We start from the raw sequence: 137,938 nt of genomic DNA, 5'->3' as shown, positions 1-137,938 counted from the left end.
TGTGATTATCTGTCAAGGAAATGAAAATTAAAAATCTCAATGAAATATCACTGCATACATTAGAACATGACTAAATTTAAAAGTATGACAATACAAAATAATGGTCAGTATGTATATCTGTATTCAGTTGGTAGCAATGCTGATAAGAGCAAAAAATTGGAAATAATTGCCAATCTAACCCTATAGAAATTGTGGGAAAATAATTGCATCACTTCTAAACAGAATACAGCCAACAAGAGTCTGGCTTTGAAGGAATTTTGAATGACTCATTAAAGCTTACAATATAATAGTGAGAAAATGTGTCAAATATCAACAATAGGTACTCTGTGGTGTTGGTAGGATATAGCTCATTTTTTCTCTGTCTTCCCAGATGTATTACTTACATTAGGAGAAAAACAAACATTTTCAGGTACTAACTTGTTTCTGGAATACAAATACAATCCGTTCAGCATGGGAGTCTGTTCTGTTTGAACACTGACCCTTGCTGCTGACCTGTGAATGCTGTGGGCCTCTGGGCAACAGCTTTCCTTTAGCGTCGTGTATTTGCTTTCATCAGTCACTTAGGTATTCTATGCAGGAGTGGTACTCGAAGTGGGGTGTAGTGTCCCAGGAAGTTCCTGGATTCAAAATTTTCATAACGCTACTGAGACACTGTTTACCTCTTTTCATGTTGTTGTCATCTGCAACAGCGGATAAAACTCCTGACGTCTGCACACAAATCAAGGTGGCGGAAACAAGCCGCACCAGTGCATTATTTGCTGCCACACACTCACTGTAAAAAAGAAAAAAAAAGAAAAGATATAAACTTCAGAATGTCCTTGAGGAAGCAGTAAAAATTGCTGTATTAAAGCTCAGTCTCCGAGAGCATGTGTTTTTCATATTCTCTGTGACACAAACGGAAGCGAGCCTGGAGCACACAGAGTACGACGCTTGTGTCCTGGAGGAGGAGCCTTGCGCTGCTCCTGGAGTTCTGAGTTGAGAGTCTGTGTGTTTTTTTAAATCCTCACCTGAGGATGTGTTTATTGATTTTAGAGGGAGGCGGGGAGGGAGGGGGAAAGAGAGAGAGAGGGAAATCAACCAGTAGCCCCCCAAACACCACCCCCGACCAGGGATATAACCCGTAACCTTTGGGGGCACGGGACGATGCCCCATCCAACTGGACCACCCAGCCCAGGCTGAACTGTCACTTAAAAAAAAATACCATTTTTACGTGAAAGAATGGCTGACAGAAAACTATGGTGATTCAGATCTGGATATTTGACTTCTGCCTGAAAATGAATACAGTGAGCCTGTAACTCTGAGGAAAACAATGGGTAGTGTTTGTTGTCAGTGATAAAATCAGGTTTCTGGTGCAAGGTAGACTTTTGGAAAACGGGTATCTATTAGCATGAGTTTAATAGCTTCCCAGTACTTAAAGACTTCTGATAAAATTAATTTAGTATTGTTGATTATAACTTAGTTTTAGTCATTTTTTTATGTTACATGATAAAATGGGTGGGCATTTGGCAGAGCTACATAACTCACTGGGCCAATATTTTCTAAAATGACCTGTGTCCAATGTTACAAAGTGTATGTGGGTAGAAGATCTACTCAACGTGCAAAATAGACCAATGGCTTTAATGTAGTGAAGTAGGAAATTTCACTGACAGTTTTCAGATTCCACACTGCAACTTTTTTGTAAAAAGCCATTATTAAAATATTTCTCCCTTTTTAGAAAACCTAATTTGAACATGGGGTGGATTTTCTTTATATATTTTAAGCAAAAATAACATACTGTAACAGGTTGAAGATAGAAGCAGATTTGATAATACAATTAATGTATTGTCAATAAATCCTTGATTTGGGTTTATAAAGTCCTAGGTATAGAAACCCCTTAGTTATTATTTTAGATAAATGGAGATTAACATCAATTTTCTGGTGCCTGTATTCAACAAAACAAGGGAAACTTCCTTTTCTCAAAAATTATCTTAATAAATATCTCTTCTATTGTCTTACATATTGGAGAGCAAGAAATTAATTATAACTTCATATGTTAGAAATCATCCTAATGTTGCTGAGCTCAATACCAAAAATACATTATTCTAATTTATCAGTTAGGATTGCATTTACCAGTGTATAATATAAAACCAAACTTACAGTTGTTTTTTTCTTACATAAGAAGAAGTTCAGGGAGGTCCTATAGGGCTAGGGCATTGGTCCCACAATGTGGTCAATGTCCTAGTCCTGCTACATCTTTTTGCCTTGCCACCCTAAAATATGATTTCAATCTTTATGTTTGCCAGATGGCCACTCTATAGCCCTTCTTCCAAGAGGGAAGGAGGCTGTGGAACTGAAGGCATCAGCAGCAGGTACTCAGCTGTCTTTGCATTTCATTGGCCAGAACTGTATCACCTGATCCCCCCACAGCTGAAAGAGATACTGGGCAATTGCATTTTAACTCTCACTGTCCTGTGATAGTGGTGGCAGGGAACAAATGGGTTTGAAATCCACATTGGATCAGCCAGTCCAAGTGTCTATTCTGTGTAGCAATAATGGCTCTCTTTAGTGGAAGAAAAAACAGTAGAAACTTACTAGTCTCTGACAAAAATTGAAGTAGGTATACAATGTCTTTTCTGGTAAAGTGAATAACAGTAGCATTGACAGGGTGGCCAAGGTGATATTAACTATGCAAACATACTGTTGGGAAGTAAACAATAAAGGTAGAACCTGGTTACCTCCTTCACAACAAGGAAAAAGGAGTCATTCTTTAATTTTTCCTGTCACTTTAGCAGCTGTCAAACCTTCTTCACTTATGTAGCCCACAGCATGTAGAGAAGATAAAAGAAGGGAAGACTCAGTGATGTTGACTGCAGATGATAACCACAGATTTATAATCAGTGAGGAAGGCTTCAGTTCTTCACACCCACTGTTTACTGAACACAGCTATGTAGCTGGTTCATTATAGTCGGGATAAAGAAATGAGTAAGTCATAGCAATCATCTCGAGAAATTCAACATCCCAGTGAAATTTGCTCTGATTCCCACCCCCCCCCCCCCGTTACTTCATTTACAGGAGGTTTGATGAGTCAATTTGTGTAAAGTGTGTAAAAATGGTTCAAGATTTTTGCCTTTATTTTATGTACTCCTCAGGCTATAAAATACACCTTGCTCTACAGTTAGGGCACCAAGTGCATAATAAATGACTCACTCTTATTAGATAAAAATCTGTGGATAATATTCTTGAAGCCAAATTCTTAGAAATGATTTTTAAGTAGGAGGGAGAGAGGAAAACCATATAGCTTTGCTTAGAACATGTTAATTAATTGTTCTTGTACCAGGAAGGAGAATTTGAAGAGCAAAGATTAGACTGAAAGTTTCCTTTAGCTTAAAGAACTGACTAACTTTTATCTTCTTTCTTGGAAGAAGATAGTAATACATAGATTTTAAAAATCCTTAATATTTCAGAAGCAAAGTTGGATATTCTCTTGAGCTTTCCAAAATTTCGCTAATTGTATATGTAGTGAAAATAATTGTATATATAATATGCTTTAACATATGATACAGGTTTGGGAAAAAGTAGGTTTACAGTTTTAATACAAATAATACAATCCTTAATAAATATAATGCAAGAATAAACTATTTCATATACTCACAACTGTAAGCCTACTTTTGCTCCACCCCTGTGCATTTTCAAATCTGCTTTGAAAAATTTTTTAAAGTATAAATTTATTTAAAGTGTCTGTGAAACTCCTTGATGAGTTATTCTGGGTTGGAGTCTGCTGTTATCCCCAGATAAAACCAAATCCGTACTCAGATCTTTTGAACAGCTTACCATAAATATGCCCAAACCATTGAAATTCTAAATTCTGCTTTCAACTCTACTTCCAGATCTTCAACTTGGAGAAAAAAGAAAAAAAAATGTCCAAGTTTATGTGACCATCAAGGAAAGTCAGAACAGTAGATTGCTTTAGCTGTGCATTCATTCATTTAAGCACCCAGCTCTTCCAACCCAAAGAGGCCTTCTAGTTAGCCAATTCAGGTTTTGTGTAACTTCGGCCCCAAGGTTTTAGCAGTAGGTCTTTTGAACAAGTTATAATATTAGAATATCAATGCATACATAAGCCTCTTTATTGGGAAAATGTGGTGGCTGCTTTAGGGAAAGGGGGAGATCAGTTAAATATTTTATTGGTGCACCTTTATGAATATCAATTCTCTGCTTAGTTTTAAATTTAGGCTAATATGATTTTTGGTTCTGAATTCTGTTATTCTAATGACACAATTACTTTCCCCCCTGAAACTTTATTTTCTTCATTCTCTTCTTGGTAATTCTATTAAAGTCCGTACTTCTATATTAACATTTTAATCTTAATTTTTAAAAATCATGTTGCTTGTGTGTCCAAGCCAAGGTATTTTAATATAGATATTAAATGTTAGTATAGTGAATAGTTTTTTAATGCAAGGCCAAAGAGCAGAGAAAATGTAGGCCTGGAATGCAGGTAATCTGACCTTTGTCCCCATTCTACCATCAACCAATCGTGAATCTCCCTTGGACTCTTCGTTTTTTCACACAAAAAAGTTAGGAGAGCAAAGCAAAATATCTATCAGCATTCACTCATTTCTAAAATTTCATAAATTTTGTGTGTCTTAGAGAACAGGGTATAATCTCTTCACTGTTCATGCACCTTTACATCTCTCCAGGATATCTAACCACTGCTGTTCCAACGTCACTGTGTACTTCAGTTTACAAACATGCTCACATGTCATATACATTCTTAGGTTATTGTTTATTAACTCTTTAGGTATATCTTCTAGGCAGACTTCATTATAAGAACTAGAACATTCCCTGGCTGGTGTAGCGCAGTAGATTGAGCTCGGGCTGCGAATCAAAGGGTCTCCAGTTCAATTCCCAGTCAGGGCACATGCCTGGGTTGCAGGCCAGGTCCCCAGTAGCAGCTATATGAGAGGCAACCACATGTTGATGTTTCTCTCTCTCTCTTTCTCCCTCCCTTCCCCTCACTCTAAAAATAAATAAATAAACTTTTTTTTAAAAAGAACTAGAACAAGTTGTTTAATGAGAAATGCTTCTTTTGAACCAAGAGCAAGATTTGTACTTCCAAAAATTTCACCTAGTATTTTTTGTAAAATATATGAGATATTAAATCTAAGTTCAAATGCTTAATACTTACTAAAAATATTCTGCTGATCATGAGATTAAAAGGAAGTTATGCCCTACAGATTAAAAAACAAATGTGTAAATTTTGCAAAATTTATACCAGTGACATTACCCCTGTTCATGAGTTACATATCGAAATACAATTTTATCCAGGGCTATGCTAGAGGCAACATCTGTTCCATATTTACTTTACTATTACCAATGCTTTTGGTTTTCTTGAAACCCACTTCTAAAGATAAACTTGATTTCATTGGACTGTAATTTTCAACCCTATAAAATAAGGCTTTTCTTGTTGAATTCATGCAGGGGAATCCAACCTTTTGGCATCTCTGCACCACACTGGAAGAAGAAGAGTTGTCTTGGGCCACACATGAAATACATTGCAACATGTAATCACAAAAAAATCTCATAAAAAATCTCAGTGTTTTAAGTTCATTTATGATTTTGCGTGGGGCTCCATTCATAGCCATCCTGGGCTGCATGCGGCCCAGCGTCCACAGGTTGGACCCCCTACTAGTACTTGGATTATGGAAGTATGTTCCTAATGAACAACCTCCTAGGAGGTAGTTTAGATTATTTGTTTCAGAACATACTAGTGGGAACCATATTAGCAGTTTCCTCTTTGTTGTTAATCACAAAGTGATCATGATGGTTTTATCTCTTCTGTGACGCTTTGTTATTTTCTTACTGGCTTTTCCTGAGTCTCTCAGGTGAACAGACTTCGTAGCTGCCCTATGGTGCATTTTTATCTTTAATAACTCATGCAACACGTACACAAACTCATCCATGAATACAACACACAGCTGTTTTTTCTTTGCTTTCACAACTCTTTCCATTTGTTAATATCACTCTATTCCTTCCATTCATATATTCAATGAACATATACTGTGCACTATACTAAGTATTGTGGATGTGAAGGTAAATACTACATGCTCTTTGTCCTTAAGCAGAGTGCAATCTAATGACTAAGGCAGATGGACACATAACTCAGTATTACAACTCATTGTGATTAGGTGCCCTAAGGGAGTAAGTGCAAAGTGCAAAGATAAATTAGAGATGGAAGATAGCTAGGAAATACATTTAAAAATTGAACATAAGAGTGAAGTCAGGGGGCTCATGCTACCACATTTAAACACATTGTAGAGCTAAGACCTGGTGTTCTCTTTATCCTCAAGCGAAATCAGGTTCTTCTCCCAGACTGTGCACCCATAGAAAATGTTCATATTAAAGCCTCCTTGCTTTCCAACACAGCTCACTCATTCTCAAAAACTCCTCAGATAAAAACTTCTCGCCCTCTGGGGCACCTGCCATCTGGTTACCGCCTTCCACCATGCTCCTTGTTCTTGTTTTCCAAAACCCCGGTCAATCCCTGAAACTTATCAGGGCCCTTGGCACTCTGATCGTTTTCTTGCCACCATGTGCCTAGCTAATTTCAAGGTCAATGCCCCCATCAACAACCCCATCCAACGATCTTTCTTCATGCTTCCCCAATCTCTTCAGTCCCAGGGAGCAGTGCCACCCAGCCTCTCCTGCCACACAACAGACCCCTCCTATCAGCACCCGCCTGCTTTCCTGTTTTGAATTCTCAAACTCTGGGCAATTCCTTCCTTATCCTCACATTTCTCTCAACACCCTATTTTCAGCTCACCAGTTGTTGAGCCACATCGAGACCACCGACACTTTTACTCTCCATTTCCCCTCTATCTTTCCAGCCTTTCTTGTCATCTCTTCACTCTATTCTCCCTTCTCACCACCTTCATCTGGTTCTCATTTCCTCCCAGATCCTCGGTCACCTGATCCATCAGTCACCTTCTGTCTCTCTAGTCGGCCTCTCCTTTCTGGTAGACAGGCGGGCCTTGTTTTACTGTGTTTTGCTTTACTGAGCTTCATAGATGTCACATTTTTTTTACAAATTGAAGGCAAGACCCTCCACCAGCAAAACATATATGACTTGTTTTATTGTGATGGTCCGGACTGAACCCACAATAGCTCGGAGGTCTGGCTGTATTAACAGAATGAAGATTTCTCTCAACTGAAAAACTGAGACCCTTTTCCGACTGCTTCCCACTCCAGATACTTCTCAGCCTTCCTTTCCTGTCAAACCTCAGGGTCCACGGTGAAATGGGTTTGCACTCTTAGCCTCCGCTTTCTCACCTTCCGCTTAAGCTTTATCAAGTTTTATTGTAAAATATTCTCTATGTATAAAATAATATGCATACCTATGATATAAATGATCATTTAAATGTATTCACAGCTCATCTTGGAAACAGACTATTACCAATGCCTTTAAAATAAACTTGTGTTTCCCTCCCTAACTGACTCCCCACCCCCCCCCGTGAGGACGATCACGAGTTTTTGCTTGGTTTGCATTTCTCTCTCATTTGTACATACCTCAACAATACAAGGTTTGGTTTTACCTGTTTTGAATTTACATAAATTCTATCCTGCTGTCAGTATTCTTCTGTCACTTGGCTTTCTTTGCTGTTTTTGCTGCTTACTAGCTTTGTGCACTTTATTGATAAACAGAGCAGCTGTGGTTCATAATATATCATACCATGGGAATTTACTATAAATACACATTGTTTCCAGTTGTTGCTATTACTCACGGACCTGCATGAAATTGCAGTTTTTGTAGGTTTGATGTATATTTGATCATTGGAATTTTATGTGGTTTATCCTTCACAGAAAAGCTCTACTGCACATTTTCTCGCACACGACTCCTTATGCTGTGTGGGCGCTTCTCAAGACCAGGGTAGCGGCCATGGTTCCAACAGGCTAAGCATCTCCACTTTTACTACATAGTGTCAAATTATTTTTCAAAATGATTGTTTCAGTTAGTCTCACCACCGCTAGTGTATAAATAAGCCTATTGCTTCACATTCTTAAGAGGGAAAAAATTTGCAAATCTGACAGATATAAAATTATATTTCCCTGTTAAAACATTTTTATTGCCTTTACTTCTTTAGAGCAGTTTCAGGTTCAAAGAAAAGTTAAGAAGTCTCAGTGATTTCCCATGTACTCCTTGTCCCCAGCCATGCATAGCCTCCTCCCTGCCATTATCAGCATCTCCCACTAGAGATGTATGTCTATACAATTGATGAACCTACACTGACACATCACAGTCACCTGAAGTCCATAGTTTACATTATGGTTCGCTCTCGGTGTTGCAGCTTTGGGGGTTTGGACAAATCTATAATGACATGTACCAATTATTACTGTATGCTACAGAGCATATTTTCACTGCCCTGATGATCCTCCGGGTCCCACCTACTCATTCATCCCTTCCCCCCGGGCCCCTGAGAGTCACCAATCTTTATACCATCTGTATAGTTTTGCTTTTCCCAGAATGTAATATAGGTGGAATTGTACCATATGTGTCCTTTTCAGGTCGACCTCTTTCATTTAATGATATGTACTTAAGGTTCCTCCATGTTTGTTCACGGCTCAACAGATCATGTCTTTTCAGGACTACTATTCCGTTGTCTAGAGGTGCCTCTGGTCATCCACTCATCTACTGAAAGACATCTCGGTTGCTTCCAAATGTTGGCAATTGTGAATAAAGGTGCTATAAACATCTGCAGGCAGACTTTTTGTGTGGAAGTCAGTTTTCAACTCATTTGTGTGAATACCAAGGCGTGCATTGTGGCATAGTATAGGAGGAACAAGTTTAGTTTTGTAACAAACCACGAAAATGTCTTCCAAAGTGACTCTACGATTTTGCACTCCCACCAGCAGTGAACGAGAGTTCCTGTTGCTCCACATTGCCACCAGCATTTGATATTTCAGGTGTACCAGATTTCAGCCATTCTGATTGGTATGTAGTGGTATATCATTTTTTAATTTGCATCTCCTTGATGGCACCTGATGGGAGCACCTTTTCTTACGCTTATTTATCAGCTATATATCTTCTTTGGTGAGGAGTCTGTTAGGTCTTAGTTCCATTTTAATGGGGTTGCTTATAGTCTGATCGATGAGCGATTAGGTCTCAGCCTTTCACAATGAATTTCACAAGTATATATTTCTTCTACCCCCTTATGTGCACCAGGGTTAGGAGAGCCAACTCTCCTCAGTTGGATGGTCCCTTCTCCCACGTGGAAGCTACAGCTGACTCCAGTTGAGCATCTCCCTTCCCCCAGGTCATGTAGGCCCTGATTATACCCCAGCAGGCTGGGGTGTAGTTAACTAGTTTCTCCTGAGCCGAGGCTGTGTTAAGAAGAACACAGGTGCTCTGGTGCATTGCAAAAATGGTTCTCTTACTCCTCCCCCGGCATAAGCAGGAGGGCCTTTTTCTTGGATGTTTACTGTGGGATGCTGGGAGCTCCTGGAAGCAAATCTCCCCACACTGTGGAGGCCCCACCATGACCACCTTCCCCGCGGAGGTTTGCACTCTCAGGGGGACGCACACAGCTCGCCGCCCGCAAGTCTGCATCGCCAGCTCAGCCTTTCCTACCCCAGTGGCCCTGCTTCCTGGGACGGCTTCCACTAGCGAGTCCCCGCTCAGGTAAGAGACGCCACCCTGGGCTCATCCACCTGTCTGGCTCTCCAGGGTTGTGGGGACCCGTGTCCCCTCTGTGCTCCAGTCTTCTGAGGATTTGAGAAAAATGGTTGATTTTTCTGTTTGTTCGGCTGTCACTTGTTAGTGTGAAGTAGCGTCTTCCCCACTCCTTACACATAGAATGGGCTTTCGTTATGTTTTTAATTTTCATTTTGCTCATTAGTAACAAGGTTGAGTATCTTTTTATATTTTAATTGACCATTTGTGTTTCCTCTTCTGTTTGTTTGTGCCCGTTTTTCTATTGTTTAGTGTGGATCACCTGAAGTTCTGGTTACTAACTGGCTTTTAATGATACATATTGAAAATACATCTTTCCAGCTGTGGCATATTTTTCTTGTTTGATTTTGATAGTGTCAATGAAAATCACAGTTTTCTTAATGTTAATGGAGTCAAATTCACCAGTTAATTTAGTTTTTGTTAAATAAATTCTTTCTTACTCTGCAGTCATAAGGATCAGTCCCTATTTTGCGTGTAAAACTTCTAAAGTTTTGACTTTTACACTTAATTTTTAAATCTATATAGAAGTGAGCCTTGTATAAGATGTGAAGTAAGAACCCATTTTCAGTTTTTAAAAGTTTGGATACCAACTTCCACATCACTACCTGTTGAGTAGTCCATATTTTGCTCACATGCATTTCAATGCTGAATCCATCATATAGTAAGTAAGTGTCTGGTATAAGCGTCAGTCTAATTGAGGTCTCTTTCTTTACTTCTGTTAGTGTGTTTGTTTCTGCACCAGAGAAGCCAGCATATTTGTTAGGGCAAGTCTCTACACGTTATTTTTATTCTTGTAGATCACAGTTGGCAACCACAAGGCCCTCGGTCCAAATATGGCCCTCCACATTGTTTTATCCAACCCTGAACCTTTTTTCTACTTGAGGCAGCACTGAGCTCCTTGCCCCTAGTTAAGGAGTAGTTACATTTACACAGCCCAAAAATTATATTCGGCCCTTTGAAGGTAACCACGAGGCTGATGTGGCCCCCAGTGAAAATGAGGTTGACACCCCTGTTTCTAGATTCTAACTCTTCTATGGAGTGAGCCAAAATGTCCACATGGTTTTACCCATAATAGAAGACATATTTTTCATTTTCACCAATAATTTTATCGGTTGGATATTTTGAGTTATGTCGGCTATCTCCCGTATGGTGCAGTGTTGATTGTTTTCAATTAATGTGTTGACTTGATTGCTATCAACTGCAGCTGGTCTACCCAATGGTGGAGCATTGTCTAGCAAAGAATCTCCAGCACGAAACTTTGCAAACCATTTTTGACGTGTTTAATTAGTCACAGCACCTTCTCCATACGCTGCACAAATCTTTTCTTTTGCATTTCAGTTGCATTTTTTACTTTTCTTGAAATAATAAAGCATGATATGCTGAAAATATTGTGTATTTTCATCCATCAATATTAAAATGACTACACAAAAATTCACCAGTTTTGATAAGTTTTTTTAGTACAGGCTGATGTAACAGACGTCACAATACAATCTAACAAAACTGTTTTGAATGAAGTTACAGATAACTAAGCCCTACTAGGACCATATTAGGAGAAAAAAAAGCAAATGAACATTTTGGCCAATATTTACATTTCCATATCAGTCTTTTAAATTTCAAAGAAAATTCAGTTGAGATTTTAAAAGAAATTTTATTGACTTTGTATATCAATTTTGCGATAACCTACATTTAAAATATTGAATCTTGTTATTTATGAATACATATGTATCTTTAAATTTAGGTCTTTTAAGGTATAATTTAAAATAAAATTATCAATTTTTTTCACACAATAATTGATCCTCTTTTGTTAAATTGATTCCTAATTAGCTATATTTGGTTCTACAAATTATATTTTCTGTTAATTTTTGTATATTGACCTTATACAGTCACTCTACTAAACTTTTATTAATTTGAATAACTTCAAGCATTCTTTTGGGTTTTCTATGGAAACCATCATGTCTTTTGCAAATAATGAGATTTTTTTTCTAATCCTTTTCCTATCTTTACATATTTTATTTCATTTCCTTATTTTCATGTGCTTTCTGGGATCTTCGGTTAACATTGAATATTTGTGGTAATAGTGGGCTTTTTTGTTGTTGTTGCTCTCTTTAAAAAAAAGAAAGATTTTACTGTTTTGCTGATGAGTATGCTGTTTCCTATGAGATTTTTATGGATTCTCTTTTGCCAGTTAGAAAAGTTTCCTTTAAGTCTGAGCTTGCCAAGACTTTCTAATATGGATGAATATTGTGTTCATTTTAATTCTGAGTTTTCTAAGAGTTTCTAATGTGGATGAATATTATATATTGTGTTTATCTGCATAAAAATAAGTTGATTACTTTATGGGTTTTTAGCATTTTTGTGTAAACTTATATTAGTTTTTTATATGTTAACCAGCCCTTTATTTCTTAGATAAGGTCAACTTAGTAATTTACGTGTGTATTGGTGTATTTTTACTATATCGTTGGACTTTGTTTGCCAGTATGTTATATAGAATTTTTCAATCTATGGTTCATAATTGAGACTGACCTATAATTTTCCTTTTGAAACTTTCATTATTGGGTTTTGAAGTCAACATGATAATGTAACAGGGTGCAGCCCAGAAGGGGAGCCCCAAATAGGGGTTTGTAATGGGGTCCAGAAGAGCTCGGAGATGACTGGCTCCTCACCACAGGGCCACACCTGCCTGGAATGCTGGCAGCTGTGGCCAGTTGTGGGAGGAGCAGGGAACGAGGCTGCAGAGGAAGACTGGTGCTGGGATTTAAACCTAGGCATGGCAGCCATTAGGCGTCTTTTCGGGGACCACGTGGCTTGGGCGTCTTGTGGGGACCATGTGGCTTTGGAAGTGATCCCTTTTTTCTACGTGGATGGTGCTGGGAGCCTGAATCATGGACTTCCACTTCTTTCCTGAGAAACGGTACCCCAGACTGGGGAGAGGGAGAAGGAAGGACTGTGTGTGTTTGTGGGTATTCTAAAGAACTTTAGTCTGTATAAGTTTTAAATAAGTAATAATTCCTTTTCTTTTCACCAGTCTCTGGCATTGAGAGACATCATTCCTCTGGCAGTGGGCAAAGCAAATCTAGTACAGGGAAGAAACCCCTGGGGAAAAGGGGGGGTTAAATTGTTCAGCACCACCCCCAGTCTGTTCTGTAACAATAATAATGACCTCATAAAACAAGTAAAAGAAAACTGTGTCACTATCTTTTGTGTTCTGGAAGAATTTATGTGATCTTGGCATTGTTTGCTCCTTAAATAGCTCCTGGAATTTGTTCCTGAACTGTGGGCTTGGCCCTTTTTATGGGAAAGAAAGTTTAATTTCTTCAGTGGTTATAGGATCACATGAGTCTTTTAGTTCTTTTGTAGGTCAATGTTTAGAAGAGATAATTTTCTAGACACGTGCCCATTTTCTCTAGCTGTCATTGTCATCAAGGTTGCCGACAGCATTGTGCTCCTCTTCTAGTCTTTGTGTCTTCTGAAGCTATGTTTCCTTTTACTCCACCAACATGGTTCAGCTCTCTCCCGTATTTTACTGACAACTATATCAGAGGTACTTGGATATTACTGTTTTTTCAAAGAACAGATTTGGGTTTTTATTATTTTCCCAATTGTGGCTTTTTTCCTACTTTATTCATTTATCTTTTTATCTTTGTTATTGCCTTCTACTTTCTGGGTTTGTTTTGTCAGTCTACTTTTTAGATCAAGTGAGATGCTTAATTTATTAATTTCTAGCTCTTCAATATGGGTACATAAAGCTATACATTTTTCTCTATGAACTTTTCTCTGTATCCTACATGTTTTTATATGTAGAGATTTCCATTATTGTTTAGTTCTACAATGTTCTAATATTCATTTTTACTGTTTTGCGATTTACAAGTGTTTTCAAATCTCTAAACATGAGTTTTTTCATAATATTATTACTATTGATTCTAAAATTCTGTTACAGTTAGAGAACATAATCTACATCATATTAAGTATTTTATATTTGTTAAAACTAGTTCTATAGCCTGTGTCATCTCTATATGCTAATAATATCACATGTGCTTGAAAATAATGTCATCTCTCATTGCTTTGTGCTTTATTCTACATAATGCAATTAGTTCAAGCATGTCACTTGTACTCTCAAAGCCTCTTATACCTTTTTTATTTTTATTTTTTTGGTCTGTGTGATCTGTCAGTTGCCAAACAATGTCTGAAAGCACCCACTATGATTTTGAATCTTTCTGCTCCTTTTACTATATACAGTTTGAGTTGTGAATATGGCGCATGGCATTTTTTGTCATTATAAAGTGATCCTCAGAAGTCATGCTTTTTACCTTCAAGGTCTGTTTTATCTGATAGTGCTATACCTACATTAACTTATACTTATTCACACTTTCATTTAAAAATGTTTGTGTATTTCTATTTTAAACTTGTGGTATATTTCGATTTATTTCTACCATCTTATTTGTGCTTTCTGGCCTTACTTAGCATGGTTTAGGATTACTCTCTATCATTCTGCCCTTCATACAAGGCCTTTAGCATCAGTTAATCTTATGATGTCCTGACTTATTCATTGTTTTAGTTCTACGTTATTGGTTGTTTTTTTCTAGCCTCTAGAAATGTGTGGGGGAACGCACATTAAAGTGACCCCTGAGGAGTCATGCCTTTGCATAATAGTCTTCCCTTGAGTGTGGGTAGAACTTGTGACTTCCTTCTAATCAACAGAATGTTGCAAAAGTAATAGGATGTCACTCCCTAGATGAGATTACATTGTATGGCAAAGGCGACAAGGATGTCATCTCAGTTATGATGTTATGTTACCCAGACTGGAGAGTCACCTTATTGACTTGAAGAGGCAGCTGTTACATTGTGAAAGGGTCTGTGGAATGGGGTGGCCCAAGGTGACAAGGGCAGCCTCCAGCTGACAGCCAGTAAAAGGTCAGGGCCCTCACCTGTACAACCTCAAAAAAATTAATTCTGCTAATAACTGAATGAGCTTCAGTCAGTGGATCCATCCTCAGTGGCCCCTCCAGATGAGAACACAGCTTATTTCAGCCTTAATTGCAGCCTTGTGAGACCCAGATCACAGGATGCATTAATCTGTGTCCAGACTCACGATTCCTTAGAAACAGGGTAATACTTGCACGTGGTTTTAAGCCACTGAATTTGTGGTACTTTGCTACATAGCATAGAAAATGAATATGCTCTCAAGTTAGACTTCATTGTTATTGTTTTATAGAGTTAGTCTTTGTTTAGATTCACCCCCATTTTCCACTTTATTTGCATATTTTTTCTTTCTGAACTTAAACTTTTTTTAAAATAATTTGTTCTTATCTTTGAAGTACCTTATTTTTTGGACTATAAGATGCACCTTCCCCCACCCTCAAATTTGGGAGGAATAATGGTTGTTAATGCTGCTGTTGAGCTCTGTTCACATTTACAGTGGTGAAATAATGTTATTTATGTTATTAAACATTTTACCACATTTTTTGGTTCAATTTTTTTTCTATTTTCCTCCTCTAAAACCTAGGTACATCTTATGGTCCAAAAAGGGTATGTATTTTAGAAGCTCCCATAGGAAAGAGTTGCTTGTGGAAAATTTTTGTTTTACTTCAAAGTGACATTATACTACTCTACAATTCTAAATATGTAACTGTAAGTATTTTTTCATAAGTTTGATATTATCTCAGTGTTCCGGTTTCCACTGTGGTCATTTAGAATTTAATGAGCATTTCAACTTTTTATTTGGAGGTAATCTGTTTTTCTCTCTGGATACTTTTTAAAGGTCTTTTGCATTTATAGTCTACAGTTCAGTTAAAGTTAAGAAGTACAAATTGGTAGTTACACAATAGTAATGTATAGTTAGGAAATATAGTCAATAATACCAAGATAGCTATGAATGGTGCCAGGTGGGTACCAGAAATATTGGGGGAGCACTTTGTAAAATATGTGATTGTCTAACCACTATGCTGCACACCTGAAACTAATGCAAAATAATACTTAATGTTAACTGTAACTGAAAAATAAAGTTAATATTATTTTTTAACATTAAAAATGGAATTGTTATGCTTCTTGATCCTAAGGAGTCGTGTCATCTGGAATTTGGGAATTCATTGGCCATTTTGCCTTTCAAAATCATCTCTCTACTATTTCTGTTATTTGCTTTTGGAATCTGATTTGACTTACGTTCTATCTTATCACTCTATCGTTTGTCCCTCAACTGCTTTCATACTCCAGCTCTGTCTCTGTGCTCTCCTTGGCTGATTGCTTCAGACCTTTATTCCAGTTCCATCCCTCCTCAGTCATTCCTAAAAGGCCTAAGGTGAATACCTATTGAATTTCTCTTTTAATTCCTGTATTTTTCATTCTGTGTGTCCAATTTATTTTTCATTTCAAACACTCAGTCATCCTTACAGTCACTTCTTCCTGACTTACACATTCAATTTTGGTTTTAACTTACACAGATTACACACTAATCTTGTACGGTGAAGGTAACAGCTGCAAATGGCTGAATTCTTTTTAGATCTGATTCTTTTTACTTTTTGTACTGACATTTACTTCTTTCTTCCTGAAATTTTCAAATTTTGAGATGCTGTAATGACTTCGAGGCTTGATTTGATATTTGACTCATCTAGAGAAAGTTATTATTTGTGTTTTGAATGGAGGCACTTAGGGAAGATCAAGCCTGAGGTTGCTCGAACCCTTTTCAGCCATGCAACAGTGAAATGCTATACCCTGGCCATCTGAGAACTAGCTCTGGTTGCTGAATTCTCTGACGATCTTTTGTTTCTTCATTCAAGGCATATTTTATTTTTTGTTTTCTATGTTTCCTAATTCACACTTTAGTGTAGGTATAATTCTTTATAGGTCCCAGAACTAGAATCCAGCTCTCCCAGCATTGTAGATCCAAGTCTGTCAAGGTCAAAAGGGAAGTTCTAGGTTACAGGAAATAACAGATGATTTTGTTGATGACAACTCTTTGGATTTGTTCTTCCCAGAACTTTTGCCTCTGATAACTCTGTTGGATTCTTTTACCCTCTCCAACTCAAGCTTGCATTAGAATATGTTTTTAACTTTGGATCTACTACTTTTAGGAGCTTTGCAGTAGAATGGTTTTTCAGGATATTCACCCTGCCAATACTGTTGAAAAAGGAAGTCTCTGTCTACTCTTCACCTTCCTGTAACCAAAATTTGCCCTTGCATAGGTCACCAGTGACATCAAGATTTCTAAATAAAGTAAGCGCTCATCAGGCCTTTTCTCACTCTGCCGCCTTTAAAATCATTGTCTATCTTCTCCATGAGTCACTCTTCTCCATCACATTACCTGACACCCCCTCACATCACATAGGCACACACACACACACGCACACTCTAACTTGACACTTGCCATTATCAGCTCTTAGGATATTATTGCCATACTGGTTTTTATTCTAATAAGGTCTACTAAAATGTTACCAAACTCAAGAAACTTTACCTGATCCTTTTCTGTCCAATAGGACATGGGAAATAACATCTCAACACCTCTCTTAGGGATTGTGATAACCACTTATCTCTCAAGGCTGCTCTGTCATTAATCTATTGTAAACATGTACCAGCCCATCTTGGAAGTGGCCTGTTAATTAAAACCATATCCCTTGCTGATTTTTATTGTACCCCTGCTTCATAGTTGAGCATTGGCTTCAGATTACTGGGGAAGAATGGCTAGGTGCCATTTTCAATGGCAACCTTCCAATACTATGGAAGCTATAAAATTCAACTTCAGTAAAGCTGCTGTTGGAATGACTGGGGTTGAAGATTCTAGAGTCATAAGTCACTTTGCAACCAGAACTTAAGGTCAAGGTCTAATTCTTAGCTGCATCCCTGAAGCAGGATGCAGGCTCACCAGTGACTCTTCAGCAATAGCTAATAATACAGATAGCTTGGTGCCACTCTGATCTCTCCTAATGTTTATTGCCCTATTTATCATGCTTTGTAGTAAAATGCCCCTTTAGTTAAAATTCACAAATTATGTTCAAGAGATATTTAATTGAAAGCAATACTTTTCTTTTAGCAAACTCAGGGAATATCAGTGAACATAAATTAGATCAAATACTAAAACCTGGACTTGCCTTAGCAGTTGGCAAGACACTGGGACAAATGATATATTGCAGAATTGTAAATCTGAAACCTATATAATTTTATTAACCAATGTCACTCCAATAAATTCAATAAACAATTAAAGAATTAAAGAATGAAAAAAGAGGAAACTGGGACAAAACCTGTGCTGAGGAGTACCCTCTCTGGCTGCAGTAGTTATACCCAGGGTCCCTTCCTCTGCAGCAGCTTATTTTCAGACTCCTCCTCTGGTTCCTCGTCCAATATCTGTTCTCTGTCTTCCTCACACTACGGGTCTCCTTTTGTGTCATTCTTGTCATCAACCACCAGATTACTCTGATGACTCCCATAGATGTGTCATTAGCTCTAATACCCCCTTGAATTAAGGCACAATTTGAAGTACTTCCTGATTGTCTCTTTTTAAAGGCATCTAAAATTCAACATGACTGAAGGTGAACTCTTCCCCTTATAAGTTAGCTGTCAGTTCTCCTGACACCAGCACCTACTAAAGTCTCACACTAGCTCATGCCTTTCAAACTGTTCCCATAAAATTAAAGAAAGCCTAAAAGTGGCCAGAAATAACCAGTCCCACTGAATCATTAGTTTTAATTTTGTCCACAACTTCAGTAGTTTCTGATAAATGTGGTGTTCTATTCTTCACTTCAGAGTAAAGAAGTTAAAAATGGGTTAAAAATGGGAATTTCTAAATTCCTCTTTACCTAGCTGTAAACCAGATAGTGATAAAAAAGTCTTCTGTCATACAATATTAATATATGTATAAAAGAAATGTTCTCACTAAAATTGCTTAATTTGAAAAATAGATTTACTGAAAAACACAAAGCCAATATTAAATATGTAAGTAAGGCAGAGGATAGGTAGGAAGAAAAATGACCCCAAACCATTGGCTTCCCAGAATCAAGGAACCAACATCTCTCTCACTTCCTGCTTTTGGTGAAGGAATGCAAAGGGACTTCAGTCCTATATTGTCATGGTCAAAAAGTGAGTCGTTATTATTTTTAAACCAATAAAGAAATTTGCACCACCCCTTCGGCAACTTTCGGTACCAACCACTTCCCCCTCATAACTCTAGTCAATGGTTATCACAACTTCTGAGGAAAATAGGTGGAGGATGTTTCCGGGAGAAAGTACGAGAGAGAATCACCAAAATTCTACTTCTTAGAGACAGAAGGAGAAAATAGTTTACATACATTGAAAAAGAGAAGTTGAGGGTGTGGTCAGAAACAAACTCAATAAACTTCCCCTTGTGATAAAATAAAATTGAAGAATCCACTACTACACTGAGAGAAGGCAAGCCCAGTTGGTATATAGCCACCTCAGAAAATCTCTTCAGGATTTTAGATAGTTTCCATTTCAGCGCCTGGGAACAGGAAGCGGTGTGTGCAGCCCTATCAGCACCTTTTGGAAAGGAAGCTGGGTGTGCTCTTCAGGACAGCTAGTCATTTTCCTTTTTTGAAGGCAGGCAGAATTTTGTGACCTTTCCATGTAGCTTTTTAAAAAAAAATTCTATGTAAGAGCAAAATAACAAAATGACCATATTCCTTTTATATTTGTTATGTATTGCTTAAGCTCTGCCTCAGGGGAAAATGACTCAAGCCATAAATAGTAGTACATATGCTTCAAAAAATGCATATGAGCAGCATAGTCTTCCTCATTTACTCCACTGGCTAAGATGGATGCTAAGATGGTTGTCGACTTCAGTATCCGGGTTACTAGGGCATATTTCTGTGTTTTTTAAGCTTTATTGTGTAGATGTTGAGTAATAGGTGAGAGAGAGGCAGAGAGAGAAAAAGAGGAGAAAGAGAAGTAAATTTCAAAATAGCCCATTGTGGACTGATTTGATTTGGATTGGAAAGAGCAGAGAGTTATTGAATAAACAAACAAAACACGCTAGCTATCTCAGTTCAGATAGAAGAGAGGAACGAACTTGGGCTAGACTAAGAAAAAGTTTGGGTCAAACTGAGCAAAGGAGAGACAGCTGCCTTTCTAGTGATGATAAAAGAGAACTTAAACATTCTTTTCCATCACAATCAAACTTTCCTTGGACACTCTTCAAGATGCTTCCATAGAGAAACTCCTCCTCCGTGGCAGTGTGTAGGCATGGAATACTGAAAGAGGCTGTAATGAAGAAGTAAAAAGGTCTAGCAGTATCCGGCTCACATAATTTTTATGTGCTCTGTCATAGTGAGGATTCTTTGAACATAGTGATATTTATTGTTACTGGGTGCTTATAATGTGTAAGGAGTTGCGCTAAGTGTGATGCATGAGACAGTTTAATCCTTCTGAGAACTCTGTGAGACCAGTGTTATTTTTATCCCCATGTAAAGGTTGAAAACACTGGGACCCAGAGATTTGCCTTGCCTAGTCCTACGGTGAGTAAGTGACTCAGCCAGCATTTGATTGGAAGCTGCCTGACCCCTCAGCCTGGGATTTTAAGCTCTGCCTCAAAGAACTCTACTTGACTTACATATATTAATATGAAAATAGAACCACAGATGATTTGTGTTTGGAGTTTTAAAACAGGTACTTAGATGTTAAAGGCACAGGCATGGCCTGAATTGTGTCTTTGAACTGACTGGACTAGTTTCCTACCGGGAAAGTTATATTGCTGTCTGTTGGGAAAAAGAGTATACTTTGATCAAGTCACTAGAGCTTCCTCCTAAAGAGACGTGTCCAGAAAGGGATTTGAGGTTATAAATATTTCCTTTTCCTTTGGGCTATTCCACATACCCTTCTAATTGAATGGGAAGGTTTTTATGTTGTGGGATTCATTTATTTCCTTCTCTGCCCAAATCTAAGTGGTCCTGGAGACAACCAGGATCGGATCCCTATCATTTATCATTTCTAAAAAACACGTATCATGAAATGTAGCATGAATAATTTTCAAGATACAATAAAATGAACCAAAGAGGTACAGAGTGTTCTATTTGTAGCTTCTCATTCCCCAGTTTCAAAACTTGGTGCTTATACATCTACAGGTGGACTTAGAAAACAGTATCACATTCTTCTAGATGGCTAAGAAAAAATGAATATATGAAAGAAAAAAGGTGTTTCTTTTCTTTAGAATGTGATATTTTAATGAATGTATATCTTTCCCTCTACACACACAAACATAATGCACCTTTCAGTTGCTACTCTGATTCTCCATAAGGATGCACATCACATGTAACACAAACACGAACACAAATACACATATATAATAAAATGCTGTTTTCTGTTTTTACATTGAAGTCACTATTTTTCAACACTCTGAATTACAAATGGCTAGTAATTCTGACCGTCTAAGAATAGGGGGCCTAGAAATGTCCTCAATGGATGCTACAATGTGGGTAAAATCTGTACTTTGAACAACTGCCTATCAAAAAATATCCTCACACACATTATTGACCAGGATAATCTGACAACATGTGATGAGCAGAGATACTACTGCAACCCGATTCACCTTAGAAAAGCAAGAATGGCAAATGCTACCCCAAGGAACAAGGCCAGATGGAAGAGCACAACTCCCCACATGCACAACAGACAGTGTGCATTCCTTTACAAACATGTAAGTATACAACACACAAGCACAAATAATGTGTGAAAGTCAGCTGGCCCTGGGTATGAGAAAATTGTTCTTTCTAAAGAAATTCCTGGAACCTAACCCCTAACATTCTATATCCAGCTTTCCCCTCTTTTAAGTACTTTTTGACTTATTTTGCCATTTATATTCAAACACAAAAATTTTTTAAGGACTTGAAGAGTGTTTTAACATCCCGACTGCAGCAAATACACATTACATTCATGTATATGAGTACACACACACACACACATCTTCTAGCTTTGACCTGGCCCCTGCCTCTACTCTATATCACTCAACAGAGTAATTTCTTCAAAAGTAGACATCATATCTTGCCTACCCTATGGCCTCCACAATCTGCTGGGACTTGGCTCCACTTACAACCTCAGCTCATATTGTTTCATCCAGCCCTTGGCTCAGGACCTTCTACTATTGTGGTTTCCTTGCTTTTTTCTCTCAAGGCCAAATTCGTTTCTGTCTCTGGGCCTTTTGTTGGCCTAAAATGTTTTCTTTTTAATGCCTGGCTCCTCCTCATTTTTCTTAGTTGCTTTCTCAGAAAGGCCACTCATATCCATTCAATTTGAAGTGAGCCTCTCACTGCCATTTTCTCACTATGCCCTGTCCTCTTCCTGTATAACTCTTGCTGAAGCATGAATTTTTGCATCTTCTTGTTTAAAGTTGGTCTCCTCTGCTAGAAAGTCAGTTAAGAGAAGGCTTTATTTTCCATTGTATGCTCAGAACCTAGCACTACATTCGATACCAGTGCTGTGTATATGTGCAATGATCTTAATCAGCTTTCTTTCCAATAAAAATTGTTTCTGGCTTCTAATTCTCCATTTTCACCTCAGATCACCTCCAGCTATCTCACAAGAGTCTCTAAAGTCACAGTGAAGTTGACAATAAAGCGAGGCAGTGAGCCACCCAGCTTCCCTGTCTGTGTACCTATGACACAGAAAAAACCACCAGTTAATTAAGGAAACTAGCAGTTAATGGGTTCACTAACAAGGTAACTAGCTAGCCATGTGATTTTTTTCTCAAAGAATTTCAACCCTAAATTTTGGGCAGTCTGGCCATTGTGATAATTTGAGATTTTATTGTGGGCTGGGTCAGCTCAGATCTTAAAATTCAGGTTTTACTACACCATAATGACCACTTTGTCCACAACTATCAACCAGGTTGGCTCCACAGCTCCTTCTGGTAATAGGCAAGTAGCCAACCAAACTAGTTAAATTGGTGTTTTTTGTGTGCAAATCAAGGGGTAGGTTGGCCAAAATCTCACTATTTTGGTGTCATTTTGACCCTGCCTTTAGCTTCAGATACTCCACAGTGGTCACTCTTCATGCGTCCTATTTCAAAATGGTCATGTGGGTGATGGCTGCTGCTCACCAGGGAACATCTCTCAATATCTCCCTGAAGGATCTTAGAGAATGTTTCCATCATTTCACTGAAAAATGTGAGTTGGGTCATTTTACATATCTCACTGGCCATATTGATTCGCAAACAGAATAACATTCCTTACTATGTTGCAAACATTTCCTGAGTGAGCAGTAGGAGCGTGAAAAATACCAATTTGTGCCCTGCAGATTCATTTCTCAGAATGACTTCTCTTCCCTTCACACTGTGTTCTCACAGAGCTTCTTCACTATACAGCTTCTCCCTTTGTCAACTCCCCTGCTGTTACTAGTTCAATAGACCTTGATTTTTTTTTATTGTGGTAACCCTACTTTGCAGACTTATGTGCAAGCCTTGAAAAAAGAAAGTAGTGTTTTCTTACAAAAATGTGTAGACTGAATTGGTTTGGATGGTATACAAACCTTAGAGAAACTTATGAAGAATCTTTAAGGCAAGATTTGGACCACTGTTTGTTAAGATACATTTGTTGGTAGAAATTTTTCATATATCTTTCTTTAGATGGTTGAGAAAAATTCTCAGCTCATTGTTCAAATAGTGTACAAATTTCAATTTGTCAAAACTGACACACAAATTAGCCTTGGAGCTGGGCTAACAAAACAAAAAAGCCAACTCCTGACTCAAACATACTGTATTTTGAAAAACAAACAAGCAAACAAATGAATGAAAGAAAAGCCAGTAATCACTGGATGCATAAGCAGAACGTTTCAGATGTATTACCAAGAAAAACTGCCACAAAACTTGCCTAATATCAGGTAAATTATCCTTGGGGGAAAAAATTGCAAGTTGTGGAATATATCTCAAAATTTTGGTTTGGCACAATACTTTTCAAATGCTAGAAATTGCTTTTTTATGTTTTTAACTCAAGGGCATAGATGTGTGCATTTGTTCTTTGCCTTTATATTAAAGTGGAAAGAAAATAGGGGTTTATTAGTGTTGGATGCTTTTGTGCTTATGTAATAAAAAATCTGGCTGAAGTGCTTTGGCAAGTATGCAGTGCATCATATAGTATAATAACTTATGGTGTTTGGAAGAAAAACAAAAGCTGCTAAGATATTGTGGTTTTCAACTTGGCAAAAGAGTTGTAGAATGAAATTGGCCCATGCACTTTCACAAGAACTTTCACAATGGGTAACAGACTTTCTAAGCACTCTATACAATGAGGCAATAAGCAACTTACTGGGTTGAATTCTATTCTAACCTTTTTAAGGTCCATATATGAAGAAAGATTGTTTTATCTTCCTATCTGGGGAAAGAAGTATCCCCAGAACACCCATAAATTAACCTCTTGAGTGTACTTCAACAAAATCATACTTGATCTTGAAATTATATTCAAGAGGGATTACAATATAGCAATATTTTAATTACTTTAGTATTAATAAATACTTAGTGAATATCTCCTGTGAGCTGGTGTCTACAGAGGATACAAATATTAGCAAGAAAACACAGACTCTGTTTTTGTAGAATTTATGTCCTTGTGGTCTCCCTAGTAGGAATTTAGCCATGACAGTTCTATAGGCATATAAGCTCAATAAGAGAGGTAAAATATTATGTTCCAGGTAGTGGATTAAACAAAAGCCTTATTGGTGACCCTCTCTAATCTCTAGTGAGAGCTAACTCTTCTCACTCTCTGAACCAACACCAAAACACAAATTAATAAATAAAATCCCCCTCTCCATAGATGGAAGAAGAACATGGTAATGAACATAGAACAGAGAAAAGGAAATCTGGAAATATGCTTATTTAAGATACTGCAATAATTAGCAAAGCATGCACTCCTTCCACGAGACCACAAGAGAGTTTTAACCCCCTGTCTGTGGTAATTTTGTCTGTCCTGTGGCTGACGTGGTCTCTGGTAGTGCCCAGGGCTCTGGAGCAGCACCCACAACAGGGACTTTTGGAAATGGGGCACCTCTTCCTCTGGGTGTTGTATGTAGTGAAGGGCTATAAGGGCAGGGGGTGAGGTGCCCTGGCCCTTTGTGCTAGAGCAGGAAAGAGCTCAAGATCTGTGATTCATCCCTATCTGGAAGTCCAGAGCCTCTCTTTTCTTTGGAGGGAATCCCATGAAAATAACCCTCAGAAATCCAGCAGAGATGGTGTCATGTGCCACTGGCAGCTCGTAAAGGGTTTTAGGATTTGGCCTCCCAGCTGTTTCTGCTTTATAAGCTTTATGTGAAAGCTTTTGAAGTTAACCTTGAAAGTCGCACAAGATTTCAAATGGCAGAAATAAGAGGAACGTTCTGGAAAGCGGAAATTGTGCACATACAGGTGTGCAGAAGAATGGGACAGGTTGGGGGTAGGGGTAGCACAGCTGAAAAAAAGACAAAAGTGTTTTTAAGAAAGACAATGCTGGAAGGAGAGGTTATAGTCAAAAAGGAAGCCAGGATGAAGAGTTGTAGTAAATTTAACAGGAGTTAGACACTGTCTCCAACGTGTCTTCTTGGACACATGACCAAGGCATTTTTATGCAGCCTAGAGGAAGGTGCCCTTTTTCTTCTTCTGTTCCTTTGAATATACTGTGTGGACTCCATCCGCTGATCCCTGAGAGGAACTGTAGGTAGATCTGATAGCTTGCCCAGGTAATAAATAAGTAGCCTCCTTACCCAGATAGTAAATGCCAGGTATTAAAATATTCAAGGTCAAAGCTGTCAACTAATTTCTAACTTCTCTTCTGCACTGGGCCAAGAATCTTTCAAAAAAATTTTTTATACCTATTTTCATTCAGCATAATTTTTATTTCAGGGTTATTGAGTTACAATATGCAACAAACTTTACTATGTTCAAATGTCCAGTTCAATGGATTTTAACAAATATTTACATTGTCCTAGAATCACCATTAACATCTTATAGGTCATATTTACTACAGCAAAAAGCTTTATTTTGTCCCTTTGTGGTCTCTTCCCCTCCCAGTCCCTGTCAACCACTGATCTGATGTCTCTCCCTATAATATTTATTTAAATGCTATATAAATGAAATTCTAGAGTTCTTAATTGTATTTGTTTGGGCTTTTTCACTAGTGTAATGCTTTGGATATTGGTCCAACTTATTGGGCATATCAGTGTTTTTTCTTAATTGCTGAGTAGTGTGCCATTGTGTGATATACATTTCACTCATTTTTCCATTTACTAGTTGATGAACATTTGAGTGGTTTTCAGTTTTTGGTAATTATGAAAAAAGCTGCTATGAATATTCACATACAGGTCTTTGTGTAGAAATATGTTTTCAATTCTCTTGGTTTGATACTTAAGTGAAATTGCAGCTTTATATGATAAATGTATACTTAACTTTATATAAGAAACTGCCAAAATATTTTCCAAAGTGGCTTTACCCTTTTGTATTCTCATCAGCAATGTATGAGAATTTTCAATTTTAGCAGATACAGTAGATACATTCAGAGTGGTGTTTGAAGCTGTCTTTTCTTATGATATCTCAGGGTTGGTGTAAAAGTAATACTGGACTCATCAAATGATTTGAGAAGGGATTCCTCCTTTCTATATTCTGAAGAAGTTTACTCCTTCCTTAAATGTTTGGTAGAATTGATCAGTGAAGCCATCTGGCCCTCATTTCCCCCAACTCTAGGAATTTTTTCCTCTGTCTTATTGAGATATAGTAAGCATACAGCATCATATAGGGTTAAGGTATACAGAATAATGACTTGATTTATATGTATAGCAAAATGATTGCCATATAAGTTGGTTAACATCCATCATCTCATATAGATTTTTTAAAAAATCTTTTTCCCACATTAAGGGAAGCTTATTTGATCAATACAGTTAACAGGGCACTGGTACCCTCTAGCTGTGGCAGATAACTACAGCTGACTGTCTCTTTTAGGAGACTTTCAAAAGTTCCTTGGACCCTATACCCTACCCTCTCACCTCTCAGCCTTTCTACTTGCTTTTACCTGGAGCTTCCTCAATTTACACACTCTCTCAACTTCATGAATGGCTGGCTGATGCGCTCACGGCCAGAAGCCTTCTTTCTTTTCAAGAGAACTTGTAGCCAACTCCCTGCCAGTGCCTGGAAAACATTCCCTTTATTCACTGTTTGTTGAAGGGTAACCCTTCCTCTCTTCACTTTGCTTTCTCAAATGCTGCCAACTTATTGCTCTGGACTATTTTTAGACTGTCCCCTAGGCCCACATTCCAAGGGAAATGTGACAAGTTCTCCAAGTGGGTTTTTTCAAGTTCCCCTCACTTGTTTTGAGATGAATGGAAAGAATATTTTCCCCCTCTCCCATGATAAATACATAACACATTTACTACTTCCTTCAAAGTTAATGATTACTACCTTCTTCTTCATGCAAAGATTTGTTCTATATTATCTAAACATGGATTGTCTGTTGCCCAACGTAGCGTGCACTGCACAGATGGTCTTGTCCCTTCGTGTGTGTTTCTTGGAACTTATTTAGGGATCTCTGCTGAATTTGCAACAGTGAAGGTCTAATTTAACATCCTATTCCATACACGAAGGAGATGTGGTATCTATGAATGATGTTTCCAAGGGTCCACTGTGAGTTACTAATTTGAAACATTTAGGTCGCATTTACTGAAAACCATGTGTGATCCCCATGCATGGAGTCCACAGAGGGTCTCAAAGACCTATGCTTATATGGGTCACAACTATTAATATTTAACATATTAACACAGAAATTTTTAAAGCACAAGAGTACACAAGTACATGTTCCTTTAGACAACAGGTGTAGCCTCATTGTGCACTCATGAAAAAACAAGTATAAAAGGCAGGCAGCATTGTGGGATTATTGTGAAATCAGTTTTGAAACCATCTACCTCTTGAAAAGATCTCAGAAGCTCCCCAGGGGTTTCTGGACCATACTTTAAGATCTGCCTGTCCAGGGTGAGGAAGTCTGGGATTTAAGAAAGAAGCATTGTGTTCAGTGCTCTCATGTGAAAAATTCTGGTCATGGTTAGGAAAGGAATGAGTGGTAGAGATAAGGCCATCTCCAAAGAATGCTTGGGAAATGCGACCTCATTGGAATAGAATTATGTTTTTCTTCATTCATTAAAAAAATATTTACATGCCAAGCACTGGGGAAACAGTGGTAAGAAAGGCAAGGACTTCATTCACATTAACTGTGTATTATGCTTTATAGAGGCAGATCATGTAGTTAACAGAGACATATTTGAAAATCGTGAGACCTTCAAAGGAAAAAGTAACTTGGATAGAACATGAATAGGAGAATCTTATAAGTTAAGCTTCAGAAGATGGCAGCAAAAGGCTCGGTCTTCAGAAAGATTATTAGTGTCACTGTAGGTTACATAATGAAACTAATTTCTCCATGTAGTGTGGGAGCAGGAAGCATCAAGCTGCCTGCAGCAGAGGGCTTGGGGCCATAATTCAACTCTGAAGCCAGAGCAAGACTTCAGAAGACCCAACATGGAGAAAGAATTGGTGTCACTTTAAATCACAAACTTTGTTAGAAACCAACCTCTAATTACAAATAAGGGACATAGAGAGGATGAGCTACATACCATAGGAATGCATTTTGGTACCAATGTTCTAAATGAAAAGTTCTACCTAGGAAATAACTGCCATAATTCTTCTGCCATCGAGAACCTTCTTTGACAAAGACTTCAGATTGAAATTCATTCAGCAAATACAACACCTAAATCAATCTTTTTATCTTTTGTACATCTCAATATATAGTCTTTATGTATTTGTTATAGGTATATGTTTGCAAGTGTGTTTTATATGATAGTATTTCTATAATTATTTATACCATTCTTTATTATTAAAATTAATTAGCTCTGTCTGGGTATCTTAATTTAACATTCTAACTAGAGAGCTACAATCTATTCTCTCTTCCATTCTTAGTAGTTTATTACTTCAACCTGAGACATAATACTTTAGAGGTTCTTTTGTTTGTGTTTTGATGAGGAGTGAACTTTTTCTTCATTTGTTTACCTAGACTTAGTAATCCATTGTTGGAAAAATATTTTACCTTGCATGACCTTTAACAATAAAAGAATTTGGGTCAAACATTGGTGGAGAACTGGTAAGAATACTAAGGGCTCAAATTAATGATCAAAAGTTTCTTATGGATATTAATGTTTGTATAAAATAATTGTAAGAAAGATTTCAGAACTTAAATGCAAAGTAGCTTTGCACCTTCAAAGTAATCTCTATAAATTGATACTATCATTTCTCAAAGTATTTAAATATAGTCTTATTGTATTGCTTCACAGTCTAACCTAATGTAAATATGTCATACAAGTAAATATTGCATACATTTGCACGAATGTTCATTAATGCTCACAGCATTTAAAGTAGACACATTAGTTGATTTTATTGTTTCTTTTTTTGGTTTTGCTGTATTTTTTTCCATTACTGTTTATCTCCCAACACCCCTGCAATCACCCCACTGTTGTCCATGTTCACGAGTCCTAAAATTCTGCATTCTAAATAGAGTATTGTTAAGCTTAGCATACATGTTACTTAAGATGTTTGATGTTTTGGTATTAGTCATATGGCTTTTATTTTGTAAAAGTTTGTCCTTATTTTGCATGAATGTCGAAGCCACTGTGACTGCACTGTTTAGTAACCAAAACACGTATTTATTAAAGCATAAGACAGTGAAAAGGAGGCTCAAAGACTGACAAAAACGTTGCCAGCATAGCACATTTTTTCTTACAAAAACATCAAAATATTTATTCGGCCATTCTATTTCATCTCTTGAAAGAAAAGAAATCTTCTGCCCTGGCTGGCACAGCTCAGTGGATTGAGCATGGCCTGTGAACCAAAGTGCTGCTGGTTCAATTCCCAGTCAGGGCACATGGCTGGGTTGCAGGCCAAGTCCCCACTTGGGGGCACACAAGAGGCAACCACACATTGATATTTCTCTCCTTCCCTTCCTCTCTCTCTCGTTGATATTTCTTTTTGGAAGAAACATCAAAGCCCAAGTTGTGACATTCAGTAGGATACTGTACCAGCACCAATGATTCTTGGCATTAGTGAGTTTCTTCAAATCACAGCCAATGGCATAAACATGGAAGCCCTAGGCCAAGTGCAATAAACTTGTATGTCATGCCTGGGTTTTGTGAGCCTTTATACTGAGCCCCCGCCATGCTCATACAGGACTAAGACAGAGCTCCCTGTGTTAACCAGTGAAATAATTGGAGAAAAGAGATTTTTCTTAAATTTTGCTAATTTTCTCAACCATTCCACCAAATCAATGTCAATTATTTTTTATAATAAATTGTTTATTTTTTAAATAATCAATAAATTGTTTATTTTAAAAAAACTATATCTACCTTTTTAGTTAAAAGAAAAAGGAAATGAGTATTTAGTAAGTCTCTAAAGGGACAAGGCCTTCATAAATTTAAAAAGGATAGAAGAAATCACAACTGAAAAAGCAAAATATAAAAAATTAAAACTTTCATCTTCCTAGAAATAACTGAAATAGTCAAACTATCAAACACAGATGTAGTCTGTAATAACTCCAATGGGCATATTATATTACTTCTATAATAGAGCTCTTTATTCAAGCTGATAAGAGAATACAAAGAAGTTCAATAAATTAATGGTCAAAAAATTGGAATGGACTTCACAAAAGAGAAGATATAAAATGGAAATTTGCATAAAAGTCTTTATCTCCACTAGCAATGGAAGAGATACAAATATGTGAAATCACAATATCTTTACCCATAGAATTAATCAATAAAGTTATTTTAAAAACTGTTACTGATATATGCCACTGGAGTAATCTTCAGTGACTGCTCCAGGAACCATGATTTTAAAAACTTTGGGAAATCAATTTGGTAATATGAACCATACACTTCCAAATAATAGTGTCTTTTGACCAATAATTTACTTGGATTATTACTTTATCTTAAAAAATAAAATAATAATATAGAAGTTAACAGTATGTTTTGGTTTCACATCCGAATTGTGATGCTTCTTGGTGTCTTCCATGTACATCTTTTACAGAGTCAGTGATCAGCTCACATTCCAGGGCTAAGTTCTTTTTTAGCCAAGTCAATGAGTTACTGAGCAACACTCTGGATACGCAGAGATCTCATTTAATATTTCCCATTCTGTTTCTGCTCCAGTCATTCAGGAAATAGACTTAATTTTCCCTTTTAAACCACATGATTTTCAGAAGTTATTAGTGTTTCTGTAATTCTTATAAACAGTTTTAGATTTAAAAATAGTTCCTAAATACTGTAGCCAAACCATTTTTTTTCAATTTGGCCTAAGATATATTTCTTTTTTTGTGATTTTTAGATATAAATAAAAATAATGAGATTTATATTTAGAACATCACTGGATTTAAATGCATTGAATGAGATATACAGTTAAAGAAGTTCATTTGGAGAGAGTGAAATTCAGCTTCAATTTTACAACCAATAAAGGAGGATAAGTAAAACTATCCTTTTATTTATCCAATCTTCAGTGCACAGTTACTCAGTTAAAGCACATTGTGGTCAATGTCCCAAGAAACAGAACTGAGACTTGTCTGATCACTTTTCTTCAGTGATAACTTGACTACAAACACATACATGAAATATTTGCTTTCATGTTAAAAATAGCCCCGGCAAAGATTTTTAAATGTCATTGCTCAGAGAGTGACAATGGTGGTTTACTAACGAGCACTTGCCTAATATGGCTGGTGAGAGTGCTGATTAGTTCCATCCTTCTGCAGCATGATTATTACATATTGTCAGAGGCTTTAAAAATGTGTGCTGTTTAATATCACCATCCTCCTTCTAGGAATTTTTCCCAAGGAAATAGTCCCTGGTTGTGCACACAAATGCCGCTATCAAGACACGTATTGCTGCATGATGAGCCCAGTGAAAAAAACAGAAAACATCAACAGGTCCAGCAATTTTAGGATGATTGATAAAAATAATACATGACACACCTAGCTACCGGGTAGAGCCATCCCCTTGATGTTCTGGAAAAATCTTCTAACGTGGAAGAATGTTCTTGGTATAGTCTGTTCCAATGAATAGACCGACAAATACTCCCTGAAAGACAAAAGTGTGCCTGACATTGGTTATAGGATCTAGAGATAACAGTTGACATGGAAGCGGCAGGAAACAGAATATGACCACCCACCAGTGAATTCCGAGGACTGCTGAGGAGTATGGAGAGGATCGGAGAGAATGATGTGATAGAGAGAGACTGGGGAGCTAGGGAAGGCTGCTTCACTTCGTCTAGACTGGTCAAGGAAGGCCTCTTTACGGAGATGCCATTGGAATGGAGACCTGAATGATGCAGGTGCATACAGATGTGGGGAGGGAACATTCAGGGCTGAAGAAACAGCAGTGACAGACCTTTAGGACAAGGGTCTGGAAATAGTTGTATACGAATGCTAAGTGATTAATAATGGTTATTTCCTACCAGTGAGATTACCAATCAGTTTTTATTTTATTGTACCGGCTTACTTGTAATATTCTTCTACAATTGACAGGGATTACTTTATTCAAAAGTGAAAGCTAATATAGTAACAAAATGGCACTTCATCTGCATGCTTTAAGTGGTGGTTTCCCAAAATGATTGCAGCCAACAACAAAGATAAAGCCTTAATCTGAAAACAAGCGGGAGTGCGCTCTGCCAATGGCATGATTAAAACAACCTAGTTTACAAACTGTTCTTATCTTGCCTTGCTATTTTCTTTGATTGGGAAATAATTCATTTTACTGGGTGAAATAGTCAATGGAAGCATAAGTACTGTTTAAAGCTGCATATTTGCTGAGAGAGCTAGATCTAGATTGTGCAGATTGGGGCAGATTTATTTTGGTTCAAAGTTGTGATAAATGAGATGCAGCCCTGTTAAAATCAAATGGGAATGCGTCAGCGATCCTCAACATGACTTCCAATAACACAAATCCAAAATTAGATGCAAACAGGCGTACACGATCTTATGCACAGGACGTACAGACAGTGCCAATTGCCAGGGAGGAAAAACAAACCATCTGCCTTCTATTGATTCTGCAGGGAGCAACTCACTGAATCATCACATTTCTTCCAAGTGAAATAAGAACTTTGGTCTTTGGTCCATTCTCTGATAAGAGGTTAATAAATGATCCAAGGGAAAACACACATTCGAAATCACGCTATATAGCTATTTTCAGTTTCTTTTCTTTAAATCAATGTGATTTAATCTCCAAACACTGGCTGTTTGCTGTGGCAGCAGAGAGAAATGTGATTAGAACCACACAGCTGGTTAATTCACTAAAGATGCAGAAAGTCTGTGGAAAAAGGAGCTATTCTTTTGCAAATAATGAAAAGTTAACAATTCAAACTTTCTTTGGCAAAAGAAGGAAGAAACTTGCAACTTTATTGCGCTAAATTTTTATGAGCATTTGCAGCACAAATTGAAATTAAGTATGTGTGGGATTTGGAGTAAATACACCTTTGGGGATATAGAAAAAGGAGGGTTGAATGTTTTCGAGGAAGACCAGAGGGGAAAAATCATTTTCTGAGAAGTTTTGCTTTAGTTCGGCTTTGCCTAAGGGACTTTTAGGATTTATCTGAACTCTGAAGTTCTGTCAGATGTTACCTTTTAATGAAAGGCAGATAGATTTAGAGTCATAATAGGCTCACTTGGTTTGAAACTTTAATGAAAATTGAACATTTATAAGAACACTGACATTAAACATTTTGACCTACTCAGTTTTCCGTCATATGCATCTATTGTTACAAAAAAGTTTTAAACTTCTCTGAAGATATTGAATTTGTTGTTTAAGGCAGTTTATAAAGCAGACAGGCCTGTGTGCTTTCTGTAGATCAAGGAACATCACAGAGATATTAAAGAATACTGTTTGCTTGGATTGCATGTAAATCAAATAAAAATGCATCAGACTAACATCTTCACTATTACCATTGACAAAGCATTTGTTATTGTTTTGAGTAAAAAAAGGGGTCATTGCAGTAATTACATTTATAAATGAAAAAAGGTTTGCCCTTCAGAGGGTGTGATACAAATACAATGTTCTTTAAATAATGAAAATTGCATAGAAATCCTAAGAGTCATTAAATAAATTGATGATTCAAATCTATTTTTACAAAGGTTGCTGGGAAAAAGTCAAGGATCAAAAAACAATTGTTTTTTTACCAAGAGAACTTAAAATAATTACTCAAAACAATTAGAAAACATGAATGAAATGAAGTAGTAAATGAAATGGATTAATTAAGCATCAAATATAAGTCCATTATCACAGATTTTGCCCTTCATGTGACAAGCACCAATCGATTGGTGATTATTGTGTGCAGTTACTAAAACAGACAACCCTATAAAATATAAATATAAAGATATAAACTTTTAAATCTTTTATTTATTGTTTTTTTAAATAAATTTTAAAATCTTTTTATTTATTGTTTTTTAAGTTTCTTTGTATTACATTTTTTCCGTCTCCATTTATCCGCTATACCCCCTCCCCCCTGCAATCAGCACACTATTGTCCACATTTATGAGTCCTTTTTCCTTTTTGTTCAGTCCCTCCACCCCTAACTCCCTCACCCCCACAGCTGTCAGCCTGCTCTCTATGTGAGTCTGTCTCTGTTTTGCTTGTTAGTTCAGTTTGTCCATTCAATTCCCCATGTGTGTGAAAGCATATGGTATTTGTCTTTCTCTGACTGGCTTATTTCACTTAGCATAATGTTCCCCACGTCCATCCATACTGTCAAAAAGGTCAAATTTTACTGTTTTTACAGCCAGGTAATCCACTGTGTAAATATCCCATAGTTGTTTTATCTATTCATCTACGACTGGACACTTGGGCTGCTTCCATATCTTGGCCACCGTAACTTAACACTGCAATTACACACAGGGGTGCTTATCTTCTTTTGAATCAGTGTTTTGGGTTTCTTCAGATAAATTCCCAGAAATGGAAACGCTGGGTAATAAGACAATTACATTTTTAATTTTTTGAGGCATCTCCATACTGCTTTCCACAGCAGCTGCACCAATCGGCATTCCCACCAACAGTGCAAAAGTATTCTTTCTCCACATCCTCACCCGCACTTGCTGTTTGTTGATTTATAGATGAAAGCCATTCTGACAGGTGTGAGATGACTTCTCATTGTGGTTTTAATTTGCATTTATCTGATGATTAGTGAAATTGAGCATTTTTTCATATGTCTATTGGCCATCTGTATGTCCTCTTTGTAGAAGTGTCTATTCAGGTCCTTTGCCCATTTTTTAAATTGGATTATTTGGGTTTTTGGTGTTGATTTTTAAAAGTTCTTTATAAATTTTGGATATTAATTCCTTATCAGATGTATTGGTGAATATGTTGTTCCATTCAGTGGGTTGTCTTTTTATTTTGTGGATGTTTTCCTTTGCTGTGCAAAACTTTTTAGTTTGATGTAGTCCATTTGTTTATTTTTCCTTTTGTCTCCCTTGCCAGAGGAGATACATCAGAAAAGAAATATTGCTACGAGCAGTGTCTGAGATTTTACTGCCTATGTTTTCTTCTAGGATCTTTGTGATTTCAACTCTAACGTTTAAGTCTTTAATCCATTTTGAATTTATTCTTGGGTGTGGCAAAAGTGGTCTACTCTCATTTTTCTGCACTATCTGTCCAATTTTCCCAATACCATTTATTGAATAGGCTGTCTTTACCCCATTGTATATTCTTTTTTAACTTTTTCTTTGGCCAACTAATAACCTCTGTTACTTTACTCAACAAAGAGGCTCTGGACAGTCATGCCCTTTCACTGAACAGTGGGTGCCATCCACAGTTAGCCTGTTGGTGGTACAGCTGTAATGAAAGGCACAGACAGTATTCTTTTAAATACATTTAAAAATAGAATTTCCATGAGCAGCTCATCCTCTAAATGCCATGAGAGGAAGAATCACTGCCAGGATGACATGAAGTTGTGGACTATTTACACATCTTTCCAACAGTTAAAAATGGTCTGCTTTAAATACACATGCCAAATTGGAGTTTCCTTTAAAGAATGTAAATGTAACAAGATGGTCTACTCATTGCAAAGTTGTCCAGACCTTGAAAAATGGTGCAATGGTATACATTTTTCTTTTTATACATTGAGATATCATTGACATGTAACATCAGTTTCAGGTGTACAGCATAATGATTCAATATATGTGTAGATTGCAAAATGACCACCACAGTAAATCTAGTTAACATCTGTCACCATAGATAGTGACAATATTTTGTGTGATGAGAACATTTAAGAACATTTTCAAAGACGCAAAAGAAAACCTCAAACTCAAGATATAACATATATTTTAAAAGTTGATAAAGCTCAAATATACCATTTTAAACTGCAAATTGTAAACTTGTTTCAGAACATTTCAATAAAACAGATGTGAAAGTACAGATTTTTTCGAGCTATCTTAACGTCAGCATCAGATGATCTCTCTCGTATGTGGAGTCTGATGAACAAACTGAACTAACAAGCAAAATAGAGAAAGACTCATAGAGAACAGATGACAGTTATGGGGGGTTAGGGGGTGGAAGGATTGAGAAAAAGAAAAAGGACTCATGGACATGGACAACTGTGTGGTGATTGCGGAGGGGAAGGGGGGAAGGGGGACAGATATTAATGGAAAAAATATAATTAAAAAGTTAAAGCTAAGGGAAATGTAAACAAAATTATTTGAATATAAATAAAATTGCGTTAAAGTCTAGTAAAATCGATAAATAATTCTGACATCTGAAATAATATTTTAAGAAAAAAATATCCATAGGTAAACTACACTACATCTCTAAACTCTCATAGGCAGTGAGTGACTAAGAATGCTACTAGGTTGTTGAGGGCCCTGCCAAGCCCCTGGGACACACATGCAGTTCATGATTTGTGACTTCAGAAACACTCTAAGAGTGATAGTATCAGTGTCAGACAGTGGACCAAATAGTGGTCAAGGGTAACTAGTTTTCTACTATAAAAAGTTACTTTAAGCCCTGGCTGGTGCTGGTTAGAGCTGCATCGTGCATGGAAAGGTTATTGGTTTTGTCCCTGGTTGGGGCACACAGAACAAGCACCCATGATGCTTCTCGTGTTTCTCTCCCTCCCTCCCCTCTCCCTCCCTTCTTCCCCTTCACTCCTGCCTTCTTCTCTCCCTCCCCCAAGCCCGCTCTTCTTTTCCCTCCCACACTGCCCTTCCCTGTTCCTCTCTCACATCCTCTTTCTCTAAAATCAGTAAGTGTATTCTGAGTGAGGATATTTTTAAAAGTAACTTTAAATCTAAATTCTGGTATTAACTCCATGACTGGACTGGGTCTGATGCATTTCCTGGGAGGTACGAACAGGATTTTAGAGGCTAATGCTCTTAGGTATTTTTGTTCTATAAAATCCTAAGATCTAGGTCCTGGCAGGTAGCTCAGTTGGTTAGAGTGTCTGTCGTCCTGATATGCCAAAGTTACAGGTTTGATCCCCAGTCAGGGCACATACAAGAAGCAACCAGTGAAGGCATAAATATCTGGGACAACAAATCGATGTTCCTCTCTCCTTCCTTCCTTCCCTTCCTCTCTCTCTTAAATCAGTAAATAAAAAAATTAAAATCCTACTATCCAATATCAAGTTACTATAACTTCACTCTATGAGTAATATATTAGGCTCTGGTCCAAGTAATACTAATTATTCATCTCGTTGTGAATAATGATCAACTCTGCCTTAATATGAATACATTAGCCATTTAACATGCTCATATTAATTCTTTGGCTTTTGGGAAAGAAAAGTAAAGATTTCCAACTGCATTTTCTATGTGCTGTATTTTGCTGTGTATAACACACAATTTTTTGCCCAAATGTTTGAGGGGAATATAATGATGTACATTATACATGGGTATAATGATTACATGCCACGGGTATAATAATCCTGTGTATAATGCACACGAAAATGTGGGTACACATTATACATGGCAAAGTACGGTATTTGCCTAAACATTCTCCCTAGGTTTAAAGTATTTGGGGATGTGTGTTCTACCTTATAATTAATAGGAAGACATCATTGATGGAACATAATACTGGTAGAATATTAACATACTGAAAACTTCATTGGAAGAAAGTGTTTTTGGGATAAATCGTAGGGTTTATCACACCTCCAAACTAAGAGCGGCGTTATTCGAATGGTCGAACACAGTCTGCAGCCTTGCCGCCCAGCAGCACTGAGCACCCTGTGTAGCGTGACCCATAGGACCACACTGTCAAAGCCCAGAGGCTGGCACTTACCCAGTAGAACTTTGTGATTCAACTTTGATGTGATTAAATAAATCATATTTCTGCAAATTTCCTCTCCAGTTTGTCACACCGGCCATTAAGGTAGGCAGTGGATGGTGTGGACAGAGACCTGGCATACCTGCACCTTAACGTTTGGTGGGGAGAAGGGAGGGGTGCTTCATCGTTTGGTAACCTTGGGTGACTTTCTTCTAAATCATGTTTTTAGACTTGACTGTCTGTGTTCCAAGATGCCTATTCCTGGTCCAAATTTCATGATATTTTAAAGCTAAAAATTATACATTTCTATAGATGTACCTGATTGATTTACCAGCCATTAGATAAAATCTTTTGCCGTAAATGCTTTGCCATTTGAGTGCAGTTCTCATGTTGAGTACACCTCAAAGAATTCCTCTGCCTTCACCAGGACCGTTCCTCCCTCCCTCCTTCCCTCTCTCCCATAAATCTCCTTTTCTATGACAGCCATAGAAAGTCCCTGGCAATGTGTCGCTATATGTCAAACGTGGCTGCAGAAGGGGTAGGACTTTAGCCCTTCCCTTAATACTTAGTAGTTTTCATCGCTCAGTCAGGGTTCAAATGTACCTGACAGTTGAGGAGGTCCATCATTTTATGCAGTTAATCCTCTAAGTGAAGAATTATTTACTTTATAATTTGAGGCACAATGGTCTAGAAACTTTTTTAAAAGAGCCCATGAAGAGGAAAATTGTGCACTACCAAGTGGCCCTGTTATATTTTCTTTCCCTTTTTTTTAAAACTTTGGGAGGAAAATCTGAAAAACTCCCCCAAATAGAACAGCAAATATCGGATTAGGAAACACCCTTTCTACCATAAGTCACCAATACAAAAATTAAAGTTGTATCAGTTCTGGAAATGGCAACCCAATGAGAGGTATCACCAGATCCTTGCAAGGGCAATCCCATGAGAGAGAGGGAAGGAAAATAACCCTCCGTGGGGAAACACACGCACCCACACATGCACAAACAGGAAGCTGTGATAATACACTCATGCTCCTCCACACGTGTGTATGTGAAGGTGCTTCTGAGTGTTCGCTTTGCTTGGCTTAGCTACAGCTTTCATGTGGCCTATTCATTAAGCTAGTTGCCTATATCGCCAGCTTATACAAAGTTCTCCACTCCATCTAATCATACCGACCGAAGCTCTGGAGCACAGACAGTTCACAAAGAATAGGTCGCATGTTCTTTTTGTTTCCACCGGTTGAGTTGCATCTTGACTGGGACTCATTTTTATTTGTTCCAAACCTGAAATGATAAATATTACAAATAAAGTCAGTTCAATAAGGTAGAATATTGCCATGCCTATGAAAATGCAGTTAAATTTTTTAATTTAAATATTTATTTTTGAGAGAGAGGAAGAGAGGGAAAGAAACATCAAGGTGGGAAAGGAACGTCTGCGTGAGAGGGAAACATCAATATGGAGACCTGACTGGGTACCCAACTTAGAACCCAGGCATGTGCCCTGACTGGAAATCGAACCAGAGACTTTTCACTTTTCAGGATGATGCCCAATCAACTGAGCCACATTGATCATGGCAAAATTTTTTAATGTTTTTAGAAAGGGAGTCATTAAAAAAAAGCTTCCGAGTTAGGTGTGGGCAAGAAATCAGTAGCAGATTCAGGAGGAAAATATTAACATTCTATAGGAATTCTGCACTGTTCTTTCTCTGAGTGCCTCTGAGTTCTAATTCTCTTTAAAAACAAGGTCTGGTGGCCAATTACAAATGTGATAGACACAAGAAAGACAGCAACTGCTCCATGGCTGGGTGTATTTCCAAAAACAACAGCTTGGCTCTTTCAAAAGATCAATGAAAAGATGTACATTTGTATGTTTTAAGTCAAAATAAAAAAATTAAAGGTGTGTATACATGATGTTGTCAAGACTTCCTGCACTTAGCTATATTTTTCCCATTGACCAGTTGTCTATTAGTCTGGATTTTATCTTAGAAAAGTGGTTCTAATATAATTAACTAATGTTGGTCCCATTCTGCAAAGTACTTGAGTCACCTTATAGAAACACAGGTGGCTTTGGAAAAGTGCAAAAAATGTTATATCTGTCAAATGTGCATAGGTGTTATATAACAGTATAAAGTATAAAGTCAAACTAAGATTTTCAAGAGGAGAAGAAGGGACAGAATAATCGAGACAGCTGTATTTAGTTCTGAGGTTTGTGATGCATTAGTTTTCTAGCTGCCAAAGCCAAGAGAGAAACTGGCCACAAGATTCATAGCATCTAAAATTAAACGAAAGAAATGTGAAAACAGACTAGATGTTCAGGCAAGGCACAGCTTTTCCTGATATTGAGGAAAGAATCTGATAAATGGCAGCAGCAATCTGCTATGGTTGTTTGGATACTAAAATATAGCTGAAATAAAATACACTTATAAAGTGCTTTAAAAAACTAAAAAGACTTTATTACACGGCAGTATTTCAGTATAAATTTTCCAAATTACCTTACACTAACAGCAGCTCACTTTTGAGCACTTAGCCAAAGCAGGAACAGCTCACAGCCTAGGCAGATGGCGGCAGTGTTCCTCGGAAGGACCACAGGGGGTAGGAGACATGACAGTTACCGTTTTAAAGACAAGAATCCGAGTCCCTGAGGTCAGGAGTGTAGGGCCAGCCTGCAGGAGACCAGACCAGGAAGCCCTGCTTTCTCCCAGGCTGAAATTGACCTTCTCAAGTATTTTTAGTTCACACCACTGATCTCATCCTTGGATGGTTTCTTTGAGCAGTTTTTGCTCGTAATTATAATCAAACCGGCTGGCACGTTAGAATCACCTGGGCAAAATGTTTTTTGGTTTTACCTCCCTCCTTCCCCTCATCCCAGAGATTCTGATTCAATTCCTCTGGAGAGGAACTTGGCATCAGCATTTTAAAAAATCCTCCTAGGTTGAGAAACTGTGGAAGTGAGGCAAGGACTTCTTTATTCTTAGTGATAAATGATGCTTTGCGAAATAAATGTGCTAAGTTTCATGTTTTGGGTTCACTGTCATCTCAGCGTGTGACACAGTCTTTTCCCCCCCTCCCCACTCTGCCTCCGCTCCTACCCTGCCTCCAGCCCATACACACCGATAACTGGGCTGAGACAACTGAGGCTGTTTCAACTTTATGTCTTCTTTTTGGTAGGTATCGCCAATATCTAGGAACAATTCTCTCAAATCGGCATCACCTGGCTTGGATTCATTGGGAAGGAACGGAAAAAGGGGAGGGGAACACTGCTCATTACAAACCCCAGAGCCCCCATGATGGTGCCGCCGCCCCACCCTACATCTCAGCCTGGTCTTCCAATGCCCTGGGGCTGGGGACTTGTAGAACAGCCTGTTCTTCTGCTGATGATGAATCTGCCACTGTTTTGGGTAGCTCTCAATATAATTGATATTACAACACCTCACTTTTCCAGCTTTATAGCTTCTGTTACAATTCTAGATTAGCACAAAAAGTTTCATTTACCATCCCATTACATTAATTTTACTCACCTTGAAGAATTTTCTGGTTCTTTATTTCTGTGTCACGAATCACCCCAAAACTTCCTGGCGTAAAACACCATATTTCATTATGCTCTCGGGTGTGATGGGTCAGGGGTGTGGACAGCCCCTCGGTGGGGCGGCCTCAGTGAGGAGGCTCAGATCTCTGCAGGTGACTTGAATGGTGGTGGACAGGAATCCCCTGGAGGCTTCTTCACTCCCGTATTTGGTGCCTCGGCTGGAGTGACTTGAAGGCCAGCTGCAGCTGGGACTGTCACTGGCTTAGCTTAGATAGGGGCACCCCATGGGGCCTGGGCTTCCTCACACCTTTGCAGCAGCTCAGGTGTCTGCGAATCAGTGTTCTACCGAACATACGAGGCTCTTCCTGCTTCCAGGCCTCCTGTCCTAGCCCCGGGCGGTCACTTTGCATCACTTCTGCTAAATTCCACAGACTGAAGCAAAGACAGACCTGCTCAGAGCCAAAAGAAGGAGAGAAAACCCCGCAAGTGTTCTTTAGACTTGAGGATAAAATCTCTTTGTCCCCCACAAAGTACATACTGCCTCTTTTAACAGGAACTATTTAAATATTTGTTGGATGAACTAGTATAGCTAATGCTCTATATAGTTTATAAATATCTAGCCCTGGCCAGTGTCACCCAGTTGGTTAATCATCATCCCAGAAACCAAAAGTCTGAGGGTTTGATTCCCAGTTGGGGCACAAGCCTGAGTTGTAGGCTCAGCCCCCAGTTGGGATGCATATGTGAGGCAACTGATGGGTGTTTCTCTCTCACACTGATGTTTCTCTCCCTTCCTCTCTCCCTCCCTTCCCCTCTAAGTCAATAATCATGTCCTCAGTGGGAATAGGAAAAAAATATATGTGTGTATATATATATTTAAACTTCTCTTGGACTTGATAACAACTGTATTCTTCAAAGTGTACCATGCTTAGTAAGCGAATGTTTAAGCAAGCTCACTCAGAGCAAAGAACTTAGGGTGTCAGAACAAAGAACTTAGAAGATACTACCCTATACTTTACTCTCAAACTATTTTTTATAAATGAAAAGCATTGTTATAAACAAGTCCGGGATAAAAAAAAATGGTACAAATCAAGCTAATCAGTCTTTCTAGAAAATAACCCAGCCAATGTTCTGTGGTATTTACTTATCAATATCTTTGATAAATAGAATGAAGTTCTGGGTTTTCTGGGTAGTGTTTTAGCTTTCATTTCATTTTCACAGAACAAGTGAAAATTACACGACATCTCAATAATCTTTTCAGGAAGTCTCAATCTTGGGTGTAACATCATCATGCGTCACTTAACGATAGGGATGCATTCTGAGAAATGCATCGTTGTGCAATTTTGTAGTTCTGCAAACATCATGGAGCACACTTAACCAAACCTAGATGGCATAGCCCACTCCACACGTAGGTCATACAATATAGCCTAGTGCTCCTAGGCTATGAACCTGTGCAGCATGTTGCTACGTAAATACTGTAGGCAGCTGTAAGATAAGAGTTAAGTATTTGTATATTTCAACATAAAAAAGATATAGCAAAAATATGACAGAAGAGATTAAAAGCGGTCCACCCCTGCGGCGCTCTTACCTTGGTGGAGGAGGCAGGACTGATAGCTGTCTGGGTGACTAAGCAGTAAGTGAACATAAAGGGCACCCCTGTGTATAGTACGGTAGACTCCACAGACAGGGCCCCACAGGGCCCCTCCCCCCCCCCCCCCCCCCCCGCTTCCTTCCAACAGGGTCAGGAACAGAACACTGAAGCTGTCAGTGCTGCTCTATGAACAGGGATGTGGGCTGACTGGAGATATCGAGGAGAAACTGGCTGGGTGAGGCATTGACACCATAATGGTGACTGTCAGTGGGGAGTGAAAGGGGGCCTGAGGGTCGGTGTGAATAAGAAATCAAGACAGACAAGGGGACATGGGAGGCTGTTGTGGCAATGTGGTTTTGGCTATTGCATGTTGGAGCAGTGGTTGGATTAACAGACACTGTGGCCCTGGCTGGTGTGGCTCAGTGGATTGAGCACTGGTCTGTGAATCCAGGGGCCTCCAGTTCAATTCCCAGTCAAGGTACATGCCTGGGTTGCAGGCCAGGTCCCTGGTTGGGGGCACATGAGAGACAACCATACATTGATGTTTCTCTCCCTCTCTTTCTCCCTCCCTTCTCCTTTCTCAATAAATACATAAATACATTATTTTTAAAAAGAAACATTGTGGTTTTCATAACAAAGAATAACAGAGAGAGGATGTAAAATTGAAGACTCAGTATTTTGACTTTGAAAACATGTTTTTGGTTTCATTGACCCTATCTGGCATAAAGGGATCTCTCCCTGGCATTGAACTGATGAAATATGACTTATCTATACTTTACATCATTCCACTCTGAAAATATTCCCAAAGTACAAGGCAGCCTGCCTCCACACTAGCCACCAAAAGCTTTTACCACAGCGGCAGTGGCACTTAATACTTGTTCAGGTAGCTCCTGGCCCTGTGTCCTTGGGCAGTATCAGCAAGAGTTCACATCAGAGCACCCTGAAGACCATCAGGCTAGACTGGGGAGGGCAGTAGCAATCTCCGAATATGTAGTGATAAGGGACAGGCCCCTCTGTGCCGATACAGGTCCATGGGCTGTAGTCTGTGCTCTCAACATCAAGGTGCTGTGACAGGGAATCTGTCGCCAAGCCCCACAGATATCGCTCCCCTCAGAGAAAAGTAAACAAACCCTCCTGAACCACACGTCCTTCCATTGCTTACAAGTTCAGTTCCATGGGAATGTATCAGGGCCACTGCCATACGCACGGTCTGTCCTTGACTGGAGTGCTGTTAAGCGGCGTGTGACTGGGTAATAACGGGAAGTCCCAGATTTGTATCAGCACGTTGGATTACAGTTCATCACTCAAGTGAAAAATTTCCAGATCTATTTCTTATTTGCTTAAACTGTTGAAGTAATCAGTTGGCCTTCTACCAATTCTTTCCTAAGTTTGGCTGGTGATTTGTTTCAGAATTCTGATAAGATGCATAATAGTCTCCCACAGATGCCCAAGCCCTAAACTGCAGAACCTGATCAAAGACACTTTGAAGATGTGATCAAGTGAAGGATCTTGGGATGGGGAAATTAGCCTGTGTTATCGGGAGGGGCCCCACGTGAACACAAGGGCCCTTGTAAGAGGCAGACAGAGACCAGGGAGTAAACAGAAGCGAGAGGCTGGAGAGACATGCGGGAGTCACAGCCAGAAAATGCAGGTGGCCCTAGAAACTGACAAAGGCAAGGAAATCGATTCCTTCCCATCCCAGCAGGAAGCAGCCCTGCCAGCCCCTTGTCTGTAGCCCAGTGGGACTAATGGTGGACCTCTGGCCTTCAGAACTGTTAGGTGATAATTTTTTTAAGTTACTCAGCTTCTGGCTATTTGTTACAGCAGCAATAAGAAACCAAGAAAAACATTCAAGATACATAGCTGCACCTTTCATTAGGTTGTTCTGAATATTGGTGTTAATATTTGATTGCTACACCAAGTATCTAAGTTTGCTGCAACCCTGTAAAAATATAATCTGTTGTCGGTTTAGATTTTGTTGATGACTTGAGAAAATAAGATGCGTCTCTCTCTGAGAAAACCCCTACGTAAAAATTCAGAATTAAAAGATAAAAGGGTGGCTTAGTCATTTTACCAAAAGATGTTTTGTGTATCAGAGGCAAATGAGTCTTAAAGACTGAGCCACACTGAAACATTTGCTAAGTGAGTCAACTCAGAAAATTGCAAACTGCTTCCAAATTTTGGGAGCACTTGTACTGCATAAGGAAATCAGGCAAAGAAATAAGGGATTGGTAAATAAAAGAAATAAAATACAACTTTTAAAAATAAAAGTGATTTGAGCACAGAGAACTCTAAAATAGGCTTGGCCTCATTAGCCTTAATACTTTTCCTTATATTCGTCACTAGTGCCCAAATGTACTGAGTTGTATAAGTTACGTAAGATAAGTTATTCTGAGAAATAAGCCAGGCGGTGACAGACAAATACCATATGATCTCACCTTTAACAGCAAGCTAAACAACAAAACAAACAAGCAAAACATAACCAAAGACAATGAAATAGAGAACAGGTGGACAGTGACCAGAGGGGCCAGGGGGGAGAATTTCAGGGGAAATGGGGAAGGGTTTACAGGAACAAGTATAAAGGACACATGGACAAGAACTAGAGTGGGTGGAAATGGGAGGGAGGTGGGGAGGGCTGGGGAGGGTTGCCTGGGATGGGAGTGAAAGACAGAAAACTGTACTTGAACAAAAATTAAATTAAAAAGAAATAAAAAGATAAGTTATTCTGAAGTACCTGGATTTGCATCTGGCACACAGCAGGTGTACGAGAGAGATTAGTTGAGTGTGAATAGTGGCGGTGGGAGGAGCTGTGTATTGGGAGGCGATGGATGTGACTGTCAGCTTAGTTAAGAGAGACAGGCTTTTCCTTTTTCCAGTACAGGAGAGGGGAAAGGGGCCCCTTCACTCTGGCCCTGTGCCAGGGCCTCCAACTGTTACTGTTAGCTACCACAGATAACTTATGTTGATACTGACATACTCTAGACCGTCACACTTTAATAATGCCAGAGAATCTATGAACACCCAATGAGTTTTCCAAGTTCTCTTACCGATGAGACAACAAATCTAAGTGGTTGCTCTAGTAGATCATTGTTCAGCATTTGCCGAAAGGCGAATAGCTGATTAATTGCTCTCCCCACTCTCTCTGTTGTCACAGTGGAATTAGTCAGTGTTTTCCACCAGCAGGCCGTGAGGCAGCTGCAGAGCATATGGCTACCTGACCCACTGTCACCGGATGTCAGCACAAGCTGCTCCAGAATTCAGCCGGCTAATTAAGTGGCTAAGCCCTGGTGAGTGGGGTGTAGGGACTTTATCTCCAAGTGACGTTTGCACGTTGCACTTTACATGAGACTGAAGGCGGTTCACACCCCCACTGGACGGTCCCTGATGGGAGACGTGTTGGGGCCTCCACGGAGCTGCGCCTTTGCCTTTTCCACGCTTGTCCTGATGATAATGGAGGACAGTACCGATTCCTTCCCACTCCTCAGCACATCAGCAGACTGGATCGAGACGTGGAATCTGAGGCTTTCCTTAGCTGAAATGTGTGCCTTTGAAAGTGCAACGTCGATAAAACCTTGAATTCACCATTTGTACAGAAAGCACAGGGCCCAATAGTAATAATGGTTTTTCTAACCTAAATTGGATGTGTGACCCCAAAATGCAAATGAGCTCTGATTCCTTTCAGATCTGAAATTGTATAATTGTATATTTTAAACTAGTTGTCTTTTCCAACCTGGCGTTATTTGTTTTTAAAGCAGTGGTTTCCAACTGGGGGTTATTTTCCCTCCTAGGGGATATTGGGCAACATCTGGATACATTTATTGTTATCACAGCTGGCGGTGGGGCATTGTTGGCATCTAGTGGGTTGCTATGGACAGATCGCGTCCACCCCCCAAATTCATAAGTTCCTACACCTTATTCATTGGTGTGCCTAATTGATGGTGTTTGGAGGTGGGGCCTTTGGGAGGTAATTAGGTCGTAACTCTCTGTGATGGGGTTAATGTCCTTATAAGAAGAGATAGGTAGCTCTAGCTCTCTCTCTCCACCACGTGAGGCTGCAATAAGAAGACAGGCAGGTCTAAGCCAGGAGAAGGGCCTTTACCAAGAAACTCAACTGTTTCTGGCAGCCCGGTCCCGATTCTCCAGCCTCCAGAACTGAGAGACATAAACGTGTGGTGTGCCAGCTACCTCATCTGTTATAGCACCTGAACGAAGGCGTGGCCAGAGCCCAGAGATGCTGCCGAACATCCTACACTGTGCAGGATGGCTCCTCACAATGAAGAACGACTGGTCCCACAATGTCAGAAGTGCTGAGGTTGAGAAACCCATGAATGGGTACATGCCGGAGAGAACCATGTGGGTTAGCGAAGGGAGCTTGTTGTGAGCAAAAGCCAGCACTTGTATTTCCTGGGAACGTTTTTGCTAGTTGCCTAGTTGCAATGTTGCAATGTTGATCATTACTTAAGAGGAGGCAAAGCATTCTCAGACTGAGTGGGAGACACAGATGTGAACCTTCTTAATTATGAGAAAGTTTCTCTGCCAAGGACACTCGGGACTATAATGTGCGCATTTGCACAAACAGAAGACATTTAAATTATCCATCTCCTCAGTTTTCCTTCCCCTGCTCCCGATTCCATCAAAGAAGTACTCACAAGAAGTTCCTTTTGCCTTAGGCATAACCAAAGAATTCTCTCCCTGATGGGAACTCCTCTCCCTACCAGGGAAGAATTCTCCCTGCAAAGTCTTGCATACCTTTCTGCTGCAGGCTCAGATCCACACACATCAGTCCCAGGGTGTTGCCTATAAGGGCTTGATGTTCAAAAGCATAGGCCAGCAGCTCGGGCACCACCTGAGAGCTTGTTAGAAATGCAGAATCTCAGGCCCAGCCCGGGCCTTCTAAGAGAACCTGCAGTGTTACAAGATGGGGTAGGCGGGGGAGTTGCTAGGCACTTGATTGAGCAGCACTGCTTGATGATCTTCATTCTATGGTAATACAGCCCTAATTTTTGAGACTGTGAACAAAATGGATTTAACTCTTATGAAAACAGGTGGGCATTTGTTTGTGGCTAGTTAGGTTTGACTGAGGAACCTGGCTCACTTGTTGGGCTCCAGTATTCTCTTTGTAAAAAGATAGCAGACAGAAGAGGCTTGCCGAGTTCTTTTCCACTTTTGACATTGTAGGAGATAGAATTGTTTCCCTCCAGTGAAAACATCATTTATAACTAAGCTGTCTTGGTGAGTATAAACTTCACAGAAAAAGGTCTCTGGCCAGTACATTCCACAGATACATGGACCCACATTAACTATCACTGATTTCTTATGTAAAATATTTCACCCCCAAACCTGAATCTGACCCTACTGAAGTCAGGGGTGAGCCTCTTGATTGGCACGTGGGCCTATTCTCAGCAGTGGTCTTCTTTGCCTGCCCAGTGGCCTGAACATTGGGGATTATTAACCAATTATCAAGGGCCAGCCTTGCCTGTACAAGCTGGCTCTGCCCGGGTTTGCAGAGGGTGTGGGGCAGGCCCTGCTTACTTGCTCCTGGTCACCCCACCTGAGTCCCAAAGGAGAAGATGCCAGCTACCATCGAGCCAGTGCCATCTGAAGACAGAAAGGCTGGGTGTAGGAAGACCCAGTAGCACAAAGACGAAAAGTGTCTGCAGTTTGATTTCTTCCAAGAGCTACCTCTGGAGAGTGACTGGGGAGATGGCACTTCTGCTTTCCCATTTGTGTAATGCAAGAGACTGCAAGATCTCAACTGGAAGCCAGATCGCAGAACTACCACCCCTGTCCACCCACAAAGTACAGGAGGGGCCCTCAAAGGGATTTTCCCTCTGGAAGAGATGGAGTCAGTAAATCAGAAGTGAAATTTATTTTTACTGTAAACTAGGGCATAAAAAACGCTAGTTTATTATTGTGTAGGTAGCCAGTGTAAACAGCTCTGCGACCTAGAAGTGAAACAATGTCACCCTTCTTCACTTCCCAGATCATATTAGAACCAAGCTCAGCTGCCGGCCACCAGACAAGCAAAACGTCTGGTATGACTTCCTCACCCCAGGTGGTTCCAGAACTGAGAGGACTTTCGCCTCCTTTCTGCGGCAGGTGGTCAGGTGGGAGGGTCAGGTGGCGTCCAGGCCACGGGCTGCTGGGGACCTGGCCCTGTCCTCACGTGCGCTCCGTTCTCACAGGCGCTGTCAGCCCGGCTTGCAGCCCACGCAGTCAGCTCCCTGCTGGCCAGTGGCGCCCTCGCTGACGCGAGAGGAATGGACCGTCGAAATAGAAAAACCTGCCCCTTGTACCTCCACAAGAAGGAGAGAGTTTATCTTTTTTCAGCCCATTAATGAGGCACCAGGCTGCCTCCTCACGCCCCTCCTTGGGGAAGGTGCAGCGATGGGCACACCCAGAAGAGACAAGTAGAGGGTTAGCTCCCAGGGGGGCCGTCCACTCTGCTTAGAGTGCTGACTCCAGAATATTCCCCACCCCTGACCGCTGAGTCAACCGGAGAACTTAAAAAACGCAGCTGCCTTGATGGGGGAGCTAACCAGGGCTGTTTTCAGAGCTCCCTGGCTGTTTCAGATGCTCGGCCTGGCTGCAGAATCACCGGAGGAGAAAAGCTTGAATTTGGGACCCAAAGAGCCCAGATTGCTGTTCAGCTCTGCCACTCACCCCTGTGAACTCAGGCAAATAACTTTATTTCTGAGACTGTTTCTTTCTTTCTTTTTTTTTAAATAAGTACCTGTTGAGGTGAGGACTGTCTGTCCCCTATTGTTATGGCAGAAATTGTAAAACGATGATTAATACTTTGTTCGTTTTAAAACACTCCACAGAAGGATTTGCGTCACCACAGTCTTTTCGAAGGGCAACCTGGCAGTTATCTGTCAATCTTTTAAATGTACAAATTCTTTGCTGCTGAAATTCCAATACAAAAAAATGTATCAAAGACAAATCGTTTCAGAAGTGCACAAAATGTGTAAAGTGGATTATTTTTGCATTGTTTGTAAAATAGTAAAAAATATATAAACACCAAATTTCCTTTACTAGGGGATAGATTGGGTAGTGTGTGGTATATGAATATAGTAACTCATACCCAAATCCTAGAAGGCAACCTTGAACTACAAGTATAGCCGTGCAGTTGTTGGGGAGAATTTTACTGCCCTTCCCTTCTTCATTTCCTCTGTCTGGCTTGAGTAGTTGTATAATAATAAAAATAGATACAAAACAGGATTAACAAGAGAGAAAAGCTGTGTAAGATGTGTGCACAAAAGAATCACCATATGATTCTCAGATCGTAAATCGAGCCTCAAAGAAGTGATTGAACTGGGCATCTTTTTCTATGTTTAGACAAAGAAACAAAAAATCTGTGAGAAATTGACAGGACAAAGGAAGTTCATGCTCATGAGAAAGGAATCTTAAGCAGATTTGGGTATTCCTGAGAAAGGAATGGAAACAAAGTTTGCTCTTGGGTAGTAAATTAGTGAAGGTGTCACAAGGCTTGTTTATGCACGATTTTTCAACTCTGGCTTTTATAATTCTGCTGATATGGTTGAGTCTCAGTCCTTCAGGAGTGGGGAGGGCAACTGTCATGGAGATTTATTCTCTGCGTTTAAGGGGGATGAAGAGTCAGGAGCACTTCCTGCTCCTGCTGCTTCACAGGTGATCGTAGTTCAAAGCAATCAGTACACCCTTGTGGGATATCCTACAGCAGCCTGCGCTGAGCCCTGACATGGTTGACAACATGTTAAGTGAAAAAGCTTTACACACACACAAGCACACACAATACATGGACATTACTGCATGTGAATAGACTAGGAAAGCCCGTCAATACAGCAGCCGTTGAAAATGGCTAGTGACAGGGAATGTTTGGGGGAGAGGAGGTGTTTACTTTTGTTTTATGGGCGCCTTCACTACAAAATTTTGCAACAGCAGGTAACTACTTTTGCAAATGTGATCAGTGTTTGGCTTTTTACATTGGATGCATATTACTTCTGTAAGCTGAAATGAACAATGAAGGTGAACAGTTTTTAATTACATGACATTACCAATCCAACTGCTGTTTTGTAATCAACACGTTATCAAGCCTTAGTCACCATGCATCATTTCTGTCATCAAAGGCCTCTCTTCTTGGTCTGTGTATGAGTAACTGGCTCCCTTCTAACTGACTCTCGGCCAGGTGATCTCAGTAGGCTCCAGAGAGCAAAGGGCGGTTGACTGTTGGATTGGCCAAAAAGTTAATTTAATTTAGTTTTTTCTGGATGATGGCTCTAGTGGCATTTAGTTATCTTTCACTTCATTTGAACCAATTTTGTTTTGTGACAGCTGTCATACCAGTGTGCATTTTGAAAAACTTAATTGAAATTGATGAGTTTTTGTGCAGCCATTTTAATGATGAAGATCGAAGAAAATATATAACATTTTCAGCATATGATCCTTTATTATTTCAAGAAAGGTAAAAATGCAACCGAAACACAAAAAAACACTTCTGCAGTGTATGGAGAAGGTTCAACTAGGCTATGACTAATTGAATGTGTCAGGAATGGTTTGTGAAGTTTCTTGGTACTACTGACATTTTGGCCAAGTAAATCCTTGCTGTGGGACTGTCTTATGCATTGGAAGATGTTTAGCAGCACTCCTGGCCTCTACCCACTAGAAGCCAACCTATTCAACATATCCAAATCAATAAAGTTATTGGTGATAATGAAAAGAGTGTCTTTTACCTTACAGGAAAAACTGAACAGACATTTTGGCCAACCAAATAATTTCATGGAGGCAGTTGTTAAGGAGAAGGATACAGGAGGTAGGCAGGACCTCTCTGCATGTTTAAGTCCATTTCTCAGCTTTTCTCGAACCTATGAACTGTTCCTTTGGAAATGCACCTTTTTCTCTTAGTGGTTTTCAACCAAGGCCACACCCCCATGACAAAGGGCATTCGGCAAGATCTGAAGAAATTTGGGATTGTTGCACCTGTAGGTTGGGCTGTTCCTGGCATCTTTTGAGTAGAGGCCAGTGATGCTGCTAAGTATCCTATAAGGCACAGCACTGTCCTCCCAGTGGGTTAGTCTGCTCCACTGACCAAAAAAAGCATTCCTTTTAAGCTGGTGGGGAAACTCAATGTTTGCTTGCTTGCCTCATAAAGTCAGCTTCTACTACTCATAGCTATCTTCATTTCCTAGCTTTATCAAGTTAAAACTTACAAATACGATTGTAAGATTTTAAAGTATACAATGTTAGGATTTGATAAACATATCCATTGTGAAAGGATTCCCACCATCAAGTTAACGAACACACCCATCACCTCATATATTTACTCCCTCCTCCCTTCCACTTCTGTCCTCCCCACTTGGTGAGAACATTTCATTTCTACTCTTAGCAAATTTCACCTTTACAGTAGTACAGTGTTGTCAGTGTGTTACGTATTAAGTCCTCGGACTCCACTCATTTTTTAAGTGAAAGTTTGTACCGTGTGCACGTCCTACATCTCCCCCACTCTCATGTCACCACGACCGCTTCTCTGCTCTCTTGTTTCTATGAGTTTGACTTTTTTCCCTTTGATTCAACATATAAGGGGAACAATGCAGCATTCGTCTTTCTCTGCTTGCCTTGTTTCATTTAGCATCATGCCTTCCAGGGTCATCCAAGTTGCTGCAAATGACAGAATTCCCTTCTTTTCTAAGGTTGAGTACACGCTACATTTTCTTGATCCATTCATCCATCGAGGAACACTTAGGTTGTCTGCATTCCTCAGCTACCCCACATTACAACCTCTCCACAGCCTCACCCACTTCCTTACTCAGGCATAAATGGGAGTGTTTCACGTGGATCCATGCATCAGTCTCTCAAGTCATTGAACTCTGGGCCCTTTGGGTTTACTCTGGCCCAGCCAAGAAAACAGTGTGAAGGACAGGATATAGAAAGTGTAAGACAACTATGATTGATGATTGGGAATGGAGCCAAAAAAGCACATAACTTCATGGACAACTTTAAGCGATCTGTGTCAGAGAGAATGATTATAGAAAACGTGATAGCTTCTGGAAAGGCAGGCAGGAGTGACACCATTATTCATAGCCGTTACTCCTTTATCCTGAGGTGCAACTTTACTGAGCCAACTTCTCCTACATGTAAATGGCCCTCAAGTTTCATTGTCCCCCATTTTATCTAAAGCACTCGTGGGTTGCATATTTTTCTTCAATACTTTCTCTACATCACTGTATTTACTGACTGTATCTTCATTAAAAAATAATTTATATCTTTAGTGGAACTACAGCCTTAATAGAATTGTGGCAGCTTTCGTGAAAATGTTAAAAAAAAAAGATTGATGATATCAGGAGAGAAGTAACAAATGAAGCAGGTATAGTAGGAAGGCTGAGAAGCACCAGTGATCTTGCTGAAATAAAGGCAGGAGGACCGGTTGCATCCATGTGAACTCCTGAGCTCTCTGCTTCCAGGTTGCACAAATAGGTAAAAGAAATCAATCACACAGCGCGTTGCCAGAAAAGAAAAATCTTCTAAGTCTAAACAGACCTAGTTCTGCATCTCATAGAAGCCATTGAATAGAAGATAGCTACCTTCACCATTCAAGATAGCTGCTTGCTCTCTCTCCACCACAGCCAGGTGCGCTGGCTGGGAAGAGAGGAAAAGCAGAAAGCGGGGGAAAGCTCGAGCTGCATTGTCTTTTTAAGCAAACTTCTTCTGCAAGTATCACACAAAGTTGGCTTTCATATACTTGTCCAAAACTACATTAGTTCTACCTATTTCACAAAAGAGGCTGGAAAATCTAGTCTTTTTAGTCCTCAAACTGACCAGGGACAAGTTAGAGTGCTCTTGCCAAGAAGGAAGAGATGATATTGATGTAGATTAAGTCTCCACCACACACATGGTAACAGGTTGTGGTAAGCCTTATTATTCCACCTTTGTCACTTTTTCTAGCAAGAAAAAGTGTTCTTATCAGAGTGTTGGGCCAGGGGTATGGATTAGAGTGGCTGTTACCAATAAGGAAGTAGGCAGTTCCAGAATATAAGCAACAATATCGCTGAAATCCTGATACTAAGGTTAGGCTAACATTGTCCTGAATAAGGACAATGTGTACTCAGGGCATGGAGATCATAGTGAGGATGAAGAGCTAGTAGCTGAACAGAGAAGAAACGATTGGGCAGGCAGAAGAGGCTGTGATTAGAAGAGAGAACGTGGGCAGACAACTTGTGATTTCAAGCTGACAGAAGTGAGGCATTACCAGTGCTCTGTGAGTGGTGGCTTTGTTTACCTGGCATGGAAAACAGGTTATTACTGTTGATGTATAGGAGCATCAGAAACAAAGTCATTGAAAAGGATGATGTCAGGGGATCAAAGTAGAAAGGACCATTGAACTGGAACTTGAAAACCAAGATCTTATCAAATCTGCAGGAAAGAGAACAAGGAGGATTAGTGCAGGTTTACCTCCAACTGAGAAGAGGTTGTCTGTCTATCAGGGCAATAATGGCAGATACTGATTGCCATGTGACAATCAACAAACTATTTTTTAGCATAAAAATGATTTTTATTTTTTTTATCCCTGTCCACTCAACCCTCCTCTTGGGTAATTATCAGCTTGTTCTCTATAGGTCTACTTTTGTTTATACATTTGTTTTCTAAGATTTCACATATAAGTGTAATCATACAGAATTTGTCTTTCTCAGATTTATTTAACTTAGCATAATGCCCTCTGGGTCCATCCATGTTGCAAATAGCAAGATTTCACTCCTTTTTATTGCTGAATAATATTCTATTGTATGTATGTACCACATCTTCTTTATCCACTCATCTATTGATGGACATCTGGGTTGTTTCTATATCTTGTGTATTATTACTAGTAATGTTGCAATGAACATAGGGGTGTACTTTTTTAAATTAGCATTTTTGTTTTCTTGGGATAAATACTCAGAAGTAGAATTGTTGGATCATATGGAAGCTCTGCTTTTAATTTTCTGAGGACTCTCCATACATTTTTTTTAAAGGCTGCACTGATTCATAATCCCACTAATAGTGTACAAGGAAGGGCTCCCTTTTCTCCACATCATCTCCAGCCCTGGTTGTTTGCCGATTGATGATCACAGCCATTCTGTCAGTTGTGGGGTAATATCTCATTGTGTTTTAAATTTGCATTTCCTGAGGATAAGTGACATTGAGCATCTTTTTATATGTCTCTTGGCCCTCTGTCCTTTTGGGAGAAATGTCTATTCAGGCCCTTTGCCCATTTTTTAATTGGATTGGTTGCTTTGGTGGTATGTTTGATGAGTTCTTTATATATTTTGGAAGTTAACCCCTTATCAGATGTAGCATTTGCCAATATCTTCTCCCATTCAGTATGTCATCTTCTCATTTTTTAAAAAAAATATTCTATTGATTATGCCATTACAGTTGTCCTATTTCTTCCCTTCATTCCCCTCCACACCCCTCCCCCACCATCCCCCCCTTCGTTCATGTCCATGTGTCACAAGTTCTTTAGATTCTATATTTCCCATACTATTCTTGCCCTCCCCCTGTCTATTTTCTCCCTACCATCTATGCTACTTATTCTCTGTACCTTCTCCCCCCTTCTCTTCCTCCCACTCCCTGTTGCTAACCCTCCATGTGATCTCCATTTCTATGTTTCTGCTCCTGATCTAGCTGTCCTCATAGTTTGCTTTTATTTTAGGTGTGGTTGTTAATATCTGTGAGTTTGCTGTCCTTTAAATGTTCATCTTTTTTTATCTTCTTTTTCTTAGGTAAGTCCCTTTAACATTTCATATAGTAAGGGCTTGGTGATGATGAACTCCTTGAATTTGACCTTATCTGAAAAGCACTTTATCAAAATTCATTTATTCACTTGCTGTTCGAGTACAGTTTTCTGTCTTTTACTCCTATCCCAGCCCACCCCCTCAGTACTCCCCACCTCCCTCTCATTTCCACCCCCCTTAGTTTTTGTCCATGTGTCCTTTATACTTGTTCCTGTGAATCCTTCCCCTTTTCCCCTGAAATTCCCTCCCCTCTCCTCTCTGATCACTGTCAGCCTGTTCTCTATTTCAGTGTCTTTGGTTATATTTTGCTTGCTTGTTTGTTTTGTTGTTTAGGTTCCTGTTAAAGGTGAGATCATATGGTATTTGTCTTTCATTGCCTGGCTTATTTCACTCAGCATAATGCTTTCTAGTTTCATCCATGCTATTGCAAAGGGTAGGAGCTCCTTCTTTCTTTCTGCTGCATAGAATTCCATTGTGTAAATGTACTATAGCTTTTGGATCCATTCATTTACTGATGGGCACCTAGTTTGCTTCCAACATTTGGCCCTTGTAAATTGTGCTGCTATGAATATTGGGGTGTGTAGATTCTTTTGGATTGGTGTTTTAGGGTTCTTAGGATATAATCTTCGCAGCGGAATTGCTGGGTCAAAAGGCAGATCCATTTTTAGTTTTCTTAGAAAATTTCATACTGTTATCCATAGTGGTTGTACCAGTCTGCAATCCCATCAACAATGAACTAGGATCCCCTTTTCTCCACAACCTCTCCAACACTTGTTTGTTGCTTTGTTTATGATAGCCATTCTGACTGGTGTAAAGTGGTATCTCATTGTGGTTTTAATTTGCATCTCTCTGATAGCTAGTGATACTGAGCAATTGAGCATCTTTTCATGTGTCTCTGGATCCTCTATATGTCCTTCTTGGAGAAATGTCTGTTCAAGTCCTTTTCCCATTTTTTAATTGGGTTGGTTGTCTTCTTAGAGTGGAGTCGTGTAAGTTCTTTGTATATTTTAGAGATTAAACCCTTGTCTGAAGTATCATTGGCAAATATGGTTTCTCATAGAGTTGGTTCTCTTTTTACTTTAATACTGTTTCCTTTAGCCATGCAGAAGCTTTTTATTTTGATGAGATCCCATTTCTTAAAATTCTTCCCTTTATGTCCCTTGCTCTAGAGGGGACATTATCAGTAAAAATGTTGCTGCATGGAATATCTGAGATTTTCCTGCCAATGTTCTCCTCTAGGACTTTAATGGTGTCACAGCTTATATGTAAGTCTTTTATCCACCTTGAATTTATTTTGGTGTATGGCGTAAGTCTGTGCTCGAGTTTCATTTTTTTGCGCCTAGCTGTCCAGTTCTCCCAACACCATTTGTTGAAGAGGCTGCCTTTACTTCATTTTATGTTACTGTCCCCTTTGTTGAATATTAATTGCCCATAGAGACTTGGTTTATTTCTGGGCTCTCTGTTCCGTTCCAATGGTCTATGTGCCTGTTTTTATGGTAGTACCAGGCTGTTTTGATTACAGTGGCCTTGTAATACAATTTGGTATCAGGTATTGTGATCCCTCCTACCTTGTTCTTTCTCAAAATTGCAGCTGCTATTCAGGGTCATTTATAATTCCATGTAAGTTTTCGAAGTGTTTATTCTATGTCTGTGAAATGTCATTGGTACTTTAATAGGTATTGCATTGAATCTGTAAATTGCTTTGGGTAGTATGGACATTTTGATGATGTTAATTCTTCCAATCCATGAACACAGTATATGTTTCCATTTGTTTATGTCTTCCTTGATTTCTTTTTTCAGTGTTGTGTACTTTTCTGCATACAGATCTTTTACCTCCTTGGTTAGATTTATTCCTAGGTATTTTATTTTTCTTTTTGCTATGTCATTTTGTTGATGGTTTCCTTCCCTGTGAAAAAAGGCTTGTTTCATTTATTTTTTGTTTCCTTTGTAAAAAGAAATATATATTCAAAAAAACAATATTGCTAAGAGCAGTATCAGAGTTTACTGCCTATACCTTCTTCTAGGAGTTCCACAGTTTCAGGCTTAACATTTAAGTCTTCAATCCATTGTGGTTATTTTTGTATATGGTATGTGAAGGTAGTTCAATTACTTTTTTGCACTCATCTGTTCAGTTTTGCCAACACCACTTATTGAAAAAAAATTCTTACTCCATTGTATATCCCAGCCTCCTTTATCATAGATTATTTGACCATAAAAGCAGGGATTTACTTCTGGGCTCTCTATTCCATTGATCTATATATCTGTTTTTAGGCCAGTACCACACTGTTTTACTTATGGTAGCTTTGTAGTGTAGTTTGCCAGCAGGGAGCACAATACCTCTGATTTTGTTCTTTCTTGAGATTGTTTTGACTACTTGGGGTCTTTGTGGTTTCATATAAATTTTAGAATTGTTCTAATTATGACAATGCCCTTAATACTCTAGGTATTAAGGACATTTTAACAATATTAACATTCCCTATCCATGGACAAAGTATGTACAATGACTTTTAAAGAAACTACTGTAAAATAATTTTAGATTTACATAAAAATTGTCAAAATACCGAGACTTTATTCCCTTCAAGTTAACATCAGTAAATTAACATCTTATATAAGCGTGATACGCAGGTCAAAACTAGGAAATTCATTAGTGATTCCTGTTAAACTAAACTTCATTCGGATTTCTGCAGTTACTGCCCTAGTATCCATTTCTTTTTACAAAGGATACAATGCAGGATACCATCTTGTATTTAGTTATGTTTCCTTGCTCTCCTCTGATCTGCGACAGTATCTGGATCTCCACTTGTTTTTCATGGCCTTGACACTTGAAAGAATATTCCCAGTGATTCTGTGGTGTCCCTCAGTTTGTCTGATCTCCCCTCCTGGTTAGACTGGAGTCATATGATTTTGACACATCAAGTTCAAGTGTGCTCGCCATGGAATCACGTTGGCGAGGGCATGCTATCATGTGTGTGTGGTAACACTGCTTCCCCTTGAGCACTTGGTTACTTGCACCTGCTGGGTTTCCACAACGTCCTCTCTTTTTTTCCCCATGTTCTATTTTTTTTGGAAACAAGCTGCTGAGGCTCTAGGACACACTCAAGAGGGAGGTTTACTGAGCTCCATCTGTTGGAGGGCAGAGTATCTAAAATATTCTTTGGGACTCTTCTGGCAGGAAGATCTGCTGTTCATTTTTCCATGTATTTATCAAGATGAACTTACGGATAATTTATTATTTGGGCTATCATCCAGTGCTACCATTATTTATTTTGTTCTTCAAATTTCCTTAAGTTTTGGGCATTTTGCACTAAGTGTTTTTAAATAATTCATCGGTGATTCCAACAACGTAGTGAGGCAGGTATCAGCATTATCCTTACTTTGTAGTAAAGGAAACCCGAGCTCAGAGTAAACTTTCCCAATCATTCCCATCCTACATGTGTTGAAGCCTGCAGTCTCACTAGAGTCTGTGCTTTGCTTAGCTTTGCTTTCAAAGGAAAAGAATGTTCCATAAACATCAGAGATAAGGTTACCTTTTTATCTCATGTTTTTAAAGAGGCGAGAAACAAGAGATTTTGAGGGGATTCATCATAAAGGTAGTAGTCCCAGAAGGGATAAGATTCCAAAGGAACAGTCTGTAGATAAAGAACTGCAAATGGTCATAACTAAGCATGTTACTAGGTGGGGGGAGGCAGTGCAGGGAGGGGGTAGCTAACAGAGAAGAGTGACAGGCTGCAGGACCACTGATGTCATGGAAGCTAAGGGGGGGAAAAACAATAGTTACTGAGAGTTCATTCAATTTGGTTGGAGGGCCATAGAGAATCCATCTGTGGTAAGAAGGGACTTAAGTAAACATCAGCAAAACAATGTACAGAAGGGTAGAAAATAAAACCAGATTTCAGTTCAAAAGTTGTTTAGAGACAGGAGGTAAAGAAGTAATAAGAAAAGGGATGCAGAAGGGAGTAATTTTTTTCCAGGGCTACAGGAAAAGGAGATAGAGTCTCTGAATGAGGGGAATGTTGATGCCAAGTGAACGAGGGCTGGACGGGAGGGTGTTAGTCCCACCGTGAGGGAACCTTGCCTGTGTATTACTGGAGGTGAGCCTGAGACCAAGGACTGTGGGAAGGTTGAGGTGAAGGCACAGACATGCCTAGGTTGCTATGGATTTTTATTGGATAGTCTCAATGTTATTCGTAAAACTGAAAGTTCCCCTGCACACACTGGGAGACAACTGAGCATGACCTAGTCCTGTACATACCTAATACCCCTGGGGCAAGATGGGGAGGGGCGAGCCGAGGTCACGCGTGCTGACAGAAGCCATCTGAGTGAAAGCAGAGATTAAAAAAATGATTATCTGTATTTTTGCTTGACAAAACACTAAACTCTGTTTTTCTAAAATGTTTAGAATTAAGTATGACACTAACTTGCTAGGTTTATATTAGATTGTTGAAAAAATAATGATCGTAAAGGATAAAAAGAATTGCTACTAGAATAAAAGTTTTTCTTAGGAATTTCACTTCAATTTTAATTAGAGAACTCTTGGTGAGTGTTTAGCAGTTGTGAAATTGATACCACAGGCTGAACATCCCGTCCGTATGTTAGAGAGTGTAGGTGGTGGGCAGTGTTTTCTGATCCAAGCAGGAAATGTCACTGACATGGGTCACGGTCAGAGTCGTGTACTTCAGAAGCATTTTAAATCTATGAAGTTACTGGAAGTATGTTTTTCTTAATATATTCAGATAAAAGCCAGTATATCCATGGGTACAATTTTGTAAGAAATTTATGAACTACTGACTTAACAGATTCTTAAATATTATAGACTGTCTTTATTGAACATTGTTATACTATAAATACTAATGTCCTTTATATGAACCAGAATTTACATTAAAACATATTAATATTTGGTGATTATTTTATTACCACATATATTACTGTATACAACTGTTTGATAATAGTAAAGGTATTATAAATTGTATTTTAAACAAAAATGTATGCATGGCATATGTAAAGCAGTAACATTTCGAGGGAAAGAGAAAAGGTATGAAAACATTTACCTAAAGATTACTAATACTGAAAAACACTAGGTTTGTGCATAGTAGTGATTGAAAGCTTTATAATACATCAGAACACCAGTCCATCTTCAGGTACCATGAGGACAACCTGGGACAGGAAGCGTGTGAATCAGACACATCCAGGTCCTCCGAAGGGCACGCCATCTAAAAATGAATCCCTCCTCCACAGAGAAGTAAGCAAAGCTTTCTCTCTTTGTGTTTTGGTATACTCAGCAATGCAGACAAAGGTATATTTGGTTTGATGTGATTTTATTATTCTTAGATAAGCTTTAGTTATGTTATAGAGATAAAAATATACAATATTGCTTTCATTTTTAAATTAGATAAGTCTGTAACTGATTGTCATCATAGTCACAATTTAAAAAGCCCATTTTCCACTAAGCACTTTATCCAGTGACACAGGGGAAGACTAACAGAAATGGTTTATAGGAGGAAGACTTTTAATTAAAGTTAGAATATAAAAATGGAGTTAATCCAGACCATGGGTCTAAACTAAATCTTGACTGATACCTCATGCTGGGAACAAATTATGAAATGTTTTAGACAAATGTATTATTTGCAACACTGGCACTGATTTTACAGATTCAAAATTTTGACTGAAAATACATAAAACCGACATCCATATTGTCTGAAGCCGCTTTTATGTACAGTAACTTATTAAAAAAAAGAAAAATGCATTTCAGTACTACATCTCAGTTCGGGATTCCGTCACGTTTTTGTATAATACATGCAAAACACGCCTGGTGCTCTTCAGACGCCACAGCTGAATAAGAGATTGGCAGATGGTGGCACTTCTTTTAAATCACCTGAGGACAGTAGTTAGTAGGGTGACTGATTTATCTTACTGACAGTTAAAGTCATTCTATCATAGAAACAACCTAATGTTTGAAATTAATTTCACCCCTGTCTTTTTCTTGACTATTTGATTTCTTAAGACTGATAAAAAATGTAAAACCCAGACAACTTATGTGCACATAAAATATGACTATTTTTAAAATGAAAAATTCAAAATATTTTACAAATCATTTTGTTCATTAAGCATACAATGCACCATTTGTTCACTTACAACACCACTCTGCACCAAACACTGCTATATTCATTCAGTCTTACCACTTCTCAAATATGAGAAAAACAAATAGTTTCCACTGGGCTAAGAAGTGAAATTTATAAAGTCAACATACCTTAAAAGATTACCGATGTAAAACAGTTTGTAAAACGTGTTTACACAGTGAAATGGGTGGTTTGTTTTAATGAATGACCCAGAAACACAACTCTTCCTCTTCATTACAGATTAATAAGCGAGCTTGTCTTTACAACAGCAGGTTTTTCACACACAACACAATGACCAGGGTGGAGGTAAACGGCCATGTATCTCTTTCCTCTGAACACACTGTTGAAATTTTAGTGCTGCTGTCTTAATGTTTATATAATAAAGAAATAATTTGAAAAGACATTTTACTTTAAAATTTTTCAATGTAAGGCACATAGCAACATTTAAAGTCTAGAAACAACTAGATTATATAATAATCTTATCAATCGTTTTTTTACCTGAAGAAGGTGGGTGAGTAGTGCAGTTAAAACATGCCTAGATTAATAAAAATGACTGAATTTAAGAAATGTAAATAATATTTGTGTGTAGAATGTTAATTTTTTTTAAAGTGTGATTTATATAAAGTGTACATCTTACAGTGTTATAGCAAGAAAAAACTGTGAGGCACTTAACATTAGCAATGAGGAAGGAAATCATTGAGATTATCTTTCTACAAAAGCACCAAACTGCCCTGGCTGGGTCACTGGGTTGGAGCCTTGTTCCATTCACCAAAGGTTCGATTCCCAGTCAGGGCACACACCTTGAATGGGGGTTCCATCCCCAGAGCATGTATGGGAGGCAACCAATTGACATTTCACTCTCTCCTGAAGTCAATAAACATATCCTTGGGTGAGGATTAAAAAGAAAAATACCACCAAACCACTTATCTTAACATTCCTAGAACCTAAGAATATGGGCAATAGTTAACTTTGGTAACTACCAGATGTACTTGGAGAACGAAGGAGTCACAAGTGCAAAGCTCAAAGAATTTTTTTATTCTGACGGAAGTAATTTCAATAGAGAACATTTTCTTAACCTGCCCCTGAATCAATTTTGTTTAGTTTGTGGCACTCAGAATGTGAACGTAGGTGGCATCTCTCACCATTCTGCAGCAGGACCCTTTCTGTTTGAATGACTGTGGTAGGTGTGTAAGTGTGGTATGTTTTTAACTCCTCTTTGAAAAATACTAGAGTGGGGCTTGGTATTAACAGTGGGACCACCACCCCTCAGTGTCTCCATGTGGACTTGCTGATGGCGAACACTGACAGTTTTAGTACCCGTGACCTTCCACAAACTAATTTAAACCAAATCCAAGGTAAAAATTGGTCTTGGAATTACAGGAATCTAGTAGATGTCAAATCAGCGAAAGGTCTGGCTTCTGACAGATGATGAAGGGACTGGAGGTGTGTGGCCGTCTGAGTGTTATTTGTAGCACTTAATTCGCCTGGATAGATTTCATTAAAAACTCCATTTTGAAACTGAAAACAAAAATAGCAATGCAATGATTAGAACGGATCTTTAAGCATCTTAACCCCTTAAATAATATATTAAAATGTATTTTTAAAATCTTCATGCTACGTGATGTTAAACTTCAAATTACTTTATTGCTGCTAAATTTTAAATCATGCAATGAAAACATACTGAGCATGTATATATTAGCATGTTAATAACCTTCTGGTTCCTCCAACTGATAATACAGATGGATGATTAACTGTTCCACTTCCAATTTGGCGTTCCATGTATCAGGAGAGTATTGGAGCAGTCGTAAATTACAGTAACACAGGGCGGGACAAAAGCAGGTTCACACAGCTGTGAGTGTGCGGCACGCAGTGTGTATAACCGTGTGAACGTCCATACAACCATCCATCGATCTATCCTCCCCCGCATCCGTCCTCTGCAGTAAGTCTGCTCTGACCAGATTTCATCACGGTCTAATTCTGGGAACCAGGGGATTTATTGCATTTGAAGTTACTACACTGGAACTGCAGATGACAAGATTTTTCCAAAACCAGGCTAGTTCTGATTTGTTAGAGGTTTCCTACTATTCCTAAAAATATTATACCATGAGTATGATTTCCGAAACCATTTTCTTATTTTTACTGTACTTCTTCTTCTTAAGTACCACTATAATTACCACCCTGATTACAGAATCAAGTTTTAGTAAAAGCTTTCTTATAATGAAATCAGCCTGGCTTTTCTAACTGCTTCTGAGGGGGAAACAAAGGCAGGCCACAGAGTGCTGCGGGGTCAGGGGGTTAGAGGCTTTACAGATGGTTCAGACAGAATACGGTTAGGGAGTTACAAAAACTCTCACACAGATTCAAATCATGCCCTTAATTCCCTCCAATAAAACCTACTTTTCTAAAGCTTATGTAACAGCCTCAGTGCTCAAAAGACCAATTACATCAAAGATCTTCCAAAACATATGCTACATATATAGTAAAAGCCACATAATCTAGATCTCCCATGAATGACAACTTTGTCATGTCTCCAAATGGAAAGTAATAAATAAATACATTACTCTCAGTCATAAATATGCCAGCATTTCTCGTTACATTGTCTAGAGCAGTGCTGTTCAACAGAAATGTGTGAGCCATAGATGTAATTTTAATATATTTTACTTAACACAGCTGAAATTGATCATTTCAACATAATGTCAACAAAAAAGAGATTTTGTTTTTTTCAAATTAAATCTCCAAAACTAGCATATATTTTACACCACATCTCATCCGGGACTAGCCACCTGCGAGGTGGCTACTCTGCAGAGGCAGGGAAGTTACAGGTCTACAGAATTCTCGTTATTCATAAAGAAGTAACACAAAATAGGGGAGGGGGATCACTGTAAAGATCTCACGAGACAATGAAAGCCCAGTTCAAAATGTAGTGTTACATAAGGAAGTTCTCCCCAATACACTCAAGGGTATAGTATACATGAGTTAAGGTACCTACCTACCCATGCTTAACTTTATGGCAGTGTTGTGAAATAAAATGTAATATTCAGTTATAGTCTAAGATAAATAAAATGTGTCAGGAATAAGAAAAGCCTTCAGTGCTCTTTTCTATTAGAAAGCTATTATTTTCTATAATCAGACCAAATCAGGTGAAAAAACAACAGAAAACATAAATGGGGTTAAAGACTCCGGTAACACTGTTACATTACTATACCTCAATACACAGTACAGAGACCAATGAACCTAAGTCAGGGTTTTCTTCAAAACTAATACGCGTTGTAAAATAAACCGCTTTCTAATGGATGGCACCAGTGTGAAGAGGCCATATCCCTGGACAGCCAAAGAGAGCAGGTACAATCACGTTAACTCTTTATTACAGTACTTTTTGATTTAAAGTGTGAGTGCTGCTAGAAGGGTTCCGATGACACATTTAAGCAACAAAATACAATGTCAAGCTCAAGTCCCATGATGGAAAGCCAGTGGAGTTACCCCTTTTTTAAGGCCGGCAAAAAATATCTCACCTTAAAGGATAAAAGGAGGGTGTGGCAGCTAAGGAGCCTAGGGCTCATCTGGGGCAAAGACACATACCTTCAAATTTCAACGATACATTAAAACACTGAGAAAATTTTGAAAATTTAAATAAATTTTTCAAGTTTGAATTTTTAAAAGGCATGCAATTCTAAAGAATCAAGAAAGATAACCCCAAATCTGTAAACACTGTACTTTTAACTAATTTCACCTAGTAACTTAAGGCATGTTCATTCACCTTGGCCCTTGATTTCTTTCTCCTTTGCAATTCGGGTAAACACAATATATTGGTAACATACTGGAAAAGTACTGGCTTATTAAAAAAATTAGAAATGTTCTCTGATAGAAATGCTATAGGTAAGACATGAAATCACTCCTGATATCAATGATGTATAATTTGTGTATTTCTAATAAAGAAGAATCACTGAAAGGGCTGATTTAGATAAAACCCTTACCTCGGTTAAAAACGCCCGCGTGTTTGGCACTGCTGCACTGTTCTGCATCTGGGCCACATGGCGCTGCTGAGGTTCCGGCTGACACGGGTACATCGACACAGCCCCGGAATAACACGTCTGCGGGGTTACTAGGCTTGCCTGTGGATGTAGCCCATGCTTTTTTTGGTTTTCCGAAACTTGTAAACATGGGACAAAACCTCCTAAATTAGTAGTAGTAGTGGGGTATGCGGATGGTTCAAAATTCCCTATGGGAAAGTCTAGCTGCGTCCCCTGTTGAGGTAACACAGACTGGTTACAGGGAATAAAGTTCTGTGTGTAAGGCACAGTCTCAATCTCGGATTTGTAGGGAAACTCTTGACTGGTCCCAGGTAAGTCTGAAAAGACACCATACTGTTGTTGGTCTTGCTGAGGACAACTAAAAGGCATGGGCTGGTTAGAGCTCCAATTGGTGAACATGCCATTGACTTGCATGTGCTTCATTTTCTGGCACAGCTGCTGCTGCTCCATGGCGGGGGGCCTTGGGTGGGGCTGTAGCTGCTGTTGCTCCAACTGCAGTTGCTCCTGGACCATACAGCTTGAGCTCAGTGCCGTGGGTGGTTGCTGCTGGTAGCCTGGACACACGAAGGTGGACTTATCTAAAGAATCTTGGACGAACGTCAGGATTTCATCTGTTATGTCAATGTCTCGGAAATCATCCTCACCAGAAAAGTCAGTTCTGAAAAATTCCTCATTCTGTTGCATATGTTTAATATCTTCAAAATCAATACCTAAGTGTTTCATAATGCTGTACAAATCATTATTTTTATTGTCTGAGACGAGCCCTACTGGGCCTTCAGAGAGTGTCATGTTCATTTCCTGAGGCTGACCAATTTGCTCATGTTTCAGGATGCCATTTCCCAATGGGGCAATGCTGTCTTGCCAACTACTGCCTTTGTCCACATATTCATTAAGAAAATCTCTGTCCAAAGGTGCGCTACTTGCAGCAGGAGAGAGATAAACAGACTCATCTTGTTGCATAAGGGAAGTCCAGAGGGAATTCTTATGTAAAGCTGACTCAGTAACAGAATCTTTTCCACTCTCAATATTTTTAGGCCTTACTGGTAAGGGATCCATCACGGGAGGAAAGGGGTTATTTATCTCATACAACACAGCTTCTCCCGTGGCAAACATAAAAGGCAACTTCAAAGTTCGTTTTCTTAGATGCTCTGTTCCTTCTTCATCTCTAAAATCACAATAACATTATTTTGACATGATTGGTGCCATAAAACTGTTTTTTGGACAAATGATTTAGAATTTGTCCAAATACAGTATAATCACTAATTCCACACTCAGGTTATGTCCCTACCTGACATCCTTCAGCCCCCCAAAAAATTCCACGTAAGAATGTAGGACAGGTACCTCTAAATAAGATGCGAAACTTAGACACTATACAGGCAGACATAATTCACAATCTGAAAATTGTATGTGTACATATACATACACATTTAACCCAGCATTACAAAACATCAAATATCTAGGAATAAAATGAAAGATGTACAAGACTCGTGTGAGAAAAGCACAATCATTACTGAGATAAAGACATAATACATAACTGTGTACCCCTAAGTACAAGTACAGAGACACACACATTCTTTTAGCATGTTCACAGGTTGGAATGTTAAGTATCATAAAGATGTGAACTCTCCCAAAATGAGCTATAGTTTCATTGTAATCCCCTGTACAGATCTGGTATTTTGGGATTACAGTGTGATCTCTTTAGGGGTGTCCAACCTGTGGACCGCATGTAGCCAACCATGGCTATGAATGGCAGCCCAAAGCAAAATCCTAAATTTACTTAAAACATAAGATTTTTTTGTGTGTGATTATGTGTCACAATGTCACAAGACAACTCTTCTTCCAGTGTGGCCCGGAGATGCCAAAAGTTTGAACACCCTGATTTTCTGGTGAGAATTGACAACTGATTTCTAAAATGTGTGTGAAAGTATAAAGGGGTCAAGAAGAGCCAAGGCAATCTTGATAGAGAACAACAAAATGGAGGACATACACTCAGCCACCAAGGCTTGTTACAGAACAACTAAAGCAATGTGCTATTAGTGCAAAAAGAGACCAGACCAATGGAACGTAACAGAGCCCCGAAACAGAACCACAGACTCACTGTCTAGTCAAAAGGCAGTGCAGCAGAGAAAAGGTGCCTTTTCAGTAAGTTATCTTTCAATAAACGTTACTGGTCAAAGGGATATACACATCCAAGTTTTTTTAAGTTGGTAAAATAGCAAACTTCATTATAATCTAAAAAATGCAGCCCAATTCATTAATACACTCACCATGTATGATTTGGGATGTTTATGATTACCCCTGCAAAAATTTGCTACTATATCCTAAAATATAAACACAAAACTAAAACTTTCCATCACTATAAGTTATGGCACTGCTTCCTAAACACTAAAGGGCTTCAGTAAGTACAAGGGGGAAAAAGTGATCTTGATCCTTGCTGAAGACACATACAAAAATCAATGCTCTGGAGAAAATTTACAATGCAAGTGTTTAACAAAATACTCATTTCCAGAACATATAAAACTTAAAAATCACTGCATGCTTAGAAAACAAATGCTAATAAGCAAAGCATTGTTATATTCTTATTTTACAGATGACACTAGTTTTCATTTATCCTGCATACATACCCAGGATAAAACCCTGAATTATTCCTTTGATTCCCTCAATTGTTCTCCTCCCACGATTCTACACATTAGTTGTTCAGTACAGTGTCAATTCTAACTTCTCAATGTCCTTCGCTGATGTCTTCTTTCTATACAACTTTAACTTTTCAATTTTGTATATCCATATTTTTATTGTTGTTCAATTACAGCTGAACCCACTGTAACTGAATACTCCCCCCCACCACTCTCCCCCTGTTGTCTTTGTCCACCTTTGTCCACGGGTCCTTTATACATGTACCTTTTGATTTTTATTTGCACAGTAAACGCTCTTAGAATTTAAGTATTCAAGAAGAAGCATTTATAAGCCAAAATGTCATCACCATAAAAAACAGTGACAACAAACATTCTAAGTCTGTGCTTACGTCAGTGGCCTCTGGGTCGCGATGATGTAGTCCGGCCTCCCATTTTTGTAAACCAGGCGTGCGTTCGACTGCACCCAGGTCCACTGATTGCCTTTGGTGAGCAACCGGAACACCACCAAGCCGCTCTCCCCGGTCTTAATCACTGAAATAAAATAGAAAAATAATAAATCAAACTCCAGGTCCACATATTAAAGAAAATCTCTAAAAGAAAACCTCCCTTATCTCCAGATATATTTCATTTATCACCAAAGATAACAAATGTCTTGACAACTTTTTAAAACTATCAAAATACATGGAAATAGTTCTTCGGAGCTGTTACCTCACACTAAACTTGTTTAAAACGTTAAGGGGAAGACTAAAGGACAGACAATTCTAGTAATGCATGAAATAATAGAGAGTATAGTTTGGGGTGAAAAAGATAAAAATTGTTTTAATTTTAAATAGGGAGTGTTTCCCACAGCTTAATATTTTTTTTAAATATAATCTATAACAATTTAAATTTATGAAGGAATAATGACACCATTAAAAAATTCCTGAGCAAAACATGGTATGAAACGATCATTTACATCATCATTAAACTACTGTCTGTGGCTGCTGTAGTGGAGTTAAAGAGAGTAACTTGGGTTTGCCGTAATGGCGTGGCACTGGGTAGGAGATGACTGTGTTTAACATCTTAAACACGGCCCGTTCTGTAACCCTCTGAAACACACCCTGCAGCACAGGCACCGAGAACTTACTCCGGATGTGGTACTCCGCAAGGTAGAGAAAGTCGGCAGCATGAACAAACTGATACCCGGACCCTCGCATGCACAGCTCTGCTTCAGTGTAGCCTAAAACAACTTTTCCTCTGTTTAAAAAAAATGAAATTAAAATTTAACAAATGCAGTAACCAACATAAATTCATCTGTTACATGCTATTTTCTGCAATGGGTTTTTTTTTTTTTGATATTTAGAATTTTACATTAGCAGGTAAAAAAAATTAACCAAATCTATATAACTGCTCCCTTTTGCTTATGGCTGCAAATTTCAGTTTTAGACTATTTTCTTCTCCTGAATAAGGACCATGAAGTTAGTATGGCTAAAGATAACTCAAACAGAACAGCTTATGTAAGCACAACAAAATTGTTAATAAAAATTTAGAATGCTTGTGCTCCATTTATGCAGGACAATGTTTTTCAAACCTCTCTGAATTTCCATATTAGAAACTAGAAAAGCAATGATGTTTTGTTATAATAATGAATGCTTAATATAATTCTCCATAATTCTCTGAAAGTTACTAAAATTCTGAGGGCTGAAAGTCAAATAAAATTTGTACAATTTAAAACTGTTAAAAAAATAATCTTACTAATTAAGCACGTCATCTTTATGATATGGAAACTGGGGCAAGTATTGTAAAAAATTGTAATAAGGTGATTTGTGAGCCTGATAAATTATTTTAAAAGAAAGACTATACTGAGTAGTATAAAATAGTAATATACACTATTATAATCTACACTATATATTCGACATACTAAGAGAAACTAACTACATTGTATAATATATGAATTTGATGAAATAAAGCTGAAAAAGTTTTACTTACTTGGAATCCACACCAATAGGTGTGAAGTCTAGTTTGTGTTTTGTTCTAAAGATGAAGTTTTTGGTTCGGATTTCAAGTATAGACGGTGGCTGAAGTGGAGTAGCTAGTGCAAACAGAGCTAACTGAGGGGGAAGCACTGTTCCATCTTTTGCTTTCTTGTTCTGGCCATGAAGATACTTTAACCGCCCTTGGAAATTCATTGCCTTAAAAAATCAAGAACAGTTCATTAAAATTAAGTTCAAAAATTGTTCCTTTTTAAAAGACTCAGTCCTGGGCACATCCCAGGTTCTTGAGTGTGAAACTGCTTTCTTTCATTCCTTTCTCCACAGGAAGCCCATTAAAAAGATCCTGAAACAGTACGAAAACTACGAAAGGGAGAAGCAAGCCGCTGCTGGCTTTTTAGTGGTCAGAACTGGAATACCTGTGTCGTTTTCTCAGTTCGCCAGTGCCCCATCACTGACACCTGGCAGAGCTCCTTGCAAACTGTGCATGCAATTTGTATTTCCTGACTGAACAGTGATAGTCATTGAGTACACATGGATTTTCAAACACACGTGAGCTACGTTCCACAGCTCACGGTCTATTTCATAGCTCATGGTAATCTTTCATATAAAAATACAATTTTATTGAAACATTAAAATGACTCATCATGAAATCATATTTCTATTTATGATGCAGATTTCTATTAAAGATAATAATTTTAGAAGACAGAGGAAATGAAGACAATTTAAGCGTGAGCATGATTAGCTTAGTTGTTTAAAACAGTAATAACCAGGACGAGGGGTAATACTATCAGTACGATAACAGCACAAGAAAGAAAAGACCCAATTATCCTCAGATTCCATCTCAGAAAATACACACTAATAGTCTTCTTCAGTATTAATGATCAAACTCAAAGCAATTCTAACCTTGGGTCAGCAAAATTATCTTCACAAATAAACATACGAACAAGAACCATGTTTGCTAATGTTTAAGATTTGATTATCTGTTTCAAATTCCTGATAATTCACAAACATAATATACAATATGCCTTGTGATCTCTTTCTTCTGTGCTGGTTGAGTATGCTATCTTTTTGGGGGGATGGTGGGGTACACTCTGGGATAGCTATGCTACCCTCCATTTTCTAAATAAAAAGCAGGGCAAGGTTTGACAAAGATTCCCATGCCTTTTCCAGGTGTGAGGGCAGCCTAATACTCTGAATACTGCATTTTGATGAACAGCCTTAAGATGAATGGCTTTTAAGAACCAAGGGCTCAATGATCCTCTCCCCTGGGGATCAAAGGATAACAGGCCCCTTTTGGAAAGGTTCTGAGAAGTCCTACAGTAAGAAAACCCATTTAAATTTGAGGGTTGTCTCCCAAACTTATTTGAGCCCTTTTTTTGGTGGTGGTGGGGATGCTATCTTAAGGGTACAGACGACAGAGGACAGACCATCTGCACCCTCAGTACCTGCCTAAACCGCTCCAGGGTTATCCTACCCAGGTGTTCAGACCGCACAAGAGCATCTCCCACCACAGCCTGAGCCTACAACCATGAATGTACAGCCATTTTCCTACATGGCAGTCATTCTGGCCATGTGGAAAATGCCAGGATAATGGCTCTGTCTAGCTGGCACTACATCCGAAGAGGGTAAGCATTCTGTTATTAAAGTCAGGGTGCACAGTTCTCTGTCATACACCTAAGAAGTCCTAACAGTAGGCAACATACAAGGTTCTATGTCCCTTCCCTTGATCTTTGGAACTGCAACCTAAAGGACAAGGTTTTGGAAAGGCCAGCCAAAAAAAACATTCGAAAATCGAAAAAACTCAAAATGGACCTGTCTTTTGACCCAGCAATTCCACTGCTGGGATTATATCCTAAGAACCCTGAAACACTAATCCAAAAGAACCTATGCACCCCAATGTTCATAGCAGCACAATTTACAATAGCCAAGAGTTGGAAGCAACCTAGGTGCCCATCAGTAAATGAATGGATCCAAAAACTATGGTACATTTACACAATGGAATACTATGCAGCAGAAGGAAAGAAGGAGCTCCTACCCTTTGCAACAGCATGGATGGAACTGGAAAGTATTATGCTCAGTGAAATAAGCCAGGCGTTGAAAGACAAATACCATATGATCTCACCTTTAACAGGAAGCTAAACAACGAAACAAGCAAGCAAAACAAAAACAAAGACACTGAAATAGAGAACAGGGGGACAGTGACTAGAGGGGAGGGAATTTCAGGAGAAAAAGGGGAAGGATTTACAGGAACTAGTATAAAGGACACATGGACAACAACTGGGGGGGTGGAAATGGGAGGGAGGTGGGGAGAAAAAAAAAGAAAACAAATAGTATTTTAAAAGATATTTTCCTTTATAAAGGTACTTGATGAAGGAGATTTTTAAAACCGAACTCAAATGTAACCACAGAATACTGGTTTCGTGTCATCTATTTTAGTTCTCTAAATCGACAGGAAAGGCCGGGCCCCCAGAGCGTGCGCCTCACCAGAAAGCCAGAGGAGTTGTCCAGCAGGCACCGCAGGCGGCAGGCGAAGCACCTCTCCATGAATGCAGAGTTTTCTACGGGGAGCTGGTCTGGGTTAAGGTAGCCTGCCGGCCGTGGGAGGCCATTAGCTTCTGTAGAAACAACAGCAACACACATTTACTTTCCATTTTGCTGGAAAATTACCATATTTTTGGACCATATGATGTACCTAGGTTTTAAAGGAGGAAAATAGGAAAAAAATTATGAAGCAAAAAATGTGGTAAAATATTTAATAACATAACACAATATTTCACCAATGTAAATGTGAACAGAACTCAACAACTGCATTAACAACCATTATTCCTCCCAAATTTGGGGGGGGGTGCATCTTATAGTCCAAAAATATGGTGTTTGAATAGTTGAAATTTGTGTTTCTAAATTGGAGTCTATAATTCAAGATACAAAAAGATAATGATTTTCAGAAGAGGAGCTATGAAAAGAAACTAAGACTCACTGAGTATCACTTGTATGTCACAGAACTTTACCTGTTCAGTTTTATTTCTATTGAGCTATAAGTGCCAACAATGTCCACATTTTGCACATTTTTTTCTTTTTAATATTTCCATGAACTTCTGAAAACACTACATTGATTAAAGTTTTTTATAATACTTGTATATGCTACTTTGCTTTTTTATTTTATGCCTTTTAAGCACAGAACAATTTACATACCTCCAGTATCAATCAACCTTGCACACAGTCCTTCCTAACACCACAGTAGCACAGTGCAAGTAGTTTTATAAAGTAGATCACTGAACATGGCAACACTTTCTTGCTTGACAGTCGTCAATGGCTGCTACAATATTCCTTAGATTTATTCACTTTTTATTAATGTCAAATAAAATCATTATAAAATTAAGAGAAAAGGAAAATAATAAAACCATTCCTTTTTGAAGAAGACAGTATTCCTTAGTTCACCAGCCTCTCTGTGACCTACAGCTACAGACACATGGGCTCCTACCACATTCCCACCGTCACCAAGGAGGTCTATGCCTGTAGAGGTCTGCTGCCTCCATTTGCAAAATTATATTAAAAATACCCAACCTATATTTTTTAAATATTTATTTATTGACTTTAAGGCAGAGAGAGAGAAAAACACTGCTATGATGTTCCACTTATTTATGCATTCATTGGTTGATCCTTGTATGAGTCCGGATGGGGGAATTGAACCCACAACCTTGGTGTATGCGCTAACCAACCGAGCAACCCGGCCAGGGCCCGCAACTATATTTTGATAAATGTTTTTACCATCGACTCTTTGCCCAGAGTCTGTGCACGGTGAAGGGTTTAATGACCAGTGTAGCTGCCGCTGAAATTCAGCTCGGTCTTCAGTATGGATCAGTTCATACACACTCTGATGTATGACATCGGACTAAGGAAAAACACACAAGGGAATAAAACTAAAATACTGACTTGAAGTTAAATATTATTTATTAAAGTAATCTCAGAACCCAGCTAGATTAGTCAGTGGTGACGAGTACATCAAATGGATCGCGGCACTCTCCGGAAACCCCAGACAGGAGAAACTAGAGAGGGGCTAGCGCTGGCCTTGGTAAGCCCCAAACTCCATGACTGTTTGCCAAAGAAGCCACCTCTCCCCTCTTTAACTGCAACACATTAAGTTCTGATTACTTTTATCCCATTTTCATCTTTTAAGTATGTTTTCACAAAAACCTCATCTGAACACCCTGCAGACTTCCGTAAACTTAATAGTATTCATTATATATTTTCTTCACTGTTCTCTAACAAATTTCTTTACATTGAATCCCTCCAAGCGGACTCCAGAAGAGTCAGGGTTATACCTTCACCAGGTCAGAATCCTTCCCCTACCTCTTGCTTCTTAGCATTTATTACAGTGCTGAGCTCTAACCCTTAACCCTTAAATCAGCATTTTTCTAACATTTTTTACTGCATTTCACTGCAGTAAGGGCATCAAAAGAATGGATGATACACCATGCCATCGTCATTACCCATTACGGAGTGACAACTTGCAGTTAAATGCTGCCTGAACCACAACCCATGTCAGACACAAATGTTTTCTTAAATAACATCTATGCCAGTGTGTACCTGTGAGGAAAATACAGAGTGGGAAATAGCTGATCTCTGATTTCTTAATGGTTAGGAATCACATTATCAAATAATAACTAAGAAAACTAGGCAGTTAAGTTTCAAACAAGCCTTTTCAGGAACATTAGTGCATTTTCTTTGTAATTTAAAAAGTCTGAAAACAATTCTACCTCTGGGTCAGCAAAATTATCTTCAAGCATACCTTCGTAAACTGGGGTAGCAGCCAGACTCCACTACTTCAGCTACCTAGAGAAAATCTCCCTACAAACTTGATCTTCCAGCATTATACTGTCTTTAACACAACTGCCAGAGTTATCACCTGAAACACAGACTGGAACACACACCTTCCCTTAGCACACCCCTTCAGTGCTTTGCACTGTGTATAGACCACGGCTTCACTGTCAGTTTATATGGCAGTATAAACAGTGCCCCCCGCCACCAGCCTTGGTACCACCTGTGAGCTTGTCAGAAATGAAATTTCATGGGCCCTACTGGGATCTGCTGAATCAGAATACCAGGTTTTGGGGTCTAAAGATATATATTTTTATCAAGTTATTCAGGTGAGTCTTATGCAGGTGAAAATTTAGGAACTACTGCTGCATAACTATAGCTACCATTCAGGTATACTTGCTAACTGTGCTCAAATCACGTGTTATATTCATTTCCCTCCAATATACCAAACACCTTACCTGCCACTCCACCTCTTCATTATTCATTCAGTAACATTGAATGAACCGAACACATTTACCTCCTTTAAGGACTTCTAGTCTACTGCTTACAGTCCTTCTGCCTTTTCTTCCCTGTGTCTCTGCACAACTGGCCACCCATCTGAATCCTACATTTTCTTTAAGTTAGCTTAAATACCACCTCCTTCTGGAAAGCTTCCCTAAGCCCCGTAAATCAGAAGTAAAGGTATCAGCCATGCTATTCTGCTTGTACCTTTACAAATCACCTTACTCATTTCATAGTTGCCGTGTGTCTGCCAGTATCCACACTAACTAGGTGGCAAATACCCTCTTGCCTGCCCTCATTCAGAACCCTGGCTGGTCCCTACCTGAGCGTTTCATTTATATGAGTGTTCCTCAATAAGTGAAAGAGGAAACATGGTATCCATGAGTCTCATACACACTTATGGAAATTTTAATGTAGTAAATTAATGATATAAAAACATGTTAGCTGAAAATACATAATTTTTATTCTACAGCACATATTTTAATTGATATTTTATATATACAAATTATACCCCTAAAGTATAAGATACTTAAAAAGTAGAAAGCTAATTTTTAAGAAAATTAATGACCTAAGAATGCCATATTTACCTGCTGAAACCCCAGATAATCTTGTATAGTAGAAGAAGCATAGAAGACCACAGCATCTGTAGTGACGACCAACACAAAGCCGTTCAGGGCCTACAAGAGAAGAAGCTCTAAAATCAGTCATGTGACTAACAATACTGTCACTCATACACATTTACTTCAATTAAGGCTGTCACTTTTACTGGTAACACAGTCTTCATTAACCGGCTGATTTAAACACAGTGCACAAACATAGTCACACTGCACAAACACAGTGTACAGCCTTACATGCGAGTGCCGCACCGATGACTGTGGCGTGTGGATGACTTCTAACTCCAGACACATTGGAAACAATTCACTGACTGATGGGTGAATTCTCCATTTACAGGTGTTTTCCTAATCATAAGGAACTACATGTACTAATATGTACCTGTAACAAGAATTCTCCTTCATGGAAGTTCAGACCGTTCCCAAATTCGGTTCCACTGTTATCCTTGACTCCACTTCTGCTGGCTGAGGAGGATTTTAATGCAACTGTGGAAAAAGGGAGAAACAATGACATGGTAAGTAGCTTTAAAAACACGGAGTTTCCAAAGGCTATGATGGAAAACCTCTATATACCAGACAGAGAAACCTAAGAAATACTGTCATGACAGTAAGTAATCCTCTGCCAGTGGGTGATTTTTGAACTCAAGATGACAGATTCCTACAAATAATATTTGATGAGTTCCCTATATTATTTTTGGCATGTAACTTAGAAGTTGCGTAGAACTGCATGGTGCTGCTATGAATACTCCTGCCATTCCTACCTACTTATGAGAGTAAGGTTCATCAGAACATTACCAATAAAAAAATGATTTTAGTACCTCGGTGTACTTATCTAAACATCCATGAACTAGTGGTGGTGAGGGGAAAGAATCAACCACACACCTTATTAAGAAATATATTTCCATTATGTTTAGACCGTCTTGTCTAGTTTTAGGGTAAAAAACAGTATTATTATTAGGTGCAAGTGAAATCTATAAATTAACTCATTATGAGTTATCATGTTTATGATGTTGTACATTCTATTCAAGAACATGTATCTTCCATTTGCTCAAGTCTACATTTTTTGTCCCACTGGAATGTGTTGAGGTTTTCCACAAAAAGGATCGCACATTAACTTTTTATGGTTAATCCTAAGTATCAGGCATCCTATGGAGTGACTTCTCTGGAGATGGTCATTACTATCTTCTGTTTGTGGATGATACACATGAAAGAAATGCCAATGGCATTATGGGATGCTTTACTCTCAGAAGTGGCATATTGTTAATGCTCTCTCTCCTCTTCTCTCTTCCCATCTCTCTTTCTCTTTGTGTGTATTTAAGTCTGTGGGGCAGCATGGCTGAACAGAAATAACCAGCATTTAGTTACTTAGAATTTTTCCAAGCACTCTCAAACATTATCTTATTTTAAAGCATGTGAGTGTTGGTATCTCACAGAGTTAAGTTCAAATCTTAGCTTGGACATTTAATGTGTGAACTCTTACAGCCTGTCTCCTGATAGGTAAAGTGGTAGCAGAAAGAACAAGCAAAAACCATCCTGCACCCTAGGCAGGTGGCTCAATTGGGTAGAGTGTTTCCTGTAGACCAAAAGTTGCAGGTTTGATTCCTGGTCAGGGCACATACCTAGGTTATGGGTTCAACCCCCCAGTCAGGGCACATACAGGAGATAAATGATTAATATTTCTCTCTCTCTCCTGCCCTCTGCCTCTTTCTCTAAAATCAATAAAACATATCCTTGGGTGAGGATTTTTTTTAATGTACCCATCCTGAGGGACTGTGAAGAATAATGGAAATATATGTGAAGTTCCTGGAATACAGCAGCTCAACCATTCAATAAACAGGAGCTTCAATGATCAGCTGTATTTCCCAGAGCTTATAGGCTATTAAGTATAACCTTTTGAATACAGCCATAATGTCTTCTTCCCATTTTTCTGTTCTCTAAATGCTGTGATATTTAAATCAGAGAAACCATTAAATAAAACTAACTCTGACATTACTTTTAAGACTTATTTCATTAGAGTTTTATTTGAGAAAGATGATGAGGCTTGGTGAAAAACTGGAGACTTATTAACAACCAGACTTCCTCTCAGTCTGAGCAAAGCATCACATAGACAACCTTTTCTTGTTTGAAATGTACTTTCTGGCAAATTATCAAGTGCACGTGTCATGTGGCGATAATCTTATGCCAAGTTATCGCCTTTCCAAAACTTGAAACATGTCTCCTTAAAAGAAGAGGCCAAAAGTTTGGCCTCTGAATAGAACAATTTCAAAAGGCCACAGAACAGATTTCCTTGGGCCAGAAGAAAGAAAAAAAACACCTTGAGGTAAATTAATTGATCTAACAGTTAAGACCAAAGGAAATTTTTAATCATTTCTTGTTGAAAAGCAGAAGAGAGAAAAGCCTTTTCTCCCTTTCTGTTCTGTAAGTTCACTTTTGCTGCTTGCTTTCCAATGGCCACATTTGCTTGAGTGCACTACAGTCTCACGGTGCCAGGGTTAACAGCAGTCCACTACTTTTCCAAAATCTCCAGTATGCATTGCAGCACAAGTTAAGAGTTATGCCAAATATCAGAAGGATTTGCCATTAAATTAATAAAACCAAAACCCTTATGTTATAAAACCAGCAAAGTAACCTTAAAAGTGGCTATTAATAGTGTCAAACTGAAACTGTCTAAATTATCTTCTTAGGAATCTTTTAATTTTAACCAATGGAACTAATGTCAGATATTGGGCCACTGAGGAGATGAATAAGAAATAAAAGAGACCATTCATCTCAAGAGTAATTTATAGTTCGTTTCTGGCCTTACATTGGGGATATTAGCCAATTTAATTAGACATTAGACAGACCGCCTTTAAGGAAGGAGTCTAAGCTATGGAAACAAAGAACTAGAAAAGAATGTCAAAAATATTAAGTACGAGAATTAGATTTAATTAGAGTATTGAACTTGAAAGAAAGAAAAAATAAAAAGAAGAAACTCTAAACGACAGTGCCTACCACTTCTAAATATTGGAAGGATAATATTTAATATGTACAACTACTACTAAAGTAGAGAAAGTGGCAAGTGAGGAAGGATCACTGGAGGATTCTTCCAAGTTTTTCTGTTATTCTCATGTTTAAGGCTAACAATCAGTAAAGGATTTAAGTAAATATTGTGCAAAGATGAGTCCAGGAAGGGTGAACTCCCTTTCTTATTCTCATCTAAAAGAATACTAATGTGACTTTTTAGGAAACTTATTTCATGTCCTGCTTCTCAACCCAAACTATGTACTTTACGCCTTCTATGAAGTTTGACCTCTCTTTCCTGATACACCGACTACCTCTCCCTTCTTAAAATTACTAGGAGCTATGATAACTCTACTCACTCTCACACACATGGCTTCATTGGCTAGAAAGCGATGGAAGAGCGAGACAGCGACCTAGGGCGCGGGTGCCAGTGTTCCTTCCTAGCGTCTGAGAGGCCTTCAGTGATTTACTCAGTAGTAATATGTTACCTGCTGAGCACGTGTTGTATGCCAAGCGGTTTCCATGTATTATCTATTTAATCTTCACGACAGTCCTGCAAGACTGGACATGCTTGACCTTTCAACACATTAGGAAACTGAGACTTAGGGAGGTTAAGAGACTTTCCCAAGGTCACAAGAGCTGTAAGTGGCAGAGCCTAGATTAAAAACCCGGGTAGCCTGGCCCTCAGTATGTGTGCTATTATTAACCACCTGCCAGACTGCTTGCTCCCCCCATGCTAAGTACTTTTGAGCTTTAGGTTCTTTCTTTTAAAATAGGGACAGTGACACCTCTGGAGACAAATTCCGCTACAATAACATGTAGAGTACCTGAGTACTCTTACTGGAATCTCTTACCGACAGTCAAAAAGATAAACTCAGGCCGACGTGCTGAGTTTACACACCTTCAACCCATGGAGGGCGGCTGACAGAACGGGCACAACAGGAATAACTGAGTCTTCTCTCGCCGCTGAACGCAGCGCATCAATGAGCCCCCAGCAGGGCTGCTGCGGTGCCTACATTTTGTCTATAGCAAACACCTGAGGGTACTTAAAGACAGCACATTGTTATGAAAATTATATGCCTAATCAGATGCACAGGACGCTTGTAACATTACACCACTTGAGTTAAATAATGACAGTTCACAGACACAAAATGTGAACTCTGGAAAAAAGTCACAAGCTGGTTCTGCTCCTGGGGAGCATGTCAGGTACTGAACACTTGTAAAACCCCTACTGTGGGAGCACCACACCTTCCAGAGTGGAAAGATGGGACACTGAACGTTTAGTGGAATAGTAAGATGATAAGCCATCAAATTATTTCAGCTATTTCTTTGCTGAGAAATTGATGAAGCAATGGAACAAGAAAAAATTTAACTGGTGATGGACTTGCAGTGTAAATATATTTACAGCATTACAAAATTGTTGCATTTGCAGACCGATGCAAGTCTCATTCCCACAAGCATGTAACTGTATCTGTATTTCTTGACATGCACTTTCCTTTCTTATGTATCTAGCTCTGATGTCCACTGCTTCCTACAAGCCAAATATTTCCTCTTTAAAAAAAATGCTCCAAATTATTAGAGAAATTCATGAGGAAAAAATATTGGCATGTGGTAAGCTGTATTTTGTTCCTATATAGTTAGCATTTAAACAAAATGATGACATGATATATGTCTTGCCAGGGAAAAGCATAAGTTTTTTAAATCTCTAACTGTTGATATAAATTCAATTTACTTAAAAATACTTTTTATTACTTCTGCAAAGAAATTTCATTCCTACAATGACAGAAGCATAGAAGAGAGCAAAGCTAGCCCTGGCTGGTGAGGCTCGGTGAGTGCCAGCCAGCCTGCGAAACAAAGGGTTGCTGGTTGGATTCCCAGGTCTAGGGCACATGCCTGGGTTGTGGTCCAGGACACATGAGAGGCAACCACACACTGATGTTCTCTCCCTCTCTTTCACCCTCTTTTCCCCTCTCTAAAATTAAATCTTTATTTTTTTAAATTTTTTTCTCATTACAAAAATTATTCTTTATTTATTTTTAAATTTTATTTAGTTATTTTTCAAGTACAGTTTTTTGACCATTTCTCCCATCCCAGCCCCCCTCCCCGCCCCGTGCTCCCCACCTCCCTCCCATTTCCTCTCCCTCAGTCCTCATCCCTGTATCCTTCATACTTGTTCCTCCAAATCCCTCCCCTTTTCCCCCCTTAAATTCCCTTCCCTCTCCCCTCTGGTCACTGTCCCCTTGTTCTCTATTTCAGTGTCTTTGTTTTTATTCTGCTTGCTTGTTTGTTTTGTTGTCTAGGTTCCTGTTAAAGGTGAGATCATATGGTATTTGTCTTTCAACGCCTGGCCTATTTCACTCAGCATAATGCTTTCCAGTTCCGTCCATGCTGTTGCAAAGGGTAGTAGCTGCTTCTTTCTCTCTGCTGCATAGAATTCCATTGTGTATATGTACCACAATTTTTTGATCCATTCATTTACTGATGGGCACCTTGGTTGCTTCCAGCTCTTGGCTATTGTAAATTGTGCTGCTATGAACATTGTGGTGCATAGGTTCTTTGATATTGATGTTTAAGGATTCTTAGGATATAATCCTTTTTTTAAAGGAGAGAGCAAAGCTATCATTATGAAATTCAACCAACTATATAAATGTCTATAAATCAGATAGGGTTAAGTTATGCAGTATTTGTTAACCATGAGGAATACACTTTTAGTTTAGCCTGGTATAGATGAGTATTTCTAAGTAATTTCCAAAATAATACATTAAGTGTACCTAAAGAGAGTTTCTTCTATATACTTTGGGGTAAAAGATAGATATTTCCTTCGATACAGGAAGTTTTCTTTTGCAAATGAAGTATTTTTTTTGAGGGAAAGAAACAACACACTGAAATTAAAGAAGCCTCATATTCTAGTTTCCAGGAGACAAAAATTAGGCCTACACTGTTCGGTACTTTCTGATGACATTGACAGATTGTAAATTTCTAGGCAAAAAAAAAAAAAATCGCTAAGGCAAAATAAATTCAGGTTTTCTAAATGTGAATGCAAGTTTGTATCTTTATGAATGAATGTGGGTTGTGTAACTGGTGGTGACTGTCTATCTTAGCAAATCTGAAAAAAAATCATTGTGAAGCTGAAAAAATCCTTACATTTAGACCTATTGCTACCCTTAAATGAAAACTGACTTCCAAAAATGTTATGTAACATTTTCCCAGTTTTACATTTAGTTACATGTGATTCTACTGTAACTATATATTAGGTTTCTGAATTAACGAAACCAACAAGAACAGTTAACTTATCTTCAGTGGGGAATGAGCTGCATTTAGCATTCCATACATACAAGAGTACAATTCAAATTGCATTCTAGGTAGCAGAATTTAATCCGCTGGAGCAGTGATTCTCCAACTTCTACAGGTGTGGGAACCACCTGGAAGGCTGTGGAAACACAACGCTGGATCCTGCCTTCCAGAACTTCCCCATTCAGTGGGTCTAGGAGAGGACCCACAGTTAGCATTGCTAACAAGTTCCCGCGTGATACTGGGGACCACCTGGTCCTCATTTTGAGACCTAGTGACTTAAAATATCAGGATCCAGAAGTAAAATGTTCTGGATCTCATTCCCTCATATTTTCTGAAAGGACCACTCCTTGCTGCGAGAGTGCCCTTATTCGTATGAATGGCTGCAGGAAGTAACCCTAATCCCAAGTCTGTGAAGATGAAAACGGAAGCACACCATGTAAGGCTGACACACTGGGCAGAAACAGACACCTCCACGGGCACACACAGCCAGCCAGCAGCAGGCACTCTGCACCCAGGGTTTCTATCCTCACCAACGCAAACTACATCAGTGCTCCCCGAGTGTCTAGAGTTGAGTGCATGCCACTTCTGAACAGGATATGGGAAAATACATCAGTACATATTATATAAAAAGGCTGAAACAAGTTTATTAGCAAATCATTACCATTAAATCAAAATACAAAATTAACAAAGGGATTCTCAGATGGGATTAGCACCAGGTTCACAGAGGTCTCTATGCACAGTTCACCATTAAATAAAGTAAAATATCAGTATCCTGCAAGCCCTGCAAGCAATCACTACTGTTTATATAACAACTTTAACTGTAAACTTTCCCTCACAAATCTCTTCTTTTTGGACAAATCCACCACCAACCTCAAACATCAGGCAAGCAAGCATTCCTACTGTCCACGCCGAGAGGATGACGAAGACAGTGTGGAACAGTGAGGTCAAAGGTTCTCTAAGGCTACAGGGCTGTTTACTTGAACTTGCCTCCGTGCCCCCCACCCCCGCCGTGCTTTGGTTACAGGACGCACTCTCCACTGCCCCCCACCCCGCCCCACCATGCTGAGATAAAGAGAGCCAATGCTGTCTCCTCTAACACACAGACTACATACCTGAAACTCAACAATGGCAAGAATCCAGCTGACACTAAAATATTCTGTAAAACTGACCATAAAAGCTACCCCCACATCGCGTGGGCAAATTTAAAGCTAGAAGAAACTGAATGAATTCAATACAGATAATTTTAGGTTAAATAATCCAATTTGACTGCTTATCTCCCTCTTAACCACCCACTCCTGAGTGGTTTTATGGCTACCACAGACGACCAAGAACCTCTAGTGTTATTTTTCTTTATGGACTTCTGTTCACACTTTCATGTAGAATTTTCTCTCCGGCCCTCTAAGAAATGGAAGTGAAGGCGTCCTCAAGCGCACGCACGCACGCACTCACTCATCACCTAACCGTGGCTTCATACTCCACACGTACAAATTTGCTGCCTTCCACCTTTGCCCATCCTTAAAACGTCTCCTCTTCAGTATTCTTTCTCTTATTCTATACAGTTTTCACTAAATATCTGATTCGCTTCCAGGGTTTAAAATATTATTCCAACTACATAATAATGACTCTAAAATGTAAATCTCAGCTATGAAGAAATACATGAATTAGAGCTACTGATTAAAACTGCTTAATCAAAAAGTCAAAAGGCTGTAAGTGAAGGATTTAAAAATAACACATAAAATGACTGGTAAATAATGACTGGTCATAATATGCTTCATTACAGACCTTAAAGTGATTAATTTCATATTAATTTGAACACAGTTTCTAAAACCCTGTAACAAGAACATATAATTTTCCACTAACCAGGTCACAAAGCATCACAAGAAATCAAATGATTTAGCAAATAATAAGAAAAAGGACTCAGGGACATGAACAACACCGTGGTGACTGTTGGAGGAGGGGTGGTTGCAAGTGGAAGAGGGTATAAGGGGGATGAATGGCAATAAAAAAATTCAACAAAAGAGAAAATACCAAAAAAAAAAATCAAGTAACTTAATTATAGACATTTAAAACCTGTATTTGGAAAAAATAAAAAGGAAAAAACTGCTGGACATTGGCCGGCTTTTTAATATTACCCTGCCCCTCAAAAAAAGCTAAAGGGTAAATTTATTACCTACAGGACCTGTTCATGGTCAAGTAATTAAGGAATTCAGAATCCTAGAGTCCTGTAACACTTGGTAATGATCAAAGAGAAAACCCATTAACATAGTAAATTTAAAAGACAGGAAAGAAGCAAAACACAAAATAAAGGATATAATGAGTCTGAATTACTGTTTAAATCTTTGATGTGTATTTATCACTGTTGTTTAAAAAAAAACTTGTCAAAGCAAACAAAAACACTCAAAGATGAAAGTGTCCTATAAAAATCATAAAATACTAATTTTTTTCATAGAATCAAATGAATCACACACTGTAAGTTAGAATGTGATAAAAAATATATTTAAATCCCTAGTCCATAAAGGTCATATTATTAAATGTAAGAGTCAAGATCTGAATGCCACTTCCACCTGACTCAGTAAGAATACTGTTCTTTTTATTCACCCATGTTTCAATTTGCATGGATTCGACTGCATGAAGTTCATAAACTAAACGTCAAAAGCCTCTACATTGTATAATTTTAGTTATGGAAGGTGTCACAAGTGTTACAGGTTTTCATGTTTTAGAATGTGACTTCTGGGGAAAAAATACAGAGCTGAATTACCATCGAAGATGGATAATAACCATGGATAAGTGAAACGGACCACTACTTGATGATTTCAAATGTGCAGATCTTTTAGTTAAACAAACCCACCTGGACTTCTAGAATCAGGAGAGTTAGAAACCTAAACTCGCAGTTACAAAATAAATGTTATGGGGATGTAATGTACAGCACAGGGAATACAGTCAGTAATATAGCAATAACTGTACAGTGACAGATAAAAACCCATTAAACTTTATAAAGTTCAACCCTTAAAAAGGCTTTGTACTTTATTCATTTTTACTGCTGTTCAAGCTCATTCTTGGCATTTATACATACAGATATATTTGATTTTTTTCCAAGATAATGCTCTTGTTACACAGATACCAGAACAGGACTGAAATCCAGAGAAACACACAAGATAAAAATGAATAAACACAATAGCTCTCTTTACAAAACCCAATGAACTGAAAATGAACTGTTGAAGTATCTACTAAAGGGAGACTAAGAAGTGAGCACATATAATTTTTAATTTACATAAAAGTTAACAGTACTTCAATAAAATAAACAAGTAAATGAATAAATAAGGAGATAATTAAATGAGTAATGATAGAACTCAGGTGTTAAAAAGTTTAGCCTTAATTGATAGGCCTCGGTGACTAATGCAGGTGGAAGCTGTTATTCTAAAATTGTGAAGCTTCTGAAAAAAGACTCCCTTCCTTGACCACTAAACCTTTGCCTCTGAAAAAAATGATAAAAAAATGAAATAAAGTGGAAGTCAACAGAGACCCAGCAGAAGCAGTGAGAGGGAATGCAGGACCGTCCTGCACGGCTGCTGTGGCCCTCTACTCACACAGCCGTTTTGGACTTCGGGAGACTTAAAGTGCTCCTACATGCAATTACCACTGCACTTTACAAACTGGCGATCATGTTAGGCACGTATAATGATTAAAGACAGATTCTCCCCTGCATTACCTAGTTTTTTAAATAACCAGAAGGATCCCCAGACTTACTTTGGTCAGGCTTAATGTAACTCACACAACACAAACACATCTTTCTGTTTCTTACAAGGGGGGAACTTTCCTTTCCATATAAATTTATGCATCTTGATATTTTCAAAATAGTCTCCATGACTCAGCATGGAGCATGTAAAAGATTTCATAGTTTCTAATTATATTCTAAATGATGCAATACTCTGAGTGTTTTACTGAATTATCACATACTACACGCCACTGACCTCTACTATTCTCTCACAGTAAGATCATTTTTCTGCCTTTTTACCTCATTAGATACTTGTGAGTCGACAGAGTAGATGGATTAGTCATTGCCAACTTTTAAAATCTGGGGTTGCTGTCAAAAATGGAAATAATTTAAACACAATACTTATATGATGATGAATAATTTAAACAGTGGTAATGAAATCTAATTCAAATTTTTATATGCTGACATTACTCTAACTCAGAATAAAACATCACCATGCCCATTGAGATTGGTCAAGCCCCATGCCCACCCTTGACCCCGGCAGGAAGAGACACAAGACAGGAGGAAACCATCCTTTCCCTTACAATCAGCCAATTTCAAAGGCTGGGTTGTACCCATGCAAAACCTAGATAGACCCCTTGATAAACTTTTATTCATCACAATCTCTAAGTTATTTAAGGTTAGTAAATGTTTTCCATCTCAGAGGTAACATGGTATTTGAGTTTGATACTCATTTTGTGATTTATTTCTTCCTTTCATGTTCCATTTTTTAAAATATTTCTTTTTAAAACATTCTAAGATCTAGTGAAAAGGTTTGAACAGAGTGGCAAGGACCTGAGGACCTCTTCCAGTCTGCACTTCCAGGACCTTCCATGAACACTGACTTGTCACGTCACAGCTCACAGCTCCGCCTGATCACTTAGCTGTCCCCAGGCTCCCTGCTAGTGTGATTTAATCTGTCTTGAGAGGTGAAAAATTGCACTTGACCATGTTTAATTGCCGGCATCAGAAAACAGCAATTTTGGATTTCTGTTCTTTGCTAACAACAAAAAAAGGTTCTCCAGAAACACATCAATGACATTATAATTTAGAGAAGACAATAATTAAGAGGAGTCTTTAAAAAATAAGCAGCAGCGGGCGAGAATAGAAGGCAACATAGACAAGCAGTGCTGCTGAGGAAACTGAATAGAACTACTATTTTAGCTAACCTGTTATTTCTGTTATTAACATACTTTTGATCCTCAAGCACCTCTAAATGTGTCCATTGTGCAGAAATAAACAATACTGCCACCTTATTCTGGAATTTTTCATATCCCAAATTTCCAAAGGGGGTGATTTATTAAACAGAGTCCTATTTGCATATCTCATGGATGAAAATAAAAAATGTGACAATATTGCCAGACACCTGGGAAGTACAAAAGGAATATCCAGCAAAGAAGAAAAGGTGCAGTGGCCCAGGAACAAGATGACGAATATAAAGCGATGGCCAAGGAGCAAAGAGTATGGCCGGGCAACGTGCAGGGCAGCGCTGAAAGCACCGAAAAAGGACACAGATGACAGTCGGCTCAAAAAGACATCCAGGGCTTTGACACTGGAGTCCTTAAGTATTCGTACACAATTCACTCTCTGATCCAGCCCACCAGAGACCCTGTACAAAATTTCTAACTGCAACAATTCAATTAAAAAAAAATCATTTCTTGCATCTGGATATTTATAGAGCAAGAATAAAATAACGGATGTAACCACCAATAAGGGCAAATTGGCTATTAGCAGATTATCTGGTAATAGTGAAAAATATCTTAAACCAAGCCCCAGGAATATATTTCTAAACACATCACCTAGAATATTCAGTATGAATTTTACATTGCCTTTCAGACATAAGTTAGTAAACTAAGTTGATAAATATGTATTAAATGCCTACTATGTGTCAGGCATTGTTTAAAGAGTTTAAGATCTAGCAGTAAACACAACATTCTCAAGGAACTTCCATTCGAGTGAGAGAAAGAGGCAATCGGTGGCATGTTTAAATGTACCCCCAACATAAAGCACAGTACTATAAAACATTTCATGATTACTTCATCTGTAGCATAAACACGGAGTACAGACTGGAAAACAATTCTCCGAGCCTTACTGTCTACAATATGTGCAGTTCAAGAATTTTCAAGGATCAAACATTCAAAGTTTCCGTCAATTCTTTAGTTGAAATCCAAACTAACTAGCATATATTAGGTAGTATTTAAGCAGTATTTTATTTCCCTTGAAAATACTCCTTAAATAAATGTTGCATTACAGATGTTTAATGTGTACATTTTCAAAGGTTTTCACACACTGCATGTCAGTTCCTGAAACACTAGACCTTGTGAGCTATCCGAGGGCAGACATGTTTCTCCCTTGTTTTTGCTTTGTCAATTCAGAATCTGCAGTGTGTAGAATAAAGCACAATCTCGAGTTACTAAATTTATTATAAACTACTTTTAATTTAATATTGTAAATAAACTGCTTCTAACCTTAACATAATTGAAAAATAGCTAAGTCTTCTTCAAACACTTCAAAGCTATATTTTAGAGTGTTTTAATTAATTACATATGGCTAAATATTTGTATTGTACTTAAAAACTTTTAAGTATTGCTTAAGCAGGATAGTCCTTGGCTCCAAAGTTTAAGAAGATCCATCCAAGTTGGATTATTTAAACTTGCAATAAATAGATGTATTTTCTTGGAAAAATATCTATTGTTACAGTAATACTTGAGTTTCCTTTCTAACAAGATTGTATGATTACTGGTTTATATTGTTCTTTCCGCAGGAATTCACACACCCCCCGTTTGCATCCTGTTATTCACTTTGAGCTTCCCTTCTCTTCGCTATACTGTTTCCCTAATAGTGGTTTTAGCACACAAAAATCCTAATCACTATCAGCCTCCTCCAAGTCTGGTTTACATTTAGTATTTCTTCAAGTCATAAGGATTATTACTACCTTAAGATTTTTACCCCCTCTGTTCTCTCAAAGACTGCATTCCCATGCTAGACCACCGGGGGTCTGAACAAGACACTTGAGTATCTTTTTCACTGATTACCCCCCCCCAACTCCTGCATCTGAACAACCTAAGAAACTGCTTAGGAAACGCATCCCACTAAAACCCAAGCAAACACATTTACAGTCTTCCTAAAATTTTGTACATTTGGAATTGTCTTTCAGAAGGCAAATGTAAACAAAGATTTAAACAAGTAATTCAGGGTATAATCAAAGCCAAGTTATATCACTGTCTCAGACTCATCTAGGGTACTTATTAAAAATATAGATTCCTGGGTTCTACAAAGAACCATGTAGAATCAGCATAAAAGGGGCATGCCTCAGAAAGAGCATTTTTAACAAGCTCTTCAGGTCATTCTGATGCACACTGAAGGTCAAAAACCAGTAATGCAAAGGGTCTAAAATTCAAGATAATATAAGTGATAGTGCCAATGAGGGATTAAGAGTCTACTATCAAATTTGCCAAACCAGAATTAAAAAAATACACACTCATTAATGAAGAGCTAAGAAAATACGTTTCAACAAGAACTCCAGCTACACTATGACATTCTTTGAAAACTCCGTGAGATACTGAACAGGATGTACATGTCTAATCATGAAAAAAAGTATGCAAGTTTATACACTATACACACACACACACACACATATATGCATATATGCATGCATACACACAGCCTAGAAAGGCAGTAATTATGTTAGTATTAAATGGCAAGCTAGCTACAAACTCACTAAGCAGCTTTGGTTCTACTTCACTACTTCTCAACAGGGAACAACTTGTATTTTTTCACTTTTTAACATACAGTTTGATTTCTCATTATAGAGCAGCAGGAAATGAAAATGCAAAATGACTCACATCAACACATCTTTACCAGAATCAAGGAATAACGCCTCTCTGACTTCTAGATTATGAACTGTGAGAGCAGAGAGCACATCTTACATGTCACGGAACCCTGGCCACAGTTCGCACAGCAAAGGAACAGACACTGGCGACCAGGACAACATGCCATGGGGCTGGAAGTGGCCTTGGGTTTCAGCCAACCACAGGGCTCCTGGGCTTCCACATGCAGACCCAGCCCCACCACCACAGTTTGCGATGCCCTAGGTCTGGGAGGGGGCCCACGGTCTGGCATTTCTCCCAGTTCCCAGGTGATGCTAGTGCTGCCTGTCTGCAGACTATACTTTGAGAACTGTGGATGTAGGGAAAATTTCTCAGGATTTTGCTATATGGAAGGTTCCCAGGAAAGAGAAGTAATTGAGACATAGGAAAACAATATAGGGAATCTGGAAACCTGGGTTCTAGTGTCAGCTCTATTATAAAATGGCTATATAGCTGATAAACACACACACACACACACACACACACACACACACATATCACATAACTCGTCTAGAAGATGAAGGGTCTGCTACAGATGAAAACTGAAAATTTAAAGACTTTTTATGCAAATCAGAGAAAATTTAAGTGTCTATTATGAATGCCTGAAATCATTATCTTCAAATCAATACTTACTGCCCAGATCAGAACTATTCTTCATGACTAGGAAATACTATGATTAAAGGTAACAAATGTCACCTCGCTCAGATCCCTAACTTTACAGCTGAGTAAAATGAGGTTCGAGGATGCTACTGGTTTGGTTCGTCAAATAGTTTGTCAGTAGCACAGTGCAGAATTAAATCCTACTGACTCCTATGATGAAATGCCCTTTCCAAGGGAAAAGAAAACTTCTAATTACACTTTCCTAGATAAACATAATGTTAATACAAAGCAGAATTATACCTATTGGTTAATAAATAACATATCTATATAAATAGCCTGAAGGGAATATATAGTCATTAATATGTGTTTTACTCTGTCCATTTAAAAAAGAGAGAGAGAGAGAGAGACTCTTAAAAAGTGAATTAGAAAAAGAAGTGGAACTGGGAACTGACATACTTAATAGAAGCCTAAGTTCCAAGTACATAATTTTTCAAAGAATGATACCACACTACCATTTAATGGCAGCACCTGTTTAGTGAATAAATCTGGTGAGTAAATCTGGAAAACTGACTTTTGGAAATACTAGATATTTGGCTTTGCTACTTAAGTTTTACTACACAGCAATAAACAAAACTTTTTCACATATGGCTAAGTTTTGCAGTTTTCAACACTGAAGCAGAAACAGCCAAATTCAGCACAAGTATTTTATGATTACAGAAAAATTAAACCCTTCTGTCTTACCATCAAAGAAGCTCTTGGCCCTTAGGTAACTGACACTGAGCCTAAGAACGGAAAGTTTGTCCAGCTTATTAATAACATCTTGTGGAAAAGGCAGCAGGCTCGCCAAACGGTCCAGCTCGGTATTGAGTCGGTCTCTATGTCGTTTGGAAGGATTGGACTTGATTCCTTCAGGCGGGATTGGCTTGATGCTGAAAAACAAACAAAATACCATAAAATACTCTAAAATATATAAAGCAAACATTTCCATTGGCTTACATAGCACCTCCTCAAATATTTCTCTCACAAAGCAAACATCTGAAATCTACTTTAAGTTTACATAAATCCTTTCAAAATGCTCCTTTTATATCTTAATTACATAAAATGGGAATGGGTAAAATTCTTTATAATATTTTATTAGAGAATCATGAACCTGTCACAGGAAAATGCCGAGTTTATCTCATATACTTTATACTTCATACACTTCATCCATTCGTGGGACAGTGATTTCCAATGAACAAATCTACTAGGACTTTTCTCCCACTGTGAGGGAAAGGGAAAAAAAAATAAATCTGTAATAAATTATGTGAAAATCATGTTCCCTTGCAATCTTCCACAAGAAGCATCTTGGCATCATTTATATTGCAGATAAATAAGAGCAACCCTTAATAAAGCACTTACATTCATCCTCCCAGCTTCCTGCACTAAACCCTTTCATCCTGCTCATGACGGCATGTCAAAGCCCCTGGAACCCGTACCATCTCATGGGATCCTCCAATACTGAAAGAAGAAAACATCTGACTTCAGATGTTTACATTTGTTGAATGACAAATACTAGAGGTTAACTGTGATTACTGGAAAATTTTGCTTTTACGACTGCTACTTTATTAGCAGCATCCATAGTTTATCCCTCAATGAGAAAATTCAACGAAACCCGAGCATTTGGTATGATTTTCATGGGAGGAAAGAGACACTTATGGTGAGGAGCAGAGCCTGGGTTGAGCAATGAGAAGCTGGGCTACCTCATACGAAGGCCTAAGCCAGGAAGTCACAGCAGAAATTCACTGTGTAAGGTGAACTGACAGACCATCAGACATCCATGCGGAAACGGAAATAGAAAAACTGGTAAAAAAACAAAACAAATTTTTTGATCATGCCTCTGCATATTTCCATTTGACAGAAAAATAAAGAATTATCTGGAATGTTCTTATAACAGAGACTCTTTTCCAGTTTTAACAAGAAAACAAAGGCATTTTTGACAACTCAAATGATAGTATCTTTAAAAATCAGAAAGTGTCTTAAGTATAGTGCTATTAATTTGATGCAATCAAAATATCCCTAGATCATTTGTTTTCCACTGCTATATGTGCAGAAATAATACTTTGTGCAAAAATACGAAATTTTAATGTTTATTACATTGTCCCTAACCAGTAATATCTTCAGAACTTACTTATTTCTATTTTTTCTATTACGGTGTGTGCTGTTTCTACAAAAAAAGATTATTTAATTGGTAAAATGGCACACATACAAGTGAGTAAAACTATCTCTGTTTGTGTAGACTGTTTGTGTAATTGTATAATTAACAGAAATTGGTGACTGTTTCTCTAGCTATTTTCCCTTAATCTATTGCATTTATCATCAAATTCAAGTCATGCCTAATTACTACATTTCTCCAATTAATCAACTGAATTTCAACTTTTACCTGTAATGTACGTCTACTAACTCTACAAATCAATCACCTGTTAACACAAATATTTATTTGTGCCTATCATGTCCTGTGCAGTCCATGAAAACAAACCTCTCCTACACATTTGAAAAGTGTTATAGGAGTTAAGTACTGGGAGCAATTACTTGAAAAGAGATTTCTACAAGTGGTATATGAAATGAATCTTGAAATAGGAACAGGACTTCAGGAGGGGACATGACTGAGGAATGGTGAACTGTGTTAGAAGTCCCCTGTCTAAAATGTGAAGCACAGGGTTCAAAAAGAGAAGGGGGAAGCTGGTTGGGACCACATTCTTTCAACCAATATTGACCACCCACCATATGCCCAGCACAGAACATTCAGCAGTAAGCAAAACACACTGAAGCTATTGTTCTCACAAAGTTACTTTCCAGTGGGAGGATGTGTATATACTTAAACATGTAATTTTCAGGCTGGAAAAAAAAAAACACACAAAGCCAGATGAGGAGCTAAGCAGTGACAGGGCACCGGTTCTGACCGCCAGGGAAGGCCTCTGATGCAATGTTTCAGCACGGACATGACCACCACCAAGGAGTGAGCCACATGGGCGTCTGATGACTGACATGTCACAGAAATGATACGAAACTGAACTTGGGATCTGGGGATCATCCTAAGCTTTCAGCTGTGATTTACACGGCCGGTGTGGTGTTTTTACTAAGCTGGCTCTGGTGAGGACCGAGAGGACAGAATGCAGGGCAGATCTCACGGAGGCTAGCACTTCTTTCTAAAATACCAACCCAGCTCTGTCCTGATTCAAACCTTTCAGCAGCTCTGCATGTCCCACATTCCTTGGCCTAGAACACAAAATGCATTTTGGTCTTTCTAAGACCCCTAATTATTCTTCTGCCCTCATTGTTTCCAGCCAAAGCCTTCCTTGTCCATTATATTCCAGAGCTAAGAAATTACTTAGTTACCAACATGTACTTTGGTGCTTCCATGTATACTACTCGTCCGCTCTATGTGACCACTTCAAAGCCCTACTCAAATAGATCACTTTTGTAAAGTCTTCCCTGGCCTACTCACAATGGATTCCTCCCGTACTCCTTTCTGTACCTTACACATCGTTTGTTTGCAAATGCCTTACACAACCATTCCGTTAAGGAATATTCTGTGCAGATAACATTTCCCATAACTTAAAAATGAAATCCAGCCCTGCAGCCTTGGTAGCTTTCCAGTAAAGATTATAAAACGCTGAGGAGAAAACAGTAAAACAAAGTTGAAGATAAGCTGACATGACACAGGGAGCAATAGCAACAGTACAAGAATGAGACTGACAGCTATTCCTCCAAGTAGCACTGCTGCCCATCTTGTGCGGGCTCTCTGCAGTAGTCAACCCTGCACTACACACATGAGACTGCCTCCTTACACAATGCAAACCTGCTCCAACACATGACGATGCCCATGACGGAATATTTACCATCAGTTTAAACTTCCTGAGTCACACATTATGTAACCTAAATCGCATATACTTGTTTATTGCTATTATTATTATAAAATCTTAATCATTTCTGCATCCCCACTGCTCTGCGTAGTACTGGACATAGAGTGGACTCTCAAGTAATGTTTGCTGACCAGAAATGTCTAAGAGAAGAAGTGATAAGAGCCTGACCAAAGGCAGTAGTGGTAGGGACAGTGAGTACAGACTAGCTTGAGATAATTAAACACAGTACTTGATGCTTATCACAAAGCTGAGCACCAGACTCAGGTGTTCACCGAATTAAACTCACCTGGTCACCAAACTAGGTACTGGAAGTAAGGGAGAGGAAAACGCTGAGAGAGGAGAGGTTGCAAATGACAAGAGTTAGTAGCTTAGGGGAACAACTCTATTTCCCAAAGCAAGGCATATCAAACAAAGACGACAGAGGCTTGAGCCCAAACTTGCAAAGGTGAGGAAGAGGCCCGGGCAAAGATGACAGAGGAGGAATAAGACAGAAAGGAAAAGAAACAGGGTAGACTATTTTGGAGATTACAGAAGAGAGTTAAATGCACAGAGGAATTAAATAAATTCAGGATTGAGAAGTACCTACTGGAGTTGGATTTCAAATCCAGGTGGTGTTAAACCTAAAGTAATAGTTTTGACACACTTTTTCCTTGATTTTGTGAGAAATAATCAGAACTATTTTGTGAAAATATTTCATACTTAATCATACACATTGAAGATGTACAGAATAATTAAAAATAGTAATCTCATATCAATTACACCCGAGTTGGGTTATGCCAGTACTTTTACTTTTGATTGATCTTTAAATCTATGCCAAAATACGATGCTTGCAAGCATTTATTTAAACAAAAGGCTATATTTGAAATATAAATAAATGTCCCAGTAAGATTGGACTTGGGACATCTGGAATTCAGAAGTCTGCTGAAATAGACTGTAAGATGTTGATCAGGCAAAGAAAAAAATTATTCTCTTTTAAACCTTAACCTCAAAAATCTTGTCCCAACCTGTAACCAGACTGTTGTGAAATCAAGACTCCAGCTGACTGCACGCCATGCCTCTGCTCCCGGAGCCCCGCGCACTCTAAGTGCTGGTGGGGACAGGCCCAGGGCCCGTCTGAACGTTATCTTCACGGCCTTAATCTTCCTTACCCGGGTCTGAAGTGTCTGTTAGGCTCATCACCTGTGCTCAGTGCTTGAGACAAAGTTGAAAAACTTAGCCACCCACTTTAAGTTACTGTATCTGTATTTATATTTTTTTATGGCATTTACCATAAAATCTCAGATGACACACACAGAGTTTCAGTTATCCTATTAGAATAAAGTGAGAGTGAGGCAAATTTTCTTTGCCTTTTTAAAAAGATTTTATCTATTTATTTTTAGAAAAAGGGGAAGGAAAGGAGAAAGAGAGGGAAAGGGGCAGAAACATCAATGTGTGGCTGCCTCCCATGCACCCCCACCGACTGGGGACCTGACCTGGCCTGCAACCCTCAATGTGCCCTAACTGGGAACTGTACTTGAACAAATAACAAAATAAAAAATAATAAAATAAAAAATCAAATGACAGCCAAAAAAAAAAAAAAAAAAGAGAGAGAGAAAGGACATTAACACTGAAATTGATGAAATCCAAAAAAAGTCTATCTTTTCATTTAAAAAAAAAAGTGACATTTTCTAAGAAGAGATCACCTATCACAGCACGAAGTTTGCTCTATCAGCTTTTACATCTGGGTGATTTAATCCACTCTCACTGCTTCAGGCTACTTACCAAGAACTTGTTTATCTTTATTTCCAGGCCCTATACCTAAGTGTCCTCTCATTCTGTTTCCCAGAACTTAGGCTCCCTCTTGCTCTGCATGTTCGGTGATACTGCTCTCCATCCAAAGGCCAGGAACCCTCTCTACCATAGCAACCACACCCAATAAAGCCCAACTTTTAAACCTACCCATTCTTCAGTTCCTCTCCATGGTTTCAGTGCATACTTATTAATCTCTGAATATAAATGGTGAATATTTATAGTCATAAGTTACATGCATAATATAATATTGCAAAAGAAATCTCTGGCTCACATAACATTAAATTTCATTGGGAGGTTTAATACAGCTGGACATTTTACTTGCCCATATGAGGCAGAAAAACATTTACAAAAACTTCTGAGAATCCTGGCTGGATGTCACTTGTAATGAGTCAGAATTCTGTGGCCACTCTCCTGCTGCTGGCTCTAGAGTTACAATGAGTTAGTCTCTTTCCCTAATTTTTTTAACCTAAGGAGAGGTGATGAGGTACAAAAGGCACAATCTCTAGCACCAAATTTAACATTGAAAACCTGTAGCATGAAGTATGCCCTAAAAATCACTGTTACTTCCATAATTCTGAACAAAGTTATTAAGAATGTTCCTCTTGCATTAATATACTTTTTTTTAGTATTCCCATTTAAACCCACATAAAAAGTACCTACTATATCAAAATCACTAAAACATGAGCAGAAAAGTCTAGTGGCCAATTATTAAATGAGTGAATAGCTACCTGATACCTACTATGTGCACCCAATACCTACTATGGTACTAGAAAGCTCTGGTAGAGGAAAACACAAGAGAGAGGCCTATCTTTAAGTAGCTTATCTTTTGTACTAGGAGAAGATGTATTCTGTAATAAGACAAACTCAGGCATAATGTGTTGCTCAATAGGGCTGTAAAAGTGATGCTCAAGGTTCAGGAAAGAGCTCGGGTAGAGTAATGAGGGAAGAGTTCACGGAGATGCAGCATCTAACTTAAAGACAGCTAAGTCACCTCTGAGTCCATGATGTCAGAGTACATGGTTTTCTGCAAGTACCCTTCCTTCTCTGTTAGAAAATCAAGCCAAATGAGGAAAAACAAGAGACAGAAACACAAAGTGTGTCTCCATTAAACCTAAGAGGCAGCCAAACCCAGATGCAAAGAACTATGAAGATGAAAAATAGGTAGAAAAGAAGTCAATGAAAACACAAAAGGGGAAAGGCAAGTGTAATCATAGTGTATTACTTAGAACAGTAAACAAGGTTTATCATTTAAAAATTATGAAACAGTGAGAGTGGATTTAATTTAAAATTGTGAGAACATTATATTGGAAGGATTAAGAAAGGTGAAGGAGAGATGAAATAGCACTAATAATCTTAATTATCACAATAAACGTCAAGAGATCATACCTAGCATGCTAAACTGAAGACAGCATATACATATTATTGAATTTTTCAGTGTGCATGTATTATTTAATAGGAATATTTTTAAAACAATAAAAAACAACAAAGGAGCAATGTAAAAATGACTAAAAATATGACAAATCAATATGTAAAGGACATCTCATGTAGAAAAATCTCTAAACACCTCACTACTACTCACCAACACAATGCCAATTACCTACCCCACCATTTTTATCTATGAAAGTCAATTGTCAAAATTAATGTTCTTAAGCAAAATACAAGGACAGACTACCAATGGGAATATAAACTTACTGCACAGCAATCTGACACTATGTCTCAGAGCATAATGTTTGGCTCAACCTTAAAAGTATCATTTTTTCCTAATAAGAACTTGCATAGAAATCACATATCTCAAAGGTATTCTCTGAAAAAATAGTTAAAATATTTAAAGGTTAGAGAAAAATAGAACTCCTCCCCCACAAAAAAGAAAAATAATTAAATTATGGAACACCATGAGTACCACAGAGTACCACAGAATACCATGCAGCCATTAAAAGCAATGTTTTCAAGGAGGTGAGGGAGGGAGCAAATCAGCACAACAGGAGGAATAAAAGATTTTTAAGGAAAGGGTATGAATGCAAATATGGGAAATAGTAAGTAACTTACTTCATAAAGTTAACTATTTGAGCTCAGTGAGCAGTAAGGAAACATGGAGGATATGGACGCACCTTGTGCTGCTGAACTCGATCACCTGGGCAGCACTGTGAGGCTGGGGAAAATGTAAGTTTGGGGATCCAATATTCAAACTCAGCTTTTTCATTTCCTACCTGGCAATTTTGAATCTGAACCTCAGGTCTCTGCCTATGAAACTGAAAAATTACCTTTTCATAGTACTTATTATAAGCTGGAAAAAAATGATGTATATGAAGCCCAGTATACCTTTCTACCATAGTAAGTACTAATGAAGAGAAGTTTTTCTGTTATACTAATCCACTATCTAGGGGGGAAAAAACAATTTTACAGAAGAGTGCAAGTAAAGAAAGTACTGTTTTTAAAGATTTGCATGATACTTATTTCTAAGTCTGAATTATTTACACAGAGAAGCACGTACTGTGTAAGTTTATTCACCAGTGAAGTAGCACACTTCTGCCATCCCCAGAGTTGAGAACATAATCATAGACTGCCTCTCACTGTTTCACAAAAGAACTGATTGTTCTGGGATGATGTAGACTAAAATTATTTAAAGAATAGAATTCATGTTTCTGTTCCATGTGTATCTTCAGCAGTCTTTACAGTTTATAGAATGCTTTTGTTCTGCTCATTTTAGTTGTGAGTGTGGCATTTGAGTAGTGGATGTGGACTGTCCTGCTATGTTCGTCAAGGATTTGCCCAGATCTACAAAAACAAGAAAACTAGACACAGTACCTTTAGTTTAGACACAGTACTCTTTCCACTTATATCTGTTTCCTCTTTTTTGCCATTTTTAATAAGTTACCAATAACTAAGTATTTTCACTTACTCATTTCATAGTTTCAATTGTAAGAGCCTCCAATAGTCACTATGTACAAGTTATCTAAATAAAGTAATTTGACGAAAAATATTGGTGGAGAAATAATTAGATAACTGAAAAAAAACTATCCATTTATTTTACAGGCTATTTGGAAAATGGTATCATACTACATTTACATGAAACATTTTCAGGAAAACACTGTATAATTTTATTCTACTCAGTAGGTTTTATATAACGAAGTCCCTGAGATTTAAATAGAATGAAGAGCAACTGAGCAAAAGTAGTAAGAACAATGCTTTTATATTATATGAACATTGTGAGTATTTTCACAAAGTGAAAAAGATCAGCTAAGGCTCACAAGTTCTTTCCGGTCCTGACACCTGATGGCTGGATCACTGCTGCTGACAGCACTTTTAAGGGCAGGAGTCATTTACTCAGCACCTATTATTTGCCAACTGTCCCTACTAGAAATACAGTCAATGAAATGCCACTAAAACTCTCTCTGTATTAATAAAACTTCAAAAATATATCCAAAATCATCAGTAGAGACAAAAACAGAGTCTACTTAATTCAATGGTATGCTTTCCACCTATCTTCCCCAGACAACATAACTCAACGAATTGACAAAAATGCCATTATCTCCAAAGAAAATAAAAGAAGAGCAAAATTTAAATTAAAAAAAATTTTTTTTGTTTGAGCAGGGTTGTTAAGTATGGAACAACATTTTAAGGAAAGTTACAGTAGAATCTATGCCTACAGTTCTCATGAAAGGTAGGAAGGAACATGGATCACATGCAAAGATCCTTGCATGGGAACCTTGCAAGGATCGCTGCTCCAGATCCTTTAATTCCCTAACTTTCGTTACTCAGAAAGGGAGGAAACAATTACTGAGCATCTACTATCTACAAAACAACTTCAGTGGGAGTAAAATGAACACATCTACAAAGTATTTCTTAGAAATAACGATAATTTTCAATGTTAGACTTGCCACTAGAGGGAGTTTATCTTGTTCAATTAATTCAATTGAAGGTTGGGAAGAGGTTCAGGTTGATATTCTGTCATGTACTTGATTCCAAAATTTTACAGAACTGCATATATAAATGGGCATCTTATCAACAGTCTTATACTTATGCTACACCGTATTTTCTTTTTCAGTAAAATAAAATGGCTTTCACTCAAAGGATCCAAGTTAAATCTCAATAGCACTTTCAGCTCAAACAAGATGTATTTTTCTGACATTGTTAGCATATTTCAGACCTCAGCTACAAAGGACTACTTTAACTTAAAGTCCATATTAAACTTAATATTAGGTTTAGTGGCTACATTCCTAAAATGAACTTTGATTAACTACATTATAAAGTTAATCATTTTTCATTTCAGTAAAAATAATTTATAAATAATTTCATGCGATTCTGTAAATGCCAGCCAGCACCAGGCTTTTTCTTATGGAGTAATGTAGTGATATTTTTAAGGCATTTATGAGACTAGAAGCAATGCAAGGTGCTCAAAAGAGAGCTGAAAAACATCTATGCTAACTAAATAAAATAAGGGTAATGTGAAAATGCTTTAGCAACATTGTATCACCAGAAATTACTAAATGCAAATATAATAAGTCTTAGGAAGTATGTTAAAATATTAAGATAAAGTAATAAAAGGTACATCTTACATAAATAAAAGGAAAACGCAATACATTTAAAAGGAAGACCTTTAATAAATGCTAACTAATAGCCCAAAATGTTAAACTTTATAATATATACAAAAATAAGGCACTTACTTTTTTTTTTAAATCATCTAGGTTGTTATGTAACACACTGACAGAAATGCAGTAACTTAAAAATCCATTAGGGAGATCTTCAAATTTTATGATTATACACATAAAACCCACAATACCGGTATTATAAATACTCTAAGTGTACAATAAATAGATAAAACAGGCATTTGGGATGGCTCTCAATTTTACCCAACAAGAACAAATTCAAACTAGACAACTACATTTTTATATCAAAAAATCACTCTACAAAATGCAAGTTTGTAAATCAACGTCACAGAACTGCCAGGACAGAAAATGCTATCTTGGCAGTATTCCTAATGTCAGCCACCCTGCAGGATAATACTTCCAAATTTTAATCAGTCTACTTACACAGAGATAAATAGCTTCTGTTAATGCCAAGTCTAGATCTGAAGAACTATGATTTTCAAATCGAAATTCTAGAGGGAAATTAAAACTCCAGAACAATGAAATTTTTAAACTAGTTTGTGGTTTTAAATATAAATTCTGATTTGAATTTGTGACCGAAATTAAGTTTTAAGCAGAATGTATACTTCTGATTGGCTCTGAATAAACCTTTAATGTGCTCTTAAATCCCTTTATGAAAATTTGAAAAATGTGAATTAACCCAGAGATAACAGTTGTAAATAAACATATGAATACAGCTGACTAACAAGAGTAAATCTGTCTCAGACACAAATTTGTTTTTCCAAAAAAGTCATTTTAAAGTTACTTGCCATTTCATGCAAATATCCCATCAAAACAAACAAAAAATCTGTTTGTAATCACTCTATTAGAATTGACAAAACTTTGGAGTAAAGGGAAAAGGGAACTAGAGAAACGTACCAAGAATGAAAATGTCTGTTTCACTTAAATCCAGTTTCAAATCTGTTACTTTACAAACCCTAAAACCACCGCAAGAGTGCTAATCTCCCCAATAAATTAGCTCAAAAAACAAATCCCCCACCGTACCTTGCTCACTACATATACTCATACCTGCTGCCATCTCTATACGTTTTACCGATATCGTCACTTAGAACACTACAAAATTACTTCCAAATAAGTGAATAAAAGCACAACAGAACGCCAGCTGCACCAGACCAAAAAATACCCAGAGCCACTCAGCCCCTTTTCCGCAGGTGGCGCAGGTTTAGCTCTTTGAAACACCTCGCCCTGCCAAGAAAGAGAATTACGACCGTCCTCCAACCTAACCTAAGAGGATATTAAGAGTGGAAGGGGATTTCAAGATGGACTTATGTTAACTAAGCCACCAGCCCCACAGGCACACCGGAGTTGTCAACAAATTAGGAAAACAGCTGCAAGTAGGTGGGGGTGTGAGACCGTGCGTGTGGGCTGGGGACGGGGTGACAATATTTTAAATGCAATGATTAAAAGGGGAAAAATCCAAGGTTTGGTTGTTTCGACCCGGCCCCGAATTTCGATTCCCTGGTGTCGGGAATGGACCTAATCACCACACCGTGAGCAATAGGAGACGCAGTGGGGGCGCCTCCCACACCCGCGTGCCTGAGCGCCTAGCCCTCGCGCCGAAGAGGCGCTCCAGACACTCACGTTTTCTGCACGGGTTTCCGCCGCTTGCGACTTGCGTAGGTGATGTTGGCGCTACTGCCGTTCATGGTGCCCAGCTGCCCGCGCCTCCTCCCCAAGCGCAAGCACAGTCCGCTCAGTCTCCGGGACTCGTCCGCTGCTGGGACGACAGTGGCGGCAGCGGACGCCGGATTTCACGAAGCTGCTGCACTCGCTCCACCTGCGTCCTCCCGGGCAGTGGGAAGACCCCGGGTCCTCGGATTCTCGGCTCCCAAAGCCCCGCGGTTCCAGGTGCGCGGCCCGGGCCTGGCGCCGAAGTGGGTGGGAGGTGCGCGGCGACCGGCGGAGACCCGTGAGCGAGGCGTGGTTGCAGGTGCGGTCCACGCAAGTGGAGACGGCGCGGCGCAGCCCGCAGGTGAGGCGGCCAGGGAGGAGGAGCCTGAACTGCCCGTTTGGAAGCCCGGCCTGGGTCGCTCGCGGTGGTGCCGCGCCCCTTGACTGCCGCCGCGGCCCCTTGGGAAAGGGAGGCGCCGCAGCACGGCTCCTGGTGCTTCCCCAATCCTGGGTGCTTTCCGCCCGTGCAGCTCGGGCTCAGGCCGCCACTACCGCTGCCACCGGCTTCCACTTCGCTACGAAGCTGTCCCTGGTCTGATCTGGTGGTCCATGGGACGCTCCCGGACCGAGCGTCAAGTGGACCCTCACGGGAATACTCCGCGCTGCCGCACGGACCGGCTGAATTGCCAAAGTGCCCGTCTCTCGCCCCGCCCTGTCCCTGTAGCTCCACCCCGTCTTGCTTGGCCCCGCCCCTATCAGTTCCCTTGAGGGCCCCACCTTCCTGGCACGTAATGACGAAAGACGTAAGGACGCCCCGCTGTAACCATCTTCTCGAGGTCAAGGGGTGATTTCTGTGTCCACAGTTCCAGCCCTGAAAGCTGTGTAACAACAAATTATATGTAGCCAAACTCTTTGTAGCTAGACTATCTAAAGGATAGACATGCTAAACAGGGAGCTTGACTTCACCTATATAAGAGACAGTGACTCACCTTTTGACTAAAAATTACAGTGAGCTTGGCCAATAACCAGTACAACTACACACTTTCCCTGGGGGGAAGGCTTCAGGCAGCCGTATCGGAGTAGGAATTTAAAAGCTAGAAGTTTCCTTGGCTTTTTTTTTCCGTCTTTATACTAGATAGCATCTTTTCCCCAGCCAGAGTAACTATTGCTCTTCTATAGTCAGATTTCAATTAGGTTGAAAGGAAGGAAGCACGAGATGTTTGTGGCTAATAAATAGTCTGATACGGCCCAACGGATGGAACTGGAAATGACGTTCAGGAACTTTAGGATCAACTCATAAAGACTTGATAAAGGGTCTAGATTTTATTTTGTAGGCAGCGAAGGCCTTTTAAAGATATTTAGCAGGAAAGCGACATTCTGGTGCTTTGGAAAGGTTACATGGAAGAAAGTGCAAACAAGACAATGGAACATCAAGACTGATTGAAGAGAATAGTTAGGATTGAAGTGACTCAGGTGTAAGTCCAGGGAAGTGGCAGTAGGATGGACAAAGGGCAAAATATAGACGATATAAAAGAATAAGGAAATATAGGAAGAGGAAAATCTTAAATGTCTTCAAAATTTCTGACTCAGGGCTGTTAAACGAGAGTGAACACAGAGGAGTATGTCAGGAGCAGAAGGGCATTCAGGTTAAGATATCTGGATGACAGCTCACACCATATCCATTCTTTTTTTTTTTTTTTTTTAATTTCATCGCTCTTATGGAGAGGGGAAGGGAGAGAGAGAAACATTGATTCGAGAGAAGCATGATTAGTTGCCCCTGGAATGGAGCTGGATACACCCAGAGTGGGGTGCTGGGGATCAAACCTGCAACCAAGGCACATGTCCCCACCGGGATGGAACCTGCAACCTTTTGGTTATGGATGACACTCCAATAGAGCCACACCAGCAAGGGCCCATTTCTAAATTTTAAAATGCCTTGAAGCCATTTTCACCAAGTAAATTTACTACTTCAAATTCAATTCATCAATAAATTAAACTTACCATTTTCCTTAGCTGAAACTTTTTCATTGGCTCTGCCATTCTCCAAATCAACCTGTGAATCCTCTTCAACTCTCCGTACCATTTATATCTAGTCTAGCAAATACTATTTTGTTATTTGCAATATTCATAATTCATCTCCATCCACCTTATTTTTTAATATCAGAGAGCCTGTCCAGCAAAATGTCATACCATTAGGGATTCCTCAACTGATATTTTCTCCTCTACACATTAATTAAATCAAGAGATGTTTTGGGTGATAACTTCAATGATCTAGTCCAAGCAATGTCCCTATAGGGGAAGGATATAAGCAGGTGTGAGGGATTACAACCAGTTAGTTCAGTATGATCAGGGGAGAAAGGCACAAAGGGTCAAATTTGTGTTTCAGAAATAACACCATATCTGGGTGCGGGTCAAATTAAAGAGGCAAGAGCAGAGTGGAAAGGATGGAGTACTCCTTAGGAAGTCATCTGCAGTACCTAGCCAAGAGATGGCAATTGTTGACACTACTGTGGAGGGGATTGTAGAGAGGAAGAAAATGGAATAGATTCAAAGATGTTTGGTAGGTACTGGAAGATGGAGTGGATATACGAAAGTGAGGAAAGAAAATTGGCAAAACCATAAGAGTTGTATGGACTATGTATCTGGCTATGTGGTAATGGCATATAATAGTGGGAAATTCTTAACCTAGCTTTGGATTTCTTCGGTTCGAGGTACATTTGAGACATCTAATAGAAGATGTTAAGTAAGCCATAAGATATTTAGGTTTGTATCTCAAAGATATATAAACTGGAGACAAATTCAGAAGTCATTTGCATTTAGGTGACCGGAGCACGGAAGGTATAGGGTGTGAATATACACTAGAAAGAAAGGACGGGACCCTGAAGAACTTTAATATGTAATGTCTAATAGCTGGATAGGAGATGATGGTCCTGCAAAACTGACTGAAGGAAGAGTTGCTAGAATGCTAAGAGAAGAATAGAGGGATTATCTTTCACAGACGACAAGGTAGAGAAATGTTAGGAGTGGTTAACAAATACTGCTCATATAAAATGAGAATTGAAAATGTCTTTTTTGACTTCTCAGCATGGGGTCATTGGTGACTTTTGTGAACACTATGCTGGTAGACTAATGAACCTGCAATTCAGATTGGAGAAGAAATGACATTGGCAAATACATTTTGTTTTGTTTTGAAGTTTGGCTGTGAAATAGAGAGACCGAGATTGGTAGCTAGGGGGTGTAAAGAGTTAACTTGCTTGCTTGTTTGTTTTGTTTTTTAAGGGATGATGATTAAGCAGTTGAGAGAGATTGAGATTGGCTGCATATAAGAAAGAAAAGGAGCCGTAAAGGAACCATTGATATGAAAAACAGGAAGCAATATGTGCCAAAGCACAAACAGGGGATTAGGATTATAGTAGATTACAGAATAGCAGAAATAGCTCATCTGCTGCCTTACTCTTCAAAGAGCTCCACAGTTTCTCATGGGTGTTATAAAGATCTCTCAGTGCCCTTACTGAGTCAAACTTTAATAAGCCCTCCCAGCTGATTCAAATATACATGAAGTTAGAGCAACGCTGCCCTTCAAAGCTGGAGAAAAGGAGGGTGGTGGGTGAAATGGAGCAGGCTGCTGGTACTGTAGGGTCAGAAAGATGAAGGAAATGTGACAAGGGTATTGCGGCATGAGCTACAAAGACACAGGTGTGTTTTGTGGTTGATGGTTTTGTTTTATATTTCAGCTTTACAAGACTACAAAGTAAAAGTCACCTGGGAAATGGCAACAGGGAACTAGGCGGACATAACCCTGTATCTTCCATGTCTGATGAAGGAAAATAATTAGGCATCTTTCTGGAGAATTTCCCAAATGTTAGGAGAATGAGAGCCTCAGAGACAGCCAGCTCTTGGTTTAGGTCAAAAAAAAAAAAAAAAAAAAAAATAGAGCAACTTCCCAACAAAGGCAGTGCACAAAGAGGAGTTTGCTGTGTAAGGATAAGCAGTTCCAGGGCCTTGGAGTAAACTCTCTCTCTCTAACCTCCTCTTTCATTTCTTCATCTCTGTATTCACATCCATAGCCATCCTACCTAAAAGGTATAAAGCATGAATGAACAAAGAATTTCCTTCTAGCATGGAAACTTTAGGAGTGAAAAATGTATGTCAAAACATTATTGATTCTGTAGTTTAAACTTCCTTTTCAGAAAAGGATATACTAAGTGTACTGAACCCCAGGAATCGACCTTAAATCAGTGATTTGGTACAATCACTCTCTATCTTATTTTGTCCTACTTCCGTACCCTTATTTTCTGTTTGACTTTAGGGTTATTTTCATTACTTAGGAGCCATATCCTGCTTAGTTATAATCTAGACTTAGTTATGTAATGGATCTTTGTATAGCCAAGATAAGAATAGAATATTGATAAGATTTTTAGAACTCATTTTATTTTAATAGTAACACCATAAAGTTCCTGTAACATTTTTGCCTACTATGTCAATAAAATCTGTCTTTCTAGTGCAATGTCATTTAAGGAAAAAAAAAGAATGAATGAGTTGCTATGTTTTGGAAACTATCGCTTTCTACTCCTAATATCACCATTATAGAGCAAGGCTTTGGAAGTGTGATTCGTGGTCACTGCTAAGGATTTAAATTTTCTATTAGCAATTTTTATATGATAACATGTTCTTTTCTTGTAACAATTAATTTGCCTATCAGAACTTATGAATATTTGACCACCTTATTGAAAGCAATGTTATGCTTTAATTTAGTTAAGGTAAAATCACTTTCTGAGGCTTCTGATGCAGCTGCAAGTCTGTTTATGGGATCCTCTCCCCTGCTAAATATATGAGAAAAAGAAATGTTTTAGGAATGCTATTATAAATAGCAGCTGTTCCAGAATGAAGACAAGTAATCAAAATGAATGCTAAACTCATTCATTCCATTCTCAATGTGTTTTAGTTCCTGTAATATACCAGGCACTGTGGGAACAGCGGTGGTATCGAACACACTCCTACCCTCTGCAAGCTTATGTTTTAATGGGAGACACAAGAATTAATCAATATAAATAAATGTACAACTGCAGCTGTGCTAAGTGCTGGAAAATGAGTCCTCTGAGCAACCATAACAGGTGAATTCGACTTGGTTAGGGGAGGTTGGCCTGACGAGCTTGGGCTGAATTCTACGGCATGGATAGGCATTTTGTAAGTGAAGTGGGGATGAAAGGGCATTCCATACAGATAGAACATTTATCACAACTTTTATCTCCTCTTCAATCTTGCAGTTGCTTATCCCAGGCCCTTAGAATGATCTATTTCACTCATATTCTGCTTTTACATCTTAGAACACACATTATTGTTCCAGAAAATATTTCATTATTTTTGTAATTTTTTTAAACCTCACATAAGGATATGTTTTTATTGATTTCAACGAGAGAGAGAGAGAGACTGATATGGGAGAGAAACAGATTGGTTGCTTCCTGTTCATGCCCCAACCAGGAATCTAGCCCACAACCAAGGCATGTACACTGACCAGGGATAAGCCTGCAGCCTGTTAGGGTATGGGATGATGCTTTAACCAAATGAGCCAGCAGGCCAGGGCATAGTAAATATTTTAGAGAGCTTACAAACTGTGTACTGAGGTTCCCCAAGCACACCACAACGAACTCAAAGGGGAATTATCATGGGATATTTAAAATTTTCAATGCTGAGCCAATGACATCAGTTGGACTCCATGACAGCCATTAGCTCTGGGTAGTTCAGAACCTCAACATTAAATGATACTCATTCCTTTTGATGCCATCATACCTTTGTAAAGCTGGGTTTTTGTAAGCTGCTGCTATAAAACACACGGGCAGGAAATGAGGGTATTGGTTTCCAATCCTATTCCAGAATCTAAGAAGTTATGAAGTGCCCACCAGACATGCACAAGCTACTAAGAATGAAGTAATTTTTAAAGGAAATGTATGTGTATTATTTCTTTAATAGCTACTAAGTTGTTAGAACAGACATACATAAGTTTGCACATAACTAGTTAATAAGTGGGCTTGTTAGTGTTTTCTTTCAGCATGCAACACCATGAAAAATTACTGCGACACTACAAGTGCCGTGAACTGGAAAAGTTTGGGGATCTTAAGCACAGCCACACCCTTTGTTTAATAGGCGAGACACCTTGGGCCCAGAGCAATAAGGTGATTTGCTTGTCACAGCCTAGAATTACACACCACTTGCGTTGACTCTAATGCTAAAGAACAGACATACATATCTAAGTGCTGTTTTCAAATGCTTACTGCCGTCTTTCTTGGATATTCTATAACAACATTACAGTCAGAAGCCAAAAAAAAGCAATTAATAGGTGTCGAAGAATTTTGGAAATATTTTAAGCTAATGCTAATCTTAACATTAAGAAGGAAACTATCATAAAAATGTAGGAATAATTTGTTATTAGACAAAATTATTTTTATTTTTGCTTTGTTATAAGAAACAAAGATTTTTAACACATGAGAAAACCTAATGTATTAGGCTTCGATTTAGACTTTTGCTTGCTGGACCTTTTATTTTTATAAATGTGAAATGTGATTATAGAAAATGTTATGAGGAAACTATGTTTCACATGCTAAGATTAAGTGATTTCTTAAATATTTTATCAAATAACATATACATGAATCAAATTTTTGTTAAAAGTCATTTAGCTTTAGAGATGTGTATATATTTGGGATCTACAAAATAATACATATTTTATGCATTTTCAATCATGATATAAAAGAAACTGAAATAAAGATCGAATATATTAAAGAATAATTTGAAGAAATATTTAAAAAGAAAATCACATTAGCATAAGAAAAAAATTATGGAAATGTAAATTATTATGACACCAACTTAAAATCTATAATTTGGATCTGTTAAACTTTAATAGACTAGTGCATTCTTATATTTATTTAAAAATAAAAATGTATACTGCTTGAAAACATTTAACTTAAATTTAATGCATCTGTAAACCGTGGTGCTCAACTTTTATTGTACATTGTAATCACCTGGGGGCTATAAAAAATACTGATGGCTTCCAGAGATTTTGGTTTACTTGATAAAGGTTGTGGCCTGGGTATCAGGATTTTTAGGCATAATAATTATATTGCAGTCATATAAAAAATCCTTATTTTCAGGAAATATATGCTGCCAACATTTAAGTGTTAAATATCTTGATGTTAGCATTTACTAAAAATGGTCACTTATGTGGAATATAAAACTGAAACTCACAGACACAAACAACAGTATGCTGGTTACCAAAGGGAAGGGGGTAGGGAGAGAATGAAGGGTAAAGGGAGCCAAATATATGGTGATGGAAGATAATTTGACTTTGGGTGGTGAGCACACAGTGCAATATATAAATGATGTATCATAGAAATGTACATATGAATCCTATATGACCCTATTGGCCATATAAATTTAATTTAAAAATGGTCTAGAAAAAATATATATATATACATACGCATACATATGTTTATATGTAACAGGACTGTCCAGAAGAAAATCTAGCCATTGTTAATATAGAAAGAATGGTTTGCACAACATCGATGTAACCTGGCAGCCACGGAGAGTGGACTGGAATATGTGCATGACCAATGATGACTTCACTGCACTAGTCAGTGTGGGTGGCAGACACTGTTGACTAAGCATGTGTACTGTACTGTATGCATTCAACATGCCTGGAGAACAACACGCTAAATGAAATATGCCAATCAGAAAAAAACAAACACCATAATTTCACTCAAATGCGGAATCTAATGAATGAACTGAACTAACAAGAAAAATGGGGACAGTCTCAGATGGAGAGTATGATGACAGCTAGTGGAGGCAAGAGGTGAGGGGGTGGAGGGATTGAGCAAAAAGGAAAGAGGACTCGTGGACATGGACAACAGCGTGGTGATTGCTAGGGGAGGGGATATAAAAGCACTAAATAAATGATAATGGAAAAATACAATAAAATCTAAATCAAAACAACAACAAAATGAGAGTAAAGCAACAAATCTACATCAAATGTTGCATTAAGCTTGAGCTCTCCTCTGCAGAAACTATCAGATGATTCAGAAGGTTTTCAGGATGATACAGTGAATGCAGCGCAAATAACAGTGTGGCACGAATGCTCCAAAGATGGTCAAGAATCTGCCCTGGCTGGCATAGCTCAGTGGATTGAGCGCGGGCCTGTGAACCAGACAATCGTGGTTCGATTCCCAGTCAGGGCACATACTGGGGTTGCAGGCCGGTTCCCTGCAGGCCAGTTCCCAGCAGGGGACGCAGGAAAGGCAACCATACATTGATGTTTCTCTCCCTCTCTCCTTCCCTTCCCCTCTAAAGAAAAATAAATAAAATCTTAAAAAAAAATGGTCGAGAATCTGTGGAAAGTGAGCCACGTTCTGGAAGGCCTGCAAGAACAGAACACCTGCGAATGTTGAGCGGGTATTGGCTGCAATCAACAAAGATCGTAGACTGCCAGTGGGAGCACTAGAAGCTGATCTGGGGATTCCATGATCTACTGCATCCGAGATTCTGATGCAGGATCTTGGCATGGAATGTGTCATGGCAAAATTTGTTTTGTGGCTTCTACTACCAAAGCAGACAAACCACTGTGCTATAGTTGCTAATGATGCTGAGAGAACTGGGTGAGGCCCCAAGGTGACTACTTTGAAGGAGACTGAAGTGTCAGTGTCCTGAGTACAATGTTGCTTGTATCCTGTATCCTCTTTAATAAATGTCCCTATTTTTCATGGTGTGTGGCTGGATACTTTCTGGACAGACCTCAAACACATATAGCTGTGAAGCATCTACAAGTATTTGTATTATTCTTTCAACTTTTCCATGTGCTTAAAATTTTCCCAATAAAGAGAGAGCAATATGACATTGAAGACAAATAGCCATTTACCTTCAAGTTTAAAATTCAGAGGTAAAACAATTATCTCAAGCCGGATAACTGTTTCAATGAGAGGTGAGGTCAGGACTGATATATTAATCACCCAGCTCTTACATAAGATAAACCTTTAGAACTTGCTGTAACCCTTGAGATTCCAGGAAACAGATGGAAGATAAGTGAAAAGACTCCAGGGAGATTTCTCTACTCCTCCAGGTTGAGGAACAAACTTAGAAGCCCAAACCCCCATTTTGCAGCAATGGTGGGCTGAGGAATACATGTAAAGTTAGTTGTCCATTTCAAGAATTTAGCTGGTTTATGCTAACCATATTTTGTTGCATTTGCCAGTCAGTTATATATTCTTAAATGCTAATAGTTTCTAAATCTTACAAATAGTTTTCACTTATTCTTATCCTATAAATTTGAAATTTCTTCTTTATCCACTTCCTGTATAAACTCCTTGACTTGTGTAAGACTTTATAATGCATCAGTAACCAGAATTTTTATCTGTAAGGTATACATGCTAAAATAGTAGGGGTTTTGGGAAGAATCGTTAACTTGTACCCCAAGTTAAATTTGTTCACATTAATTCTATGCAAAACAAGAATAGGGTCTCAGGACCCCCTTTCATTAAACTCTCTACTAAGCATTGGGAAAATCTGCCATGACCTGATTGGTAAGTTGATAATGATAAAGGAGATCTGGTTACATAATTAATCAAAGGGATGCAGCTGAGGGTGGAGTGTCCTGTTCTCCACCCTTCCCTCCTAAGGCAGGGTAAAAGAATTTCCCTTGTAAGACTTTAAACTTTAGTTGAGCTGCTTTCCTGCCTGAACATAGATTGACTTCCCATATGCCTTTACAGAGGAGAGAAGTTCTGATGGAAATGAGGTAGAAAGATTCCCAGTTTTGGACACATTTCTTACACTCTTTCAATCCCTGCTTTGGGTTGAATCCATTCTGGTTATCTGAGCCTATAAGTACAGAATCAGGTAAAGTAAGTGTGTTTCTGATTAAAAAAAGCATGAAAGTCAAATAATTATTTTGGAGTACATTGGCATTTAAACAAACATCGAATAGATCATTTTTTTAGTGATCTATTTAGTGTAAATAATTCCATCTGTACTCAGAAGTCAGGGGTTTCAAATGTGTTATTTTTTTCATACTTACATGAACTAAGATTTTATGAGCACACAGATTCATGCCAACTTTCTCATGTGATCCTTTGAAGCAAGTGGCCACCACTAAGCACCACCGACACCAAAAAGAAAGTCAGCATACACTTCTATTAAGAAAAACAGCAATCTGAATCCTGCCAGAGTGCTTTGGATTGTATATAGAAAGTATATGAAAGATTTAAAGGCAAACTCTGACTCTTTTTAGTGATTCTTGAACAGCTCAAAGTCAAAGGTTAACTTCAGTAGGAACTGAATTTTTTATGTAGTAACATGAATTTAACTTCTTCTTTAATTGTAACATAGTATAATTGGTAAGTCTAAACAGAAATGTCTCCAGTAATTTATACCCCTCTTTTAATGTACAGATAAGAAATTTCTGTACTTAGATCATTAAATGTGCATATAAAAATGTGTTAAAAAACCTTAAAAAAAGCATTTGTAATTAAAGTTCTGATTTAATTGATATTAATGAAATTACTGATGTATTAAAATTTTTCAATTTATCCAAATATTTTATTTGCGTATCCCATATTTTTAATATTGAAGTACAAATCTAGGAAGAGTTGCCTAAGAGAATTTTCATTCTTCTATTTTTCTTTTATGCATGACTAAAATTCAACCGTATTTGACATCCTAACTTCTTTTCCTTTTAATGTTTTTCTGCATGTGTTTAGCAGAAAACAAAAAATTAAAATAAAGATAAGGTACAAATGTTGCCACAGTAGCAGCTTTTGTCCGGCAGAAAGGAAGGACCAATGCAGTCTCTAATAATGTCCTTTTCCCCATTTTAATAAGAAGGTTTGTGTTGCTCTGACATTAAATGGATTAAGCAGCAAGCCTGCTGAGAAAAATACTCAAAGGTATTAAACCCTTGCAGTGTTGGTTTAACCGTGAGGACTGTAAAATAAGATTAAGCCTGAGTTTGGAAGAAAGACTAGAATTGACATAAGACTAAAAGGTAACGATATTTGCAGATGTTTGAATGAATGGTTCAGTGAAAAATATAATTAGCATAAGATTTGAAAATATGTCTCCTTTGGCAAATGTCTTCAGACAGTAATCAGTGCTGTAGACTGATGTAGTGGAAAGAGCGCTGGGCAAGCAGCCAGAATCTGAATTCAGGTTTGTTGCTCTAGCACTCACTAGTTCTGTGACCTCGGTGGGTTTCTGGTCTCTGAATGGAGGCATGGTGGATGTGGTCAATCGGCAACCCTTCTCCATAGAGTGTGCGTTTCTGCACTGCAGAGGCTGGAGAGCTAAAAGCTGCATTTCTCAGATTCCTGTGCTGTTCAAGTTGCACATGTAAATTAGGCTCAGCCAACTAAATGCACTTGCTGAGATCTGGAAAGCCGAAGTCAAGCGGAGGTCATCTTCCTGCTGCTTACATTGCTTTCTGTTAGTAAGTGCAACTGTGAAGGCACGGGTTCTATGGGATAGGTTCCAGCATCCAAATTCAAGGGTTTCAAGAGGCTATCGGTTTTCCAATGCCGTGTCGTGACAGAGGTGTGTTTTTGAACTCAGTAAATTCTGTAGTAGTGACTTCCAGATATCTCACCTTTCTGACTGAAGCAGAAGTGGTAGTTCCCTAATAGGTTATTTCTGCAGGGTTCTGGAAACATTCCTGGATGCCCACCCTAGGCCTCAATATCTAACCTTTCCAATTATTTTTGTAAGCTTTTAATTCCCTGTATTATGTTGTGGTCTATTTTCTTATTTTTCTCACAGTTTTAGGATGGTAATAATTAGAAGCACCGAGGCTGATTCTGTAAGTGGCAATGGACAGAGGGACATGACTCCATGTCTGTCGAGATTTTGAGCAGCTTTGGAAGAATGTTGCTCTGTGTTCTGTGACCTCGTACTTTTTAAAGGTATAAAATAATCCATTTTTAATCATCTTTTGTTTTTCTCAGAAACAGTTGTTGTTAAGTCTGTGGAACCAAGAGACTTTTTGCCTCTACACCAGCCAATGCGCCCAATGCTGATTAAAACACCACATCAGTGATTTCCTGACAGGGTTCCTTGCCCTCTGGCCTCAGCCAGGCTGCTGACTGTCCCCATCCCTCTTTGTGTCTTCTGTGCCCTTTGGACTCCGATGAGCCCTGTTCTGCTTCTCCTGAAAGAACTCATCCCACTGGCTTTTTTTTTTCCTGGAGACTACCCCCGCCCCGTGCCCCACCCCAGTTTGGGCCTTAGGATGTAACTTCATTTGGATCACAGTTATGATAAACCTTCCAGATCTCCTCAGGAAGAGAATCCAGAAAATGAGAATTACACTGAGTTCCTATTATTTTCCTATCTAAATTTAAATATTAAACAACAAACTATTTCTTATATCAACTTTTCTAGTGCTCTGTGGATACGAGCTCATTTATTTGCTTGCACATATATACACTGCCATCATATAAACTCCACTTTCATCATTTCATCCATCATTTCTTTATAGGCCAATTCTAACCGTAATATAATAGTTCCTAATTTTCAGGTTGACCTTGAATTTCCCCATCCCATCTGAAATGCGAACACAAGTTTTGTTCTGAATACACATACCACTTCCCTTCTCAACAATCTGTAATTGCTTTGTCCATTAAACCAGTTTGAAGTAGCCAACCTAAGATACCCCATCAACTCATCTAACTTTACTTTTCTAATTGTATCTTCCCTGTTCCCTAACACATGCCCTCCATTTCAATCAGATCAATTTTCTCACAGTTTCCTAACTGTGTCAAATCCATACTCTCCTCTTCATCACGTTTGGCTGAAAACCCTGCTTTCTACTCACATCAAATCCAACCCCTCGACCCCATACAGTACTTGCTTGTGCCATGTGTTCTTCATATTAACTCACATTTTATCTTGTGTTGTTTATGATTTTTTCATCAATAATCTATAGTTCCAATATAATTGAAGAAGGTGCTGGTATACTATTAAGTGCTTAATCAGTATGTGTTTAATTGAGTTGAATATACATATATATTTATATTTCATTCAAAATAACCCAAACATTTTATTGGAGTTAAACATTCTAAAAATTATGCTTAGGTTATGTTTAACTGTTGGTTCAATTACTCTTAAGTTTTCTCGGCTATAGTGTCCCTTTGTTCAGATGTCCATAACAAGCTTGGTATATTATTTGTAATTCAAGATGAACAATGTAATTTAGTTTATACGCCCAAGCCAGATCATTTCGCTAGTGGCAGAGTATGACACTCATTTGATAGGCATACAGGATGCATTCATTCAACAAAGAAATACTGAGCCAAGGCGATAGCATGAAGAATAAAACGTGGTCCTTGCCTCACATTCAGAAAACCCACAGGGTGTGCAGGGTAAGGGGAGTGGGTAGGAAATCATCATGCAGTGTGTAGAGTTTGAGGATTATGGTAAGTGCGAGATACCTTGAAAGCACATAAAAAGCACACCTAATCTAACCTCAGGGATTCCAAAGTGACAAGCTGAAGTGACCCCTGAAATGTAGGCATCACCCCAGTAAATGAGGCTTGAGAAGGTCAGAGAAAACCTGGGCAAGATCTGAAGGCAGTGGAAAAAAGTCTTGTTTGACGTGCCAAAAGTTTAGAGATATAGGAAAAGTTAATTTAATTGCTTAAAGTTGTCTGCTGACATGTTTAGTCTGACTCATATTTTCTATGATTCCATTTCGTATTTTAAAATCTAACAGAATTAGCTCAAACTGAAAGAACATGCTAGGAATAGTATATTTTAAAAGTATTAGAACCAGAGACATGGAAATAAAGAACAAAATGACAGTAATCAAGGAGGAGGCCATAGGGTGCTAATGGGCAAAAGAAGGAAAAGTGCAAGTCAAGCAACATCCACTCATGGACGTGGACAATGGGTGGGGATTGACTGTGGGAGTGGGGGGAGGGGCAAGTGGGCCAGGGGAGAGCAATGGGGGAAAATTGGGACAAATGTAACTGAACAACAACAATAATATTTCATAAACTATTATTATTCCTAAAATATTTGCAAGGGGAAGAACTATTTTTCCTACTGTGTTAGGTCCCATTGCTAAGAGATTTGACAGAGGAAGTGCTGTCAGGAAAAGGGGGTGTAGGAAGCAGGATAGGACCAGACAGGGAGCTAAGCAGGAGTGTGACTGCAGCTGGAGCCCACCTTCTGTCTCATCCTAACTGGGACTGTGGAGCACAAATTGCATCACAGAATTTGTCCCACTTGGAGGCAAGAAGTCTGGCTGCTTATTATGGAGGACAATAGAGAGGATGACCTCCTGGATGCAGGATGCTGTGGTCCATAGAGCACAGGAACATTTTCAGGGGAAGGGGAAGCAGTGAGCCTGTCAGCTGACACTCAGAGCATCCAGGGATGGTGCAGCTGGGTGTAGCAGCCAGCAAAGGGGGTCTGGGTGGAAACCCAACAGGACCCTGTAAACCTTATTTCTTACATTTTAGGGATTTTGCATTTGAACAAAAAATACTTGTGCAAATGTCTAGTATGCTTTTGTGTATCATGAGACTTAACTGGTCTTGTTGATCTTAGAAAAGTAATTTATAGATAAAGAAGTTATATGCTATGTACCAGGTCCTTGAATGACATTGCTTCATTTAATATCATTTTGTTATAACATTGACTCCTGTTTATATCAATGAACCCTTGATAAAACCCTTGGTTTTGTTACACATCATTTCAGTTAAATGACCAGCACCTATTGACAACATTAAGTGAGGAATTACTGTATAGTTAGCCTAAAGCACACGTATGTGACACCATTCTGTTTTGGTGAGATTAGAGTGATCTCTTCTCAGTTTTATCATTTACAAGAAACCTGTCAAAGCTGACATTAGACCTTGGGTTAGAAAGTCACACCGATGAACTGTCTTATAGTTTTTTGTTTTTTCTTCCTTTCTTTCTTTTTTAGACAAAGTGTCAGTTTATTCCCTTCAGTCCTTCTTCCTATGGTTTTTCTTTCCTTTTTCTATTTATTCCATTTCTTTCCTGTTTATTTTCATTTCTCACTCTCTTCTGTTCCTCTCTCCCTTCATTCTTTCCTTTCTGGTTTTTCTTTTTTTTCCCCCAAATGGTGATCTTCCTGTCATAGGGTAACCAAAGCTAAACCTGAAACTCATAAGAAATGAATTGTTGCAGGAAATTGGATATGCTTTTATTTTTTTCCACTCACCTAAAAGTTTGTAAGCCATTTCATGATTGTGGCCTGCTCTGGATTTTAATCTTTGGCATTCGCTTCCAAAGTACCTTCATCTCTCCAATAAATTGAATAACATTTACTATATTTCTTCATCATTAAACTTTGATGAGTTTATAAAACGTCCTTTGAAATGATATTCTTGAGAAGGATAAGTTCCTTAGAGGTCCCACAAACTAGGGAGCAGGATTTCCTAAAACTATTGTACTTAACTAAGTTACTTCTCAATTTTTGTATGGAGTCAACTTGTCATCAAAACAAAGTTCATATTGCATTCTCCTCAGGGCAAGGACACATGAAACATTTCACACAGCAGGCACATCTTTCAGGAATGCAGACCCATAAACAATTAGGTGCATACACCTCTTATGACATCAGATGACTTACACAAGGTGCTGTGCTACTCTGTAAAATTAAATGCTCAACACTGCACAGTGCCCCCATGAAAAGTACAGGCTGGCATACTTTAGTTAATACTTTTAACCTTTTTTGGTACAGACAGTGGTTCCAGTGATGATATGAGGCTCTGCCATAATTATTGCAATTGCATTATATTAAAAAATATCTGTTGTGTGATGTAGCAATCAAAATATTTTCAGAGTGGTAATTCAGTAATTGGCTTACTCACTTGTTGGATTGGGTGTGGTGTCTGTCCCTAGGCCAATGACCCATATTTGTTATTGTGGTCATTTTTTTTTTTTGGAGCACAAACAGCTCGGTGCATTCCTGATAGCACAAAGCGTGCTAATCAGGAAAATGTGGATAAAGTGGGTCTTTGCCTTCCCTTTGATTCATTACCTCTATAAATGTTTTTTGATTAAAAAAACATTTTAACCTATTTGCATTTACTTTCCACATAGCTTATGTAAACTGCTATTATTTTCAATTTTCAAAAATGAATAAAATCTATCTTTCCCTGTCAATCTTATTTTTTAATAAAAATTAGTACTTATGAATACAGTCCTGGGCATTTTACATACCTTCATTTAGTCTTACAACAACCCTATGAAACAGGTGCCTTTTGAAGACTCGAAAGAAAGTTCATCACTTTAAAGTCTACAGTTGAGTGGTCTTCGGTGTACTCACAGGGTTATAAAACCATCAGTGCTCTCCAATTCCAGAACATGTTCACCACCCCAAAGGAAATCCCATTCTCATTAGTGGGCACTCCCCATTTCCATCCTTACCAGCTTTTACAAAACCACTGTCTTATTCTGGACATTTCCTATTCTGGAATCATACAATACATGCCCTTTTGGACTAACTTCTTTTATTAGCATAATGTTTTCAATCATGTTGTAGCATTTGTCAGAATTATGATTCAAAATTATGATTCCTTAAAGTAGAGAAGCCATTTATCAAATTAAAAATAAGCAGTCACACAGATCAGTCAATCTAAAGCCCATGCCTTCTCCCAGTATGAAAACAGGTGACCATTGAGCTGCTCTGGTGGCCTCGGGGCTAAAAGAAGCTGAGGCCCTGGTCTTTACCCTTCCTTAGTGAGTGCTAATTTGGGAGTCATTGTTCCAAACAATGAAAGTGAAGTCATCAGCATGCATCTCTTTCCCTTGTAAAGTAGGAATCTCAGAGCTAAGGTTCCTGTCTTACGCAGTTTCTGTGTGGGATGTCAAGATAGCATTTCTTATCTCTCCTTTGTTTTCTGTAACTATTTCAAATGAGCGTGCCTGTGCTTAGGAGTGAAAATAGTCTCAAATCCATTAAGTTGACCGTTCATACATTAATCAATTGATCACTTGTTCTTCGAATTCGATGGAAATAGACTCAATTACAGTGTTCCCAACAGTCAGAAGTTTTCCCATGCTCCACAGAAGCTTCCCAAAGAGCGCATGCTCAGGGACAACTAGGGAGTATAGGAGGCGCACGGAGCCCTCGTGCCTCCAAGAGCATCCGCTGGGCTCTGAGATCCGAAATGAGCACAATGCGATGAGTCCTCCATATAGTTAAAATACAAAATCGTTTGTGAATTCTGCATTTGTGGAACAAAACGAATCAGTCATTGGGTGTCTTTAACAAAAATACATTTTGAGAAAAACATTTGTCCATACCCCCAAACCAACAAATGACACATATAACCTGAAGCTAATAAAACTGATGACAGATAGATCTATTTAAGACTATGGATTGTGACTCCCAGAGAGCTGGAGAATGATTTACTGGAGCAGTTGCTAAATACAGTAGCTGCCTTTATCAACATTACAACAATTGGCAATAACTGCGTCCGCGGTGAAGCGTGAGCTCAGGAAACAGGCAATGTCAGGTCTCAAAGCTGCATTTGTAAAGGGGGCCTACGTGATGCTCCATCGAATGAGCATCAGCCTGAAAATTCACCTGTGTGACAGCTAACCCTGGAACTTTCCACTTCTCCTTAAAAAGATCTGTAACTTTGCAACCGGCACTGATTTGAAAGGAGGAAAAATAGAATATTAAAAACATTTCCTCCACCGTAATGAATATTCAATTCAACACTTTTTTTTTGGTGAAAGCCTAACATTGTCTAGACATTTGCTTGATCTTAAGAGGTTCAAGATTTACAAGATGAATGGACATTGGAATAATACATAGACTTTCCAAGGGAAGAAGAAAAAAAGAGAGAGAGAAAATAAGCAAGAATGGTAGAATTTAGGTATTTATTTTAGCATGATTTCTCATGTTACATTTACTTTGATGCTACTGCTTTTAGTACTAGCTAGGAATATTAGCTTTTCTCTCACCTTCAACTTTTTCTTTCTTGAAGCTACTGTTGTTTAAACATGTGTTAAAGCACAAGTGCTAAATTCTATACTTTTTCCCTACTTTAAGAAACAGTGAAATTGAACTAGAAGGCTACGTACTGAACAAGACTGAAAAGGCAGCTTCCCTGTGTAGCTAGTTCAGATGTGCCTGAGGACCCATGGCTTCTGCCCTCTGCTTGTGGGATGTAACCACTAAAGAACAATTCAAAATTCAAGAACAAAAATTCAAGAACCTTAGGTACCAAATTAGACTTATGATCCTTGATTCATCACCACCTTCGTCACTAGTCCTTGCGATTTAGCTCACAGAAAACAGTCTCAGTCATCCCCGTGTCAGACAGGAGGTGTCATGTTAACAGAGGACGATCCCTTTGGGTCTACGTAGCCTTCTGTAAAACTCGTACGGGAATTGAGACTTAGTGTAACCAACTGTCTGATTTGTCTGGGACTGTCCCATGAGCACTGAAAGTCCTCTATGTCAGGTAAAACCCAGACCTTGGCAAACCAGTCAAGCTGGTCACTCTAAATTATACCCTAATCGACCTCAAATAGTTTGTTTTTCTCTATTAAATTCAATAGACATTTTTCTCTATTTAAACTTAGCCAAAGCCTGTAGCTAACATTTAATCATTAGTAGGTTCCCAATACGTGCCAGAGTCTATTCGAACCATTTGAGAAAGATACTACTATCAACCCCCCTTTACTAATAAAGACACTGGGCTCTGAAACAGGTAAGTGACAAGCTCAGGTCTCACAACTAAGATACACGTCCATGTCCACAACCTAAAGGACTTTGCACCGATGCCTTGACACAAATTAAATACCGTGTCAGTGTGTTCATTCCTCAATGTGCCTTTTCTTCACAGGAAAAACAATCAAAGGTGTATGCTGTGGACTACGCTGTGAGACTGAACTGGAAGAGTGCATTTCCAGTGCTCACGTGAGTATTCAGCCCAAGTGGCATTCTAAGGAATACAACCCTGTGTAAACTGTCATTGCACAGCAGCCCAGTTTTCAATAGTAATAAACAGTGGTTTTGCCAGTTACCTCACAGAAAAGGAAGCAGCAGGAAATTGGAAACACGCTATTCGGGGTTTTAAGATTAATCTTGACTCTGCTTGTTTTAGGATTTGGGACTCTCGAAGAAAGTGTAACATTTGCGATCTCTTGGGACTAGTTCTTTTTCAGTTTTGTAGCCTGAATCTTGTTTGTCTTTGTTCCAATAAAAGACTGTTTTTTTTAAATCTGTAAATGTATTTATGCACACGCTGAGACAGTTTGTCATCCTGTACTTCTTCACAGATGATTTGTTCAATGCCTGTCTGTCTGAGGAGGCTATAAGCTTCCTGGGGCAAGAGTCCTATGGGCTGTGTTCACTATTTTATTATCAGTGTCTGACATAGGGCCCGGTTTAGAATGGGCACCCAGTAAGTATTTGTTGAGTGAAAGAATGCTTGAGTAATTCAGTAAACGGACATTTAGAAAATTTACAAGCACTGAGTCAGAAGTAAAAAAATTATGGCTCTTGAGAATTAAGAAAAAAATAATTTCAAGCTGTAGAAATGAAAATGAACAGTCATGTGGTATAAGGTAAAATCCATGTTATTTTATGATTGCAGTTAACATTTATTGGGTGCTTATTATGTGCTAACCACGACACTGGGTGCTTTTGGAAAAAGTTAATCCTCAGAACCAGTCAGTGAAGCAGGTGTTACTATTGGCTACAAGTTGACATATGAGGAACTGAGCCTCTGAAAGGTTAAGCAACTTTATTTCACTCTCACTGGCAACAGGTAGTGGATGCAACGGAGATGGTAATACCAATACCACGTGCTCCCACAGAATGTACTTCCCTTTCATGATACTCCTCAAACTTCTCTGTAACTGCTTGTTTACTGTCTGTCTTCCCCGCTCTAGGAAGGCAGAGTCTGTGTCTAGCATAGTTAATGTTTTATTCCCAGAACCGTAGAACCTGGCATCCCATAGCGGTAGCTCAACATTTCTCAGAGGAATGAATCCATAAGGTGGGGTATCAATGTGCTTATGGAACAACAGAACTGAAAAACTATATAAAAATAATAGATTACTATTTTTTTCTTGGGTTATAAATTAAATGCCTATTCTCTGAGATGATTACCAACACTTGGCTTTTTAAAAAAGATTGCAGCAATAAATTCCACCGGACCATGCATAGATTTGGCACAGGAGTTAGCCTCTCTAAGCAGCGTGGCCAAGGCTGTTATTGGAAGCTGTACTATGTAAAGGGAAGTAACTCTTTGGCAGAATCTAGAATTGACAACTAGAGATTAGAAATTAATAGTTTTTTTGTCAGGATGACCTTGGTATCAGAACACTATTACAGAAACTAGCACTGTGAGTGCGTATTTTTCTCCATGTTTTTTATTCGTCACTGAGTCGCTGCCAACCCAGTTAAGAACAAAGGACTGGCTGGTCTGCACTGCATTGACCCCACCCCCTATAACAGAATAGTTAAGTGTGTGGTGCTTAATTGGGAATAAAGTCAGGTTAAAAGCAGGTGAGGACTTGGAATACTACCAAGTGGAACTACTTAATATACTCAGGAAGACTTACTATATGTAATCCAGTAACGCCTGGCCATGAGGGTTTCTTTTACAGACCATTTATAAGTTGGTTTGTCTGGAGGAAGATTAATTAACCCGGGCATGATAGTGGGTCAGTGGGTGGACGGACGGATTCTCCATTCTACAGCTGATGACAGCAGGTCCAGAAATAGAGGCATTCACTAAGAAAACATGGGGAAAAAATAAAATATTTTATACCTCAAATATGTTTTTAAAGTAGGAGCAAAAGTGACTGAATTGCAAAGAATTAGAAATTGATAGTTTTATTTTTTTTAAATGGTATGTTGGAAAGGGGCACAACTTCGTGGAAAGACAATTTTAGTTTTGGGCATGTTCAATTAGGATTCGGTGAGAGATGTAAGAGAAGGACAACTGGAATTACAAGATTAGAATATTCGTTGGAGGCCAGGACTAGAGACCAAGATTTTGGGAACATCCACGTGGATGTGATTATTGAAGCTTTTGACATCAGTAAATTTGTGGAAAGAGCAGAGTGAGAAAACCAGTGAGCCCCAGAAATAGTCACATGGAAGGGACAGAAGGATGCAGTGTAATTGGAGGGGTGGTCAGGAAGGTTGTTGTTGAAGGTTACAGCATTCAAGTGATGAAAGAATTTCAAAAAGGGCTACAGTAAAATACAACCAAGAAATAAAGAAGGAGAAACATTCAGAAAAGACCATTGAATTCGTCTAGCAAACAAGTCCCTGACACTCAGACTATTGTTTTACAGAAAAGAGCCAAAAAGCAAATTAAGGAGTGACAGGTAAAGTGAAAGGAGGTAGTGAGCATATAGGAGTCATTTAAGGACTTTGGGTATAGAAGGAAGGAAAGAAGCATAATAGCAGGAAATGTTAGGGGCGTTAGGTTAACAAAATAAAGGGGCACTGTTATAATAAAGAAGAAGCTAATCTTCCTGAATTTTGAGCTACTCCCTCTTAGTAAATTAATAGCCTTGGGAGGCTCATTAACTCCTGGAGGGCACTGTGGTATTGTTCCCTGCACTGTACCTACAACGCCTGACAGGGCATAGAGGCTATTATTCATAGCTTTAGGAAAAGCACTTCCTGTCACATTGGAGAGACTCCCTAGGAAATAATAATACCATTATAAGAAACAGAAGCACATGTATTTGATTTTCTAGAAGAATGATGTATTGAAGAAAACTGCAAATCCTTCAGCAAAAAGTTAATCTGCTGGTATCAGATCTAAAACCACGAGGCCATTCCTGCTTCCTCTTTATGCCTCAGTTTCTACATCTGTAAAATAAAGAGCTTGGAGTGGATGATCTATAAGAAAACTTTTATCTTTCAGAATCTATGTTACCTGACCCTTTTCCATCTAAGACACTATTACCTGTAAAGAACAATACAAAATGCAATGATAAAATTAAGAATGAACAGAGGAAGCTTCTCTTGTTTTTCTCTTCCTCTTTCTTTCCATTTTTCTTTATTTAACTCCTTTGGGTTTTAAAAAAAAGCATCTTAAAAACTTCATGCATTATGGATTTTATGAATGCTAGAGAATATGAAAATTTTTTCAAAGCAGTCACTGATTTCTTAAAAATGTATTTTTTGTATTATGTAGCTTCTAGCATTTTTGTAAATAGTATTATTAGCTACAATATCATATCAATAAGTCAGAGTAGTTACCTACAGGAGCTAAAAATCTAATGTGGGATGCAAGCAGCCATGTTTTTAACAACTTTCATATAGATGCTGATGTACAGCTTAAAATGTGCATAAGCAGGAATCTGATCCCTCTGTAGCTGATGCCTGGTGGCCCTGGACTCCAGGGCAGAGGACAGGAGGTGGCTGACCTTGGCATGCACCTCCCAAGAGGCCCCATAGCCAGTATGCCAGGTGGACAGCTTCAGACCACTCCAAAGTGCCAACTACCTCCACCAGCGACACACTCAAGAGGCAAACTCAGAGGACACCAGAGCCCTGCTGAAGTAAGTCCTGATCTATGGGGCGGGCACCTGCACAGCTGATTCTCCACAGTGGCCAGTGGTCAGTAGTCAGTGGTCCCAACCAGTCCTTGCAGAAAAACATCCTGGGGCTAAATCCCTCCTACTGATGTACCAACAGCAATCAAGACTTAATTACAAAAGGAGAGTGTAAGCAGCCCATACAGGGGGAGGGACACACCTCTAGTGCCCAGCTTGGGTGGTTAGGGGCTGTGCAACTACATAACTACAGAAAACCTACTCCATAAGTCCACTCTATTAAGACTGAGCCATGTAGCAGCCCTGCTGAATACATAGAAACAAACACAAGGAGGCTGCCAAAATGAGGAGACAAAGAAATATTTCCCAAATCAAAGAACAGAACAAATCTCCAGAAAAAGAACTAAACGAAATGGAGACAAGTAATCTACTAGATGCAGCGTTCAAAACACCGGTTTTAAGGATACTCAATGAACTTAGTGAGAACTTCAACAGCATAAAAAAGGACATGGAAACCATAAAAAACAACCAGTCAGAAATGCAGGACATCGAGAACTGAAATGAATAATTTATAGAAAATCAACAGTACTGTAGATGAAGCTGAGAATCAAATCAGCCATTTGCAATACAAGGAAGCCAAAAAACACCCAATCAGAATGGCAAAAAGGCAGTGGGGTTGGAAAGGAGGAGAATGAGTTTTTTCGATGTGGTTTCTCTAACAGAAGATATGTCCTGCTTTGGATTAGAGGGAGGGTATGCAGCCCAGATTCAGGCCACATATCATAACACCCGTGACTCAATTTGGTAAAAACTAATCTTTCTAAAAATTTACTGTAGAAGTAAGGGAACTCAAAGACCACTTTCTATACCAGAATCTATGTGATGGTCTCGAGTAATTAACTCATTCAGTAACCCTTAGTAAAACTGCCTTCCTAATTTTTTTTTCTGATAATCACTCTAGAAGCCCTCTCTATACCAACTGAGTCTATGAAAACAGCCTGTGGGCTTAATTTCTTCAATGTCAGTCTCACCGCAGTTTACTGGGTCCTTCAAAGCAGAAGTGATATTCGAGGATTCACACCCCTTTGCCACACTCTATCCATCTCAGTAGGACACCCCAAACATAATTTAGTTCCGTCCTAGGGTCCTTGGGAAGGATGCATCTTATACTTATCACAACAACCCTCTTGTGTCTCCCACACTATAACCCATATCTAGATTGTGGAACACAAAATAAATTTAGATTTAGAAAAAAAACATCTGAATTACAATTGCTTGAACATCTGTTGGTTGAAGGTAGGAAATTAGCCCCCAAACCTGATAACCCACTCTCAGGTATTCCTCCAACTCTTGAGGATGCATTTGTGTGTATTAAAAAAAAAACAACAAAAGAACAAAAACAGATCCACCATCATCTTCTACTACCCCAGTCCCTTTGACAATGAAATTGTGCTTCAGTGCTACTCTCCTCTTGACTTTCGGTCAAGATGGTCAGACAGGCCCTTTTGGGATTTGCTCGTCCTGAGACTAGACTGTAATGTCGAACAACAAGGTTCCAGATAATGGGAGAGAAAATGTATGATTTACAACGGCTGCTTCTAAACACAGTCATATCTGCCAGGTACAGACTCTCCCACGGACACAGCTTACGTGGGCTTCTTGAAAGGCCTCAGATGAGTGTCACTAGCGATGGGCAAACCCCAACTGACAGACGCTGAGAATAAAAACTGGACGAGAGAGTGTGAATTTCTCTTTCGAGAGCCTTAGCATCACTCTATGACTTGCAGAGCGTCAAAGGGTGTTGCATTTCTCTGTTGTGTCTTCCAGCGTATCTCACCCTGACAGTTTTCATAATAACTTCAGAAACTTTGTCAGCGAGAGCCCGCACTGAGACTGACAATGAAGGAAAAATCTCTCAAACCGAAAGGGTGTCGAGGGGGAGGGTTTTTTCCCCACTTGGCCCCTGAGATTGTGGCCCAAGAGAGCTGTATCATTACCGTAACCTTATTTAGTTTTTGTTTTTGTTTTGTTTAGTTTTGCTTTGTTTTGTTTTGTTTGCGTGGAGGAGTGGTAGTATACTTGCTTTCTACAGCTGCTGTATCAAGTTACCACAACTTTAGTGGCTTAAACTATCCAAATTTTTATAGCTCCATGGGTTAGAAGTTCAGCATGAGTCTCACTGGGCTAAAAATCAAGGTATCAGCAGGGCTGTGTTCCTTTCCAGAGGCTCCAGGGAGGAGTCTACTTCCAGCGTTTGGAGGCTGCTCACATTATTTGATTCGTGACCCACTTCTCCCACCGTTAAAGCCAGCAGCAGTGGCAGGTCACATCCTTGTCCAGTCGCGTCTTTCTGGCCATTATTTCATCATCACGCCTCTCTTTCTGACTCCAGCCATGAAAGTTTCTCTGCTAAGGACTGAAATTAGATGTGGCCAACCCAAAGAATACAAAATAATCTTCCTGTCTCAGATTCAGCTGATAAACAACCTTAATTCCCTCTGCCTGTAACCTCTATTCACAGGTTCCAGGAATCAGAGCACAGACAGTTTTGAAAGACCATTGTTTTATCTACAATGATTGGTTAAAAACTAGGAGCTAAGCCCTGACCAGTGTGGTTTAGTTGGTTGGTTGTGTCCTGCAAAGCAGAAGGTCCCTGGAGGGGTGTGTACCAGAGGCCACTGGCTGATGTTTCTCTTTCACGTTGATGTTTCTCTCCCTCTCTTTCTCCCTCCCTTCCCCTCTCTCTAAAAATTAATATATAAAATCTTCAAAAAAAAAACCAAAAACAAAGAGCTAAGAATTTAGGGATCAAGAAGACCTAGGCATTATAGAGGAAAGAAAACTGGACCAGGAAAAAAATGACTGGGCCAGGAAAAAAAGGCAACAGATTCTTAAGATCCTTACTCAAAAAAAAAAAAAAAAAAAAAAAAAAGCTGATACAATGTGAAAAAGAAGAGGGCGAAAAAAGTTTTCCCCAAATGAGAGCATGTTTTTTTTTAATTTTTCAGTATTTTATTTAAATAGAGTTCAAGAAGAAATAATGCGTATTGATTGTCTAGTTTCTGGTGCTCCTGTATGTTTCATGGGGCAGTCCAGACTAGCTTGCTCCTGTCTTGATACCCACTCTGCCAAAGAGATGCTCTAGTGGGACAGCCAAAGTCGGCCTCGGCAAGTCGTGGGCTAGGTTATCAGCATCACATACTCTTGAATGGGGCGGAGGTCTCGCCCATGTCATGCATTGTAGAATGCTTTCCAAAAATCACCTCAACCATTGAGGCTGAAGATCTTTCTACTCCCTGTACCTTTGTGGGTATGAAGTGTACAGCTTAAGCTGTGGGAATTTGTATGTTGTGGACCAATGCCACAGGCACCAGGCATGGCTTTGTGGAGACTGGTAGCTTCCAAACATGATGGCAGTTATGTCTGAGTAACTGGGTGGCAGTGGTATCCCTCTAGTGGAGTACCAGAGTTGTGACAGCCAATGCTGTACCTCGGGCATGGGCCTCGGCCTCGCGGCCAGGACTGAGTCCTCCGCTCTGCCTGTTATCTTAGGTGCTGGCCCGGATGCTTGTTCAGGTTTGCCATACAGGGGATTTTACCACATTATGCTCGACAGACCTAAACTCAGACTGTCTCAGCAGGTGACACTGTGTGGGCCCAGATGAATCAGAACTAAAGCAAGCCCTGTAACTAAAGAAGGTTCCGGGCAGCCACTGGATATTCTTCAGTCAGTGGCATGAATGAAAGGAGGGCTTCTACATCCAGGAAAAGAACCAGGGAAAATATAGCAGGGAAACAGCTCACTAGCACAGAAATATTTATACTTTCACAACTGAAATGGGCGTATCGTCTAAATGGCAGTCCTGAATTTGGTTCAGCCAAAGCCCTGGGCAGTTTTCTTTCTATTCTTGAAACCCAGAAGGTACTCTCATGATCAATCCTTTCCCCACCCAGGCAAATCCGCACTTCCCATTGACCTATTCTTCTAAAAGATGCTAGCTTTAGTGATTCTAAAAGAATTTTCTATTCTTATTGCAGAAAGAATTAACTTTTTCTCACTAAAGAGAAATATATATGTATATATATATATATATACATTTAATTTTTGGTAGGCTATGGCTTTGGTATATATTCTTCTATATCATGTTCATCAGAATATTTCATGAGCAGTCTATTGGATTCAAAATGTATTTTCCAGCTGATTCCAAACTCTTAAGACCTTCTAAATATTGGAGCTGAACAAAACGGGTAATATAAACATACGGTTTTCCAAACTTCCACTTTAATTGCTCTAACCATCACTAAAAAATTTATTTATGCTAAATTGACTGATATTCCCAAAGATATTCCTCCAAAGTTAAGTAATAGTTTGCAATTAAACTTGATTTTCCTATTTAAAAAATCTTATGATAGTAACATTTATACTAATATTTATAGCTATTTTCATATCTGCCAGTTAATAAAATGGAATATTGTGAAAATCAGTGACAAATTCCCAGAAGATATTAAGAACTCCTTAGAGAAAAGACAGGGAGGTGGAGCTGGAGAAAAGGCTAAGAGGTGCACTTACAGTGGCTTCTCCTGTTAGTCCTTTGAAGTCAGCATTCATTCAATAATAGACTTACTGGAGCTACTAAGGCAGGTATCACAGCACATGCTGGAAACACAAATAGGACAGGCAGAGATTATTTTAAAGATATGAGGCTCCTTGATGAGCAGTTATTGATATAAGTGATCATAAAAATGGTAGGAAAGGCTTAGCAGAGGAAATGACTAGGCAAGGTTTTGCGGGGTTTAGTGTATAATATTTGTACTATGGTACACCCACATCCTCTTTCTAATGATATATAATCTTATGCCACAGTTGGTCTATCAATCATTAAGATTGAAATGTCTAGACTAGACCAACATTCTCAAGGTTCTTTGCAGAATGAGTCAGTTGGGTATGAAACCACATACCCCCAAAACAATCACACTTTGGAGCCCAAGGTGATGTCTGGTATTTCTCGACATTTAAAATTTCAGAAGTGAGTAACCACAGAAGTTGCTTTACATAGAAATTGATGAAAACCATCAAGGAAGGTGCAGAGAAATTAAAATGAGCTTATGTCTACACCTTCTAGTTCAAACGTCCTTTCCCACTGGTATGACTGGTACTTGTAGTCAAAACAGTGTCTATCACTTTTTAAATGATTAAGTCCCACAGTTGAATTTTTGGTCCACTTACTCTGAAGTTTGCAGTGTTTAACCTCAAGTTTAAATTTGCCCTTTGCCAAAAAGGCAGCGATACTTCATGTTCAAAAACAACTGCAGTGGAAATACCAGCTCCACTAAAGGTGTTCAGAAAAAATGAAACACACATTACTATAAACATTTATAAAGTTTGTCTCATTATCAAAAAACTCAATAGGTGAATATAGTCAAACACCACTAGGAAAAATAAAAGGCATCTTATAAATGGTGGAACCAACATCTTGGAAGGCAAATATTTGAATTCAAATTACAATTGTGAACTGAAGTGCCCTAAAGAAATTAAAGAAACACAATGGAGCTCAAAGAGGCATTTAAATGCTAGTATATTTGGTTCAAAAGTTTCACAAACTCTATCAGATTTTATCTTTAAGATGCAGAAATTAATATGAGCAATTTAGTAAGGAAAAGGAAACATTGTGTTTTTAGAGCATCAGAAAACTAAGAAATGTGAATAACATTAGTTACCCAGAACAAAATATATGTAAATGTGGAAAAAATAATGAAAAGAAAAGGCATTTTAGGGCAATGAAAATGTTATAATGATGATATATGTCATTATACATTTGTCTAAGCCCATGGAATGTACAATACCAAGAGTGAATTCTGAAGTCAACTATGACTTTGGGTGCCTATGCTGTGTTAATATAGGTTTATTCTTGGTAAAACATGTACCATACTGCAAACTGAGACTGAGAATGCATGCATGGCTAGGCGTGCGTGGGGGCAGGGGCTATGTGGGAAATCTCTGTACCTCCTTTTAATCCTTTTGTTATAAACCTAAAACTGCTCTAAAAATATAATGTCTTAAAAAAGAAAGAAAGGTCATTAGAAGTTCAGAAATCAAACAAACTTCCGTTTTCTCCTACGGAAAGTGTTATAAAGCACAGAAGCATATAATCTAGACTTTTGTTTTACTGTTACAGAAAGAATAGCATATGAGACTAAATATAATGGATATAATATTCCGAGAAATGTAATGTACTCGTGTTTTTTCATTTCCTTGTGAATAGTTGCTTCCTTAGACACACTTGTGAATTTAGGGAAAATTAGGAGATTTGTAGCAAAAAGGCAATACACAGACAGACACTGACTTGAAAACCAGATTTTTGAAACGATTTCCTATATTCATTTATTTATTCCTTAAAAACTTTTAGAGACTGGCCTAGCAAGATTGATCACAGTTTTTTTTTTAATAAAAAGTTTCTACTCAGAAAAAGGAAGAAGGAAAATCTTACCCTTTTTGCCCCAAGACTTGATGGGAAGAGAAAGAGAAGGGTAGGTAGAGGAAGCCAGAGACAAACTCATGTCTACATCTCTCCTTTCCAGAGGAAGTTCTGCTGGGAAACTATGTGACATGAGATGAGATGCTCTCAAAAGCTCTCCTATCAGTCTGCGCCCAACACAGCAAATACATTTGGCGATGAAGAGTAATTAGGCAGAGAGAAGACCTGAGTTTGTCTTTGTTCCGTATCTGCTTTCTGTGTGTCACAAACAGGACCTACAAGTGTCAGTCCTTCCTAAGGAGAACTTGTGGAAGAAACCATTTCTGAAAGGGATGAAGAAGAGAGCCTCTAAGATACTACTCATTTTTTACCAGAGATTAATACAGTGGACTTAGTTCTATATGAGATCAAATTTTAAGCTCTTTTTTTCCTCCTATGCTATAGGTGCATATCACCAAGACGATCTGATTGTTACAGAGCAGTAGAGAAGCTACATTTTCTTTTCAAATCTGAGTGAAGATGTGAGTAAATTTGCAATTCCATTACATGTATCTTGTCATTATTCACTTCTTCGGAGCTTTCTAATCTGTTCCTAGAGATGCAGCTTTTCTTTGTCTATTTAAAAAAAAAAAAAAAACCCTCCTTGTCTCCCATGCCACCTTCATCTTTTTCTCTCTGTCCAGAATGCCTCGTTTCACATGTCTTTATCTGCAGATATTTAAACTGTGCCACTTCTCGCAGCTCAGGTTTTGGTGGGACTACATACTAATTCGTTCTGTTCGATGTTTTGTTTCATTGGGAATAATTTGATGTGCAGAATGGAAGAAACTTTTTACGAATAATTGTGTTGTGATCAACGTGTTCTATTGTTTATAACTGCATTGGATAACTGTTTCACTGTTGTCCTTAAATGAGTTCGTGTCTTTTTGCCTGATTTATATGGACCATAGCTAAGCCTTTGAAGAACAGTGACTGCCATTATCAGGATATTGCCCACTGCTTTATATTTGTTGAAAAATTGAATTGCCTTTTTTATGATGAGTAGACTAAGAAGATATATGAGAGAAATTGAGAAAATATTTTTGCTCTAAAATAAAAATAAATAAATAAATGACTAGCAGCTAATTTCATGGTAAAGCAATAAGAAATACTGTTTCTTAAAAAAAAAGACACTGAACAAATAAAGAAATGTCTTTCCAACTAGCTAGGTCCAATTTCAGGTTTCTATGTCAACTTTCTTTCTTCCAAATGAATGGAACATTTGAGAAATAATTATAGTGAAACAATGGTTTGCAAAGCCCAGTTGAATGAGAAAAAAATCTATTTTAATAACTACAAATCAATGCATTTTAATGTAAGCAACATTGACTTGGCCTGACTGATAAATACAAAGAGGAGGAAGGTATGAACTTGTCCTCAAGGAGTGTTCAATTTAGCAGACCTAAGGTTAGCCCGAGGTACAAGCAAGGAGGGACTTGCCTTTGGACAATGGGGAAGGATTCTGTAAGAAAACGGTCAATGAGTTGGGCTGTGCCACTGGACAGACTTCGGGACATCTTCTGAGCAGAGAGAACCATATGTGCAAAGGCATTTCCACAAAGCTTATTTCCTGCCTCTTTGCTTTTACGAACAGTAACCATAATATTAAATCAGTCTTTTTAACTGTAATACAAACGTATCATCGTTTACCAACACATGAGATATTTGAGGTAAAAAAAAATAGCTAGTAAAAATTAAGAAAATTTCCATTATTGTAGCGTTTCTCAGCATTGAGGTAAAATGAAGAATTAACCACTTTGAAGTGTACCTTTCAGTGGAACTTAGTGCATTCACAATCTGTCCAACCATCATCTCTCTTCCCTCATGCCAAAACCATTATAGCATTTTAAAAGATTAAATTTAGCTAAATGATTACATGTGTATACAATTTAAACTCTTTATTATTCTGTCTCTCCAGCGAGAAAAAGTATAAATTTTGTCAGAAAATCAGTTAGTCTGTATTTTTAGGACTTCACACCTTCAAATAGTTTCCCCCAAGTTAACAATTCAATGTTTAGTTTTTTATAATGTTTTTAGACAGTATGTCCCTATAGCTTATTTTACAAAGCACATACTGAAACACTATCCACGACATGTATATATTAATGGAATATTAGTTTCAGCCCTAAAACAAGAAGAAAATTCTGCATGCTAAAACATAGATGACACTTGAGAAAAGTGTGCCACTCACAGGAGTACACATATTATCTGATTTCACTTACATGGTGTACCTAGAGTGGTCAAATTGGTACGGACAGGAAGTAAAATGGTGGTTGGCAGGGGTGGGAGGGGGAAGGGGAAGTTTTTGTTTAATGGATACAAAGCTGCAGCCTGGAGACAAGAGAAAGGTCTGCAGATACATGAGGGCGATAGGTGTACAGTAATATGAATGTACTTGATGCCACTAAATCATATCCTTAAAAATGGTTGAAATAGCAAATTTTATGTCATGCATGTTTACCACAATTAAAAAAATAGAAATTAAAAGAGACTTATGCAGATGATCAGAGATAATTACCCCACTAAGTGTGCATTGAATAAATATTCCTATTTCCATGGGAAAACACTAAGTTAATTCTCTTTATTGTGCTATAGACATATTGTCTTCATGGTTAGATTTACAGTTCCAGGTCATTCCAGGGATAGAAAAATGCATGAAATTAACTTATTCAGCAGAAATAGAAATACAGTATTTGTGTGATAAAGGTCAGCTCACACAGGAAAAGCCAGCTTCTGTTAAAAGGGTTAAGCTTCTTCTTCACTGGGTCCTGCTGCTGTAAAACTTCCCTCAAAGCAAAAGAGATCAGCACGTGCTAACCCACCGAATCTTTGCCAATGTGCAAATACCTGAGTGATAATCTTTTAAGAAAGAACATTTTCTATAAAGCCTTCTAACTATAGAAAATTATTCTGAATGTGTACTACTCCTGAGAAGGGAAAAAACAAAAAGACTATTTCTTCTTTTAAAACCAAAAGCAAAAACAAATATTTATGTGGCATATACGTGACATATACTATCTTATTGACTTATATACCTCTTGGGTTATGGTTACCAAAATACTATCACTTATGCCATGGTCAACAGATGACCGATGATTGTTGGTGCCAATTCAATGCCAACAGGCACCCCAATGCGGGGTGCAACAAAGAAGGAAACTTCATTAGTGCAAAATAGCTCAATTGTGATACAGCAGGTCTATAAAAGCAGGGTGGCCATGAAGCAGCCCTGGGCCAGGCAGCACTGGGGTCAGGCCGCTCTCTGCCTCCACAACTGCGCCCTGAGCTGAGCTGCCCTGCTCCTGCGACTCTTCTCAGACAGGCCGTGTTTGATGTGTCAGCTCAGCCAGGCAGTTCCGTTCAGGGCAGGCAGTTCAGTGGGGGCCTCTCCCTGAAGTGTGGTTTGGATGAGAGGCCCCTGCATAGAAATGGATGCTACACTCTATTTTTTGTTTTGTTTTAGCCTATTGAGCCACCAGGATCCTTTCGTAGTAGGTCTTCTTTTTGGGGTTCACACTATATATTTGGGTATTTGAAAATGAAGTGGGGTATCTGGAGAAATAACTTATTTGGAAGACGTCTATTAGTAAGTAATTCAAGAAACTGAGGACATATAAGATAAAGTGCTATAAAATTATAGTTGTTTAAATATTATACCTACCTATAAACTGTTCAAAGGCAAAATTATTTTTGTCAGCAATTTTTATTTATAACATAAATATTATCAAATAATGTGGCATATTACAGGTGTACCAATTACCTGAGTCATGAGTGTTTTTTAAATGGGTATCAAATTTAAAGTTAATATTAAAAGGCTTTTTAGAACTTTTGGGAAAGATAGTATCTTCAAGGTAAGTCCAATTGGCAATTGTCTCCAAAAAAAAAAAAAGGAAGTACAAGAATAGATGAAAGTATTTTCTTCTTGGTGGTGCTGGTGAAAACTGGGGAAGAAATAATGCCTTGTGTCAGGAGAAGCTCTGATGTCCATGAATTTTATCTTGCGGGCTCTGTTTATTGGGCTTCCCAGAGTCACCACATCTGGATGCTGTTGTGCATTGGCAAAGGGGACCCCAGAGGCGTATTTCCAAGCTGTGCCGTTGCCTTTCCAAATTAGGCTTCTGCCAGAATCTCCTTTTTTCCAGGAGGGTCATCCCACTTTCTTAGGAGGAAATTGTGTATTGGTCTTTTATGATTTCCTTTTGTCTGACTCCTACAGTATTTTTAGAAGCTACATTAAAGGAAACCTGAGTAATTTACCAGACAGAAGGTGTTACTGCTTGATCATGGGGTAAGAATGAGGAATGTCATGGCCTCCTTACCTTTGACTATCTCTAAGGGAATAAGATGAGGGTTCTCTATTCTTTCAGAGAAGAAAATCATCCTCCATTCTGCATTTTGCCCTTGCCCTTGGATGGTGTCTTTCAGTTAATGGTCAGGTTAACTGACAGGCTGCCTCTGGTTGGTCACTGACCAATCACACCATGCTGCCAAAGTGCTGTCAGCCATGATCTCTTAATCCAGAGTCTTTGGGATGCTTCTCCCACCCAATGGCTCCACACCATCAGATGATGCTGTGGACAAATCTCTGCTCCTTGAACTCCATCCTCCCCCGGCTTCTTTGGTGCCATGCCCTGTTCTTGTCCTCTATTTTCCCTTCTGTTCATGGATTTCCCTTCTATGCATCCTAAAATGTTTCTTTCCTCATGCATCGTTAGTCTTCCACATAGTGGTTTTTCTCTTCCCACTTCCATAGCTTCTGACATGAGTCTGCATCTTCAGCATCCGTTTTCTGCTCCACCTCATCCACAGGTTCAAGGGTTTCCTGGGATTTACCACTTGAAAGTCCCACAAGCATCTCTTACCCAAACTCTTAAGTTTAAACTCCTTTTTGTCACATCTTATTTTCTACTTTAGATTCTAAGTCAGGAATTAGAAGTTACTATAAATGAACTAGAAATGAGAAAGTCAATAGAAATTACTTTACCGGACAAAATACGGAAATTTCTTTCCTGACCACTGACTGTAATGAACAAGCCAAAATGTCCTTGATACACTCTTAAGTCTCAGCTATCAATTTCACATGTAGATAAATCAGGACCTTGAAATTTCATTTGACATTCTCCTTGCAAACGCCAGACTAAGATAACTGACTTAGGTTTTTCTAAGCACTAAGCATTTTGCATTTCAATGAGGCCATGATAGGAAATAATTCAATAAATATGGTCTCTGCCTGAGATTTGTCTATCTGTGTGCTAACCATGAACTGAAGTCATGGCTGGGTGCTGACCCTGAGCCATTGGTAAAAATATAAATCAATCCCAGGGAAAGATTTTTATGATTAAATTTTAACTAGCAAAACTTTCTGTTTGGAAAGCATTTTGCTTAACAGAAAAAGCACCAAATTCAGTCAGAAGAAATGATGATTATTGACTATGCTGACAGTGTCAAACATTTATCACAATTATTTTATGCTTCATACGCCTTTTTTCTCCACACATTTAGGCAATATTTACCAGGAAGTGAACAGTACGCTGGTTGATGTTTTGACCTGGGGAGAGCATTACTTAATTCTGTAAAGTACCAAGGAAAAGTTTTAAACCATGAGTGGACCTTTGGCCTGTGAAACCTAAGTGAATTGTTCAGAATCTTTATTCTAAATGTCTCATTACTCAGCCTGAGCTGGCACTAGAAAGGTAAGGTTAGATTCATAAAAACTCAAGGCAGATCACTAGTAATTTATATTAAGATCTCAGATCATTCTATTTTCTTTTTAGTTTGTCTTTGTGTTTTGAAAGCTGTCTTTATGCTCTGAACTTGATGTGGTCTGATTGTGAACAATGAAATGTTCAGCATGGAATGTTGAAAATATTCTCACCAAACAAGTGCAGCAGTTTTGTTCAGAATTAGCCAAAGGGCATAACACTGTAAAAGAGAAAATGAACCACTCATTTGCTATCATCAAAAATGAG

The 137,938-nt window shown here is 38.6% G+C and overlaps 1 protein-coding gene and 1 long non-coding RNA gene across 2 annotated transcripts; both read right to left on the bottom strand.

Moving 5' to 3' along the window:
- Nucleotides 1–36,878: 36,878 nt before the first annotated feature.
- Nucleotides 36,879–44,498, bottom strand: LOC119062866 (uncharacterized). Its single transcript, XR_005085063.2, has 3 exons — nucleotides 44,179–44,498; nucleotides 41,421–41,877; nucleotides 36,879–39,186 (listed from the first exon to the last, which is right to left on the bottom strand). It is a non-coding gene; the product is annotated as an uncharacterized LOC119062866 (long non-coding RNA).
- Nucleotides 44,499–62,890: 18,392 nt separating this feature from the next.
- AHR (aryl hydrocarbon receptor) lies at nucleotides 62,891–103,567 on the bottom strand. The gene is made up of 11 exons (XM_037163914.2): nucleotides 102,883–103,567; nucleotides 91,704–91,891; nucleotides 76,828–76,931; nucleotides 76,422–76,511; nucleotides 74,284–74,407; nucleotides 73,000–73,130; nucleotides 70,511–70,713; nucleotides 69,669–69,778; nucleotides 68,932–69,073; nucleotides 65,853–67,074; nucleotides 62,891–63,396 (listed from the first exon to the last, which is right to left on the bottom strand). Exons 1-11 carry the CDS (start codon nucleotides 102,945–102,947, stop codon nucleotides 63,253–63,255), a joined length of 2,523 nt encoding a protein of 840 aa, XP_037019809.2. The 5' UTR covers nucleotides 102,948–103,567; the 3' UTR covers nucleotides 62,891–63,252.
- Nucleotides 103,568–137,938: the final 34,371 nt, after the last annotated feature.

Source organism: Artibeus jamaicensis, unplaced genomic scaffold (assembly GCF_021234435.1).
Source record: "Artibeus jamaicensis isolate MK-2021 breed Jamaican fruit bat unplaced genomic scaffold, CSHL_Jam_final contig_923, whole genome shotgun sequence".
Classification (NCBI taxonomy): Eukaryota; Metazoa; Chordata; class Mammalia; order Chiroptera; family Phyllostomidae; genus Artibeus; species Artibeus jamaicensis.
This window is presented reverse-complemented; position numbering and strand designations above follow the sequence as displayed.

What these genes read in the sequence shown, in the direction of transcription:
- AHR (XM_037163914.2), bottom strand. Translation starts at nt 102,947, where the DNA reads ATGAACGGCAGTAGCGCCAACATCACCTACGCAAGTCGCAAGCGGCGG. An exon ending in AAGGAGAATTCTTGTTACAG is followed by an intron (nt 76,512 to 76,827) that starts GTACATATTAGT and finishes CTTCTCTTGTAG; the next exon opens with GCCCTGAACGGCTTTGTGTT. An exon ending in GCGACCCAGAGGCCACTGAC is followed by an intron (nt 67,075 to 68,931) that starts GTAAGCACAGAC and finishes TTGTGATTTTAG; the next exon opens with AGATGAAGAAGGAACAGAGC.